The sequence below is a fragment of the Amblyomma mixtum genome, chromosome 9, assembly GCF_055824585.1.
Source record: "Amblyomma mixtum isolate Tamu chromosome 9, ASM5582458v1, whole genome shotgun sequence".
Classification (NCBI taxonomy): Eukaryota; Metazoa; Arthropoda; class Arachnida; order Ixodida; family Ixodidae; genus Amblyomma; species Amblyomma mixtum.
Window position 1 is genome coordinate 110707129 of NC_143020.1, and position 144179 is coordinate 110851307.

At 45.3% G+C, this 144179-nt stretch overlaps 3 protein-coding genes across 10 annotated transcripts; 1 reads left to right on the forward strand and 2 right to left on the reverse strand.

Annotated features, from left to right (window-relative positions):
- Window positions 1-6638: 6638 nt before the first annotated feature.
- LOC149330699 (protein LTO1 homolog) lies at window positions 6639-24420 on the reverse strand. Of its 7 annotated transcripts, XM_089561368.1 has the most exons (8): window positions 24253-24357; window positions 23596-23818; window positions 21928-21987; window positions 20102-20167; window positions 13043-13148; window positions 11920-11990; window positions 11642-11756; window positions 6639-9558 (listed from the first exon to the last, which is right to left on the reverse strand). In XM_089561368.1, exons 2-8 carry the CDS (start codon window positions 23607-23609, stop codon window positions 9469-9471), a joined length of 522 nt encoding a protein of 173 aa, XP_089417494.1. In that variant the 5' UTR covers window positions 23610-23818; window positions 24253-24357; the 3' UTR covers window positions 6639-9468. The 7 variants fall into 7 exon arrangements, with proteins under 7 accessions (XP_089417494.1, XP_089417493.1, XP_089417497.1 ...); XM_089561367.1 differs by lacking the exon at window positions 23596-23818 and having other exon boundaries at window positions 24253-24420; XM_089561371.1 differs by lacking the exon at window positions 21928-21987 and having other exon boundaries at window positions 24253-24355.
- A 105-nt stretch (window positions 24421-24525) lies between these two features.
- sotv (exostosin glycosyltransferase sotv) lies at window positions 24526-44962 on the forward strand. Its single transcript, XM_089561366.1, has 11 exons — window positions 24526-24600; window positions 26817-27141; window positions 30837-31034; window positions 31899-32102; window positions 33316-33511; window positions 34805-34944; window positions 35415-35640; window positions 36380-36563; window positions 39313-39479; window positions 40782-40925; window positions 42271-44962. Exons 2-11 carry the CDS (start codon window positions 26843-26845, stop codon window positions 42619-42621), a joined length of 2109 nt encoding a protein of 702 aa, XP_089417492.1. The 5' UTR covers window positions 24526-24600; window positions 26817-26842; the 3' UTR covers window positions 42622-44962.
- A 12725-nt stretch (window positions 44963-57687) lies between these two features.
- Wdr81 (WD repeat domain 81) lies at window positions 57688-118010 on the reverse strand. Of its 2 annotated transcripts, XM_089561376.1 has the most exons (33): window positions 117598-118010; window positions 116784-116959; window positions 115564-115741; window positions 113642-113735; window positions 110926-111160; window positions 109313-109586; window positions 107260-107475; window positions 105978-106121; window positions 104975-105178; window positions 103910-104122; window positions 101399-101470; window positions 100389-100471; window positions 98481-98673; window positions 96758-96957; window positions 94566-94830; window positions 93592-93864; window positions 92936-93030; window positions 91537-91783; window positions 89642-89791; window positions 88252-88471; window positions 85610-85743; window positions 84042-84161; window positions 80821-81094; window positions 77928-78083; window positions 76381-76486; window positions 74767-74918; window positions 68525-68678; window positions 67840-68191; window positions 64102-64232; window positions 62058-62259; window positions 61206-61305; window positions 59635-59735; window positions 57688-57997 (listed from the first exon to the last, which is right to left on the reverse strand). In XM_089561376.1, exons 1-33 carry the CDS (start codon window positions 117682-117684, stop codon window positions 57869-57871), a joined length of 5730 nt encoding a protein of 1909 aa, XP_089417502.1. In that variant the 5' UTR covers window positions 117685-118010; the 3' UTR covers window positions 57688-57868. The 2 variants fall into 2 exon arrangements, with proteins under 2 accessions (XP_089417502.1, XP_089417501.1); XM_089561375.1 differs by lacking the exons at window positions 57688-57997; window positions 59635-59735; window positions 61206-61305; window positions 77928-78083 and having other exon boundaries at window positions 61495-62259; window positions 117598-118009.
- Window positions 118011-144179: the final 26169 nt, after the last annotated feature.

The following is a 144179-nucleotide window of genomic DNA, read 5'->3' on the forward strand; positions in this document are numbered from 1 at the left end:
TGCCGTATATGATGAACCACTTAAGTTGTACTTCCTAGAAACTCGAGCTGCGTTATCCCTTTCCAGCTATTTGCTATACAGAATGTGAGACCTAAGACTGGTTTTCAAACTCACATGATGGAAACGTTAAGCTATACCATATGAAGCTGTAAACGCTAGTCCTCGACCAATACGTGGCCCCTGTAGACGACTTGCTCTTGATGCCATGAAGGCCGTAACGGTGCACCATTTTGCGGCTTCCACTGTGCAAGCCAGGATGGCTAGCAAGATGCGTGGATTTCCACCACGAGCTTGGTTTACCAGCATTGCGGCCACGGCGACATCACCACAAGCCATTCATAGCATCAGCCACGTAGCATTCGAGGTAACTCTTTGCTGTTCATAAAACTTGTCATTGAAAAGATATTTCTGCTCTTTTTCACGACGTTTGAGTGCTCTTCAAGCAGGGCACTGATGAATACTGGAATGCAAGGTTTACAGGCTCGATAACTGCTGTCAAGACTAGAAGAGGGTGTCATGCTTAACAGTGCAGTACGCTATAGTACAACCATGAGTTTGGTTACAGCGCTGTAACAGCAACATCACACTATCCAGAGCATCTCAGTCCAGTGCTTCCAGTTCTGATCACTGTCCTTATCAATGCTAGTAACTGCTCGTAATGGCAATGGGGATACGGAGGACGAACCATTGTGATAATGCATCGGCTATGACATGATCGACTGTGCACAGTGATATTAATGTGAAAAAACCAAGCACTTATTTCCCAGTCCTTTTATGAAGTTCTTGCTAATAGTCACTCCAATAAAAGTGTTGCATGAAAATGGAAAATTATGCCTCTTTTTTTTCTATATGAAGCACTTCGAATGATAGTTTTAGGGTCAAATGGTGAAACGTGCAGGCATAGACAAAAGAAGAAAGAGAACGCTGCCTCATTCCTAACACTCCATGTGCGTTACTTGGCAATTAATGCACTAAGGGTCTCCACTTCTGCTGGAAAGGCATGAACGTAATTACAGCATGCTCCATTAGCTTTCATGCCCACTTGGACTTCAAGCTTTGCCCTTGCACGTACACTTAATGAAAGCTGCACTTAAGTATAGACTACAATGCAATATTTAGAACACCAAAAAGATGATGCAGGCTAGAACAATAGAAATTCTGTGCCTAACGTATCTGATACGAGCTTCTGCTGTTCTTGCACCGGAAATTGATTCAACACACTCAACGCAAATTCAAGCTCCACATTAACATGCAACACGTCAATCAAACAAATCGAGGTCCGACCACAAAGCCGCTACCACATGTTCCATGGCTTAGCTTTCTTCCACTGTTAGCTACACAAACATGACGAGAAAATGCAGAATTGTAAAAAGTTCCCTGGGCGTTCGTCATTTCTGGCTCAAAATTGGAACATCATGCATGGCTACCCATAATATTTAATCCTTATTGCGTCCACAAAGTTAGGTCAATATGCCAGGCATCAATAAGCCGTAACAACTATTCAAGCTTTAGGGCAGTAGCTCTAGTAATGCATTAAAAATAATAATAAATGTAAAGCAGGGCCACTGCCACAGGTTCAGCTCCAGTAAAAATTTGCAAAGAAAAATTTAAACAGGAGGTTCATTTTTATGATGTATGCAACAATAGAGATGTAATAAATGAATAAATGCATGATGTACTGTGAATGACAGGACAAGTATTAAATCCAGTGTTCTAACAGCATTTCCACGGAAAAAGCAAGGCTACCTACAGCTGCCAGGAATAAACATTTGGCTCAAAACCTACATAAACACAGGTGAGCAATTTAAAGGGACCATGAAATGATTTTGATGGTCATACTCTAACGCAAGAGATCTGTAGAAATGGTCTTTGTGAGTATTCAAGCCAAATGTAAAGAGCTCTGCATAGACCCACAATTTACAATTTTTTAAAAATTGCCGCTCAAAACAAATTAGGGCGACACCTTGCCGCGCGTTCTTAGCTGCCCCTCCCCCTCGATGTACAGCAGGGAATCTGGGTGAGCTTTCTCATTAAGCCTGACCAACTGACGTGTTTTCTTAATTTTTTTTTCAGGTGCTTCGTGCATCTTGAGTTCAGGGGGGAAGAGGTGAATGATTTCTAATTGCCGATATCACCATTGCTAGTGAAGCTAGCCTAAAAACTTTTTCACCGATGTGATGAGTGATGGAATACTGATCGCTTGTGAGCTTTTTTTTTAACCTTAGTAAATATCGTTTCATGGTCCCTTTAAGAGTAGCTACCTTCACAATAAATGTAAAAGAATTCCTCTTGGCAATTAAGAGTTCTAGCTACCCAGTTCTAATTACAGCATGAGTTAGTTTCAGGGAACGATTGCAGTATGAAAGAACCAAACTTTTTGGTATTGCAAGCACAAATTAACAACAAACCGGTCGAATTTTACTGGAGCAATCAGACCATTCCAGTTCGTGCAGCCATTTTACACACATGCACGCTTTTGTACTGGTATTGTGTGCACGGCAAATTGGCGCAAAACATGGCAGTGAAGTAGACAATATTGTTTCATCTACTGCCTCTTACATGGTGCACTGGTTACAGAGAACGCCACTGCTGCCGCTTGCACCAAATGGCTTAAGCAGCAAATGTGGATAACATTTCACCAACAACTGATGGAGCAAACAAGGCTTAAGACTGCCAGAGAGGTGTCAGAACAAGTCGGCGTTGGAATCATGCATTGGAATGTGCAATTTTATAACACTGAACAAGCGGGCACATTAAGCCTATGATGCACTGTTCACCCTGGATGTCAAATTAATCTGCAAACAGATTTGTTAACGACAACACAGTGCTTTTAGGATTGTGGAGTTTCATCATGAATGAAAAGTTTAAATTTACACATTTACATGCTGCTCGGCATTTTTATTTTTTAAAATTTTTCCCAGATTAAGTATCCCCTGGAATTCTGAAGAAAGCCAGCTGACCAGTTTTGCAGCACAAAACACCAACTATTAATCTTCTATAGAGATAAACAAAACGGTGTAATAACTGTCAAGATTACTGAAAACTGCAACAGTGAAATCGACTGGATTTGTAAATAAGCACTTGAGAGATTGTGCGATCACTTCGTTCTTCGAGGCACACAGTGCTAGAAACTGAATAAAATAATGTTATTATTATGGATTATCAGATTATTATGGATTACCAGGCATGTCTACATGACTATGCCGAAGGACATGCTGACAAGCCCACATTTTGAATTATGAAATATTATTTACTGTGTTCACTACCAAAAAAAGGCAGCCCAGTTGCAGTAGGAAGAGTGCCGAATTTGTCCCAAACAATGAAACCACTGCGACGTGCACCGCACTAGGAAAAACCTACGAGTTCACCACTGTGTACACAGCTGTACAACTGTGCGGAACTGTACATCCGATTATGTACACAATTATTTATCATCTCAAGAGTGCTTCAACACGTAAGAAGCTTCGCAGTACAGCCGCCTGACGCAAAATAGCCTATCTACTACAGGTCAAAGGGTGTACAAAAAAACCGAACACCGATTACCACACCTGTGTAATGCGAGATTCAGTGACAGCTGTTTGTGGTGGTGAATGTGTTATTTACGGTGGTGAATGTGCTGTTTGCAGCAACAGCGCCCTCTGCATGCAGAGGTGCGAGCAGGAAAAAAATTGGAAATTGGTTTTTGAGAAAAGGAAATGGTGCAGCAGCTGTCTCACAACTCGGTGGACACTTGAACCATGCCATAAGGGAAGGGACACCTGAACCACGCCATAAAGGAAGGGGTAAAGGAGGAAGTGAAAGAAGGAAGGGAGAAAGAGGTGCCGTAGTGGAGGGCTCCAGAATAATTTCGACCACCTGGGGATCTTTAACGCGCACTGACATCCCATAGCACTTGGGCGCCTTTTGCATTTCGCCTCCATTGAAACATGGCCGCCGTGGCCAGTTTCAAAGCCGGGAACACTCTAACCACTGAGCTGCGCAATTTACGCCACTGAGCACAGAGGGCGCCACCCCCTTCTACACCTCACTGGTCCTTCGTGTTATGCCAACATTACCGCAGAGCCAAGAAGCTTGCCCTTGCTGTCACAATGAAATAAACCTGATGGTAAAAAAAGCAAGGAATTGTCACACCAGATGTTCCGGGCCTCTCTCTGGAAGAATTAAGCCCCGCAAAAAACGAGCATGACCACAAGACTACTACACACACGCCCACATACACACCTCACCACCACATCGCAAGGAAGAATAAGACCAACAATACAGTACAACCAGCTCTATTGAGCACATCATCAGAGAGAAAGAGAGCAAGTGCGGAGAAAAAAAAAAGTGCAGTGGCAGCGGCTGCATGAACATGGTGCATCACACGTCGGACAAGAAACAATGCAACACGTCAGAAACAACGGAACACTTCGAAGCGGAGGCTGGCCCAGAGAAAAGCACACTAGCTGCCACGCCATCCGACGATCGAACCTCTCCTTAAGCAAGTGTTGTGCGCAGCAGCTTCAGAATGAAAAATGCTCTGTGGCTGAACAGTCTTGTGCGGAAGCAAAGTACTGTGGATTTGATGGGCATACTTCAATGCACCAAGTCATCTTTGAAAGCAGTACTGATGTTGAAAGAAATAGGTTTCGGAGTTCAAGGTAAAGTATGAATTGCCATATTCCCAATGGGCATTGGAACTCTCCTGGACATCCCACGGACGTCATAAATGTCCATAGGACGTCCAAGGAAGTTTTAGTGCCCAGTGGGTTGAAGTATGAAGTAAAGTATGAACTGCAATAAGACATGAATGAAGCTGCAAACACAAAAAACCAAGGAAAAGTGAACTTCATAAAAAGCTACAGAGTTGGACATAAAACTAGGTGTCAATGCAGGTGCTGAAACATAACAATTTTCTTCTAAATTTCATTTTGGCTGATGTGTGCAAATAAGATTTCTTGGTTATGGCCGCTTTTGACCACTAAAGCTCTCACCAAACCCCACTGAAGAGACGTCAACCCGCATAAACTATATGCCTAAAAATGAGAGCCACACAGGTGTTTAAAGTCCTTTACAATTCATTCTGGCCTAGGATTTGAACCGGCAACCATTGCCAGACCATGCTGCTATCTCGGAGGCCAAAAAATTGCACTGCGAGATAATTTCAAAGGAGAACAAAGGCGGAAGGCTAAATGCAAAGAAAACAACAAAGTCTTGGTAGTGGGGACGGCCCAAACACCCCCTGTCCTTCTGTTGCTGAAGGAGAATTGGATCCGCAATTTCAGTTTAGAAGTACAAGAAAAATAAAAAAGCCTTTTCACAAGGTTGAGAAGAATTTCTGCAAGACTCAATAAAGCTAACGCTGCAGTTTGAACAGCAAAGAGGAGCATTGCTGGCGCACAACACTACTACTTCTCCACAGCAGCTCAATGTACAGTCGAGCACAAGCTGGTGACACACGTCGGTCAGAAAGCAAAGATTAGAGCTTATGCCGGCATTCAGTCGAAGCCCTCTTTCCGGCAGCAAAAACACTCTGGAAACCATTCGGTGACACGAAGTGTGTAAAATGTTTGTACATGTTAGCAGTTAAACTACTTCAGCTGCCAAGCCACCCGCCAGGCAAACGTGAGGCAGTGGATATATACTGAGCTCACAGTGTACTATGGGTCATATCAGAAAAAAGGCAGTCTGTATACATATACATATATGTATATAATATAGTTTTGACGCAACAGCTTAGCGACTCACCATACAAAGACATGCATACATGTCCCTGTTGTACACGCTGGTGGCAGGGACACCAAAGTACGAGGGGGGCGAACCTTGCAATGACATCACGCAACGCCGCGGAGCAGTTGGTGGTACAACAGCAGCAGCAGCCGCGGTTTCCCGGCCTGGTTGGTCTGAAGCCCGCATTGTCCACGACATTGATAAACTCAAATTCTCTCAATAAGATCGGATAAGACATTCTTCGGTAGAAATTCTATTCTCTCGCAGCACCCTTACTTCCATCCCTCCCCCTCAAAAGCCCACATAGCTCCTGTTGAAATGTATGGCACCTCTCTGTTCACTCAGGTTCACTAGACCATCTGAAAATGGAACAGAGCTTCACCAACCACAAGGCACCCCCAAACATGTGGTACCCCAAATGCAGGTGGAACAATCCGCGTGCGCTGCATATTAATGTACAGGTTAGGAAGGCACAAAAAGGATGAGCAACACTGATAGACGCACGCTTGAGAGTGTGGCTTGTCCTTTTTATGCTTTCCTAATCTGTATTGTTACAACGTAGTGCACACAAATTATTTCACTGGTGAAATCCCTAGGCCGAAACCAAGCTGTACCCCAACTGCAGGTAACCCAACTACAGGTACCCCAACTGCACGGAACTCCAGCTGCACAGTACCCCAACAGCATGGCACCCCAAACACGTGGTAGTTCAGCATAGCTGCAGTGGCGGTACTGGGAAGACAGTGCAACACATCACCCTTTGCCCTAACAATGTCATGTTAAGCTGACGTGCCATCACATTCATCAGGCTTCCATGCGTGGCCAATATCGTGTGCAGCTTGTAATGCTGGCCAGTGGCATTAATTCTAAGAAACAAATTAGGATGCGTCTGTTTGGCAGTAGGCAACACTGATGGCCAGTAGAAGACATCAAAATGTACGTTACGATTTAATGGAAAGGTGAACTTCAAAGTGCCGCAACAGGACATGACATCTCGGTGCTTTGGCACTCTACACTGTGCGCTACTGCTGCTGCTGTTGCCTGTTACATCTGTGAGGCCCTTTAGACAAGTGGGGCCGATTGAGCACAGCTCAAAGAATAGACCGAGCAGGAGCGACAAACACTTCACAGCGGACACCTGTGTAAGGCAGAGTAGTTAAAGCCAGCAATGGTGGATCAGTTCTTCCTCAATGACTTGTCTGGTGACCAAATGCAAAACTGGCAACTAGTGCAGTGCCGCAGTGTATAGTAATGAACGACACTCGTTCAATTAAACCAGCACAGTAAGCATCCCACAGAAATAGAAGCTTCTTGAAGAAATAGAAGAAGTTTTGTTGACCTTGTTGACCTTTCTTCGCTTATGCAACATAAGCAGGGGTCATGTTATTTACTCCATCTACTGTCTACACTCCTATAATAATGCGGTGACATAATTACATGACATAACATTATGAGGTGGCATAATATACAGTAATTAAATAAACCATAAATAGAACAAAACAAACAGAAGACCATATACTTTGGAAGAAATGTTTAGAACACATGCTTTATACACACAAATAAATAACAGGAAGCATTTTTCGCTCTCACATGAGCAAACTCATAAGTCTGTACGTGTGTCCAGAGGCAGAGGCTCAAATATCATGAAAGGTTTGGCAGCATTCAGTTTTTGGCACACAGCATTGTAAGTCATAAGGTGTAAAAAGAAAAGGTGGTTGACAGTGGCACTAATACACTCCTTGTGCTTGACCAGAATTCAACATTTTCAAGCTGGTTATGCATCTCAATGACCAGCCAACAACTCAATAAATAAAACTGTACTTAAAAAATTATAATTTCTGCAAGAGACCACACTCTCCAATAATCCAGATGGCACTCCATTAATGCACCCACTGCAAAGAAACTAGTATAAGTACAAAAACAAAGCTTAATAGTTCATGTGTTTTTTGAAATGACAACAGAAAACTATTCAAATGACAAAACAAAACAGTTTGTCAGAAATCCTCCGAGACAGCCTGCCAATGGCTTTTCCACCGTTCTGTTCAAGAAGACGTTGACTTCAATGAAATTTCCAGCTAGACTAGTTGGTTCACACCTTTCGATTTAGAGCCAAAAAACAAGACCCACATCCAGTAAGACGGCTGCTGACTACCAGCATTTTTCTTCAGTCAAGCGAGCACAAATCTGAAGCTAAAGCCACTGCCCCTTATGCAAAACTGATCTGTCAAACTAAAAGAAAAAACACATTAAAAAGGGAAGAGGTGCAACGAGAATAAATATTTAAAGCTCTGTCAATTGTCTCTTGACTATGACAATTTTTGTCTCATGACTATGACACTTTGGCCAGATATGGAGCAGGCAATTATATGACAAACATACAGCCTTTCCATAAAGAAGCAGGTGTTATAATAAACATATTGAAGCCAATCTTAGCATGGCATTGTCAACAGCCAAAGTGGAAAAAAGTATCAACTCTTAAAAGAAATGGTAGAAGGGTAAAAACCTTTGAAAAGAAAAACAAAGAACCAATGGAAACAATCAAGAGCAGTTCTTAGCAAAGTAGCGCAAAAGGTCGCAGAAAAAGCAGAGACAGATGCGGAGACAATAAGCAAACCAAAGCAAACTAAACAACTAGTAAAGGAAGGAAGTCAGCCTTACGCATGTTTGTCAGTTTATTGAAGACCTTTTCCTTAGTCTTTTTCGCTGCACTGCTATAAACAAGGGCTCACCTGACTGTGTAAGACGTGGAGGTAGACCGCACCAGCTTTCTTCTAATGTGCATTTTTCACTGTTTCTTCAAGCCCTAAGAGCGGACATTACATTAGCAGCATTTTTAAACTTGGCCTGGCTTTGTTTGCTTTTTTATTTCGCTGACCACATAACCTACTTTCCAAAAAGAAACTCTCTATAACTACAACCCTTACAAACAGCTTGCAAGGAGGCTACTATAAATCATTAAGACACCTTTTCTCAATCACTGCCCATATTGGCACCTTGGCTGAATGCAATACTGCAGAATCAGAAGCATTTCACGAAATGCAACGAAAACTCGATACAAATTCAGATTTCAAAATGACACCTTTTGCAGTTAGCACAAACGCTGGCTCAATGCCAATCATTCAATCCAGTGTCCTGCACTGGAACTGTGACTACCAATAACAACAGCCACCAAAAATGCGACAACAGATGCCATGATCTCCTGACATGCAACTTTAGAGCATCCTCATGATGTAACTACACTTATGATGTTTGTACCAGAGAGAACAAGTCTTCAAGAACTTCCTGCCCGCTTTCGAGCCATTCTGCTCATATCCTTTACAGACGCAAATCCTTTCCTGAAGCCTCTTCAAATTTTTTTTCATTCGTCCTTCTCAAAACGTCCACCACCGCAACTTGCTCTTGAATTCCAATCTCGCCCCCATCAGGAACGTTACCAGAAGAACCGTCATTCCTGTCAGTCGAGTCAAAGCAAAAGTGTCCAAGAAAGAAGCCACACCATGCTCAGAGGACACAGCACGGCTGTGTTGAACTCGTCGAAGCCGGCGCCGAGAACCGACGCCGTTGAGGTCTCACGGGGCGTGGCGTCGCTCGTTGAGCATTGGGGGGCGACGGCGATGCAACAGCGGCAGTGGTGGTGGCAGGTGCGGACTCCGTTGGCGGCGACGGCGATGACGTCACTGGTGGGACCTCCTCGGTTGCGGGGCTGTCGCTACCACCCGCACCGTCCTCTGCGGGAGCCTCCCCAGAGGTCAAAGGTCATCAGAAGGACATCTCGGGTCGTGGCGACGACGGCTCCCCTTCCGGGTGAAGTTCAGACTCTTGCGTGTTGATGTTCAGTATCGACACAACCTGAACATCGGGGAGGACGACACTGTCAGTCGTGTGGGGAAAGTGAGTCGTGTAGAAGTAAAGTGATTGCATGAAACACAAAACCTGAAACACTTCACAGTGCACCCGTTGAGAGACTGTACTCACGCGAGAATTCCCTACTTAGGGTTCAACTGGTTCTAGCTGGTACCAGCTAGAAATCTACTGGTACCAGTCAGACACCAGTTATAAATGAATGTGGCCATTGTGCCTTTGTAAACAGTACTAGTAGAAGGAAACCCAATCGTCTCTGTGCGATTTTACCAGGAACCAAATGGAGCCAAACTACACTATCTCTTTTTGCAGCTGTGACCAGCCTTATTGGCTTTTTCAGCATATGGTCTCATTTATGCCTCTGCTTGCCTGGTGTGAGCCGCAGTATTTCCAGCTGGGACCAACATTGCTCCCACTAAATGCATCAAGAGCGCTTACTAGGGCTAAGTGGAATAAATCACTTCAACTGGGACAATCACATGCACTTTAATAATCTCGAACTGGCTACTAAAGCCTAAAAAGTGAATTTTTGAAGAGACCTTTGCAGGTTAACGTGTTTGGCTATAGGCACCATTTGCTCTAAAACTGGCCGTACACTAACAAAAGCACCACTGATTATATTTGAACCACTAACACCAATTTGTAGCCCAAGATGAGCAAGGCTAGGTATACTGCAAGTGTACCAGCCATGCTTACAAGTACTTTGCAAAAAGATAAGTGTTAAATGTGTCGACAAACAGCTATGCTAGGACATACTGTACGGGACATCCGATGCAGTGAGACCTACAGGCTGCAAATTGGAAACTCTAACTGAACCCAGGGCCAGTTCCTCATAAGCCCCATTCTGACAAGACCAGTTCAATAGGAGCTGCTATCCATGGAGCCCAATCCGACTACAGCCAACTAGACTGCGACCCATATATAGTATATAGTGTTTAGTAACTTTCGAAGCCGGGATTTTTCTGGATTTTTTGCGGGGTTTGCTACATGGGAATTTTTTTCAAATACCTCATATTAGCCTTTTCTTTTTTTTTTGTTTTCGTTCCTCTTATTAACTTGTACCTGCCTTCTTAACTTGTTTACTTCTGTTTTCAGCCGTTTGTATTCTGTGTTGTATATCTGTTGTTTTCTTTGATGAATTCCCCCCTATGTAATGCCCGCATTGGGCCTTTAGGGTATTGAAATAAATAAAATAAAATAAAAATAGAGTGAAACCAGTTCAACTGGTGCCAATTACAACTGTGGCCCACTCAAATGAGAAGGGTACAAGCCAGTTCAACTGGGATTAGTTGGGATTACCTAATACCAACACAGTTCTATGTGCTCCATTTGGAACCTTTCAGCTGTAGAACAAGACGCCAAAAAGCGTTCTGAAAAGTAATTCCACTAAGAGAACTTCAACACACAATTTAATGATCACAGAATTGAATAAAACAGTACTGCTCCTTCCCCACCTCACTCAAGATTAGCCACTGCCGTTCTAACTCTGCAAGAAAATTTCACTCTTCCTCACCTGCTTGAACTTAGCTCGGATCTGCCGTTCTAACTCTGCAAGAAAATTTCACTCTTCCTCACCTGCTTGAACTTAGCTCGGATCTGCCGTTCTAACTTTGCAAGAAAATTTCACTCTTCCTCACCTGCTTGAACTTAGCTCGGATCTGCCGTTCTAACTCTGCAAGAAAATTTCACTCTTCCTCACCTGCTTGAACTTAGCTCGGATCTGCCGTTCTAACTCTGCAAGAAAATTTCACTCTTCCTCACCTGCTTGAACTTAGCTCGGATCTGCCGTTCTAACTCTGCAAGAAAATTTCGCTCTTCCTCACCTGCTTGAACTTAGCTCGGATCTGCCGTTCTAACTCTGCAAGAAAATTTCGCTCTTCCTCACCTGCTTGAACTTAGCTCGGATCTGCCGTTCTAACTCTGCAAGAAAATTTCACTCTTCCTCACCTGCTTGAACTTAGCTCGGATCTGCCGTTCTAACTCTGCAAGAAAATTTCACTCTTCCTCACCTGCTTGAACTTAGCTCGGATCTGCCGTTCTAACTCTGCAAGAAAATTTCACTCTTCCTCACCTGCTTGAACTTAGCTCGGATCTTGTGTAGCTTCTCAAACATGTCCTCATCTGCTATGTTGACCTGGGGAAAGTTCTTGGTCATCTCAAGAAGTGCCTTTAAGGCCACCATTTTTCTGAAAGCAGTGCAAAGACAAATTAGACGCGCTCAAGCCTGAACCAAGGTCACTTCTGTTTGAACGCTACAGGTCTGCTCGAAAGCAACCCCCCCCCCCCCCCCCCCCCCCCGGGGGGATGCTTATGAGCACACCGAGCGGCCGAAGAGGATGCACCACACACCTCTGCTTTGCAATCTCTTCACGTTCCAAAACTGTGATCCACGCATGAACGAACCCTTGATAAAACCCCAACTGAAACAATGCACAGGAATGCACAAGAGGTTAAGGGGGATGCAGTCTGACGGTTATCACTTGATAGAACAAAGACAGCACAGAAACGCTTACACTAACAAAGGTTTGGTTAAAAGCAAGTGCCTGAGTTCCAAGGGAAGTGTTTTTTTATTTGACACTGCAATGCCTTTTCATAAAAGCCTCAGTTTAATAATCAATTCAGCACAAGACGCCCAGGTAATAAAGTGGCTGTTCAGATGAACTGAATGCTCTTGAGACTTTACTCTTTTTTGCAAGAGGCCAAAGTTATGCTCCTCCTAGCCCACACTTCCAGGAAGAATAAGAAATGAATGCGTCATCTGGGTATAAGCAACCACTTAAGATCAGGTGCTAGAGGTGCACTTTTCAATTGTCTTAAGCGAAACTGTGGTCAACACAAAGGCACAGCGGTGTCGGTTTTGATGGCCATGCCAGAAGACACTTACTAAGACTTCTTACTCTTTGGCTATTCATGGTCACAATCATCATCATCAGCCTAACTACGTCTACTGCAGGACAAAGGCCTCTCCCATACACCTCCAATTAACCCTGTCTTCTGGCTGCTAGCAAAGCTTAAATTAACGAATGTGTGTTAAGATGACGTTTAAATGTCGTCTTAGTAAAATTTTTCATTAATTCAATCTATACTCCCTTGTCAAGCTTTAAGTAGCCAGCATTAAGTCACTAGGCTGGGAAAAGTGGAAGTTTGGGCTGGTTGGTAAGTCATGACTTGGAGAAGGCTTAGCACGAGAGAAATAAGGAGACGCTTCCTGTTTTTTAGCCCCCATTTTAGTTCAGTTTACCTTGATGTCTAGCCACCCCCTCAAATCAGTGGATAGCTAGGCATGCGCATCTGATTACTCAAGCGCATCATTTCGCTTCCAATTTCTTTCAGTTGCAAGTTAGTCCTTATCCTATGTCCCTCTCATGTATTTGTTTCTCTCCAGCTTAGCCCCCCTCCAAACTACAAGGTTGATAACCGAGAAAAAAAAAATAAGCAAAACATGTCCAACAAAATCCATTAAGAGACAAACCTCGGTGGCAATCTGTGCGCCTCTCTGCAATCCGAGCTGATAGCCGTCTCTCCATCCCACTTCTTCTCCGAGGCTGAAACCACGAGTAAAGCCCATCTGCCGATATCTGCGCCGAAAACAAGCGTGGTGAGCTACGGGCCTGCCAGTTAAAAAAAAGACTTCCGAAAATGAGCTGCGCCTGACTGACAAACCACAATAAATGTTCACTCTTCTCGACTGTGCATTAACTACCTGTATTCTACGAACACTTTACTTCCAAGTTGGACGAACATGTAAGAAATAAAGGAACAACACGGGCTCTATACTGCCTGTTTCATTGCTCTAATTCCTTTTCTAGCACATTCATTCAAGTTTGCAGTCAGTAACATATTGTGTGGTGCTTATGACAGAGAGAAAACTACATGGGCTTTCCATCTTGATACCTTCACAGAGCGACCAAAGCATTCCTTCCACTCCGAGACAAGAAATCAGAGACAGGAGTCAGTTCAGATGTGCAGTCAAATTAATTATACAACAAACTCTCATTAATTTGGACTCGCTTAATTTGAACTATCAGTTCCTCTGAATTGATGCTTTAGCCCCAGCAGCATCAAGTGAATCAAAAAGGCTCTCTTTAACTTGAACTCTCCTTAATTTGAACAAGCGTTCAGTTTCCTTCCCTTCGAGTTCACATTATCGAGAGCCGACGGTATAAAACACTACAAGCTTGAATGTTTTATCAGCATTAACCACTTGAAAAATACTCCGAAAACATGACACTGGTCAAAGAAAAACAAAAAAAAAAAGAACGTTACCAGATGTCTGCAGCAACTGCACAGACGATCGGCCCAATTTATCTGAGTTCAAGGCTGCTTTTTCTATGACTTCCGCAACTGTCTTTTAATCCAACGCCACGAAATCCTATGTAGTTATTTCCACATGACTGCTGCAGGCATGTACAGTCAGGCCGGAAAGAAACGCAAACCCCCATTTGCCGTGCTTTTCTACTGTGCAGTGAGATATTCCTTTACAGGTGGTTTATGAATATGCACTTCAAACATGAATCAGGCTAGTTGCACACTGCAGGTGAAAGTAGAGAGGCAAAAAAATTGTTTTGTTGACTTTGAGTTGTTCATGTTTCATTCCAGCCTGACTGCACATTGCATTGCATTCCCAGGGTCACATTGTAGTGTCAGTATAATTAACCTCCCTTGTTGCAGTACACAATATTAATCATTCTATTAGCAATGTGTCCCGCACAATTTTTTTCGCCTTAGGCATGACACCTCTAAAGGTAGTCTGCAAAGAACACAAAACTTACAGCACCTTATCATGCATCTACCCTGTTTGTCTTTATCTCTTTGCAAGGTCAATTAATCGCAGAAAACCAACATGCCCACTTAAGCACTTTAACTTCTTTCCATAGGCAAAGCAAAGACGCTGCCCCCTCGTAACCAGACAGCAAATCACGGCTTTAAAAGGACAGCCGGTCTTCCGACTTTACGAAGTGCCTACAAATGATAGCTTTGCAACAATAGCACTTTGTGTATTCACTTGTATGAGAGCAGTGATGCGACACTACTGACAGCTAAGAATGCCAAGTACTGTCTTGCATTGTCACACTTGCTTTTTCCAATTTCAAGCCCTTCCAAATTCAAATCAGATAAGACGAAAGACAGGGGAATGAGACAGGATATCAGGAAGATACCGGCTTCTCAGAGAAGCAACAGCAAAGAAATAAAAACCACTTCTCAGGTAAGATATATAGTGGTGTGCTTTGCAGTTACTCCCCTCCTATGTACTCGAATACGGTCTAAAAGAGCTAAGGTATGGTACAATACAACAATTCCCCAACCAATTCAAAGACATTATTGAACTTCCCACCCTTCTCCATTGTGCAATGTGTCGTTCGCGTGTGTGTGTACTGTACTCAACCAGACCATCACATGCGTGCGACCTGTATATATGTTACTATGTTAATATGTAAAGATTTATTGCCACTGTACCTCTCCCCCTGTCCTTTCTACTATCCCCTCACCTCTGTCATTTCACTTCTACACACTGCCTGCTATCCTTTATTTTTGCTGCCCCAGCTTAGGTGTTTCCAGCAGCGATAGCAGATGCCGGGGCAAGCAAAAATTTTTTTCCTTCCATTCATCATGTCATTGAAACCCCTTACTACAACTACCTTCTCCATTGGCTGAATTAACGCCCCACGTTCGCTCTCGGTTATAGGCTGAAGCCTAGGCCGCCACGGTGGCTCAGTGGTTATGGTGCTCGGCTGCTGAACCGAAAGACGCGGGTTCGATCCCGGCCGCGGCGGTTGAATTTCTTTGGAGGAGAAATTCTAGAGGCCCGTGTACTGTGCGATGTCAGTGCACGTTAAAGAACCCCAGGTGGTCGAAATTTCCGGAGCCCTCCACTACGGCGTCTCTCATAGCTTGAGTCGCTTTGGGACGTTAAACCCCATAAACCAAACCAAAACTGACAAGAACATTAAGGTGCTTTAAGCTCAGACGAACTCTTCTTTTTCTATTTATATCTGCTTTGCCCTAGACATCTTGAATATCGCTGCCGGCGCTCTTGCCACGTCTCCTAATTCTCCTTCTGATCAACCTTATCTTTTCCCACGAAGAATAATAAACACCCATTAAATTTTTATAATCTTCGGAGAGCTAAAAGTGTCCACAAGCCATGGTTTATAGAGTCCTTCGGACACCTGTGGTAAACCACACAGATCTCTATTTCTGAATTTTTATGTGCGACCAATATCGTTTGGTCGATCCCACAGCGCATAACTTCTTAGAACTGAACCGTCTAAAAGGGGCCGTCAAACCAAACCTAGGGCATAGCCTCACTACAGACAATGGCAAAGCGCAGGAAATAAAAAAAAAAATGGAATCAAATCAGGAAGGAAACAATGTATTATACCAACCCAGAGCCTTATGACACCATAACATACAGCCTTTATGATAATCTGCGTACATTTCTGAGAATAGCGCACTGACATAACGCACCAACAGCATGCACTAGTGTGTCTATCGCTTAACATTCATTTTACACACTTCAAATTGTTTTACTACATTACCTGCTCACATCTCCACTGCACTGCCCCTACGGTATGTAAAAATAAATTTATGGGATGTTGTGTGTGCCAGTGCAATGCAACGCAAGTTCAGATGTTGCAAGTCTACTTGAAACTGTGAAAGGCAGTTCATGCTTTCCAGGCACTTACATACGAAAAAGGGCAGTGTATTCTAATAATGCAGTGTGAGCCACAGAAAGGTAGGTAGGCATGGGTCACTGGCCTTGCCCACTAGCCAGACCCCTTAAGAACAGCACCCGGATGCTATATGGTGTTCTTTTGAACCATATAGCCGTATATCATATATATATATATATATATATATATATATAGGGAAGGGGAATGAGGGGCTCGTTATAAATATGACAGAAGCCAACAGCCACAGAGACCAAGGGGCACAGGGGATTTTTTATTTATTTATTTATTTATTTTGTGGTGTTGATCAATTTAGAATATTACTGAATATGTTATCGCTTAAAGCTAATTGATTAGAAAAGCAGAAGAAAAAACAACCACATGCCGCCGGTGGGATCTGAACCTACGACCTAGGTCGGAGGTCGTAGGTTCGGATCCCACCGGCGGCATGTGGTTGTTTTTTTCTTCTGCTTTTCTAATCAATTAGCTTTAAGCGATAACATATTCACTAATATTCTAAATTGATCAACACCACAAAATAAATAAATAAATAAATCCCCTGTTCCCCTTGGTTTCTGTGGCTGTTGGCTTTTGTCATATATATATATATATATATATGGTGCAGTACCTCACAGAGAAAAGGCACTGCAATAACCGGTACTGCCATACCTCAATAATCACAGTGAGATGTTGCTGTCTGAACATTCAACTCAATGTAGTGAAAATGGTGACATATGTTATGGGGGATAAGACCTCTAACAACATGGCCCGTACACTTTACAATCATGTTGAGCTCCTTCATCGTAAGTTTTTTGGCGCTTTGCCACATTTGAAATTAGACCATTTTTAGCAGGGTATTGAACTAATGGATCAAAATTTTGGTATGGGCTAGTCGGTGGCTCATCTTAAGGAAAGTAATATACAACGCAAAAAACAGGGGCAGCGGAGAAGACACAAACGACGGAGAAGACACAAACAACGGGACTGACACTGTCCTGTCGTTTGTGTCTTCTCTGCTGTCCCCGTTTTTTTGCGCTGCCTATACTTTCCCTATTGAACTTATGCGAAACACTGCTTGGGGGGATACCGGCTACACTTCAGGTGGGTTCTTTATGTCACACAGATTCTGACTTAAAAAGAATTACAGGAATCGATGCACAGGAACGGGAGTTATTCAGTGGAGAAATTTCAAAATACAAGCAAACAAAACACTGCCCTCAACTCGATTTTGGCGGGGCTTCCCACTCCTATTTCGCTCTCCCAATGACGGCACCTGGCGCAACCAATCAAAACAGCCAGCCAGAGCACGTCGCGGAAGTTTGTACTCCATGGTTGCCTGCTCCCTGTAACTCGTTCTAGCTGAGACTGGCAGCGTCGTTTCCATGCTAGAGCGCCCCTGGTGATGTATTTTTATTTTACTTGCTTTAGCAGGGCTTTTATCTAAGACAAACAAGTGGTTTTTGTTGATCTAATATAAAACGCAGACAGGTGCAAAATGTGTCTATTTATTCACGCAATTTGCAGTATATTTACTGTTTGTCTGATCATCAAGCTCGCGCCAGGTGATGTCATATCCGCTGCTAAAAACCCGCCACTGTGTGGCGACACCATCAGAGCCATGAAGTTGTTTTTGGGAGGACATTAAAATATTAAAAAACGGAATATACGCGGTATTAACGAAGCTAATAGCACCATTATAACTCACTGTATGCAATCAACAGGCAAAAAAGTTAATTAAGATTGTGTTTCTGGGTCCCTTTAAGACCATAATAGTTCAAATCACCAAACCAGGCATAATCTGCTTCGAAATGGTTCCTTCATTCACTGGCAGAAAGGCAGCTGCAACATGGTCATCAAATACGATGGCAGTATTAGTAGTCGAGTAAATGTAGTCTGAGTAGAAGTGTGGCCTAAGTGCTAGCTTATCATTACCACCACCAAATGGGTTCTGCTCACACAGCGCAAAGGCCTCTGATAACCCCATCTTGCTCAGACTGTGGCCACCCTATCCCCCAGTTTATATTTCATCAATGCAGTGAATTCTTTCCTGTTGGAAATAAGTTTCCCTTCCCAAAATGCCCCTTCTGTCCATTTAAATTAACCCCCAGATATCTGTCTAATGCCAAGTCTATTTCCACCTCCCAGACTTAATCCAAATGAACAACTCACGTACCTTCTTTCATTCTACGTCTCAGAGTTACACCTACAAATCATATTTTTACTGCATTAGTTGCTAATGCCACACTCCCACCCCCTGCCCGAGATCGCTGTCTACATCAAATGAAATCATCAGATAGAAAGGTCGCATGGTCACATGACTTCTTCATGGGGGCATGTCATGTAAGAGGGGTTTAATGGGTCACATGACTCGCTGACAGTGGGTCACAAACCCATAAGTCATGTGACCTATAAGTTATGTGGCACCATTAATAGTCCATAACCCATGGGTCATGAGTTCTGGCAAATTTTGTCGATCACCCATTGACACACTGCCACATAACCCATGCCCCATCAGTCATGTGACATATATGCAGCCCACTGTTGATAGACCACAATCCATGAGTCATGAGTTCTTGCCTACTATCACGCGACTCACTGAAAATGGGCCACATAACCTATACATGGCCCATTAGTAATGTGGCACATAAGTCATGTAGCCCAATGCTGATGGTCCGTAACCCAAGGGCCATGAGTTCTAGCCTACTGTCACATGACTAACTGCCAAGGGGCCCCATAACCAACAGATCATGTGACCTAAAAGTTAAGTGGCCCTCTGTTTATGGTCCATAACCCATGGGTCATGTGACCTATGGATTATGTGACCCACTGCCACATGCCCATATACCATGGGTCACCAGTTAAGTGGCCACTGTTACATGACTTACTGACAATGGGCCACATAACCTATGGGTCATGTTACTTAAGAGCTATTTGAGCCATAGTCAACAGCCCAATGACAATGCACGGGACATGATTTATGTGGCCCATAATCTATGGTTCATGTGCCCTATTAAATCCCTCGTACATGATTATGACCACAACAATCTCTTATGCACCATGGCCCCTAACAGCTGATGTTGGAATGTATGTCACGTTACGTGAATGCCGCTTAAACTTTTCCTCAGTCATCTGCTATGCTGCGCTCAGGCCCCTTCCAAAATTTTTCAATATTGTTTGCATTGTTTGCAGTGAAATATGGCAGCTACATGACCTTGCAAGCCATAAGTGCGCCTACCTTCATTTGCAGAAACTAATAAATTTAATAGGCCAAATCAATTCCGGCCAACAAACTGTGTATGACATGCCAAAAAGTTCACCACTCCTTGTGTATCCAAACACCTCTGCTATGCGTGTTCTAGCCAGGACTGGTCCAAATGCTAGAATACAGCACTGGCTGACCCACAGCCTCTACCCCGATCTCAATTCCACACTCAGTTTTCTACAATGGCTTCAACTACCATCTTCTGTACTGCTCTGTTCAAAGCTCAGATGTGCTCTGTTAGGAATTCGAGGCCAAAAAAAAGATTAAAAACTGGCCAATGGTTACTAAGCCCGTATAACACGACATTCAGTGGCAGCTGGCTACGGTGGTGAATGCGCCGTTTGCCGTGCAGCACAGTGGCGCCCTCTCCACTCAGAGGTGAGAACGGCGCAAGCATTAGTGCCCGCCGCTGGGATCAGAGGACGCCACAAAACCCATGGCGCAACGAATGGCCTGTCTCCTCTGCCCTTCATTTTTCCTCCATGTTACGCTAACGACGCCGCAGATCTGGGAAGCATGCCTTTAACAGCCGTCGCTGTAAAAAATAGCAGGGACAGCAGAACGATGACGCACAGGATGATTGGCTTCCCTTGCATACCTCTGATCAACAGGTGCCGGCCCTTCTTCTGAGTTGCTATGCCTAGGTTTGGGATAAGCCCTAGGCCTAATGTATTGATGAGGGAGGAAGGCGAAGGCAGGACAGAGAGTGAAGGGTTAGTGGAAGCGGGAAAGAAAAGGTGGGGTGCATACGGGAAGGCAGAGGTGGAAGGGAAAGAGAGAAAGAGGGACAAAAGAGAAAGATAGTGCTTGATGAGACTACAGGGCTACGGTGCGAGTAAAACAGCAAAAAAAGAAAAGTGAGTGAACAAGCCTTCAGCGTGCCCTCACAAAAGAAAAAGCATCTTGGCTGCAACAACACTGCAAAGCAAGGGTGCCCCAAAGAAAACGTTACATAATCTCAAAAATCACACTGCGGACAAATTACTAAAAAAAAAGAAAAAGAAGAGAGATGTCCCCATGTAACACCAGCACAAAAATGCATTGTCAAAAACAGTGGTGTCAAAAAGTCAAAAGCAATTAAGAAAGACTGAAACAGTGACAAAAAAGAACTGAGTGCACAAAAATGCAAAAGTACTGTCCAAGTTATTGTTGGAACAATGATGCCAGGCTCACAATACCCAGCGAATCATCATTTGCCAGGGAAAGCAAAAAGTCTCCCGACACTGACTGCCAGAGAAAAAAAGCCACAAAAGACAGTGCAGTTAGTTTTGAGGCAAAAGAAAAAGTGAGAAAGAAGCCATGCACAAGAAACAAAACTAAGGGATTAAAACTAAGAACACTGTAAATAGCCTCATAAGAATCCTGCTAAAAGAAAAACCTTAGGGCAGCCATGCGGAAAGCACAAATTCTACGCTCAAATGAGAGAGAACAACTCTTCACAGTAACAAGATGCCAGCAAACCGATGACCATGCCACAGTCTGAGCCTCAAAATGATAGACTTGAAAAACCATAGAGAAAAATACGGCTGCTGTTATATTCCAGGCAATGTATAACTATAGTCGGTTACAACTCAAGTCTGCAGTGAAGCTCCGCCCACATTCAGCCTGTAAGCACAGAATTCCTCCACAACAAAAAAGTAGTCCGTTGTTAACACTTCTCTTGTCACCTAAACAAGAAGCTAATCACAAGAAAAAAATGATAAGCTCTAGAATTTTGATAACTGGCTTGTTTAATAAAGTTAAACATTAAAAAGCTGATTACGTTTACTTTTGTGACTGGCTAGCGGAGTAATACAGCACGCCGGGGACCATGGCCCAGTGTTAGCAACTGCTGTTTTTTTTAAGCTGTATCCGACTATATAACTCAAAAGCAAAAGTTGACATGCTAGGCTACTTCAGGCAAGCTGACAGGGAGTCTTCAAAGAGTACTGAAAAAATTTTTGAGAGTTTGGTTCCTATCTTTTCTTCTTCTACTTCTAGAAACTGACCCAGCAATTTTCTTTTTTGGACGAAAGTTGTCTACTCAACTGAATGCCGTCATTATGAATAGTAAATAGATTCTAGGCGGTATTCATTACCCAGTGCTTTATCGATAGTAACAAGACGTACAAATAAAACAAAACCACACAGATATCCAGGCTCTTTGGGCTCTGATGTCAGTACTCCTTCGAGAGCCTCCCAAAAGCAAGGAACTAAAGCTGTGCAAAGTGCATTCAAAGAAAGAGTGCCCCCAGAGGCAAATAGCCACTGTGAAGACTACAATGAGAACAAGCAGTCAGGAGGACAAATGAGCAGGCAAAGCATTCTTATAGTAAAAACCAGAGTCAACGAACAGCTCTGCGCAGGCCTAAATATCTCCCAAGAACAGGTACAGAAAAAGACAGAGCAAAAAATTTGAGTGACAGAGATCCGGCGCACAGTTACCTGGCGTCAACGGGAGGGCCTTCTTCCGAATAGCTGTGTTTCGGTTTAGGGTGCCGACCCCTGAACCAACCGACGGTGATGAACAAAAAGAATCAGAGGTACAGCGAGACCCAAAAAAAGAAGAGGAAGGCTTTGACTAGCAGTTCATACAGTCGAATTCGGAAATGGTCCAAAGTGAATATAATCAGCCGAGTAATTATGAACTTTATAAAAACTGGGAGCCCACCAGTCCTCAAAATTCGTTGCAAAAGCATATGTCACTAGATGCATTTAGGAAAATCCCGAAGATGCAGTAGAAATCTAGCAGGGGAACAATTACACTAAACGCCAACATAAGTGTGGCAGCAAAGCTATTATATTCAGGTCAATGCTGGTTAATCTAGAAAGAAAACTGCACGCCTTTCTCAAGATATGGCTCATCAAGATCCTTGTTGGTCTGGGGATGAATTCTGGTCCCCATGGAGGATTCTGACAAGCATGACATATTAAAATAACTTCGCCTTTAAAATGTTGACCACTGCAGTAGTCGGGTATTCCTTTTGGATTCACAGATCAGAAAGAATTTTCCCAAAATGATTTGAGAAAACTGTGCAGGTTTGCTTTGTAGCTAGTATGCAGTCAGTCAATTTTAAATGCCTTTTAGTTAAAACCAAATAAAGTGAAAGGAAGCTTTAAAAGTATAAAATTTTATTCCAGCAGGTGCTTTAGTGCAGTTGTGGTACATGGACATGCCAAAGAAGCAAGCTTTCATGCATCCATGTTCAGTCCCTGCTCATACCAATAATTTCACACCAGCAAGTTTGAACTGCAGCTCCACCTATCATTATTTATAACACCGATGTCCCCATAGGTCAAACTAGGTGGCACCATCTAGTAAGAAAAGTAAAACATGAACTGCGGTAACCTTGTAGCAAAAGCATGCCTCTGATATTCTAGCTTCCAGCTTCTCAGTAGCTGAAGTGCTGAAACTGTCCATTCAAAGAATTACATCGTGCATCAGCATAACATTCCACCCTCCCCTTAGCACCCTTTTTTAAACGATTCAAGACCAAATAACACATTAACGGATAATAATTTTGCCTGCGTCCTGGTCTCTGAGTTATTTATATTTCCATTCAATATAAATCAACCTGCAAAAAGCTCCTATCAAATGCACGAACTTTGTAAGGAAAGGAACATAAGGCAGAGGGAAGAAAATTTTTTTTCCCGGCACAGTTGGAAGTAAGGTTAATAAATCGCCAAAGTAGCGAGAAAAAGCTGCCCCTAAATATAATATTTCCGAGCGCTACAGTTAGCATTCAAGGTAACAAACAACTGCCGCTATGACCGCAATCTAAACAAATGAAGTTGATGTGCCGCAACCATCCGATGGGCCCTGAACCTCCCTTAGACGTCCTGCAGACGTCCTGCAGACATCCTGAACCTCCACAGGACGTCTAAGGGAGCTTCAATGCCCACTGGGTGTAGAAAGCGCTCGCAGTACGTAGGCACCGTAAAACATGGTCTGGCAAAAAGAGAAAAAAAGGAAATACAGCTGCTGTACACCAGTACATGACTGCTGAAACGGTATTATGCCATGCAAAAAACTGCATGCGACGTTTAAAAAAAAAGCATGAAAAAAAAAAAGCACCGGATACGCGTTATTATTTAACGCCGAAGCGAACCCACCTCTGAAATTCCATTTTTCTTCTTGATGTGGAGTATTCGAGGTGTCTAGGAGTCGTAGCTGTTTTTTTTTTTTTTCTTAGCGCCAAAGTAGCCCGAAGTGCAAACAATGTTTCGGAACGAGTTCTTACGATTTCACAACAGTCCCACGCACATACCACGCGCAGACAGACACACACTCTCCGCACACCACACGTTACTACAGCGCAAGGAGTGGAAGGAACGCCTGGTGACAAAAACAAAACAGAGCAACAAAAACGATCGTATATGTATCGAAGGATGAGCAACTCGAGCCGTCAGATTAAAGCTGACAGGTATCCCGTTCACCTAGCGCATCTATCTGTTGACACAATCGATTACAGAAAACAAACCGATTCACATATTTGGTAGCTCCTATAAGAAAGGGAACTATTTGGTCCAAAGCAAGAGGCGCGTTCGCGTGAGAAAAGGTCACAGGGAAATAAATATTAAGCGTGAAATGTTTTTTCAGCCAACGCTAGCTAACCGTGGCGTGAAGTAGCATTAGTGCACAAGCTTTCTGATCGTTTCAGGCTAGGAGAAAACGTTATAAACGCGATTAAGTGTAAACATAAAGAACCCTATAACTGACTACCACGAGAATCTAAAGAAATTTTAAGAAGAGGAAATCAAAAAACGCACTTTTCTTCGGCCAACACTATGTCATCCAGCACATCGTTGAAATCCATCGCCATATTTTCAGTTTCGGGAGAGTGGTGGATATCGGCCGTGCCTTCAATAAAACAGCAGTTGCGAATCCTGATATTTTCTAAACTTTCCTTTTTTCGCGATACACTCGCTAATCAATGTCCATAAAATTTGGCAAATTTTTTTATTTTCGACGGAGTACAAATTACTTTTTAGAATAAATGAGAAGAACTGATGGTGAAGTGAAGAACGCCTGAATCAGTACGTCGGCCATTTGAAGTTCATGGACGTACTCCGCGATCAGCTTGCGGCTCTTGAATCTCCTACATTGACTCAATGACGGTGAGTTCGTCAATATCTTACTCTGCGTACCCGAAACTGAGCACGTTGGGAAGTTAGTAACACCTAAACTCAACGCTTACATTAGAGGTCCACAAGATCGGAGCCCTTGAAATTGTGCATTCGCGCGGGTTGGTCTCAATCAGGTGGTCACATAAACCGAAACTTCAAAATCCCCGTGAACTTTGACAGTCTTCAGCGGCGCTGAAGGTGTTCCGTGTGGTCCGTGGTACGAGATGAAGAGTATGCTGTAACTTCGCGCAAACTGTGCAGTCGCTTAATACCGCTGAAGTGTCGCATGCGATGGGACGTCAGGTTTGATTGATGGATGGACGGTCTTTGTGTTACATTGGGCGTCGGCGCCTTTAACTAATCCGCGCGCGGGGGTGAGGAACGAAAAGAACGTGAGTGAAATTCCATGCGGTACATGTTGCAGCATAAAGCCATGATTTGCTTGCCAGTGTCGTATCTTTGGCCGAGTACGAGGCTTTAAAAGAACAGTGTTAGATGCCATGGCAAACTCCTGATGGTGTAGCGTGAGCACGGTGCGGTTTTCTTTTTATTGGGTCAAAAGTGCGGTAGCGAGGTTTTCTCTAATAACTGGAGGTCCAGAGCTTCGCATCCTGAAGCAGTGCCTTGACTGTGACGAATGACTCAGTGCTGGACGCCGGAGAAATTTGGTCGCTTAGATATAAACGTTTGTTAAAGGCACAAATAGCCTAGTAGTACTAGCAAGAAGGCAAACAGAACCTCTAGTTAGGTGAACAGGTTCTGTGAGTAATGTTTGACGATAGCACGCTCTTAGCTTCTGACAGATGCTGACTAAATGACAGACATTGAGACTTTACACAAGGGATACAAACAACATATAAATAGCACCATTATCAATTGTTTATTCCAGTATTTCACTGTTTTCTTCTTTATCCATCCAGCTGTTCCATCATTTTTAACTTTTTTTTTATGAAAGCTTTGCAGACTAATCATAAAGATGCTGATCAAGGTGGTTTGCGACTGCTAGTACATCATCTGGGAGCACGTTCACTTTAGTCTCAATTTACTGCATGCCTATTTTCTTTCTCTTGTGATACTGAAGGGACACGCACACACACATCGGCCATGTTGAACACTCAGTATAGTGCACTTATGTGGACCGTCTGTGAACCGTCAATTCCTCAGATATTTTGTGCACATTTCTTTGTACTTACTACTACTGGCATCCTACAAAAATTTGAGTGAAATCGATCCATTAACTTTTGCGCATACATAGTTCCTTGCGTCACTTTTCTATGTTACTATTTTAAAGGGACACTGAGGAGAAATTGAAGTTGACTTGCATCGACAGAATACCAGCTCCTGTTTACAAAAACGCCACTCATACTGACAACAAAGCTCTTGTAACGTAGAAAAGAGCAAGAACCAAAATACAGGTATCGCCGCCACAGGCCAAACTCGCAATTACAAGCTTCATAACGTCATAGGACAAAACAGTGTTGCTAGAACCAATAGTTCTAGTAACACTAGGACACGAGAAGCCACGAATCACTGAGGCGCAGCAAATGCATGCGCAAATCTCCTTGACGTCGCCAGACGGCGCCACGTACCCGAAAGCTACGCGCGCTCCTGCAGCGCCGGGACCAATCAGCGCCTGCTCACAGCGGAATGGGTAGGGTAGTATGGGGGCTCCCGGTATTCCGCTAACGGTAACAAGGTACATGGTATGCTAAAGGTGTCTATTTGCGAGAACTTCGTTGACGGCTTCGAGAACGGGATCCATTGTAACGCTAGCAAAACGCTGATGCAAACGTAAACGAAGCGACGGCCGCAATAGCCGATAGATGCCTTCAATGTGCGGCCGGCGGTAGCTTTCTTTTCGGCTGCTGCTGGGCCGCACTGCATGGCCACCAGAAATCACGGAGTCTGCGTTACGTCATGTGCACGTCATGTTTCACGTCACTTAGTCCTGTGTCGTCATAGGAGAATCCCAAGTTTGAATCAGAGTGGCGGGAAAAACTTTTTCAACTTCGAATCCAAATTTCTCAGAAATAAATGCATCTTTCGCTGCCGTCCAAGTGGCAACAAAGCCATGAAATGCCGAACTATCAATTTTGCTATAAAAAAAATATTAATAGAGCTCTCCTCAGTGTCCCTTTAAGTTATGAACAGTGGGCATGAGGGTAAGCCTTTTCATCTATTCTTTTTTTTTTCCCCCTCTGCCACAGGGTCACAGGACCATCTCAACACCGCAATGAAGAGCGTAAGCCCGCCGCGGAAGACCTGCAGCGCAGGTTCGGTGGCCTGTTATGTGTTGACAGCCATTGCCCTTATCGGATGTGCCCTGCTGCTGTTCGCACCTCTGGAGAGGCGTGGAGTGGAGACTGAGTTTGTGCCCCAATTTCTGGAGTCCTCATTTGATGTCGTAGTGCCATCACACAGCCCCTTGGCGGAAGCGAGGAGCGAGTCCTGTTCGTATTACACGTGCTTTGACGTCTACCGATGCGGACACCAGCACGACCACATTACGGTGTACATCTATCCATTAGTCAAGTAAGTTGGAGAATGACAGAATGACAATGAGCCTGCTAGCACACCATGACTGTGCCATAACTCATCGTACTAATGAGTCAATATACCATGAGCAGTTTGGCCTGTAGAAACATTATGGTGTGCATCTATCCATTAGTCAAGTAAGTTTACATCTATCTGTTACATCTATTACGATGTACATCTATCCATTAGTCAAGTAATTGTGAGAATGACAGATAATGTTGAAGTAGATGTGACAAAAACATTTGTCTTGTGTTTGTGTTATGTGCATTTGTTTGTTCGTGTTTTGTCCTATTGTTTTTCGTCTTTTGCCAAATGTTTTGATTGATCAGTTCTCTTTTATGCAGTTGTAATGCCGCCTACTCAATGCTGCATAATAGGATCCATGATGTGTTTTAAATAAATAAATAAATAAAAGCTTTTGCCAGAACCAGAGGTTGTTCGAAGCAGCTGAATGTGTGCATTATGTACGCGAGCTAGAGAGGCCTCAAAAATAAAGGTCTACAATGAGCATGTTGTGAGAAGTTATAGCAAATCATATTTCAGGTGTGCTGACCAAATTGTTTTATATTCCATCATTTTTTAACTGACAGTTTATTGATGTACTGGGGAAGATTACGGCGTCTCTCATAGCCTCAGTCGCTTTGGGACGTTAAACCCCATAAACCAAACCAAACCAAAAATTTCGGAGGAATATCTAATAATTCAGTTAAGCAGAAGCGGAAAAGTTTGAGAAAGCTGCTGTATATTGTATTATGATCTGCATTCAGCGTGTTTGCCGTTGCAGTTCCAACTAACTAATGTTACCTCTAGCAAGTTGTCTTTTTGTTATTTTAAAACTGAATAAACAAAATGCTAGTTATGCAGTGATTCTCTGTTGATGTCAGCTTGTATCTATAAGCATGCACTGTTAGTACTGTTAGTTTAGTACTATTTTGCTGAGATGTAGTCAGAAGGGACAGCCCTAGCTGTGACATCTCTTGAAGCTGCATTTAATTGGAGTCAAGGAGGGCTACTGATTACGATTAGGAACTGTGAATTGTTGACGTCTTAGTAAAATGAATTTCCTTTTGACAAAATTTTATTATGAACTCAGCTTTGTATACTCTCTGAAATTTTGCACGTGATAATGTCAGGAAAGTGTTGCATATATTGACAGTGGGGGCGGCATCCTGTAAGAATTGGGGGAAGAAGGTGTCGCATTGTTTCTACGGGCCGAACTGCACATGGTATATCAACTGATTAGTATGACGAGTTATGGTGTAGTCATGGTGCGCTAGCATACTCGTAGTGTAACATCGGTAACATGTTCTCATAAAACTGTAACTCTCCTATGTTAGCATTAGTGTCACTGTCCCCTTTCATTTATTCTAAAGGTGTTGAGAGGGATACGTACTGTTTAACAATGGTCTTAAACACTTAACATGCATATTTTTTGTTAGCATGTTCTGTGCTATAATGCTAACAGTAGTGATGCTTACTATCAGACCAGATAAACCGTATGCATTGGACATATGTAGGGTGTTTTGAAATAATGGTATGCTAGTATTCGAGCTGTGCAGTGTGGTAATATTATTTTTTACATTTACTCACTTGTACTAACACACTAACTTGTAAGCTTCCAAACTATGCTGTGCGGTAGTTAATGAACAGTACTCAGCACTTTTGTTTCCTCCGCTTGAAAGAAAGAGTAAAGCTAAGAGTTTGTATTTTAAGGATAGTTAAAGTCTGGTTTAATGCCGAAATAAATTAAAAACACTCATACTACTCATTAAAGTGCCTAGAATGCATATAGGCTAGTTTGAATGCAAGTAGCACCGTAAATTTTTTCAATGTTTGTTGGAATGTCGTTTTGACAATTTGTAAAATTTATCATGTTTTCTGCCTTCCCTCTTTTTCTGTTTCTCTCCTTTTTCATACACAGCCTCCTCCTCGTAAGCATTGAACAGCTCTGGTGCAGTTTTAATTTTTACAGCTTGATGCCTTTCCTTTTTTAAGTTACCCTGAAATGTGTTTTACCTCAAAATTTCTGACAGACTGATATTGGTGGGGAAAAGTTTACGGGTCATTTGATGGCAATTTATAAATAAAACAAGTATTTAGACTGCGGCTATAATCAGGAACTAGAATAGTGATTTATGATGTTGCCATATTTCAAATTGCGCCTGAAGTGGGCTTGCTTTGTGTAGTGCTTCTGTAACTGTAAGAAGCCGCTGTAATCACATAGCAGTATCATGAATAACAAAGCATAGCACGATAAACAATGCAGAACAATGGCCACAGATTGTAAGTATACCTAATTCACATTTGGCCTAACTATGCAAATCGACTGTCATTTTTTTTTACCTTTCTTAAGGGGGGGTGTGGGAATCAGATAGAAAAAATCACGAAAAAAGTTGATTTTTGAAAAGTACACTTTTTGGCATCTCCAACACTGTTTCTATGTTCTACTGAAATATTTCACCCAAAAATAAACTAAGCGCTCCAAATAAATATATTTGTTGGCATCTACACATAGACAGTGTGTGCTAGCTTAGAACTTCCAGGCTTGTTTTCTCGAAAGTTTGTTTTGAGCTTAATACCTTGTTCGTGGAAAGCATAGCACAGCAATGGGTGCATGGATTTTTACCCTGTTTGTTTTGTCGTGATCACTGAAATGTGATCTGCGTCAAGACAGTCTCAGATTTACCATTTAGGCTCACATGTTTTTATTACATGGTAATTAGAGCATGATACATTTTAAACACAAAAGAAGGTGCATATTGTGTCCTTTGTAAAGAAGAGCAGCGAAATATTTTTTAAAAATTAAGAGAGTCATGACTTACACCACACTTCTTAGTAAATATTAAAAGCATTTACAGACCTGTAGCTTGTTTTTTGTCATGCTAGGCTTTCCACAAGCAAGCAACATGGGGACAACATATAAACAATGATAAAAGGGAAACTTCTAAAGCTGTCATTGTGAAACTTTATATCTGATTGTTTGATGCTGTTTTAAGCCAGTCTGCCAAATTTCATCACTATAAGTCGAAAAGTAGAAAAGTTGCCTTCAATCCCCTCATCCCCCCTTAAATTAGTTTTTAATGGCTTCATTTTCAAGGTAAGCAGCCTCTTCAGCACTAGAATGCTGTAATCTATCAAGACAGGTCAACTTCAGTTTGTCCTCATCATTAATTTGATTCAGTGGGTCCAATTTTAGGGGAATCCGTCAAGGTGGAGAAGATTTTGTAATAAGGGAGTAATTACACATTGACGTCTACCCGAGCACAGCCATACGGCTACAAAGGAAAACTATACAGCTTTCTCAGAAACTTCGCAGTTAAAAAAAAAATTCCTCCTGATCCGGGCTTCGAACCCGGGACCACCACTTCACCGGAGCAGTCGCTCTACCAATTGAGCTAACCAGGACGGCAAGCTTATGGTAAGGCGAGAGCGAACTGATCAATAACTCGAAGTGGGAACAGTGTTGGTCAAAAGTTAAGTGGAATCCCCCAAGGTGGAATAGACTTTGTAATAAGGGAGTAATTACTTTATAGCCGTATGGCTGCGCTCGGGTGGACGTCAGTGAGTAATTACTCCCTTATTACATATTCATTTGATTCGTAACTTAATCTGTGTCAGTGCTATGAAGCCAACGTTTTGACGTCGTTTGGGAGTACGTGTAGCGACACTGTTGTTGTCCTTACCTGTTGCAGCTACATCGATGAACACGGGAGCCAGCTCGCCCGCCAGCCTTCCCGGGAGTTCATGGAAGTCTTGGAGACGATCCACCAGTCAAGGTTCTACACTCCGGATCCTTCGAAGGCCTGCCTCTTCGTTCCCTCGCTGGACGTGCTCAGCCAGGATGGCCTCAACTTGAATGCCGTTTCCCAGATTCTCAACTCTCTGGCGTAGTAAGGCTTGCGTCTTGTTCAGCGTAGTTTGAGGGCCTTGGTAACTGGAGATCAAGCCGGTAGTGTAGGCCATAATTGCTCCCGACAGCGTTGTACGAATGACAGTTGGAAAGGAGCATTTATTGTTACATCACGGGAAATGGCAAGAATTCGTTTCGATTGACGTTCATTCACCAGCCACACTTCGCTGATGCAGAGAGGCCAGAGCTAAGAGTCGCAGGGATAGGAAACGCTCTGTCTCCCTAGTATGGGAGTTGGCGGCTTCAAGTGCTTTGATTCACAATACTGGTGATCTTGATTATTGAGGCTTCAAGGATGATGGGAAAGGGGCATCATTGTGAAGTATTGCCTGGTAATAAGTTGGAACCCAACACAAATGTCCGTGGCACAAAAATGTTCTGGAGCAAATTTTACCACAAATTTAGTCCACTCCAAGTAAGTGATGGTCTTTTGTAACTGGATTTGTTGAAGCAGAAACATGTTGGATTCAAAATTTGTGATGGCCAAACAAAATTACTCATAATGAGTGGTAATATCCTGCTGTCCATTTTATCCGGATCTGTTGTAATGAGTGTCAACTGCACTCTTAAAACAAATTATTCAGCGATATTTCATATGAACATATCACTTCATCAGTTTGTTTCCTTGCTTGTTAGAAAAAGATCAGGGCTATGTTGTTTTTTACTCTCTGCAGCTGCTTTTCTTTTTTTTTGGCTTTCTGTAGAGATAAAAACGAACTATCAAGTAATTTTGTTTCTTGCAGAGCGGAACATTCGTTTTATGCTGCGGAATACCTCATATGTTTTCACTTTCAGCATATCTTTGGAAAATGAAGCTTGACTGTGCGTGTTGTCTTCTGTGCAGTTGGAACAATGGCACAAACCATTTGCTCTTCAACATGCTGCCTGGAACATCACCGAGCTATGCAACGTCCCTTGAAGTCAACACTGCGGAGGCGCTGGTTGCCGGTGGCGGATTTGACTCGTGGACTTTCCGCAGGTCCCACGATGTCAGCATTCCGGTGTTTAACCCAGCCAGATATCATCTCGATCCATCACTTGCTAAGAGGTATATCGCTGGGCTTGCTTGTCAGAGTGTACGTGTAAGAATTATTGCCGATGCTGCCACCACTACTACTAGTGTTAATACTGTAAATAATGTTAGTACACTATGTTATGATTAATGTAAGTCACGGTTAGAGAATGTTATTAGTATTGTTGCTAAGAGATGTTTTATATTGAAGTGTGTTGATAACTTTGAAAATGCATTTAGGCTACGTTTGTGAATCAAGTCGAATATTGAGCACTCTACTACTCGACTGAATATTCACTTACTGTATATTCACTTAGGCCTAATCTAGACCACATTGTGAGCAGTGCGCAGTTTATTTCAGACAAGCACTGCGAAGATTGAACAAACCTGCTGGAATTTGTATGTTTAATTTCAGATCATTATTTAATTTCACTTTGAATCTAGTAGCTATGGAAGTGCCTTGTTCAGCTAGCTGTGAAAAGGAAAATGATAGGGGCAGTGTCAAAAGACAAGAAGGGGCGGAGTGGTTTAGAGAACAAACAGCCTGTGCTAACCTTTAAAATTGAAAATTGGTTTTTGAGGAAAGGAAATGACACAATAACTGTATCTCTGTGGACACCTGAAGGCCACAAGGGAAAGGGTAAAGAAGGAAGGGAGAAAGGAAGAAAGAGGTGCTGTAGTGGAGGTCTCCTGAATAATTTCGACCACCTGGGGATCTTACATCGCACTGCACATGGGTGCCTTTTGCGTTTCGCCTCCATAGAAAGCGGCCGCCGTGGTTGGATTGGAACCTGGGTACTCCGGCTTCGTAATTGAGCGCCTTAACTGCTGAGCCACCACAGCGAGCCAGTTGATAGTATCCTCACTGAAATCCAGGGGAACTATGCTTGGGCAGGGCACGTAGTGAAAATAAAACGTACGAGTGGCTTCTTAAGGTAATGGAGTGGGTTCCAAGAGAAAGCGAGCATAGCAGCGGGCAGTACAGAGTCTGGTGGTCGGATGGAATAAGAGAATTTGTGATAATAGGTGGCTGCAGATGATGCAGGACAGGGTTTGTTGGCAACCAGTGGTAAAAGACTTTGTCCTGCAGTAGATGATGATGATAATGGTGGGTCAGCTTTGAGTAGCACCGTCTCTGGACACTTTTTTTGTGGTCAGTGGGACTGTGGGTAAATGGGAAGGGGGCGTGTCAAGAAGGTTCTCATTGTCACTGCCAACCTCGTTTTCTTTTCCTCACTCGTCCGCACAGGCCGGATCGACCGTGGCTGTTGATCTCATCCCAGACACACATTCACTTCGAGTTCCGCGCTGAGGTGGCGCTGTTGGCTGCGGCACACCACGACGTGCTCAATCTGACCAGCTGTGGGCACCACGCCTGGAACAGCACAAACGGCAGGTTTCGTTGCCACGGCGACAGACACTACAAGTACCCAGAGGTCTTGACGGTGAGCTCTCCTGGCTGTGGTTTTGAATGCTTCGTTTGACTTGCAGTCGTAACATACCGTATTTACCCGAATGTAACGCGACCCCAATTGTAACGCGAGGGTAGACTTTGCGAGGGCGAAACCGGGGAAAAAAAAGAACACGATTGTAACGCGAGGGTCAACTTTGCGAATGCGCAAGATCAAAAAACGCGAAAACACGAATTTAACACGAGGAATCGAAATTATAGAACACGAATGTAACGCAGGAAACTAGAGGAAAAGTCGAGAGCAGCTTTGTCGTGTGCAGGCGATGTTTTGAAGCCAGTCGTAAAAAGTAAAAATGCACTAAAAAGGAGAAAGTCGGTCCTCCCATGACCACGCCACGTGATAGCGCATAGAGCTCGATAGCGTGCGGGAGAGGAACTGACTGGGAGAGCGAAAAAACGGGAGAGGAATCGGCTTCGCGAGCCACAGCTGGTCTCGAGGGGTGCGCGCGCTTCCCGTGCACGAGCGCTTGGCTTGTGAAGGCTGGCCGCTTGGCGTCGCGCTCCCTCATTTTTTTTCTCCGTGTTTCAAGGTGACTCGTTGCTGGCGCACTCTTGTTGGTGTCGTCTGCTCTGCCTTTTTCGCGTTTGCACCGCATTCACGACTCGTCCTGGCGTGGTTCGCGTATTGGTTGACCGCTGAATTTGGAGCGCGCGACTTTGAAGGAGCAGGTCAATCGACACGCACGTAAATGCGGCACATTAAGCGAGCTTAATAATGAGTGTTTGGTGCCTTTCTTAACATTTTTATACCTAGTATTCGAATGTAATGCGGGGGGTGGTGACTTTTCACGTCTGTTTATGGTAAAAAAACTCGTGTTACATTCGGGTAAATACGGTAGTAGCATGTTGGCTTACCCAATGGCATTGGGCCAACATACTTAAACCAAAGTGACAAGTCCAACTTGCTATGTACCTACTAGAAAGTTGCCACCCTCCTTCCAGAAGCTCCACCCATCACCTGCCCACCATACAGAAGTTCCGCTCACTGCCTGCCCACTGTCCAGAAGCTCCACCCAACACCCGTCTACCATACAGAAGCTCCGCCCACCGTACAGAAGCTCCGCCCATCACCCGCTCACCGTCCAGAAGCTCCGCCCAACACTCACACACGCAGCAGCTGTACGAAAAAGCGAGCGTGAAATTAAATTCAAAGATGCAACAGGAAGGTGATAAATGTAACATGAAAATGTACAACCGGTACTGCTAATGCAGATTTGTCGCATCTCATTGTATGCTCATCTGTGCATTTTTTCTTTCTTTTTTTCAGGAGGGAAAATTTTGCTTGGTCGTTCGTGCGGCCAGGCTTGGTCAAATGACGCTTTCCGACTCCCTTTCGGCTGGCTGCATACCCATCGTGGTTGCCGATGAATATGTGCTGCCCTTCTCGGAAGTGCTCGATTGGAAGAGGCAAGTCTGCCGATTAAATATACTGGCACACCATTAAATATACTGGCGGCATTTCCTTGCACATGAGTTCGGGATGCCTTTGCATCCTCTATAACTGAGTGCCATCTCAGTAGATGTTCATTCTTTTCTAGTGTCTCGATTTGATTGCTATTAAAGTCTTCTCTGCTGTCTGAGACTCCTGTCATAGCCCTAGCGTTCATCATGGTGTTAAGGTATCTTTGTTTATATATTATGTGGGTGTTTGTTATAACCGTGGCCGTTACAAGTGAGCTTGACTGTGCGGTGTTCGCTTATTTTGATGTACAATACCCCAGTGACTCGCCTGCCATTTCTGTGAACCCCACCCTTCCCTAAGCCCACTCACATGATATTCCAATCATGGAACGTGTGAGGGGTGTGAATGAAAGGAAAATAAAATAAAATAGTGTTGTCAGATAAGACGTATTTCGGAATCTCATTTTGGCCCACAGGGCAGCGGTGCAGATCCGTGAGGATGAGCTGCAGGATGTTGTTGGAATCCTGAGGGGCTTCTCGGAGGCCCGGGTGGCGGAGATGAGGTCCCAGGCTCTGCTCTTCTGGGAGCGCTACTTCAGCAACATGGCCAAGATCACAATGACAACCCTGGAGATCGTCAATGACCGCTTGTTCCCGCACGTTGCGAAAGGATATGAAGACTGGAATGACCTCCCTCCAGGGGTAAGCCATCGTTTGTTCTTCGACACCTGTGCGCTTCTTCGATTGCTATTGGGTTCCACTTAAATTTGGGTTCCACTTAAATGCTGCCATACGGGTTAAACTCATGTGCTGTTTTTCTTCAACTGCGCTTGCATTCCACTTAGCAGCCGCCATTCATGTTCGACTTCTGTACACATCTCTGATTGCATTTGGCTTAAACTTAGTTAATCTCACATATGTCCATTAGAAGTCATTATGACAATGTTGCAGTGAAGTCCAGACTTACAGAGGGTAGGTCTCGACACATATTAACATACCTACCGAAGTATAGTGTGAACATGATTGCAATGCAAGGGTCACGGCAATGTGAAACAGGAAAAAAGTTATTCAATGATATAGACTTTATGATGACATACTTCCCGAAATGTACTGTGAACATGATAGTAATGCAAGGGTCATGGCGTTGTGGAACAGAAAAGTTATTCAACGATATAGATTTAATTATAACTCGTTTATAATTATAATAAAGGCTTAGTTGCATTACAGAATAAAGGAGGCTATAGATAGGCCTCAGTTTTTACAGTGCACATTCAGTACATTAAAAATGTGAGCCTTGCTTCAGTCATCTTGAAACTCCATTATCTCGGAATCTTACTCCGTACTCACGACTTCAAATCAGTGAGTGTTTAATGTGTTAAATCTGTTAAAATACTCTTTGTATGCTTGGCTGATGCAAGCTGTGTATTCCTTTCCCAAACAGCTCGTGCCACCAGCACCTTTTGCCATTCCGTTTGTGGCTCCGCGGAGCCGTGGCTTCACAGCTGTGGTCCTCACCTACGACCGGGTGAACAGCCTGTTCAAGGTCGTGCAGCAGTTGACCCAGGTGCCCAGCCTGGTCAAGGTCGTTGTCGTTTGGAACAACCAGAGGAAATCGCCACCTCCAGGTGAACTTCGAACTTTAGCCTCGGCTGATGTTTGCTTCGAAATTCGCTCCGGGAATGGCTGCGACAGTGTGTTTAGGCCAGATCCAACCGTGTGAACTGCGTATACAAATGCATCTGTCCTAATCACTTGCAGCTGGACTGCTGCCTTTTGTTTGTTCTGCCCCATAGTTACATCATCAGCTTGCTTGCAATGATCAAGGAACTGTCATTAAGAAAGTTTCTGCAAAACTGCAGACTTATTTAAGGGGAAGGATTAGTTGCATCTGTGAAAAAAATAAAAATAGACCCAGCTGCGTAATATCAAGCATTTTTGATCTGTGCCTTCCTTAGGCCTGCCAATGGCATGTGTGTGCAATTTGTTTAAAGGGATACTGAGGCGGTTTCCGAATCAGCTAACCTTCTACCGTTTTGAAGTAGTGTCATTGCTGATCACGTCTGTGAAATTATTTTTTCGATTTTGGCTAAAACGGTGGCGCAATCACCAGTTAAAAACGCGATGTTTAAATTTCCCGCGCCTCGCGCGAGCGCAGGAGAGGGGAACAGCGGAGAGGGAAACCTCATCCATGTCGGCCAGCGTGACGTCATGTTGAAGAGCCGGGGATGCTTCGGCGCACCCGAGCGCGCTTTCAGCGTGCGTTTCTCGTGCTGCATGCGTTGTTCCTCGTACTGCGTGCGTTGTGACGTACAAAGCGTGTCAGCCGACCTTGAGAATCAAATTCAACAGGTACTACTCTGCGTTCGTGTCCACGAACAACTACGGCCGCGACTGTGTTGTCTTCCACTGTTTTCCGCACGATCACAAGCTCGCAGCGCAACCGCTCGCTGCTGTGACGAAGAATTCATGCCGACTAAAGCAAGCTTACTCTGCCCGAAACACTTTCGTAAGAGCGGCTACAGGCAGAGCTTGTCCTAGTGTGATCTCTGGAGATTTCTGTCGAAAAGGCGCGGCTGAACCATGACACAGTTCCATCGATTTCCTCGCGCGTGAGATGCATGTCACCATTCTGAAGAAGCGCCTCTTTTAAAAATAGAAACATGCTCACTTAGCCCCTGAAGAAACCTTATAGAGGCTTAAGCATGTGTCGCTCTCCTCAGCTTAGGTGCAGCCAGACCACCTGAGACGTGCTCAGCAAGGCTCGGTTAGTGATTTTATACTCGGTTCGACGTGTCCAAGCAAGCAAGCAGAGCAAAGCACAATAAAGCAAAGCAAGCAAGCATCGAAGCTCTTCATATGCGGCATCTCGTTTAATCCTAGCTAAGCAATTAAAATGAAAGCGTTCGACGTTGATTTGGGATGCAAATTTATGAGAAAAATGAATGCCAACCGAGTTAGTTTTTGCAAAAAAACACCGCAGCCTTACTCGGTTTCTTCATCAAGTTATGGCAGCGGGCGAGTTGGAGCTAGCTTGGCTTTTAAACACACATATAGTTGGCAACTACTTCACTGAACCTAAACTGCAAATCTAGGAAGGGCGAACGTTTCCGAGGCAGCGATTAATATTTTCTGGCATCTGCTGAACGCGCCAGGAGTGAAGCAGTAGCCTTGTGCGCGTATTTGGCTTGGTTTCCAGCGCACCATGATTGCGTCGCTAATTTGACACCAACTTTGTGCTCCTTCATCGTTTCCTTGAAATACTTTCTTGCCCCAACCTGCAATGCCGGGTACTGAGAACAGGATTTCTTGTACACAGTGCTTTGGGCCTTTTCTTTAGGATGACGCTCTTCCGGGCGAGCCAGGAGGCGTCCTGTGGTGGTAATTGACTTGAGTATTGTTTGCACCACTTCCTTTCCGAGAATACGAGCCGAGGTTGTGCTGGCACCTTTTACGCATGGTCTGCCTCGCGTCTTTGACGCTGGCGTATGCTTGTGCTAGGCATAGAATTTTTTGCTTGTGTCTTTTTTGGTTTCAGGCGATACGTGGAATGAGCAAACTGTAGTATCCTTTTCTTCGGTGGTCAGTAAAAAAAAAAACAGTCGCCGTATTCGCTTTTACAACACCATGGAAAGCTGCGATCTGCACTCAACGCAGCGCCGGATCCGCATCGGCAGCTTCTCCAGTCTTCAAAGTGACATCACGACCTCTCTTGACCAATCACGGGCGGCGGCGTGCCCCACGGCATAGGCCGCATATTTCGGCTAAAAAAGGCAATTCGCGCTTGTTTTTGCCGTATTTGGATGCGATATTCCAGTATACAGCATGAAAAACTATAGCAGGCCGCTGCCAGCCCGATTTTCAGAAAAAGTGCTTCAGTCTCCCTTTAAGGTGTGTTTGTGCAGCGTGTTCAGTTCTTGCTGTTGAAGAAAATTAAACTATAACAAAAGCCTTTTTGAGTTAAGTCGAACTCACATGCGTGATGACACATGCATGAATTTCATTTTCCGGCCAATTGAACGTTAATGGCTTCACTGGAAACTTCAAGAGCTCTGTGGGCCATTGAAATGCCTATAAGGACCCCTAGGGTCTCCGTACCACCATATGAGAATCACCGCTGTACGATCGCTGTCCAGGTTTTCGAATTTCAGGAGGTACAAAAGAAAAATGGGTTTTAAAATCTAGCAGCCTATAAAAAAATGATCTCTCCTATAACTTTATAGTGTTGCTGACTGTGAAAGCTGTCTGAACAATGTCCGAGTTTTGGGTGCCCAAAAATTCAGTTAATGTCGCGTGAACGCTGTAGCACCCATGAGTTTTGAGAGATTTTCTCTGCTCATTTTGTTATTTCTTTTCTGATTTCATGGTGTAAAACAGCATCTGCGTGGCCCAAGCTGAGCAAGCCACTGAAGGTGATCCGGACTAAGGCCAACAAGCTCAGCAACCGCTTCTACCCGTACAAGGACATCGAGACAGAAGCGGTGCTTGCCATTGATGATGACATCCTGATGCTGACGTCAGACGAGCTGGAGTTTGGCTTTGAGGTTAGCGGGTGTTGACTTGGCTGTGGCCGCTTCAGTGTTTTTAGTGAGGACTGAATGCCAGAAAGTGTTCTTCACAAGCTGAAAAGGAAGAGAAAGAGAAGTAGAGTACAGTTAACCATGGATGTAACGAAATTGAGAAAAGTCCATGGTTTTTATCTGTATGCAGGTTTTCGCGTGAATTCACAAAAGGGCAATAGGACATAATTGAGAAAAGTCCATGGTTTTTATCTATATACAGGTGTTCACGTGAATTCTCGAAAGGTCAGTGCTTTAAATGTGAACTGCCGCTTAATGTGATGCTGCAAAAGTGAAAACTGTGGAGTCTACTGTCTTGCCACACACAGGCGGTGATCGTGCTGGAGTACAGCACGTTGTATTGACTGCGTTCTCTCGATGCAATCATGGATGTGCCTCTAATGACAGTTCGCATTTTATCATCGCGAAATTTTCGCGTGGTTTGGCCAAATTTCATGTAACACAACACCAGCTATTGGATAGTCGGTGTAGCAAGTTTGTTATATGAAGGTGAACTGCCGCAACACCTTTGTTACACTGAGTTCACAAACAGACACACTTCAATGAGGATCGTGTTAGGGGAATGGAGAACCTTCTCATACATCAAGGTTTTTGGTATATGGAAGTTTGTTGCATTCGTCCAGTTTATTCGATCTTACACTTAGGTCCTGTCAGCTTGAAATGTACGATATTTGCTCCGCTTAGTTCCAGCTGTGCTTGATTTGAACAAATTTTGGGCCCCTTCAGGTTCAAATTATCAAGATTTGACGGTACATACTATTGCTTACTGTGCATAAAGCCAGTGCTAAGATTGCGGCAGTTATTTCATTTCTACAATTATACTCATGGCGTTAATAGTTCATTCATTTGCAGAGTACCTTACTGCTTCAATTGCAAAGAACACTATAATTAAGGCTGGACTGTTTCAAATTATTTGCAGTTATAAATTAAGAAGCCTTGTTGTGCTGTGCTGTTCTCTTCCAATTGCTGTGCGTTGGAATGTGGACTTATGTTTCTCTTACTGTATTGATCACATCATTTGATAGCTGTTCTTCAAGTTCTTAGCTGCTGTCAGGAATTTAATTCATTTAAATGGTGTAGGAATTCAAAAGTGTTAAATGATTCGCTGTGCTGTCTTATAAACCCAAGTTGGTGAGTCAGCACGTGTTTGGCACTGTTCGGACAGAGATGCTGCTGTCTCATGAAATTCGTTATCTTCATCACATACTTCCAAATTCACCTAGGTTGCTCTCATGCCCGCCATTTTTCATTTCATTGCGACAACAGGTGTGGCGAGAGTTCCCAGACCGGATAGTTGGCTTTCCATCTCGCGTCCATCTCTGGGACAATTCAACATCCCTGTGGAAGTACGAGTCGGAGTGGACCAATGATATCTCCATGGTTCTCACCGGTGCGGCGTTTTACCACAAGGTATGCCTGCTGTACTGTTCATCTGTATGGTGGTGCTGCTACCTATCAGTGTTCTTAATTTGGATATTCCATTAATAATGATGGTGTTTTATTTATTTCATTTAGGTACATATTCTAGTCTCACTATAGGCCATACAGTTGGTATCAGCGCTTTACCATATAATAAGTGGCAGCCCTGTATTGGCAAAACATGATGTGCAAAAGGCAAAGTGGCAGCGAAGCAAACTAAAGAAAAAAATGTGCCTGAAATGCTTAAAGGCGTACAGACACGAAATTTTAGTTGCTTGATTTTTAAATTTTTAATGACGATGCCCACATCAGTATACGTGGATCACCACTTAATATTGGCCTGTCACTGCTAAATAATTAATTATTGAATCTCATCTTTCATGCTGGTATGGTTGCAGTTTAAACTGCCAAACGATGCCTGTGATTGAAGTTCAGCATTAGGTCACCTGAGGCATGAAGAAACTGCAGTGTAATCAACGCTTCCTCTTTCGTTACTCCAACTTTTCCAGCTGGACTTTTAAAATGATGATGAAGCAGACGTTATATCGCAGCCTTTTCATACCTCACGTGGCCTATTCTGAACCCTCGATGGCACAGCCATCATTTGTCTATTGAAACCGCAATTGAAAAAGTGAGATAAATTACACTACAAATTCTGTTGGCCTAGAATCTCTTCAGACAAGGCACACTGAAGCAAGGTTGAAATTTTTGTACCTAATATATAGTAATCTGATTAGAATAAACACCCATGATTATATTACCCCTGTTTCACGAGCAAGTACGCGTTATAACCATGGAAAAATGCTGCAAGAATTTCGCGCATCACAGTTAAACACTCATTTTTTTTCAAATCAATTGCAGAGCGAAATGAATTGCCGAAGTGTGTAGTGAACAGCCCAAATGTAGAAACGTTTGTTGATAATTTGAGAGCCTTTTGTATGTGAAACCCTTGTCTTTTTGGTTTCTTTTTTCGCATCATCGTTGCTCTTGCATGAAGTTCGTGCATATCTTGTTTTTTTTTTTATTTGTATCTGTGCTCATGCCTGTGCTCATGCCTGCTTGGAGTCGAGCGACTCTGCAGTATTAAATAAATAAATAAATAAATTGTTTAGCAGTCATTGGTGAATACCTTGTAGTGATTCATATATACTAATGTCTTATGCGTCATTACAAAAACAAAAACGCGCTACCAGAAGTTTGGCATTACAGCTTATTTCGCACGGCTAAAGAAAACAAGTACAGAGTATGAAAAAACAATGGGGGTGGTAATAGTACTATTGGTAATAATAGTAATAATATCCTGTATAATAGTAATAGTAACACTTTGCCTGTCCAGCATTACAGCCACGAGTACTTCGACCGCCTTCCTGTCGACATCCGCCGCTGGGTTGACGAGCGGATGAACTGCGAGGACATCGCCATGAACTTCCTCGTTGCCAACATCACGGGCAAGGCCCCCATCAAGGTCGCGCCCCGCAAGAAGTTCAAATGCCCCGAGTGCGCCCGTCTGGACAACCTCTCCAACGACCTGCAGCACATGGCCGCCAGGTCGGAGTGCGTCAACGTCTTCGCCAGGGCCTTCGGCGGAATGCCGTTGAAGACAGTCGAGTTCCGGGCGGACCCCGTGCTCTTCAAGGACAACTTCCCGGAGAAACTGAAAAGGTTCTCCAACCTCGGAAGTCTGTAGTAGGCAGTGTTCAGGTGTGGACAGAAGTACAGTCGTTCTCGGTGTAAAAGGGAACACCTCAGCAGGTGCTGAGCAGCCAAAGGTACATCAAATGCATAGCATTTGCGGAGCTGACCTTTAGCGCTTTCCTTACGGATGTTGTTCGGTGTAGCCTTGTGAGAAGAGGCGAGACTTTGGGAAGGGACTTTGAAGCGAGGAGGAGAATGAACTCGCATCTTTCGTTGCGGCTTTACAGCTTATTAATACTTCTGTCCCCCAAAACCATTCCTGCAGTTTCCTCCATAGATGCAGCTTTTGGAGGCTCCGCAAATGCCGAGCATTTAGAATATTCATTGGGAGATGCCGAAAAGGGTAGTGAGTTTTCTTTGCTGCTTGCTTGATTGAACTATTTGCGAGGTTCATTTATTTGTGGTTACTTGAAAAACACTGAAAAGTGCGCTTGGTAGTCATAAAAGAGAAGTATGGTTAGTTGTTTGCATACTGACGGGGTGTTCCCTTTCATGCTGAGCTAGTATATGTGTAGAGCGCATTGTTCGTACTGCATCTGTGCCGTGTAATGCCGAGATTGAGAGGTATGCCCCATGCACAAACGACTAAGTCGCTGATGTGCACTCCACTAATTTTAGGCATGAATGCTGTTAGAACAATGGGGTGTACACCATTTGCTTCTGTTCATGCCTGTACAGTTATGAACAAAAGTTACGGGACCCCTTCCGTCGGCCCTCTCTGGTTTAAAACCACACATTTGTCCTAACTGAAGAGGCTAGTTCACGTTTTTCCCATGTGTATCAACAACAGCCACTTCAGTTGAAGTGGAATCATGGTTAAAAATAGTATAGAAGATTTCGTACTTTCACTTGCGTGTGTTCTGCGGCTATATCCGTTGAATAAGAGGGGAACTGGTGCTTTCGGACAGCTCCCCCGTTGATTTGCCCGATGGTTATGAACGCATGTGAAACATTGAGGGCATTGATAGCTAAGCTGTCAAAACCTGTGATAGCCGGTCGATGCTTATCGCTTTTAGCTTTCGTACTGTGTGCTCGTTGAGCCATCACCCAAGATTTTTTTTTTTTTTTCGCCATTCTTCTCTCAAAACGCTGCTTGCCTCGACTGGTGAATCTTCAGTCTCAGTTGAATATGCTGCAACTATCGCTTACCATCTTCTACAGATATTGAGCAAAAGAGTGAAAAATTTCATTTGGTTATCAGCGGACTGACTTCTGTAAAATAAGTATGAACAAATTTTGTTCCTTGGACAGTCCACTGTGGCTGAAAAGCATTAAGCAGTCATGGGAGGAAATATTGATTGCTGTTACTTAAGGTAGTTTCACACGCAAGTACAAATTCTGCTTCTGACCACTCTTCTTGAGTCACTGTGAGCTTCTCTCAGTTTTGTGGGTTCTCGTGCGTGTTTAAGAGAGTTTTTCCCGTCAGTTGCAGTACTCTTGGCAGGTTATCTGTTTTCTTGTTCCGCATACGTGTTTAATTATGAACTGAACAAGCTGCACTTGAAATCAAGATTTATTAAGTCGGTGAAGTGAACTTTCATGTTGTCTTCAGCCAGTATGGGAATAACTTGCTTTTGTGGTGCTTACATATTTCCTAACAGTGACAGTGTCACAGATATAAGTGGCTGTAACTGTTTTGCTCTGCACTTACCTATCGGGCAACAAATTCCCTCAGTTTTTCTGTATGCTGCAACGCTTAATTTTGATGCAGACTTATTCTCTCAGAAAAATCTAAGGAATGATTCATCTGTGGGCATTCAAGTGCTCATCTTAGCCATAGCTTTTCACAAGCAGTCTGTTGTGGCAGAACCTATGAAAATGAAATATTTGAAGTATTTTTTGCGTGCACTTTTTAGAGAAGCACACTAGCTGTAAGGGCACGCTGTGTCCGTGTTTCTAAAGAGACTTGGTGGAATCAAGATATCCTCTTAAATCGATTCCGGCGAATATTTTTATTGGTGTGACTGCACCTTGGCATGGACTTCCGGAAGACACTCCTTAGACTGGATATAGTTGATGGAATGATGTTCATTTGAGTTGCATTGACGATTACGATGTTTTTGGAATTTAATAATGTACGGTTCTATTTACACGACTGTTAATGCTGTTGTAGTTTAGGACTGCTGTCTACTACTGCTTAATTGCGTCACAGTTCGCGAGTGCTGTGTTTGGTTTGTTCTACACTGGCTGGCATCAGTGTGCTTGTGATGTTTGAATGCATTTTTGAGACAGATCTGCTCTAGTTGAAATACGCTTGCCAGCCTTAACTCATTTGTGCCATTTATTGCTGTATTGGTTTTTGACATTTTGTTCAACCTTTAAGATTATTTTCCCTGTAGGTGGCAGTTCTTATCTCACTTATAAGCATTAAACCAGGAGGTTCTGTTGTGTTCACTGTTGCTGTACTACAGTCGAACCCGGATATATCGAATTCGAAGGGGATCGGAAAATAGTTCCATATAGCGAAAATTCGATATACAGATATAGGCTAAAACTGCACTCCCGATCATAACAAATTGAGGCTGACCGTTTGGAACAGCCGCGAATCATATAGTATGGGCACGCAATGTGAAAGCGCTTTATTTCGCGGAAAAAAAACAAACTAATTTTGGGCTGCATTTTCCACTGGGAAACGAAGTTCAAAACACTGGCCTCGATCTTCTCGAGACTGTCCAGGCGCGAGAGCGCTGAATCAGGCTGAACGCTGACGCCAGTTCAGTGGCTGTGCACGGACGCGTTTCTTCGACAACACAGTCCCCCTCGTCGTCGCTGGAATCGGCGTCTTGAACGCCAGCTATTCCGGCCACAATGTCCTCATCAGCAAGGTCGGTCGGCTACTGCCTGTACTTCGCTGTCAGTGTTAATAAAGTCCTCAACAGTCACTTCGGACGGAACGGCGAAAAAAAAGGCCCTGCACCTGCTGACTGACTGCGGAAATGTTCCCCGCATAGGCAGCTGAGGACCGGAAAGGAATGTCTTTGGGGAAAGCGCACCTTCCAGGGGCGCGGCGCGGCGTTCGATATATCCAATGTCCGGCGAAAATGGAATTCGATATACAACACAACTGTCCTATACTTTTACATAGTATTTTCAAGGGGGTAATCTGTGTGTTCAATATAGTCAATAATTCGAAATATGTGGGTTCGATATATCCGGGTTCGACTGTACTAGATAACTTGTGTTATCATTGTCATTTTGGTGCAACGTTGATAGAGTGTTGCAAGGTTTGAAGGCAAGCAAGGCAGTGTTTAAAGTAAAAACTGTCTTTACAGAGAGTCATTACAGCTCTAAACCAGTTGTAACTGTTAAGAATTTTTTTTATAATTTCTCTTTGATAGGGGGAATGGTATTGCATCTCAAACATTTCTTGACCACATGGTTCATGTAAATGTACGAGTCTATACGGGCTTATTCAACTCTTCTGTGCTCATTATAGCACCATATATACTTGACTGTTTGTGCTTTCCTCCACAAATCTTGTTAATTTCAAACTGCTGTAATCTTGTAGCTAGAGCTTATCAGCTCAGTTTGCTGGCTAGTGCTGTAGTTCATTGTTATTACTATGTCTGTTGTAGCTTGCTTTCTTTTCCAAAGCGTGCTTATTGAACAAAAGACCACAAGAGGTCTCATCATTTTTTTCAAGCGCAAACTTGTGGTGGGCTGAAATATGGTTACCCAATGGCCTGAAACCTGCGAAATGAGCAGAGAGGCACACTTAGTGGTCTTATCACGACATATCATAAGAGCCAAGAAAACTGGAGAGCTATTTTCTTGCGAGTTACTAATTATGTACCCAAATGTAAGAAAAACAGAAAAGCAGTCTTGAATTAGCGTACTGAAATAACATATCCCAAAGGCAACCCTACCATTATTTTGTATCAAACATAAAACTGCTCCAGCCGTCAGCAGGTATAAAGGCTGCAACTTGTGAAAAAGAAGAATAGACAAATTTAGCCACTGATAAGTGTATTGCGAAGAGTTTCGTTTGAAAGCATTCCAGAAAGATCCCGTGAACAAACCCTACCACACTGTATTCAGATGTTTCCCATCTACGTATTTCTATTCTATGCAATAACTGCATTTTACTGATTTCTGAAAGTGAGATTTCTTCGATGCAATTTCTTTTTTTAGCAAAAAGAAAAATCTTTTGAAACCTTGAACTCAATTTTCTTTGCGACAATTTTCACTGTTATAAAGATGCAATGTGTACGTGCGTGTGTATTATGTTTGTATGTTGTGTACAGAGACTTATTTCAAGGTTGAAGATTGAAACAGTAGAGCGAATGTATGTTATAGCATCACTCACTTGATGCATTGATGAAGCATATAACAAGCGGTTGAGTGACATCTTTGACAAGATATGATGTGCAATACATGGCTTTGAAGAAAGTAGTCACGACCATGTCTTCAGCGCAAGCATTTTTTGAAGCTAAGGCTTTCTTCACTCGTTACTGTGTTCCTTTCTGTCTGCATTCCATATTTCCTTCTTTGTATTTCTACATTAATAGCTCTTTTGTAAAATCTATTTCAAAGGTACTCAACTTTGGTGTTCTTGAATTAGCTACTTTGAACAACTGTATTTTCTGCATGACAGCATCTTCTGTGTGGATTGCAAGTTTGTCTTGTTACAGGCTGCTGCCGAGATTTGAAATCTTTGTGGACGCCCAATTGCCACTGGAACTCTCTTGGACATCCTATGGATGTCCACAGGACGTCCAAGGAGTTTCAGTGTCTTAGACATCCCATGGATGTCCTAAATGTCCACATGACGCCCAAGGGAATTTCAGTGCCCAGTGGGCAATAACATGCCAGACTCGAGTGTTAGCCTAGGTGTTGAACCAACACCTGCAACACATATCAGTGGTACGTAGTACTTGTTTGTCATTGTGCAATACAGTTTTTTCAAATATAAATGAAGAGAATTGCTGCATTAATATTGAACAAGGTTTCGTGTGCAAACCGCAACCAAAGATGAGACATGTGCCACGGACTGGTTGTTAAAGGAATGTTCAATGAATAAAAGCATCTTTATTTAAAAAAGTGTGTGTTAGCCTGAAATGGTTGTTTTCATTTAATTTAAAGTGGCTAACCATGCCATTTACACATGCTATATATAACAGAAACAGAATAAATGTAAGGTTGTCAAGCTTTATACTGACAATATTTTTTCAATACCTTTGTGCAGGAACTATGGACAAGTTATGGGTGGAATTAGTTATGCTTGGGTTGAGATAATTTTTATTTTGTCTCACTGACTCAGCTGTCGAAAAGGGTCGTTAATTATTCCAGCATACCGAAACTAGCACAACTTAACAAGCACCTAATCACACTTTGTAGTTCATATGAGTGCCAACAGTCTCCAGTGATTTTACGTTAGTGTTCTATCAAGTACGGATGAGAGGTCAGTGTTGATTAGCGGTGTGCAATATTGGAATTTTCTAATATAAATAAGAAAAAGCACTTTCAAATATCATACCAAATGTGTGTTCAATGTGAAATAAAATTTAAGGAAAATAAACAGGCAAACATTGGTGTCCCAATTTTTCAAATCTGTGTATAGTCTTTGCAGCCCAAATTAAACAATACTAGACCGACTTCGTTAACTTGTGTTGTGTCATCCGAGTAACACGACGCCGTGGGCCAAGGTCCATTGTTTCAAACATACTGTTTTGCTTCTGTCCTGAAGCTGCATTGCTAGAAACCATCATTTTTACTCAAAAGCCCTATTCGTAAATATTTCTGACAGTTTTTGCTTAAACACACTGCAGGTACATCACGAACCCTACGGTCAGATACAACTTGCCTGCATTGAAACTCAGCCCGCATTTTGAAACCCCCACACACGATTCCTCCGCCGCAAAAAAGCAGTCCATTGGTTAAAGTTTTCTTGTTAACTTAAACAGGAAAATGATCACACGGCAAAATTACAAGCTCAAGAATCTTGGTGAGCTAGTTTCGTACAGCCAACTTAAAAAGCCGATACTGTCGATTGATCACCGTAGTAGTAGTACAGGATGCCACAGATCGTGACCCATTGCTACTAACTGCTGTTTTTCTTAAGTGATGTCCTACCATAGAAATAAACATCGAAATTTGAACTGCTTGAGATCACTAATGAAATGGTGATGATCTCAAACATGCATCCAACAACTAACTTCCCTGCAGAAATAAGGTAAAAAATGACTGAAGAAGAACTTGTAATGTGGCGACAATGGTCTGCTACAAAAACACCGGACTCCGAGGGGAAAAAAAAATTGGAGGGGACACTTAAGCTCCGCCTGAAGGATATGACGTGACAGAATTGTTGAGTTAATTCCCATATGTGCGGAATTGGTCATTCTCAACTTATGTTCATAGGTCCCTGGGAGTCCTCACACCACTCCTTCCGCAATGATGCAGCAGATAAGGGATACACCATTGCCTTGCGAGGCCCAAGTTGCTCTGCCAAAAAAAACCTCTAGCAATCAATAATTAATTTAACAGCCACCTGCCACGCTGGTCAGTTTGCACGCAGTCAGGTGGGTAGGTTGTGATGATGCCACAAGGTCACGCGACCTAGGTGTCAGCTCAGTTGCTTCTCTGTTAGGTGGCTACTTGGGGGACCCTACGCCACTCTATTGTAGTGGAGGCTACACTACTATAGCTAGAACGCATTTTGCCGTGAGTCTCCAAATGACCTTGAAACGACCTTGAGATAGGTCATGGCTAGTCGACCGGCCGACCTCTCCTCCTCTTTCATTAAAATTCCTTTCTCGCTCATGGCTAATGCTGCTATGCAATATACCTGGACCACCTTTTAGGTTGAACTTTGGGGCCTTGACATTTGACCTTGAACAGACATTGAATTTCAACCTTGCAAGTTGTCGGCACAGGCAGTAAGAAAGCCACGTGGTAATCGCGTTGCGTCACGTGATTCAGTTCACAGTTGTGACGTCGGGTATGTGGCATACATAACCAGAGCTGTGCTCGACTTAAGACGCTATGAATGGAGGCAAGCGTGCTGAGGAGCGCATGTATAGTGAAATACATCTTTGAACATTGTGGCAAGCCGCTTCCGACTATGCGGCAGATGGTCACTTTACAGCAGGCTTATCAGATTTACTAAAGATAAACCGTGTTTAATTATGATTATGTAGCTTTCGCTATGTGAAACTCTGTTCGGCAGAGTTGAACCACTGTATAACTTTTTTTTCACTCACAATGCCGACAAAACTGACGCTGGTTTCCTGGGTAACGGGACCTTTAAGGCTGTTGCGTTAAAAATGTAGCTGTGCGCAGCCACGAGTCCCAAGGAGAGGTGAGATTAGAAAGTGCTGGGATAGGGTTGCCGTGACTGGCGCAGGGTAGGAATATTTGGAGAGCGATTGGGAGAAGTCACTGGCCTGCAGTGAATGTAATCATGTTTATGGAATGATGCAAAACATTGGAATGGTTGTGCTTTGTTGCAGGCAGCCATACGTCTTTAAACATTTTTGAGTAAGTGACTTTTCAGTTGTTTTTACGATCGACTATATAGTGTGCTTCATGCAGACTGGAACTGAATGGCCAAGAAAATCGCGGAAAAGTTTCAGAAATGCAAAAAAAACCTTGACAAGAAAATCACGGGAAAGTTTCAGAAATGCAAGGAAAAACCTTTACGGAATTGCTATTTGTTACAAGACGCTCTTGTAGATGGCGCCAGCTGTACCGGCAACGCACCCTCCGCTTCCTCCGCTGTCGGAGAAGCAGCCAGCCACTCCCGCAGGCGATGCGCCCAGCCGCCAAGCGCACGGGCCCGACGGCCGCCGTCCTCCTCACCCTCTTATATACAAGTGGCAGACGACTCGGATTCCACGGCGTCCCCACTTGAACAGCTACGCAGCAGACCCAGCCATGTATTCCTCCTAATCAGACCTATGTAGCCCAGACTGTAATAAACGTTCAATAATCCCCATCTAAAAGAAGTCCTCAGTTAATTGAGTCATCCTAGATTAGACAGGCACGAAACATGGTGTCAGAAGTGTAAAATTACCGCCAACGCCTCAACATGGAGAAGATTCCGCCACCTGCGAAATTCGAAACCATTGGCAACGCAGCGGAACAATGGAGAGCCTTCAAGCAGAGCTTCACGCTGTACCTCAAAGCAACCAACACAGCGAAAGCACCGTCCGACCGGCAAGTAGCACTTCTTTTGACCGTCGGAGGCTCCACGCTTCTTGACATTTATAACACTTTGGACTTCGGGAAACCAACAGGATCAAGACCACACCCAGAATTTGACTACACGCATGTGATAAGCCTTCTCGACGCGCATTTCTTACCGAAGCATAACGAACTGTACTCGCGATACGTCTTCCGCTCACGAATGCAGCAACAGGAAGAGCAGTTCGATGACTTTCTGACCGACCTGAAATTGAAAGCGCGCGACTGCGGGTTCGGGAACGAACGAGACAAATTGATCCGCGACCAGATCGTCTGTGGAATTTACGACGAGAGAGCGCGAGCGGACATTCTAAAGCTCGATGACCCAACCCTCGAGAGAGTTGTCAAAGTGTGTCTTGCTCATGAGGCTACAAAACAGCAAATGAAAGCATTTAAAGAGGGATCAGCTGCAAGCAACAGCGAAGTTCACACTGTGAAAAAGCAGCACCGTCGCAACTATGCCAGTAAAAGTCTAAAAGAAGAAAGGAAACCTCCGTTGATGGCGAATCTTCCGAAATGCAAGTACTGCGGAAGGAGCCACGAACGCAAAAGAACAGCCTGCCCAGCTTGGAAACAAGTGTGCGTTAAGTGCAGAAAGCGAAACCACTTCGCAGCAGTGTGCAAAGGCAGCAGGGCAGTGGCTAGTCTGGAGGTCGATAGCGACGAAGGGGACATTTTGGCAGTTAAGAGCGAAAAGCCCAGCTCAGTCTGCACGCTCTTGGAAGTGAACGGAAACAAAGTAAAGTTTCAAGTAGACAGTGGAGCGGCAGTTGACGTGATTACAGCCAAATACGTCCAGCCACAGCAGCTTAGAGCGAGCGCAACGACACTGCGGACATGGAACGGAAGCAAAGTTTACTCCAAAGGCAAAGCCCAGCTTGAGGTCACTGCCAAAAATGGAAAGAAGCATGTCTTGGAGTTCGTAGTTGTTGGAGATGAGCTCACACCTCTCAGTGGGAGGAAGACAGCAGAAACCATGGGTCTCATAACAATCGATTATGATCTGGTAGCTACAGTTAACGCTCCAGAGGAAGACTTCACAAAGCGCATAGTGGAAAAATTCCCAGACGTCTTTGGAGAAGCACTAGGGACGCTGCCGGGAACAGTACATCTGGTAACAAAACAGGATGCAGTCCCGAAAGCGATAACAAGCTGCAGAGTGCCTGTCAGCATAAAACCACAGCTTGAAGAAACCTTGCAAAGCATGGAGAGAAGAGGAGTAATCAAAAGTGTCACCGAGCCAACCGAGTGGGTGAGCCGAATGGTAGTGGCGATGAAGAAAAATGGCGACATGAGAGTGTGCATTGACCCACAAGCGCTAAATGAAGCGTTAGAACGAGAGCGCCACACATTGCCCATTCTCGACGACGTCTTGCCAGAGCTTGCAAAAGCCAAGATCTTTTCAAAACTAGACCTACGAGAAGGGTACTGGCAATGCTGCCTCGATGAAGAGTCAAGTCTAAAGACCACGTTTCAAACGCCCAACGGCCGATATCGATGGCTGCGCCTACCATTTGGGTTAGCGGTCAGCAGTGAAATATTTCAGAAGAGACTGCAAATGGCACTTGAAGGACTAAACGGAGTTCTGTGCATAGCAGACGACATCCTCGTCTATGGAGTTGGTGAAACTGAAAAGGATGCTCTTGAAGATCACGACAGAAAGCTCGAAAACCTAATGCAGAGATGCAGACAGACTGGTATACGTCTGAACAAGAACAAGACGCAACTTCGCATGAGCACAACAGTCTTCATGGGACACGTGCTGACAAAAGAAGGACTGAAAGTGGATCCAGAGAAAACAAAGGCAATTCAAGAAATGCCTCGACCAACCGATATCCAAGGCGTACAGCGGTTTTGCGGAATGATCAATTACCTGTCCAGATTCCTGCCCGGAATTTCACGAGTGTTAGAACCACTGAGGAAGCTCACAGTGAAAGACACACCGTGGCACTGGGGAGAAGAACAAGAACAAGCATTCCAGAAGGCAAAAGATGCAGTGACAAGAGCTCCTATTCTAGCATACTTCGACACGCGAAAGCCAGTTGAAATACAATGTGACGCCAGCGACCTCGGACTTGGAGCGGCTCTCATCCAAGAAGGAAAACCTGTATCTTTCGCCAGCAGAGCACTAACACCGACAGAAAGTCGCGATGCCCAGATCGAGAAGGAAATGCTAGCGATCGTATTTGCATTGCAGAAATTCCATCAGTACACCTTCGGAACAGCTACAACGATCATCAGTGATCACAAGCCTCTTCAGTCCATCATGAAAAAAAGACTCGATCAAGTGCCAAGACGACTGCAAGGTATGATACTGCAAACGCAAAGGTATAACATCAACATCGAGCACAGACCAGGGAAAGAACTACTTCTAGCTGACACGATGTCGAGGGCATTCCTTCCCAACCGCGACAGTGAAAGTGAACTAGAAAGCATCAACGTTGTGAACTACCTGCCAGTGCGCAAGGAAACCCTGGAAAAAATCCGCAAAGCGACGGAGAAAGATGACTTCCTGCAAAAGCTAAAGTCAATCATATTGTCAGGATGGCCACAAGAAAAGCACCAAGTGCCGCGAGACATGCGCGTCTACTACCCATTCAGAGATGAACTCACAGTGGAGGAGGACCTCATCTACAAGGGATTACGACTGCTCATCCCATTGTCTCTGCGCCGTGAGATCAAAGAGAAACTTCACGCATCGCACATGGGAATTGAGAGCTGTCTTCGGCGTGCACGCGAGTGTGTATTCTGGCCCAGGATGAACACAGAACTGAAGGATTACATCGCAAGGTGCGAAGTGTGTCAGAAGCATGCGCATTCCCAACAACGAGAGACACTCATCCCTCATCCGGAACCGAGTTATCCGTGGGAAAGAGTCGGATGCGACATCTTCGAGTATAAGGGGAAAAACTTTCTCGTTACAGTCGACTATCTCAGCAACTTTTGGGAAGTAGATCAGCTGCAGACGACAACTTCAACCCAAGTGATCCTAAAGCTGAAAGCTCACTTTGCTAGATACGGGATTCCAAGAATTCTGGTGAGCGACAACGGACCCCAGTTTGCGAGCGAGGAGTTCGAGAGGTTTGCTAAAAGCTGGAACTTCGAACACAAAACGTCAAGTCCAGGTTATCCACGTTCGAATGGAATGGCCGAATCAGCGGTAAAAACGAAAAAAATGCTATTGAAAAAAGCGGAAGAAAGCAAGTCAGAACCGCAATTGGCATTCCTAGATTTTCGAAATACACCCCTGCAAGGATTAAACGCCAGCCCGGCACAACTGCTCATGGGTCGCCGCACCAGAACGACACTGCCGACCACAGCAAAGCTGCTTGAACCCGAAACGATAAACGTGACCGGCAAGAGGCAGGCAAGAAGACAACGAACAATCTTTTATCATGACAAACATGCCAAGGACCTGCCAACACTGAAAGAAGGACAAGGTGTGACTGTCCGACCGATTAGAAGCGGACCATGGTCTAAAGGAACCGTGACAAAAAGAATTGATGACAGATCGTATGAAGTTAACGTGGGAGACAGCGTTCTGAGAAGGAACCGCGTGTTTATAAGAAGCCCACCGAAGAGTGCAACCAGCAACAAGGAACAAGAACAGAGAGAGCTTGAGTCCGAAGAAGGAAATGCTGAAACGGGAGACAACCAAACCAATGACACTGAACAGCAAGAAACCCAGCAGCGCCCTGATGTGACTCGCACGCCGGCACGACCTCAAAGAACAAGAATGCTCCCAAAGCGACTTCACGATTACCTGGTTGGATGACGGCAAGCTACAAAAAAGGGAGGATGTTACAAGACGCTCTTGTAGATGGCGCCAGCAGAAATAGCTCAGACCACTATCTCCCATTACTAACACCTTAAAAAGAAAGGCTTAAAGGAAGTTCACACTTCCCTAATCTTGTTCAGATGGCATGAAGTTGTTAAAAAAAAATTATGCAGAGCAAATTTTTTTATGCACTATCATCGGCACATCCATTATTGCAAAAGGGTGGAGGAGACATTTAACCTCAGCCTTAAGGGTATGACACTATAGTGTTAATGGGTTAATCCCCTACTTTAACGGAACTGGCCGTTTTCTACTTTAACGGAATTGGCTGTTTTCTACTTTACACTCACAGACTCCTGCTAGTCCTCGTACCACTTCTGACCCAGTGGTGCAGCGGTTAAGCTATGAGCCACTGCCCCGCAATGGAAGGTGCTGCCATCAGTGGGGCTTGTGAGACCGAGGTTACTCTTACTAAGCAACCTCTCGAGAGTGACCATTAACTGCCACCTCTGCAGTGGGCAGTTAGCTCACAATCCGATGGGCGCGTTGTGATCACATCACAAAGTCAGGTGACCTATGTGACCCACCTTCCACCTAGATTGCTTCTTGGGATTTTTCGTGAATTTTTCGCCCATGGCCAACGACGACGACGCTGGCTTTTGTGAAATGGGACCCTTAATGCTGTAGCATTAAAGTGTCCGGTGTCCGCATATGAAGCCTTGGTTGACAGAGGCAAAGGGGAGAGATGAGTATTCCCCCTCCACTTTCAAAGGAGAGGAACATGGGAGGGGAAAGTGGAGTAGGGAAGAGGAAGAGAGTGTGGGAGCCAACAGGCAGCAAGAGGGACACCGCAGTCGTCAATCGGAATCATCGTGAGGGGAGAGTGTAATGGGAGTATGGTGAGTCACACGATGATTGGACAGGATCATGTGATCTGCTCACATGGTCTGAACCCGTCAGCGGCTACTCCATCGGATACAAGCACACTTTGCCGCATCAATCACACTGATTGTGCTTTTTTTTTTCAATATTTTCGAGTTCAACTTGCGACATAGAGTTTATTTCAGTAAAAGAGCATATAGTGTATGAAACGAAATCACATCCTTCCGGATATCACTGTGTAGAGATTGAAAGACGAAGATAAGGTAGTAGAAATAAATATCTACGAAAGACCAGGAATGGAAGGAAGTCTTCATATCTTTGGTACGAAGCATTGTGCGTGCTAGGCTGTTGATCTGTGCAAAAAAATAAAACATCAAAGTAATACACCCTCTGCATGAAATAATTGCCTATAGTAATAGTAATAATATCCTTAAAATAAAGGCCTGAAATAAAAAACAAAGCTGTGGCAAAAATGCCCACTGAAGGAATGCATCTTCCTCGACTAAGCACAGTTCTCTCATTAAAAAATCACGTATGCAAAATTGATCACACCATTTTTCTTACAACTTAGAAATGTGTAAAAGCACCCATTAACAGGAAATAGACACCTAGTTAAAATAAGTACGCATTTTCACTACATATACAATGGTTTTCTGTTAAAAACGAATGAACAGCCACTTTTATACATACAGTAGAACCCCACTACAGTAAACTCTGTTATAGTAAAAACTCGGATATAGTAACTTGAAGATGCGGTCCCATATCACCTTCCATAGACAACCATACATTTTTTTTTTTCGGTCACAGTAGATTTTTTTTCCAGAAGAAACGGCGATAGTAAAGAGCGCCTGGCCATGGCGAGCGACGTACAGTCGGGGACAAAAGTCTCCGGACCACGTGTTCCTCTAACGAAGCCGATAGCTTTGCTATTCGTCGGCGGCTGGAGACCACAATTGTGGAGGTAAAAGTTAAATTTTTGTTCTTTCATCTCCATAAGTGCGGTCTCTAGCCGCTGTCTGATAGTAGAGCTATAAGCTTCGTTTGAGGAACACGTGGTCCGAAGACTTTTGTCCCCGACTGTACGTCCTGCGGAATGATGACATCGCGGCATGCGCGGTCTAGAGTCGCGGGGGCAGAGATACCGAATACGATAATACGGCGCTCTTTGAGGTGGCTTCGCCACCAAGCTAGAGAGCCGCAAGGAGAAGCCAACTTTTCGAAAACCTTAAGGCAAAGCACGCGGAGCGCACGGAAAAATTTAAGCTCGCTACGAACATACAAAGAAGGCGGAGCGGGTCGCTGAGAAAGGAAAGCCAGTAAGGGTGCCATGAGGAGTAGAAAAAGGAAGAAAAGGGCGTGCGTTCATAGCACGGCGGCAGCGCGAAGCGCAGGGAAGCGTCCGCAAAAATCAGAGGCACATGCTCAACTGTGTCGCGCGTTTCTTAACAGCTGCCTCTTAAATGATGCTAAGGCCACGGAAGACAACGGTGTGATCATGCTGCAAAGCTTTGGTTTTCACATGGAATCAAACTCACTTTATTTTCACAGCCACATTATATTTGTGTAAATGCAGTACTTCCGCAAGATGTAAACGAAGTCGGAAACGTGATAACATGCGATAACTGAAAATACTAGTATCACATAAAGAGGTAGTAAGGGCGGTATGCAAGGTACTTCTGAGCATTTCTTTTTAAACCAAACACTTCATGCTTAGTAAGCAGCCAGGAGAGCATAGTCGGAGCCATGCCATCACCAACGACTGATAAAGAAAAGATTTTTGCCGGTCCGAGCTGTTTACTATAGTGGGGTTCTACTGTAGTAGCGCATTTACAAGTTTAAGGCAAAGAAACCAGTACACGAAAACAAGGTCCAAGTACGCAAACGTGAAACATCACTTAAATGTGCTTAGTGAAGTTCTAGCGTTGAATACTTGAAGAAACAAAAATACGGAAGGCTTTTTTACAGTCTTGTCCTATTTACAAGATATCACTTCGTTCTTAAAGGTCATGCTGATGCCAGTACGCTTAGCAACACATCTATGAGCCCACTGACTGTCATACAGTTAAAAAAAAAAAAAAGGCTGGCGGTTTAGCATTGCTAAGCAGGAAATATTGTGCAAAAGCACAGTTTTTTGCACCTAGACACCACCGCCACGCATACATCAAAGAGCTACTGACGTGTCCACTGCCCAGGGAACCAGTTATGTGCTTGCTGATTTTGAGAAAAGGAAAGGCACATAACTGCCTTAATTTGTAGCTGGACCCCACCATCTACTCACAACGTGACTGAGGAGTACAGTCACCACATTAAGGTCAGTGTGCAAAACGCAGTTATGCTGAAGGTTCGGCAACACGAGAGGCCAGGTAGCAATGTTGCACACAGCAACGTAGAGGATTCATCAACACAGCAGCGAAATGCCGCCATTGTCGGCGCCCAACAGGAGCAAGCGATTCAGGGGCAGGACAGCCATCGAAGCGATGACTCCACGGAATGTTTCCGACCGCAGCTTAGTGCTCGTGAACGCAGCCTGAAAGGCAAAAGAAATTAAAAAACAAATCATATCCTTAATACTGAGAAGTCACTGGAGAAGATTACTGCGTAGTTTCACCTTGTCGGTGAAAACACAATGACACTCCTTGGCTTTCTTGTACGAGACAACAGCACATGCTTCAAGTGCATCAAAGACAAAAGGAGAGACAGGCTGACTGATTGCATCCTCAATTATGGCACCAAGTTACCAGTGCACGTTTCCCTACTATCCCTCAAGTGTCAAACACATCAAATGGACAGACAGTGGATTAAAACCAAATCTAGCTTGATGAGAAGAGATGGATTTTCTTGCAAAATTTTGAAGAATGTCTCAATGATGAACTGTTTGTATGAAGGTGCAGCAGTGAAAGATAAAAGGTTCACAGGGCACATACTGCACAAGAATTTTTTACCAGACAAAGAAGACTCATACACAAGAGAGAACCATGCAGGACAGGCCCTTGCCCTGTGTAGTTCTCTCGTGTCCGTGTCTTCTTTTGCTGGTAAAAAAATTCTTCTGCATGCCACATCAACAGCCCCACTATTCAGCCTTGCTTGATACTGCAGAAATGCTGATTGCCATCACGCTGTCACCACGTACAGTTAATACAGTTAAATTAAGAAAAGGGCGTGATTTTTTTGCTACCAGAAGAATTTTATAACACGCAATTTTTGCATGAAGACTAGAAAGGGCAATGCACACAACAGAAACCAAAATGAGAAAACTGAAGGTTAAATCACCTTGCAAATGCTCACAAAAAAAAAAAAAAAACATTACCGTATTTATTCGAATCTAGGCCGATAGTTTTTAAAAAAAAACGAGATGTAGAACTCTTATGTCGGCTTAGATTCGAGGATTTCGTTTCGAGGTTTCGTATTCGTAAAATACGAATAAATGTAGCACGCAGGTGGCGCCCCCACAAAACGCCAACGAAAGACAGCACTGTAGCCGTTGCTATCCGTAGCCGTTGCTATCTGTAGCCGATACATGAGCACTGGCTGCCATTTTGGCCTTGTTCTGTTATCGTGCGGTGGCGTGAGCACATTCGCAGCAGTGAAGTTTTCGTGCGTGGTTTTTATCACCAGCACCATGGCACCAAACAGGCGGTGCCATTATAGTGCCGCCTTCAAGCAGAAAGTTATACTCGCTGCAGAGCAGTCGTCAAATCTTCAAGACGGGCGGGACTTCGGCGGCTGATCCCGGGCTGGCGTTGCATGTCTCCTCGCCCAAACGCCAGCCCGGGATCAGCCTGAGCGGGTTCCTGGCAATAAATGTCGTTTGTGTGCTGTACCTCTTGTTCGCAGTTGTTTTTTTGGCCGGCCTACAATCGAGGTAAGTTTTTTTTTTTCTGTGGCCTTCAACTTTCGGGTCTCGGCTTAGAATCGTGGCCGGCCTAGATTCGAGTAAATATGGTACTCGAAGTCACAAATATGGACAAATGTTAAATGTTTCGAGATTACACTGATAGTGTGAGTGCGGCAGCAACCACCGCCATCATCTCCTCTGCTGCAAGGTGTGGGGTAGCGGATAGCGGGAGAGTGGAACGAGTTGGAGGCAGCTGCTTCTTTCTGTACCATTTTTGTAGGGCTAAAAACACCTGTCATTCGTAGAAAAAGAGCGGCAACGTCAGCCACCTTTTCATCGATAGTAGTGTGCACGTTGATCTTGTTAGCAGTGGTCCCAGATACGACGCCAGCATTGTGCAAGCCTAGGCAAGTCACGGGCTCTGTCGCACCTGGCAGAGGGAAAAAAAGGGGTGAGAAGTCAGAAATAAGCACGCAAGTCAAGTTCGGTTATGCCGTGTAAGCACATTTTTGCGCCCTCTAAAAAACCACAAAAAATCTGTGAGCCACGAGGCTGAAAGCAGCATTTTGTGGTAAGCATGGTCAAAGCATGATTTCTACTTAAAGGTGCACTGAAGAGGAATCTGAACTAGTCTTTTTGCCGCGAGAACTCGATCTACACGTTCCTAGCATTCTTAGAAACTTAGATTTATTGCCCTGTGTGTGGCCGATTTCCCTAATTAAATCGAATTAACGCCCGGCTCCCGTCTTTTTTTTTTTAATTCTCCCTCGTACGGTGGGCGGAGTCGACCAATGCGGGGAGTGCCTTTCACCCAGTCCCGTGACGGCTTGCTGCTCTGCCATCGGCGGAGTAATATGTAGTAGTCCGTAGAAGCAATTAGTCCACGCGTATTTTTATTTCTGCGGGCTTATTTTGCAGTTATATTATCTGCAAATGAAACTATTTATTTGCGGAAACCTAAAAAACAAAATGAAGCGAAAGCAAAGCCTCCACGGAGCTGGCTGAAAGGCACTCCCCGCGTTGGTAGACTCCGCCCACCGTACAAGGGAGAATTAAAAAAAAAAAGGTGGGAGCCGGGCGTTAATTCGTTTTAATTAGGGAAATCGGCCACACAGGGCAATAAGTCGCAGTTTCTAAGAATGCTGGGAACGTGTGGAACGAGTTCCCGCGGCAAAAAGACGAGTTCAGATTCCTCTTCAGTGCACCTTTAAGAGTGTTTCAGTAGAGCGGCCGTTCATGCATCTAATGCTTTGGCGGAACACAACGCATCAACAGGATACCCCAATGATTGGGACGAAGCATCTATTATTGCCACAGAGAACAACTTATCATCGCACCACCTTTTGGAATCGCTCCACGTACACAGCACCAAGAATGCTCTTAACAGACCACGTGGTAATCTGCCAGAAATGTATAATTACACAATTTTAACCGTATATAAGCCACTGTCTTTCCATGCAGCTCTGTATGTGATCAAGGGACCCGTATGGGCCCTGAAACGTGTTTCCTTGCGAAGAATTTGTTAGCTGTCAACAAAAGCTTAAAGCCATTACCTTGCGATTTGAAGGGATCATTGCTTTTCATAGAAGGGCACACTGGAGACAGTGTACACTATATAATAAAATATAAGAAACACTTCTGAAAGACAAAAAAACAATGCATTGTATTTCACTGAGAGTTGTTGCATAGTGGGATGCAATAGTAATGGCAATGTTACATCGGAAGATGTTAAGCTTGTTTTATACAATTTTCAATGCCAAATTAAAGCTATAAATCCTCATTTCTTCTATGTTTCTATGCTAGATCTTTACACTATCAGGCATTATCTTTGTATTTCCACCATAATCTGATAACACATATTGGTCAGTTGTCATAAAATTGTAAGCAAGACGAATTTTACCCTTGAGGTGGTAGTGCAGCTTCGTTTCCACTGCATTCCACACAGAGATGGAATGGTCCAGAGACGATGAGATGAAGTAGGTGTCGTTGAAGGCCTTTGTCTAGAATAATAATAAAAAAACCACACAAGGTGGGTCTCACACCGACTACCGTATTTACTTGCATAATGAACACATTTGCATAATGAATGCACCCTTAACTCTCGCTGTCAAAAAGTAAAATTTTTCATCCCTTGCATAACAGACGCACCCCTTCCTCTTCGGACAGAGTCGACTGATAACGGTAAGAAATGCTAGCGGGCACCCTTTTTAGAACACCACAGTAACATAAATCCTAATCTGTGAAATGTCAAGACTGCTCACACATCAGCCTAAGGCACGAACAGCCAATAAGAATGTCCCACAAGGAGTCCGAGAACCAATAGAAACCATGCCAGATCACAAAGGTTGTCACTGTTAAGTCTGCCATATGAAGCAATGTATAAAAACTTGTTGCAGTTGAGTATCACACTGAATGCAGTGAGTTGTGCTACAGTGAACAACGGCTGCGCTGTCTTTACACATCATTATGAACTCAAGAAGAACATTTTGCTAAGCTAGTTAGTGCTTCATTCTCTTGTGTAAAAAAAGTTAGTGCAACATAAAAATTTTCGCAAGTGAAAAAGACAGGACAACACGCTAGCATGTTGTCCCATCTTTCCTGTCTGCCAGAAGGGTTCTACCGAACAGGCTGAATTCAATTTGCACTCAGTGGCTCTTCAGCTATGCAACTAAGGAACAAAACAAAACAGATGTGTGGATGACAGCCATTCGATTCGGCTGAAAACTGAAGCCAGCAGCTCCAGACTTCATACTTGTAGAATCTCGCCATCGTGGGCCACCCACGAGCCAAGCATGAAGCCCGTCCTGACGTCAAGCACCGACATGACCCCCGAGCTGTGCCCCACCGCGAGCCAGTTGCCGCTGGGGCCCACGGCCAGGGACCGGATGAGACCGGCCGAGCCGATCGACACCCGCAGCTCGTGGGTGTAGCGCATGGTGCGGGCGTCCAGGAAGCTGCAGTCATGGAAACAAAACAAAACCAAAACGTACAGTAACTTTCAAGGCCGACATGGCTTTACCAGCTGCAAGATTCAACTCTGTCTGTAGAATTCTGTACACTAGTCAAAATGAATTGAATTGAATTCAGTAGAACTAACCGAACAGAACGCTAATATTGAGTACTTTTAATTAAAGGTGCACTGAAGAGGAATCTGAACTCGTATTTTTGCCGCTGGAACTCGATCTACACATTCCGACCGTTCTTAGAAACTTCGAATTATTGCCCCGTGCGGCCGATTTTCATAATTTAAATCGGATTAAACGTCCCAGCTCCCGCCTTTTTTTCTTTAATTCCCCGCAAACGGTGGGAGGAGTCGACCAACCTTTCACCCAGTCCCGTGGCGGCTTGCCGCTCTGCCATCGGCAGAGTGATACGTAGCGATCGGCAAAAGCAAAGAGTCCACGCGTATTTTTATTTCTGTGGGCTTAATTTGCAGCTATGTTGTCTCTGACTGCATCTATTTATTCATGGAAACCTAAAAGAAACAAAATAAAAGCGAAAGCAAAGTTGCCACGCGACTGTCTGAAAGGCACTCCATACGTTGGTCGACTCCTCCCACCGTATGCGGGGAATTGAAAAAAAAAGGCGGGAGCCGGACGTTAATTCATTTAATTACGGAAATCGGCAGCACAGGGCAATAAATCGAAGTTTCTAAGAATGCTGGGAACATGTAGATTGAGTTTCCCCGGCAAAAAGACGAGTTCAGATTCTTCTCCAGTGCATCTTTAACCCTTTAACCCCCAAATTTCTGAAAAACATACCACAATTGTAAAACTGTTTCGGAGATATTCGGTGAAATGCCTGTTGTCAACCTTAAAACCCAAGCTGAAGGCACAAAACGTGTTTCATGGACAACTATCACCCTCTAGTGTTGAATATTGCGACTAATGCAATTGCCAACCGTGACATGTCTTTGGCAATGGGAGCAATGCAACATCAGGCCAGATGAGTGTGACTCATCATCGGCGATATTGGTGCAATCCTCCATGATCAGTACAGCTAGGGGTTTGTGGTTAAAGGGTTTGTTGAGGATTTTGCGGGGTCGCAGCGGAGCGCCAGAGAGAGACGACCAGCGTGGCAGGCTTCTAGTTCCGGACTGCGCGTGCCGGGCGTGCGCTCCGAGCACGCGCTGTCGTTCTTTATTTTCTTTTGTCGCGGGAACGCCGATCTCAGCGCCTGCGCTTTATAGCGTCGCCGGGCGCTACATTTTGCGGGGTCGCAGCGGAGCGCCAGAAAGAGGCGAACAGCGTGGCAGGCTTCTAGTTCCGGACTGCGCGTGCCGGGCGTGCGCTCCGAGCACGCGCTGTCGTTCTTTATTTTCTTTTGTCGCGGGAACGCCGATCTCAGCGCCTGCGCTTTATAGCGTCGCCGGGCGCTACAGGTTAAATAGAACTGAATAAAAGATCAGCAGTGATTTATAGCTTGACTAAAATGGTGGGAAATAGGAAATCTCAGTGACAACAGGACAGTAGTAATGCATGCAGTAAGTTGCAGCTGACAATCTACAGTTTAAACATGCTCTGACTGGCCCCTACAAGTGCAGTTATATTCACTTACATAACTCACTGCAGTTATATACACATAATAAAGTACAACTTATTGCAGACACTGTGAGGTAGGCTGCAATGGAAGGAAAGGGGGGATGCTCTGACGCAAGACCTAAACTTGATATTCGCAGGTTGTATTTGCATTCATTCGAGTACATTTGAGAACTGCCAGTAAGAATCAGGATACAGACAGCTGGAATGACAGCACTACAGCAGCTGCTGCAAAGGCCAGTATGACTGTATTCTCACCGAACAGTCGAGTTTGACGTGGCGGCCAGAAATGTGGTGCTTGGAGATGGCATTGCGAGCAACACTGTGACCGGCTGGGTCTTGCTCGAGTCGAACTGCTTCAGGCATGAGCCCATGAAGGGATCCCAGATCTGCAATACGGTAAGCATCATGTGGCATCCCTCTGAAGCATTACATTATCTTCATGATCTTAGGCTGACTAAAATACAAGACAATGCAGAGATGCATGACAGAACAGCAGAAAGGACACCAACACATGTGCAGGACTTGCAGCTTCGAAAGGATCAAAGCTACACGGTTATTGCTACAAATACAAAACACATCATGAATACAAAAAGAATTTTATCGCCAAAATTTTACTGCCGATTAAGGAAATGCAACTCCCCAATGTTTTTCGCAGTTCAGAAGTTAGGAGCATTTGTTCCAAACTTGGCATGTCCAGTAAGGGAGGACTCACAGGACAGATTATTTTCCTTTATAAACCTGAGTGCCATGTAATGCAACGCCCTTGAACTTTTGTCCTAACTAGAGAACCTAGGCAAGCTGGTAGGTGTTCATGACTAAACAGCACAAACAAAACGATCATGGAGGAAAGATCCACATGTGCTGTCTTGTTTTATTTGCCGCCGTCTTGTCTGCGCTCTTTAACTATGAACACTGAACCCTACTGCAGATGGTTCCACTGTAGTGTCTCCATTGATGTCATATTCGTTTAAACCCTTTCGAATACAGTGCACAATACCAAATACACTAAAAAATTCCAGCAACCACGAAGAAATTTCTTGACTTGGCAGAGCATGTTACCAGCTTACAGTAATATTGGTGAATTCCGTGGTGTATCGAAGTTCAGAAATCAATTTTGGTTCGGTATCTTGTATCGGTATCAGAAGTACAATTTTTTAGAGTATCAGGTATCGGTATCGAGGATACTTTGTCAAGTATTGTGTCCAGCCCTGGTCACCGCACAGCACACGGGCATTTTTGTATGTCGCCTACATTAAAATAACGCTGCCACGGACATGATCAAACCAGCAGCCTTTGGATCAGCAGCCCAACAAAGCAGCCACTGAGCCACAGCGGTGGGTACAAGATTAAAATGAATTCAGCCTTCTACTATGGTTTGGCTTATAGCCAATGGTGTTGCTTCAGTATATAAAATCAAATTAGCCATTAAAGGTGCACTGAAGAGGAATCTGAACTCGTCTTTTTGAAGGGGGAACTCGATCTACACGTTCCGAGCATTCTTAGAAACTGCGGCTTATTGCCCTGTGTGGCCGATTTCCCTAATTAAATCGAATTAACGCCCGGCTCCCGCCCTTTTTTTTTAATTCTCCCTCGTACGGTGGGCGGAGTCGACCAACGCGGGGAGTGCCTTTCAGCCAGCTCCGTGGAGGCTTTGCTTTCGCTTCATTTTGTTGTTTAGGTTTCCGTGAATAAATAGTTTCATTTGCAGATAATATAACCGCAAAATAAGCCCGCAGAAATAAAAATAAGCGCGGACTATTTGCTTCTACGGACTACTACGTATTACTCCGCCGATGGCAGAGTCGCAAGCAGCCACGGGACTGGGTGAAACGCACTCCCCGCGTTGGTCGACTCCGCCCACCGTACGAAAGAGAATTAAAAAAAAAAGGCGGGAGCCGGACGTTAATCCGATTTAAATTAGGGAAATCGGCCGCACAGGGCAATAAATCGCAGTTTCTAAGAATGCTCGGAACGTGTAGATCGAGTTCCCCCTTCAAAAAGACGAGTTCAGATTCCTCTTCAGTGCACCTTTAACTATTAACACAAGATCTCTTGTCCAAACTGGACACTCCACAATGACTATAAAAGTGCGGTTGCACAAAAAGGCAGAAGCACAATGAAACTGAAAGTACCATCTATCAGCGTCGAATAAAACAAACTAGACAACTGAAACGCAAACAATAAAACAAGATCCTAATCAAGAAAGGCTAAATACTAGCACGGTTCATTTTCATTTTAAAGGCATAGTAATGAACTCCCCTGCATGTATTTCCTCAAAAGCAATAACTAATTATGCCTTTGTTTTGTATGTGTTCAGTACGCGTTTAGACGAAACACACAGCTCTGTTCAGGAGACATTAGACCAAACTGACGAAAAGCGATTTGTTTTTCCCAGTAACAATGAAGAGCATTTTTAAGGCGAAAGCCTTTCTTGCCTCATGAGCGGCACGGACGGAAGTTGTAGAGAAATATTGTCCACAAAAGTGTCCGCACGAACTGTCAGTCATAAGCTGTATGTTAATTAATATAAAATGTAAAAGTTGATTAAGCAACACTTGATAAGAGACATATGTAATGATAGTAGTGATAGCAAATACAGTAAAAGCTCGTTAATTTGACACTGACGGGACCGCGAAAAATTGTCGAATTATCCGAATGTCGAATTATCGAATGAACAACAAAAAACAATGTTTGCCGCAACAGGACGTATACCTTTATTTGGGAAGGAAATCTGTAATCACCGTCCGCTTTTTCGAGCGAATTTGAGCGACTACGATAGCTCTACCAGCTGCCAGGTGCTCCGCGGCACACGCGCCGTCAGGGATTTGTTCACAGAAGTCCTCCTGCACGGACAAGGCTTCTGCGGCTTCTTTCACCGTGCACTTCGGCATTTGGTGCAACTGCTCACAATCGTAAATCGTCGTCGTTGTCAGCGCCTGTCACTTCAATTATTTCATCCTCGGTCAGCTGACAGGACACAAAGGCGAGGCGGCGCGCAGGCCCTGCGCTCTACCCACCGGAAAGCAGCGCGGGGAGGAGGTGAAGGGAGCGCCGCTCCCCGCTTATGTTTTTTCAACCAGCGTCCGTGGGGACCGTTGTTGCTGGGACCCCCGTCTTATCTTTCCTCTGATCTTTTAACTCTCCTCTATCTGCACATGGCAGCGGTGGTGGCTGAGCCAGTAGGCAATCCCTTGCGATTTCCTTTCACCCTTCTCTCAGTCGCAACAAAACAGCAAGTAGCGCAGTAAACACGCTGACAAAGCGCGCATTTACCAAAAAAGGCGCCGTAAATAACCGTGACAGCGACTGCTGCCACACAACAAAGCACAAAAAAAAAAAGACGCCAGCCGCTTCGGCCGCCGCTAACTCGCTTCCTCGGATGGATGGACGGATGGATGGATGATATGACCATAGGGATGGCCTATCAGCCGTACAGTAGCGCCGCTCATGGCAGTGTTTTTTTCTTTTTGCTCTCGGCACACCGGCTTGGCGGGCTGCGGAGTGAAGTCGAATTAACCGACGCACGGCAGAATTTGTTCGAATTAACGAGAGTTTCGCCCCATAGACTCCTATGTATAATTGTAGGGACCTCGCGCGCGCGTCGAATTATCCGATTTGCCGAATTAACGGGGGTCGAATCAACGAGCTTTCACTGTAGCAAAATATAGTTATAGTGATGATAGCTAGTGATAGAGCTAGATAGATAATGGTAGTGGTAATTATAGCTGCCACTAGTAAATAGATAGATAACGATGGTAGTGATTGTGATAATGATCGCTACTGATAGTGATAGTGCTAGAGATATAGAGTGATGATGATAGTGATGACAATAGGAATAAAAATAACAAAAATTGAAAAACAGGGAGAGAGGAAAGGAAAAGGCGTTCGCATTTCCTCTCTTAAGCAGACGTAAGTGCAATCCTGCAATTTCGTTTACAAACAAGTGGGAACAAGAAAGCAGGAGGCAGCAGAGAGAGGGAGAGGAAGACCCACATGGACGCCATGGTCGCTGGAGCCCACCAGGCGCAAGGAAGACAGGAAGGCGACCGAGGCGACCGACTTGCGGTGGTGCGGGTACGTCCACTGGGGTGCCACGACCGTCGAGCCGTCCCCGCAGCTGCGCAGGGACCACAGCTTCACCGTGCGGTCCTTGCTGCCCGAGAGGAACGAGTTCTCGTTCTCGAGCGCCTCCAGGGAGCGCACACTGCCCGTGTGGCCGGCAAACGTCTGCAGCCGGATCTGCTTGAAGTCAAAGTGGCCGTCCTTGACCACACCACAGCCGATCTCATGCTCCCAGTAGGCCAGCCAGCTGCCCTTCAGGTGACGCTGGCCGTTGGTCATCTTCCTGCAGAAAAGGGGGAGCCGCAAGGAAGAACAAAAATGCGATGGCGATGAGTCCATCTAACTCTGTACAATAGAACCTTAATTATTGGACTGTTTTACCAAAGCCTCCGTTTTACCGAAACCTCCGTTTTATCAGTACTTCCATTTTATCAAAAAGAAATCAAAACTTTCGGTTTATCCAAACTTCTTATTTTTATAAAAAACACCCTGTTTAATCAAACCTCCTGTTTACTCAAACCCCCTGTTAAACATCCTGTTTATTAAAAATTCTTATTTATTAAAACTTGTGGTCTATTGAAACAAAGGAAACTGTCGACAGTGCCAACCAGCTCACCTCATCAGGAGGTTGATGTCGTACTTGGGCGCCGCATCTGGCAGCTCACCGGCGGTGACCAGGTGACTTTCTTCGCCGAGCTGCACATCGATTCTGTTCCCAACCATGGCCACATTCTTGCCAAACTCGCCACTCACGATGGATTCATCCTGGCCTGCAAACAGGACAGACTGAGAAATGCAATCTTTCAAGAATATTGTTACGTGGCAGGAGACGTTCACACCCCGCAGAACACTGGTGCAGTCACACTGAACACAACACAAGCACAGGGCGCACCGGACGCCAAGACACAAGCCACCGCGCAGGATTCAGAGCCCGAGCACGCGCCAAGCGCCCTCTCACTTCGTCTGCCTCATCGTCTCTGCGTCGACCCGTAGCATGACCCCCGGGCGTGAAAGCACCGTCGCGGTGCGGCTCAGCGAGTGTCAGAAGAGGGTAGATGGTAGGGCTTAAGGCGCGACACGTGCACAATATCGGAGGGTGGAGTACGGGAATTGCACTCGGTGAAGGCAGGCTCAATCTCGTATGTGACGGCTGTGACTTGGCGCAGCACGCGATACGGGCCCACATATCGAGAAAGAAGCTTTTCCGAGAGCCCTACACGGCGAGAAGGCACCCAGAGCAATACAAGGGACCCAGGCAAGAAGGCACTGTCCAGGTGGCGGCGGTTATAGTGCTCTTGCTGAGAAGCTTGGGAGGCTTGCAAGCGGGAACGGGCGACTTGGCGAGCATGGTCAGCATGGGCAATGGCTTCACGGGCGTATTCAGAATGTGCGGGAGGAGACGGTCGATACAATGTATCAAGCGGCAGTTGAGGCTCACGGCCGTACAAGAGGTAAAACGGAGAGTATCCGGCAGTGTCGTGGCGGGAGGAGTTATATGCAAATGTAACGTATGGGAGTGCGACGTCCCAGTCTCGGAGATCAGAGGAGACGTACATAGCGAGCATGTCGGTGAGCGTCCGATTGAGGCGCTCAGTGAGGCCATTAGTTTGGGGGTGGTAAGCGGTCGTCAACTTGTGCTTAGTTGAGCACGCGCGAAGAATGTCGTTTACCACTGCGGAAAGGAAGGTGCGGCCACGGTCAGTGAGCAGTTGGTGGGGTGCTCCATGATGAAGAATGACGTCCTGAAGAAGAAAGTCGGCGACATCAGCGGCAGTACTCGTGGGGAGCGCACGCGTTATCGCGTACCGGGTGGCATAATCTGTGGCGACTGCAACCCATCTGTTCCCAGAAGTGGACTCAGGAAATGGGCCGAGAAGGTCCAAGCCGATACGGTAGAACGGCTCCGGAGGGATGTCAATGGGCTGAAGAAAGCCAGCGGGAGCAGAGGCAGGGCGCTTGCGACGCTGACACTCATCGCAAGCACCAACGTAACGGCGCACGGAGCGGTAGAGGCCAGGCCAGAAGAACCGACGGCGGATGCGGTCGTACGTGCGAGTAACGCCTAGATGGCCAGCAGTCGGGAGGTCATGAAGTTCGTGGAGAACGACTGTGCGTAAGTGCTTCGGGACGACGAGGAGAAGGTCAGGACCAGTTGGTTGAAGATTCCGGCGGTATAAAATACCATCAACGAGAGCAAAGCGGTTCAGTGAAGGGTCGGTTGGGGCGGACGTTAGGCGATCGATGATGGAGAGAAGCTCCGCATCCCGACGCTGTTCTTCGCCGATAGTTGTAAACGGAGTTACAGAGAACAGGTCAATGGTGCTTGCGCTCGTCACAGTATTAGAGTGGGCAACAGGGTAACGAGAGAGACAGTCGGCATCTTTGTGCAACCGGCCAGACTTGTAGATCACAGCGTAGTCATATTCTTGGAGTCGTAGCGCCCAACGACCGAGGCGACCGATAGGATCCTTCAGAGAAGAAAGCCAGCACAGTGCGTGATGATCTGTCACAACTGTGAAAGGCCTGCCATATAAGTAGGGACGAAATTTGCCAACAGCCCAGACGAGGGCCAAGCACTCTCTTTCGGTAATGGAGTAGTTCTTCTCGGAAGGGGATAGGAGACGGCTAGCATAGGCAATTACACGATGTGTGCCGCATTGACGCTGGGAAAGGATTGCACCGATGCCATGGCCACTAGCATCAGTACGGACTTCCGTAGGAGCGGACACATCGAAATGTGCCAAGACCGGTGCAGTGGTAAGCTTTCTTATAAGGTGGGCAAAGGCTTGGTCTTGGGAGGACCCCCAGGAAAAACTAACATCCTTTTTAAGAAGATCGGTGAGCGGCTGAGCAATGTCGGCAAAATCTTGAATGAATCTACGAAAGTAAGAACAAAGGCCCAAAAAACTTCGGACGTCATTGCTCGAACGGGGTACTGGGAAGTCTGTTACTGCTCGGATCTTGTCTGGATCGGGACGAACCCCCGTAGCATCGACGACATGGCCTAATATATTGAGCTGGCGACGCGCGAAACGGCATTTTGAAGAGTTGAGCTGCAGCCCGGCATGGCGAAAGAGGGAAAGAACTTGTGAAAGGTGGCCCATGTGGGACGAAAACGAGGGCGAAAACACAATTACATCGTCTAAATAGCACAGGCAAGTGGACCACTTAAATCCTTGCAGCAAGGAGTCCATCATGCGCTCGAAAGTTGCTGGGGCGTTACATAAGCCGAAAGGCATAACCTTAAACTGATATAAGCCGTCAGGAGTAACAAACGCAGTCTTCTCCCGGTCCTGGTCATCCACAGCAATTTGCCAATAGCCAGATCGGAGGTCTATGGAGGAGAAGAATTTGGCTCCGTAGAGGCAGTCTAAGGCATCGTCAATTCGAGGAAGCGGATAGACATCTTTTTTAGTGATCTTATTCAAGTGACGGTAATCCACACAAAAGCGCCACGAGCCATCTTTCTTCTTGACCAAGACGACGGGTGAAGCCCAAGGACTGTGAGAGGGCTCAATGATGTTCTTCTCCAGCATTTTTGCCACTTCCGCCTGGATGACCTGTCGTTCTGCATGGGAGACCCGGTATGGTCGGCGGCGGATAGGAGGAGCATCGCCGGTGTCGATGCGGTGCGTAACTGTAAGAGCTTGGCCGAGGGCGCTGTTATGGAGGTCGAAGATGTCGGAATAGGACTCGAGAAGCGCACGCAGCTGACAAGATTGGGCAGGGAGCAAATCGGTGGGCATCATTGCCGTGATCGCGTCAGTCGAAGTAGGATCGTGAGCAGGGGCTGCAGGAGCTGATGCATGGGTAGTGTCCAATGGGGCAACTTGGCAGGAGCCAATAGGTGAGAACGTTGCCACGCATATGCCAGGTGGAAGGACTTGGGCTGAATAGCTGAAATTGATTAACGGAAGTGACACACTGTTTCCCCTGATTGTAGCGACAGTATGGGGCAGTGCAACGTTGCGGTGCAGCAAGACATCTGAAATAGGGGCGACTAAGTAGTCACCATCGGCGACTGATGAGGTAGGACGTAGGGTAACGAATAAGGCGGCTAGGGAGGGCAGAGAAACTTGGTCGGGCGAATACAGTCTGGGAGAAGGCAAGGGTTCAGGATCGATGGCTGGGAGATCGAGGTGGAGGATGCCGTGCGAGCAGTCTATCAGGGCGGAGTGTTCTGATAGGAAATCGAGGCCGAGGATGAGGTCATGAGAACAAGGGGTCAAAACATTGAACTGCACCGGAAGGTGATGGCCAGCAACACTAACGCGTGCAGTGCAGAGTCCGTCAACACTAACTGTTCCGCCGTCCGCGACACGCACTCGAGACCGAGCTGGCGTGAGAACTTTACGTAAACGACGACGAAGTTGTGCACTCATGACAGAGATATGCGCTCCAGTGTCGACAAGCGCACGCACGGGAACACCATCAACACAAACGTCTAGTTGGTTCAAGTGGGAGGTCTGTAGAGGATTTGTGGGCCTGGTCGTGGATGCAGCGTCACCTCCGGGAGCTGCATCAGCTAGTTTTCCAAGTCAGAGCGGTCGTATGAGGCTGCAGCCGATGATCGAAGGGACTGCGGGGATCGGAAGCGACGGCCTCGTGGAGATGGAGAGCGGGAAGAACGACGGGGTCGGGAGCTGTTGAGATCGTTGGCCGAATCTGATTGGTCATGAGGTGGTCGGGGCGGAAAACGGCGGGGAATATCTGAACGGTTGTCGTAGGAGAGCTCGGTGCGAGGAGTCGGAAACCATCTATTGCGGCAGTGCCGGGAAATGTGACCGACACAGGAACAGTTGAAACATATGGGGCGATCATCAGGCGTGCGCCACTCTGCAGGATTTCGGTAGCGACGAAAGTTCGGAGCCCTGGGACGGTAAGCATTCCTGGTTGGTGGCCAGACGCTAGAGTTCCCGATGGAACAGATGGCAGGTGAGAGATTCAAATTTGCGAGTTCCTCTCGTACGACGGCTTGAATAAGGGACACATCGGGCAAGGGGTGACTGGGGATGGTAGGTTGGAGGGCCGCAGGTGCACAGGCCTCCATTTCGCGGCGAACGATCCGGGTGACTGTGTCGTTGATGTTGAGAGGCGAAGTGGGAGGTGGGCTAGTTGGCGGCTGCTGCAAAACACACGAAGATGTGGCGGCCGTATGGGGAAGTCTTTGAAATTGTGGAAAAATGCGCCGGCTCTTTACTTGCTCGAAGAGACGGCACTCCTTAATAAGGGCATCCACGGTATCACTGCCTTTGCAGAGAAGTAAATGAAAAGCGTCGTCCGCGATCCCTTTTAGGATGTGGCCCACCTTTTTCGATTCCGACATGGAGTTGTCAACCTGGTGACATAAGGCAAGGACGTCTTGAATATACGTGATGTAACTTTCAGAGGTGGACTGAGCACGCGAGTCGAGATGTTTTTGGGCTGCGAGCTTCGAAGCATCCGGAGGTCCGAAGAGAGCGCGAAGCTTTTCTTTAAAGGTGTCCCAACTCGTTAATTCGTCTTCATGGGTTTCGTACCATTGCCTCGCTGTGCCAGACAAATAGAAAATGACGTTGGCCAGCATGACGGTGGGGTCCCACCTGTTATGGGCGCTGACGCGTTCATACATCAAGATCCATCTGTCGACGTTTTCAGTTGAGGCACCGGAGAAGATGTCGGGGTCACGGGGATGAGCCATGACCATGAATGTAGTGGCAGTGGGACTTGGCGAGTCACCGGGCTGCGTCATTGTAGCGGTCCCGGTGTAGCGACCGCTGCGAAGCTCCGTGATGGAATAGGCCAGAACGAGAGGAAGGGGAAAGTCCTCACCTCCACCAAGATGTTACGTGGCAGGAGACGTTCACACCCCGCAGAACACTGGTGCAGTCACACTGAACACAACACAAGCACAGGGCGCACCGGACGCCAAGACACAAGCCACCGCGCAGGATTCAGAGCCCGAGCACGCGCCAAGCGCCCTCTCACTTCGTCTGCCTCATCGTCTCTGCGTCGACCCGTAGCAATATTTTGCAGCGAGAGCAAGCCCCGTGTGTACTTAGAGGGCAAATTATCTTGAAGCTTCCAAAAAAAGGGTAGTTCCCAAAGCAATCAAGTTTCAGTTAACCCTTTAGGGCGCTTTGTACACAATTGTGCAGACAGCAAACTCACAGCTTTTTCTGAGAGACTAGTGCACCTAGCAAATGATTTTATTGTTTCAGTTGAACTGAGTAGCCTTCTTGTCGCAAATAAGTTGGTTTTTTGTGCCATGTAGCGAACGCAGTAAATGATATTTCACTCAACAGTGGGCTAGGTAGCACTTTGTCCACCATTTTTGTGCGGACGGATTTTGTTGCAAGTGAAAACATTGATTGTTTTTGCTCAATTTCGGGCGTAATGCGCATCTTCGAAACGCAAAATGATTCCACGATTGCTAGGGTGCTTACCTGACACAGGAGAACATTTCGATGTTACTATTTGTACAAATCTGGCACTTTGTACGGAATTCTGCACATCGTTGTACAAATTTACCTGCTGGTCTTTCACACTCAAAAACTAACAAACTTCCTTTCTTGACGCCTGAATATACTACTTAAGTGAAAAAAATAACTGATTTCAACAAAACAAAAATGGCGCCTGAAAGGGTTAAGCAGTGCAAAGGAAACATCAGTACCAGCATTTTCAGCTGCCATATGTACTTGTAGCTGTATGCAGGGGGTCCTGCATCACATGGTTTTCCTTCTTTCCTTGCCTTCGTAGCTGCATGACTGCATTCAGGTGGGCGTTGAATAATACTGCCTTATTTAGGCTGAAGTTAAATGGGGCCCCATATGCATGACATGCTTGAAACTCCCAGAGAGCCCACTGCTGGCAAATTACCTGCCGAAGGCATTCGGTAGTGTCCTTTCCTGAACTGCCGCGAGCCACTGGATGCGTCGCTCCCCGGTTCACCCATGGCAAGGGCAGAGTCATGGACAGCACACAGTTCGAGTATGAGCTCGTGATTTTGTAGTGTCTGCTCCATGTAGATACTGAAAAAAAAAAAAATGAACATAAGCTTCCTTCAGCAACATAAAAAAAAGAAAACAGCGACTACGCATTTCTCCCACAAAGATCAAACCTTCAGCTCTAGCCTCTGTGCTTGATAAATGCAACAAAGCTGCAGTGACCACAATGGTTTTAATGAAGACGGGTTAATGAAGAATAATGTCCCTGTTGCCTAGACCACTAGGTCATAGTTTGCACTGAAACGCAAAACAAAAGTGGCACTTGACAGACAGAGAGGGTGCCATTTACATATACCCAGCATCATGATTAGAGATATAGTTACCTGGTTTTTGAAACAGATTCACAATGCCGCATGTAAGTGGGTTTAACTATACTTGGCAATGCATTTCCGGGTGATGGAGAGACGGCTACAGGACAAAGCATCCGTAACTGTGTCATTCTGCCCAATAGTTCAGCACTACGACGATGCACCTGATCGCCTAGCACGTTGCTCTCCTCACGGTAACTTCTTCTGGAGCAGCTGGTGCCATCTATTGAAGCTTCTTGTAACTAAAAGTGGCCAGCAAATTTGTTGCAATCAAAAAAACATTTTTGTCCTTGACTTCTTTCAACACAAAGTTGGCAGTTATGTTAGAAATATATCTTAAATAACGAATATTGACAATATGCTATGTTTTAAGAGGAAACTAATAACTGCACGCAGGGACTATATTTCACTGCGCAGGTAAAGAGGCATGTTTTGGCTCAGTACCTTCTGCTCCGCTGCCAGAAAAAGTTGTTGTGGAGTTTAGCAATGACGTCACCAGAGCCAAGACAGATAGAATGACTACCAAAAGAAAAAAAAAAAACGGTACGGTTTTAACGTAAGTGAACCAAGTCGGACGCGCAAAACCACTTGAGGCAACACCGCCTCAAGGGAACCACACGCAAGATCTCATCATCAGCCGCTGTAGGCAGCATAACACGCCTTAGATGAACAATGCACGTGCAATTTTTCCCTCAGGTGTGCTGTCGAATGCAATATGTTAGAGCATAATTGCTGCTCGCGTGCTTTTTAAGATCCCTCCAAGCTTATGATACACTTCACGACAGCACAGAACACTCACATCACTGTCGCCGATGTATACGAGCGTGAGCACGATCAGCAGTTTGTTCTCCAGTCTACGGCTGTCCTTGATACCTTCCCAATTTCTTTCGCACTCAAGGGCCCTATTTCTACTGTACGCGTGCACTGCAATGAGAAGCAGACACATGCGATGCAGTGGAGAGCATGTGCCTTTCAACGGGGTGTGGGGTATAATGGGAAGCCTGAGGTCACTTTGCCTCTTGCGGCCGTTACATCTGTCTTGATGGTTTGATATTTCTCTTTAGTGTCCCTTTAAGGCCAAACACTCTCGCATTTCACGCTGGCTCCACTAGCAGTGCAAACAGCTGGTGCATTAACTAAGAAATCCAAAAGTGTGTTCATAAACGTTAGCTTCTTACCCTCCAGCCAGCTTACACAGTGGGATGTAGGTCATAAAGGCCAGCTCAGCAGTGAACACTTCCTTGACCTCTTGGAGGGCACGCTCAGGTATGTTGCGATCGTCCCCTGCAAACCGGTTTACATCATCATCGTAATATTATCAGCACAACTAGTACGTCCACTGCAGAACAAAAGTGCCTCTCACTGACCCCCACGAAACTGTCCTTTGCCAGCCGTGGCCATCCTATCCCTCAGACTTCAGACTTCCCTCATCTGCCCACCTGATCCTCAAGTGCAGATTACAGGTTTTTTGGGGGTACTTGCCTGATTCAATCAGAAAAAAGTCACATATTCGCATTGTCCGCAGTGGCGATGATGCAAAACAAGCCACTTTCCCAGAAATGGCACTAGGGGGCGCCATCTTGCAACCCCCTTTACAGCCAAATTCACAAAGCAGAGTTGCTACAAAGAGAACTAGATGGCGCCACTATGGCGAATATTTGACTTCCTATCGAATCAGGCAAGTACCCCAAACAAAAGTGGCATGGAACAATACTGCCGACCAAATTCCATTTCGGTGTGAACTGTGAGCTCGAACTGTTCACTGGTTTAACTGAGAGAAGCATTCTACGGCACGCAAAACTGCGAAACACGCTGCATGCATTTAGAAAGTACCAAAAAAAAAAAACTGTCACGCATTATTAATGCGAAAGCACTACTAGGCTATGTCGACAGTGAAACTGTCACAAAAACATTTCCACAGCAATTGTGGGGAACTAGAAAGAGGTATCATCGAAAGAGTGGTTATAATCGAAAGAGGATGATGTGAGGATGTGGCGCAAAAGATTTGGTGACGATCGGATGATTAGTTAATTAGAGCCAAAAATGTTCAACAAAGTGGGCGGGGCCAGAGCAAAAGTGGCACCAAATTTGAAACGCCGGAAGTACAGTACCATGTGAAGTACCACGTGACCGGAAGTGTGGGCGGAGCCAACGCGTGGCACCAAATATGAATGTCCGGAATGAATACTGAGATGAAACGAGGGAAAAATGTGGAGTTAATCGAAATCCAATCAATACTTAATGACTATACAAAGGTTGAAATCAATTAATTGTGAATTAAGGTGAATTAATTATGAATTAAGGTGGAATCATGCAATTATGTGAATAATGGTACATTGGGTGAATTCAAGTGGACTACTTATGAATTAACTGTGAATTAATCATGAATTAAGGTGAATTGTATGATCAAAATGTGATTAATGTTGCATTAAGGTGAATCAAGGATGAATTAAGTGTATTAAGTGCTAATAAATTGGGAATGAATTGTGAATTTAGGTGAATAGAGGCAAATATAAGTAAACAGAGGAAAACAGAGGCGACGAGCGCCGAGGAGGCGTCAATGCATTAGCATTACTCCAATGTCGGTAGCCGCAATGATCTCTAACGTTTTTAATTTTCTTCCGCCTATCCTTGTTGAACATGCGCTACGTTACACACGTTCTACAGACTGGTGACAATCGCTGATGGAGTTTCAAGAGAGAGAGGGAGGCACACGCAGAGGCACCTTCTTTCTCCTCATAGGGGGGAGTGGGAGGGTAGGGCGGTGAACCCCGGAACTGGAGCACAGTGGACAACTTGACCGGAGTGCCGATCCTCAATTCCTGGCTGTCCGCCTCCCGTTTGATGGGGAGATAATCCTCTACCGATCGGCACAGCTCTTCTGCGGGAGGGGTGGGAGGAGGAGGAGGACACAGGTCACCCAACCAATCACTGTTTACCCAGTAACCAATCACTAGCAGCTGACCTAACAGAAATAAACTCAATAAGCTCAAGTTTCAGCGGCAAAGAAAAATGTGCACTTCATGAATGACTTCTCCTCAACATCCAGTCACTGCACACCTATCACACATTTCCTGGTAGGAAGCCATTGAATTACAATTATGCGATTCTGTAGCTGAACTTCAAAGTACCGTTTTTGTCATTAATATTGATGTAGGTAACAAACTGAAAGGCTTTCTCAAAGACTTCGACTATAAATATTCAAAGACCTCAAAACAATAGGAAAACATCAAACCATCCAAAAAGAAGAGTTCAAGGACTTCGAAAGACTGCAACCATTCTTCAAGAAACCAGCAAAAATCAAGAACCCTCCAAAAAGTTGAAGACATTCGAAAAAAATGGCTGAGGCTTAGCTAAGGTTAAGCCTAGTCAGATGCGAAGCATATTGATGGCTAGGCTTGGTAATACATGGCTTTCCTTGGTTGACGTTCATCCCGCTCTTCATCGGTCTCTGTGGCACGCTGAAGCTTTCGCTTCTCATTCAAATCAGCCCTGCTTCTAGGCGGCATCCCAACACCTGGCCGCCTCGTAAGTGCCCAGAGAGCGAGGCAAGCTCAGCTTTATACCGCTGCTGTAGCGTCACGGGGTCAGCTGCAGCGCCTCTGATGTGGAGCCTCCACCGCCGCGGCCGACCGCGCGAGCCGGCAGCCCATCTCTCTTCTGCTGTGACGTCATGTTGTCACGTGGTGTCACGTGGTCACGCTAAAGGTCAATGGTAGCTCCACTGCCGTGATCGACGGGCTGTAGTGTAGCTCTAGTAATATGCTTCGCATAAAACATGTTTACTTCGATAAGGCATCTTCTTATTATGAAGCTGCCTCCAAAGCTCGCCCAAATGCAGCACCAATGACTGCAATGTTCAAAGACCTTGAAAGACTTCAGAACACATTAGAAAAGGTTGAAATTATTTCAACAGACTTCAAAGGAAACCACCAAAGAACTTCTGGAGGCTCAACAACGCCGAGTGATTGGCAGGCTGATACATCATAAGGCTAAAACAGCGCACCTGCACAAGGACGAGAGAAGAAGAGACGAGACAGCGCTGCTCAGAACGGGTTTTCACAAAACGGGTACAAGCTGTGGCCCAGCCTAGTGCTCGGCTTTCCAGGGTTGCCACAATGGGCTACACCACATAAGGCGGATTTCGGTCCCTTGTGGAGAGACTTCCATCGAGGGAGGGTGAGGTGACCAAAGGCCCTTTTCCAAGCATTTTACCCTAGAAGAGCCGAGCACCAGGAGAGGGGAAGCCTCATGCCCATTAGAAAACCAGTGAGGACACACTGGCACTGGGGATTGAACCCAGCACCTCCCGAATGAGAGGAGGATGCCCTACCACATGGCCACCGCTTCAGTCTATAATACAGCAATGCCCGACGCTTTTATTAAATTGCAAGAACACCACCTGTGTGGACCGGCAAGGAAGTTACGAAAAAAAATTTACAGGTGACCACACCTGTGTGAACCGACAGGCAAGTTACAAAAAAAACAACTTACAGATGATCATAAAATGTGATGCGGCATTTCTGCATCAGCAGAGCAATTTTAATTTCTGTTTATTGAAATTTCGTTTTGCTATTCACCTTTTTAACTGAGTGGTTCTAATTTTGCACTCCCCCTAAGGGTGTTATTACTGCATGCGTCTTCCTTTCCCTCTCTAACTCCTTTGTTCGCTCCAACGCGAGGGCTAGTTCCACAAGCTCCCACCAGGGGGGCGCTGTTGCTGTGCGCCTCCTCTCCATTTCCCTCTCCCACTCCTTCACTTGCTCCAACAAGAGCGCTAGTTCCTTTCGCTGCCACTAGCGATGCTATTGCAACATGCCTCCTCCTCTTTCTTGCCCTCTCGCACTCCTCTGTTTGCACCGACAGCGGCGGCTCCGACTTGCACGCTAGTTCGTCGCGCTACCATTAGGGGCACTGCAACTTTCAAAAGTAAAACAGGCAATCATAGGATTGGTGGAGAAGGGCAAGGAAGTAGTTGGACTGGGAAAGAAAATTGGCATTTAATCCAAAGTAATTTGGTGCGCTCAGTATTAATGGCTATGTGACAATTATCGGTGCACCAATACAAAGGGAAAGCTACTATTTATCTATCTTCTTCTCCCTTTACCTCTCGCACTCCTTCGCTCGCCCCCACAGTGGTGCTCGGATGCGGTAGCTCCGATGCGAGTGCTAGTTCCTCTCACTACTGTAGGGGTGCTGTTGTTGTGCCTCCTCTTCATCATTTCCCCTCTCACATTCCTTTGCTCCTTCTATACAACCCTCTGGTCATACGCCCACAACAACAGATTGTGAGGAAACAAGGGGCATACTGCTAATGCAGTAAAAAAGATATTAGGAAAGGACAGGCCCAGTAGTTGGCTTCAGAGCGGACATCCGAGCCATGTTGTGAGGCAAGGGATGAAGGACGGGTGAAAGCTGGGACAGAGAGAGCAAGATTTGCTGTAGTGGAGGGTCCCAGGTTAATTCGAGCACCTTGGCCTCTTGAAAGTGCACCGCCATCATCACATTGGTACCGCGACCTTGTGCTCAGCAGCCAAACGCCATAAACGCTAAACCAAACCAAAAGGTTGATCCAAAATTCCAAGGAAACGTAAAAAGGCATCGAATGCCCACGACACCTTTGTCCGCCGCCGAAGGCAGTGGAGTCAGGTGCTGCACTTCCGCAATGTCTCCCGGCGGAAAAGCGCGGTTGAAAGACGCAAAGAAGCGCCGCAGGAGCACTGAGAGGTGCCGCCGGGACATCTGGAACCCGATGCGGAGTCCGACGAGGTACAGCGTGTCAGCAATCTTCCTTGTGAGGACCTGACGACTGGATACCCCTCGCGGAAAGCAGTGCTGGATTGATGAGGCCAGTTGCACCAGGGGGTACAGGATGTTCTTCAGCACCACCTCCTTTTGAACAAGAGAAACAGAAAGACGACAGACAAGGCAAATGAAGACAAGGAAAATTCACTCGTGATCAGAGAGAAAGTAGAATCCAGCAGACCTCAGAGGCCCTATTCTACTATCTAATAAAAAATAAACCCAGACTTGCAATTTAAGGGGGGACACTGGTCTTAGACCTATTTTCCTGATTTTTAGTCAAATCCTAATGAAACTGCACCACCTTGCTCAGTTTTTAATGCTGATTTCAACAACAAAATTACCTTTCTCATAAATTGGTCGGTTCCCAAGATAATTAATTTTAATTAGTCATTCATTAGTACCTCGGTGCAAAAAAAACTACTCAATAAAGAATAATTTTTAATCCATGGCTACATAGTATAGTGACTAAAGAGTGGAATAATCAAAACCATTTTTCCAATTTACCCTCATTAGTAATCTTACAGCACTTGGAATATCAATGTTCAAGGTTTGAATGTAATGCATCGATCAACTTTGCAAAGTTATAAAATTTTGAAGTGCGATTGAACAAATCTGCTTCAATTATTGCACACACTGTGCCTTCAGCTTCCCTTAGCAAACAATATGACATCTCTGTCTGTCCTAGATGTTGAGATATCGACATACTAAGACAGCCAGATGTCCTAAATTTTTATGCCATTAAATTGTCTGCTCCTGCACAAATTCAGCTCACACAATGATCTGAATTAGATATTATGGTCAAAATGCTTATTTCTTGAAGGAAAAAAATTGGTACAGTTGGAAAATAACAGCTCGAGATTCCACAAATGTCACTTTTTGAAAACCGATTTTTTGGTCATTTTTTGGTCTCAAAGACCAGTGTCCCCCCTTAACAAAACTTCTGTTTGGGCTAGATGGTGCATAGCTTATTTTGAAATGAATTCAAGCGCACAACAACACGCACACAAGAGAGGAAAGACACAGGACAGCGCCTGTCCTGTGTCTTTCCTCTCTTGTGTGCGTGTTGTTGTGCGCTTGAATTCATTTCAAAATAAACACAGACTTGCAAAAATACTATTACTGGTGACAAAAATCAGCTGGCATTAAAATGACAGAGGAAAAGCTACAAAGCCTATTGTTTAGAGAAGCACTATTTACTGCATTCAAAAGCAAACCTGACCCCAGTTGCTGTAGGAAAAGTGCTAAATATGCCCTGAAACTAATAAATCTCTGCTAGGTGTACCACAGTCACAGCAAAAGATGCAAGTTCAATACGTACACACTTGTGAACATAGCACCTCAAAGAAGTATAACAATTATGGATTTTTATGATGCAAAGGTATTGGTGGCCAAAGAACACCATTGAATAAGGTGTTTTCATCTACTTAAAGGTGCACTGCAGAGGATTCTGAACTTGTCTTTTTTCCGCGGGAACTCGATCTACACGTTCCTAGCATTCTTAGAAACTGCGACTTATTGCCCTCTGTAGCCGATTTCCCCAATTAAATCGAATTAACGTCCGGCTCCCGCCTTTATTTTTTTAATTCTCCGCGTACGGTGGGCGGAGTCGACCAACGCGTGAAGTGCCTTTCAGCCAGCTCAGTGGAGCCTTTGCTTTCACTTTATTTTGTTTTTTAGGTTTCCATGAATAAATAGTTTTATTCGCAGAAAATATAGCTGCAAAATAAGCCAGCAGAAATAAAAATATGCGCGGACTATTTGCTACTACGGACTACTACGTATTAATCCGCCGATGGCAGAGTGGCAAGCCGCCACGGGACTGGGTGAAAGGCACTCCACGCGATGGTCGACTCCGCCCATCGTAGGGGGGAGAATATAAAAATAAAGGCGAGAGCCGGACGTTAATTCGATTTAATTACGAAAATCGGCCACACAGGGCAATAAATCAAAGTTTCTAAGAAAGCTCGGAACGTGTAGATCGAGTTCCCGCGGCAAAAAGGCAAGTTCAGATTCCTCTTCAGTGCACCTGTAAGGCAGGATCAAAGACTCAATTTCCAAGCATTTCTCCCCACTGAAGCCGAGCACCAGGCCAGGTGAAAGCTTCTACCCATTGTATCACCAGTCGCTACCCACCATACTTAACCCTTTCACTGTCACGGACGTACCGGTACGTTTTCGCGCTCCCCCCCCACAGTGTCACTGATGTACCGGTACGTTCTCTATCGTGCGTTCAAAATTTCGCGCTTGAGCACAAGGCTGACGCTCTTGGACTAGCTGCGCCATCTGTTGAATCTTTCTACAAGTTCGTATTTTTGCCCCTTACTGTTTTGGTACGTGTATTGAAGAGTACGGAGCGACTGCCATCCCACCCCTCTCTCTTTGCTGAATGGCATGGTCGCTCCGCGTTCGCCGGATCATGACGCGTGCGTGTGGTTATGGGTCCAAGGGTTGTTCTGCCATCTGCCGCTGTTTTGCAGGTTTTTATTTATCTTCTGTCTGCGTGTGAGCTACAGCGCTTCAAGTTCAAGGGCACGTGCCGTTGCCACTCCGAGAGTCAAAGAGACTGACACATGACTCGATCGCTGCTTTCGCTCTCTCGTCGCACCCTCGCTTGCGGCTGGCAGCAGCAAAAGCAAAGCCCCTCAACTTTGTTTTAGCCTTTTTCCATCTCCCTCTCTCATCTTTATTACACAGCGTCCCATTTCTCTCCGTTTTGCGGGCCACTGAAAGCACACCCCCGCTGCGCGCGGTTACTTTCGGATATGGCTGACCGCGTGGGACCTTCCTCTGCGCATTGGAGCGGTGGCTCTTCAGATTCTAAATACGGGCCGAGCTCGGATTCGGACTCTGACAGCGTCTCATCCGAGGAAGAGGCGAGTTCCGCATCGTCAGATTCTGACGTTGAAACGGCGGGACCATCATCCCGGAAGTGTGCGACACTGGGGGTGCGTCACGGGCAGAAACACCCGACAACGAAAGGGTTAAAAGAAGTACAGCCCTCAAGTAAAAGCTGATAACGACAATAACCACTAACCTGGAGCTGGCTCATAAGAGTTGTGTCGGAGAGGAAAGGCAACACATGCTTGACCATCGTGATGGCTCCAATGAGGCCGGCTTCCAAAGTCTCCGTAAGGTGCTTCTTACACATGCAGAGCTGTGGAAAGCGTACATAGATACGAATGAACTGAAGCAAGGATGATGAGGGGGAAAGCACACTGCACATTACCAGTAAAAACAGGCTGGTAGAATGACACCGTTTGCAAATTAAACCTGCCAGGAACTTCCAATGAGCTTATACACACAGTTAGAACCTTCCAAGTCAATTATTTCGACATAATGATAGATAAACCAATGCTTACTAAAGAAGTTTTTAATGCAGAAATGCACTCACAGGCTTGTGAGAATTTCATAGACACAAACTCACATCTGCAATTTGTGGCAGTCATTATGTCTCTGCACTTCACAGGTGACACTTAGAGGCGTTCATGAGAGTGCAAGTCTATTCTTCAAACATCAACCGTGACAAAGTTATAACTAGGCGCTGGACTTCAGTTTAAACTGAAGAAAGAAATAAGAAGCACGCCGAATTCAATTTTCAAAATGTGGTTCTAACCAGAAAAAAAAAAAAAAAGACCGTATTTCTGACATGCGCACACCAATGTGCACATCGCAGATAACTGGCTATAGGGTAGGAGTTACACTCAGTCAAAGGAAAGAAATAAAGTGCAGAAGCAAGGGTTGTGTAATAAGATGGTATACCATTTGATTAAGTGCATTTTGAGGTATTTCTCCGCTACCTTTTGGGAGGCTCCACCTGGTCGGCAAACATCATATGCTAGCACAGCTGTTAACAGTCATCACTTGCTTGGGGCAGGTATTTGGTTAAGCACGTTTTTTCATTCACTGTAGAGATGCTTGAAACCATGCGTAAGTGTCACAAAAAGGTGTCACATTCTGGCTACTGCAACTCAGTGGCAGTTCCACCGCCGTTGTCAACACACAAACCACGATTCTCTATGCCCTTTCTTAATAACTCGGCGACAACTTGGCAAGCCAGCCTTAGAAATCAACTTCTGCTTGCGTTTTTTGTTCAAAGATTCTACCATTTAATTTCCGTTACATTTTTTATTGGCATCAGCATTTGCTTGCGCAATTAAGCACTGCTATAAGTTCTTTACCAGTAGTTAACTACCAATAACGTGTTAATGGCGTCTCTCATAGCCTGAGTCGCTTTGGGACGTTAAACCCCATAAACCAAACCAAACCAATGACTGGAAAATCGAATTCTCAGGCTGAAAAAGAAAAAAAGCCAAGGCAAACTCCAAGCGACTTATGACTGTGCAGGAATATAACATTCATCACCTCAAAAAAGAAAAAAAAAACAAGGTAATATATCCGTATGAAACAATGTTCACCAAAAGGAAAAAAAAAAAAGAAATCGACACCTGCAAATAAACACTGAAAAAAGTCCGCCAAATTTTTCAAAAATATATCGAAGAGTCCAACCCTTAGTTATCGCATACTATACTAATGACAGCCATGCAGCAATTCGCATTCAGCAATTCGCATTAACAAGCAGCTACCCAATAATGGCATGCCTACCAGTTCAACAGCATGGGGTAAGTACTGGCGTGTTATGAAGCTCTCCCCGTAGAGCATGGCGAGGTTGCCCAGCGTCTCGAGAACCTTTGCAGCTGTCTGATCCCCGACCACACCCTGCTCAAAGAGGCTGACATCTGGAAAGAAAGATGAAGACCACACATAGTTTGATCTCACTATAACGAACTTGAAGGAGCCCAGCGATTACTTCGTTACAGCCGTAGCTTCGTTATAGCCCGTGTGGACCAAGCTTCCAAGGGGAATTGCCATTCCCTCGTTATACCGTTTATTTCACTATAAACTGTTTTGTTACAGTGAGGTTCGACTGTAAAACGAAACAACCATGAAGGAGCTAGACACCGCAGCGGACACGGGACAGAGAAAGAAGACGACACAAGGAGCATGCCTAGCTCCTTCATGTCTCACCAACTGGCCTACACATCTACCCTCCTAAGAAACAACCATGTTACTGCAGCTCTCGAAACCTTCCAGACCATTTTTTTGGCACTACCAGAGTAGATTTCTTTTAAGTTCCACATGGGGACCAAATCAACCACTATTACGAGCCACAAACCAATTGTTCTATTCTAGTTTACTACAAGAGGCACCATTGTCATTTTGAGGGCAACAAACTGCCATTGTGCCCTTAAAAAAATCAGTACATAAAGAAAACAAGGTACGTGTGTTAGGAGGGTCATAAAGAAAGAGCTAGCTTAATAAACTTAAGCACACAGTGCCATGCATTCAGGCAATACAGCTCGATCGTTTATTTTTTAAACAGAAATGACACAATTTCAACTAAAGTCCAGAGCTTTGCTCATGCTTTTGCATGTGTTCCACAGAATGAGAAGAAGCTGGCGATCTCTGAGGCCAAGCATGCATTGAACAGTGCGAATCTCCTTTCACGTAGAAGGTTGTGCTCTCTGTTTAAAATGGTTGGTTGGTTTATGGGGTTTAACGTCCCAAAGCGACTAAGGCTATGAGAGATGCCGTAGTGGAGGGCTCCGGAAATTTCGACCACCTGGGGTTCTTTAAAGTGCACTGACATCGCACAGTACACGGGCCTCGAATTTCTCCTCCAAAGAAATTCAGCAGCCGCGGCCGGGATCGAACCCGCGTCTTTCGGGCCAGCAGCCGAGCACCATAGCCACTGAGCCACCGCGGCGGCTCTCTGTTTAAAATGACTCCACAGCACAGTCAGTCACTTCACGTGGCATAGAAAGTTCTCCCAGTGTGTTGCAAAGAAGATTTGGGACTAGACGGAAAGAATCGGAAGAACCTGGCAATATCATCTACTTTCGGTATATGCCCATAGACTGAGTAGGCCGTTAAACGAAACGCCTGATATGCTGCCTCTGAAGACAAGTGAAGACAACCAACTGCCTGCACTACAACAAGTAATGTTGCTACAGAAGCAACGTTAGTAATGATCCACAAAGAGTTTCAGACTTGTTTCTCCATTTTCCTCTGGCCCTGTACATCGAGCGATTTGCAAACGAATACAGCAGAACCGCGACAATACGAACCTTGCAAGGTCACAAACAGTATTCACATGATAATAAAAAAAAAAACTAAAAAATAAACAGGCTGAAGCGTGGGAAATGCAGTCACAAAAAATGAATTTATGGTTGACAAGATTCATTCATGCTCGCTGTGATCATATTTAACAGGCCTTCAAGGGGTGCATCATGTAAGAAGGATGGTATAAAAAAATATAAGCAAGAAAGGTGAAAGACCACTGCATAATTCATAAGCACAAGAAAAGCTAAAGCTGCCAGGGAAGGATACCACAGAAACACAGCAGCAGAAGAAGCAAGACAATCAAGCAGAGCAAAAATTCATTGTTACTGCTTGGCATTTTTTTTTTTTTCCTGTCCCCTTTCATGCTGCACCCACAAAAGAAGGCCTTCGAAGGGTATTTTGAGTAAACACAAAACAACGACACACTATACTGGCAATGGCTCAAAGAAAACATTCAGCAAGAGCTGTCACGTCCCTCCACTTTCTCTCTTTCTCTCCCTTCTATTCTCTCCCTCAGCTTGGCTTCCCTTGGCTAGCAAATTTCTATGACAACTACAATGGGCTTCAGTTACACAACCCAGGATTGGCTCCTATCAACAGCTCTCGCTGTAAAATAACATTACCATAAACTGTGACAAAGAACAACACACATTTTGACAGAACTGCCTGTCCGGTTGGGTTTGATATCTTCATTCCAAAACCCTGATATTTCGAGCCGGCTTGGCTCCGAAATTGGCAGTTTATTATATAATCCGGCTAATCTGGTTATAATCCGGTTAATCCGGCTTGGCAGTTAACTATATAGAACAAGCTGCATCGCTTCGCTCCCTTTCACTCGCACTTGCAGACTGCACTTCTTTCCTCCAGTCTCCTGACACTGTACAGTTGCGAGTAAAAAAAAAAGATTAGCACAATGACGTCACCGGAGTGGCGAAAATCGCATCGTGCAACTGGAGAGGCACTGTGCTTTGCGAACACACCTGGCACTTTTGTTATCAGCGTGCTTGTAACCTCAGCACCGAGAGAGCAACCTTTTGCTAATCTTTTTCACTCATGACTGTACGTACATTCATTTCCAAAACAACAAATAAACGGGTTAGAAGTTGCAACTGCGTGTGACCCACCGCCCTCGAGCAGGGAGCCCTTGGCCGGGCTCAGCTGCTGGGGCCCCAGGTAGCAGAGGGTGAGCATGCGGAGCAGGTTCCGGCTCAGGTGCTTGGCCGTCAGCACCGGACCCAGCCGGTGTGCCAGCCACACCACACTCTCCGCTGCGATGTCACTCAGGCTGCAGCCACCACCACCACTCTCCGTGCTGGACTCGTGAGCGGTGATCTCGTACGTCTCCTGCCACATTTGGGGAGGGTGGGGTAAGAAGTGTGAAAGTTTCTTCTGTGTGGGACCACTGTCAATAGGTTACCCCATTCTAATGATAATGACACTAATTTCACTCAAAACAGCTTTTTATAAATGTGGGAAAGGTAAAAAAAAGTATAGCAGATAGTTTAGCACAGCTAAGCATGGAATATTGTTCAGTAGCTAGCAGTAGTTACAGTGGCACTAAATTTAACCTAAAGGTCTTTACCTGGGAGACATTTACCATGAAGGCCTTCACCCTAAAGTCCTTTGACCTAAATGCCTTTGCCACAAAGACTTTAAGGGTATACCTGGGTGAAGGTCTTAAAGGTAAATGGCTTTGGAGTAAAGGTCTTTACCAGAAAGGCCTTTGATTTAAAGGTTTTACTCTAAAGACCTTCACCCAGGTAAAGGCCTGCACCTGGCAGGTGGGCCGCATGCCATAAATCAGTTTTCAGACATGTAAGTATACTCGAAATAGGAAAATGAATGAAATACAGGTGTCGTAACCCCCCCGTCTGTTTTCACAAGCAAACTGCGGTGCATTGAGACGACTTTCCCATGCAAACCTCTGATGGTGGCAAACAGCTCCATTCAGTTCCAGAGAGTGATCAGGGAATTCTTTTCAATATGGATCTCACGGGTTCGGACCAAGTGGCGGAGAACTTTTTAAATCCAATTTTCACGACTATAAGTGCGTCCTTTGCTGCCAGACAGACGCCAACATAAACAGAAAGAGCCAAGCAATCGATTTGGACCAAGAATCAGAAAACTAGAGTGCTTGTTGTGTCTTGCTTCACTTGTCTGCCGCCTTCACTGCCGTGCAGTTCACACTGAGGAGTTTTTCAATACTGTCTTTTTTAAGCAGAATACTAAGGATCAGCAACGTTTTGGCTATGGCATTAATTATAACCTTTGAGAAAATTTTTTTTTCTCTTATTTCCTTTTACCTTTGATACAAACTTTTGACACAAATTTCTGCAAGTAATCTATTAGCCTCATGGGCATGTTTATATAAAGCCTTAATTTTGAGGGTGGGGCAAATAAAAGTCGCCCACACATTTTGGTGTGAGAAATGTTTTGCTCACTACTGACGAAACTAATTGTTTCTTGTTGCCGGAAACAGCGCACAGAAAAGGGGAGACTGATGCCAGGGCTTACAGTAACTGGTATGCTGGAGATGGCTGGTCCTTGTGGTGATGGATCTGGCACTTCGGATTCGGAACGGTCCGGCCGATTTGCTGCACTCAGTTGCTCATCCTTGTCACTTGAGGGTGGCCAAGTCGTGCCCTCAGGGAACGTCCCCGTCTCCTTGGGGCAAAAAGACAAACCAGAGATATGGAGGAGCAGTTGGGTCTATTACGAAAACAAACCTCTTTGCTAAGGAACTAAAAACAGCCAGCAGCTTTTTTTAATTTTTGGTTTTCACCATGGTAGAGGCATTTCTGGCAGCCGTTCCACTCTACAACTGCTGCCTTGCCACTTTGCTGAGAGGGCAGGTATCACTAACGGTGCAGAAAGCTACACTACTGCCTGAGGGAACAAGATGCTACGTATGTATGGCGACAAGATTCTCGGTTGGTGTTGGTGAGCATATGAATGCTTTTGCACTAATAAATAAATAAGTTATACCCCTGTCAAGCGGGCAAGTTAAGTGCACTTACGGAGAGTGTCACTTGCTGTAAGTACACTTTGCCACACCTAAACAATGCAAGTGGAGTGTCACTCACGGAAGAGTGCACTCCGCTAGGAGTGCGTTCACGGACCACACTTTGAGGGCTGAGTGCGTAGCCTCGCCAGCAGCGACTTCAAATGCAAAATATGTACAGTGCATAAAAGGTACTTACAACTTTATTTCACATGCTACAACACTGTTTTGAGAAAAAAAATGTTATTTATAGCTACAAGCGAAGCAACAAAACAAGGAAACGTGATCAGATGCAACATCACAGCCTGCTGCCATCTTGTTTGTTGCCCTATTCTGGCTAGTCTTGGCTGGTCTTGGCTTTTCTTCTATTTCTATTTTTTTCATTGTTAAAAACTGTTGAAGCTCGATTTATTCGCGCTGTCACGTTAAGCAATCAATTATAATGAGCCCTTTTCCATCGACCTCTTCAGAAATTCCGCCCATTTTCTGTCGCCATCTTTTTTTTTACTACGAGTGCACTTTGCTTTCCCATTTAGCACTGCGTAGCCCAAAGGGTCACTCGGGATGCCAAAGCGCACTCCTCGTAAGTGCACTAAAGGGGGGACGAGGGTCTTAAAACTAACTTTTTTATTTATGGCCAGAATCTCATGAAATTTCGCACACTGATGCATTTTTCTCTTCTGATTCCAAATATGTAATCATAATTTATCTGGTGGTTTAAATCTTACAGAGTCTAGAATGTGATTAGGCAATTTCTTACGCAGCTATAATGAACTTTCTCACTGCGTTTTGCTGCTTTTATTTACATGAATTGATAGCCAGAGTTCCCATACCTGGTGACATTCTTCGTTTTTCTAAAAAGGCATGTAATCTTGATTTACTATGCCGAGAGTAAAAGGTCGCAGTATTTGACACTGCAACTCGTTAAGCTAATTGTAAACTGCTATTAATATTTGACCCAACAAAAAAAGTAAGAATGTCATCCGGTACGGCAATTTCCTGGCTATCAATTCATGTAATTAAAAGCAACAAAATGCAATGAGAAAGTTCATTAAGGCTGTGTAAGAAATTACCTAATTACACTCTAGAATTTAAGATAACTTTTGACCTATGACCACCAGCTCAATTATAGCTACATTTTTGGAATCAGAAGAGGAAAACACATCTGTGTGCAAAATTTTATGAGATTCTAGCAATAAATAAAAAGGTCAGATTTAAGACCCTCGTCCCCCCTTGTGTGATTGACAGGGGTATTAGTAAGGGTCTCTTGAACTGTCACTACTTTAGTTACTAAACTGCGCTGCTCTTGCACGTGTTGTTCACAAAACTTTACGATACAGATTTTGGCTCTATTTTACACTAAGCGACCAGTCCTCTATAATTTGACTGCACCTAAGGCAGTTTGTACCTTCCGCTCAAACGAGTACGATGACGAGGTCTGCTCCAGCTCTTGCTCTTGGTCGAGCTCAAACATCTCCGGCTCGCCAAATGTGGTCGGTTCTGGCGAAGCCGACGGCAGCGCGTCACGCTCGGAAGAACTCCCGTGGGGGCCGCGCATTGGAGATGCTTCCCGCGACGCTGCGCTGGTTTGATGCAACGGGTCCAGCTCCGCATTGTCCAAATGTGAGCCTTTCCGCACAACGCCTGGCATCTCACTGCAAGAGGAAGAAGAGATTAAGCACGCAGCTTGTTGTAAGGGGGTATGTCACTGAGCTCAGTTCTAAAAGCGGTGCGAACAGGCTAAGACGAGCGACGTTTAACAAACAGGTTCCAAGAGTGAGGAGTAAGCGGGGGCTATTAACTCTTCAGACCTTAGCAAAAGTTTTGTTTGTAAGAGTTAAGCTTTTAATGCCAAAATTATCATCACCATCATCAGCCTGACTACGCCCACCGCAGGGCAAAGGCCTCTCCCATGTCTCTCCAAACAACCTTGTCCCTTGCCAGTTGCAGCCACTGTATCCCCGCAAACTTCTTAATCTCATTCGCCCAGCTAACTTTCCGCCGTCCCCTGCCATGCTTGCCTTCTCTTGTAATCCACTCCGTTACCCTTAAGGACTAGCGGTTATCTTGCCTTCGCATCACATGCCCTGCGCAAGCCCATTTCTTCCTCTTGATTTCAACTAGGATGTCATTAACCCACGTTTGTTCTCTCACCCACTCCGCCCTCTTCCGATCTCTTAACGTTACACCAAAATTAAGAAGGAATCAAAGCAGGCAATCATTACCTCCACATTATGCTAGCTAATGTACCCACATTCAAAAGAAAATAACAAAATTTCATTAGCACTATTCATATTTGAGAAACCAGTGTTGACAATAAGCAACAATTAGCCTCTGTTCCCTTTTGTGCAGCTATTCCATGTTGCGTAAAAAGCCAAATCAAAGGCCTTGAACCAAATCGGAACACCATAGAGAGTTGATAATTTTTTATATTCCTACAGAGACCTTCCTGTTTAAGAGCATAGCTCTCAGACGCTTGTTCCTGCGTTGAGCTACGTGCCTTGGCCTCGAAGACATGTACGGCCTCTCAGCAGCTTCTGAAAGCCACTGGGGGTTCCCAAAGGCTAGAAAGATTCAGAACCCCCAGCCATAATCACTAGCTTTGTGATAAACCAGTCGATTTTTTAGCCTCGACCACCTGAGGTGCAGAGTGCTCCAATGAGGCCAGGTGGAATATGAAAACATGTAAGTTGCAAACCTGTCAGGTAAGGCATGACCAACACTCGCCTGTCCTGTCCCAGCCTCCCTATGGCTGTTAGAAATAGGCTTGCAAATGCGTCTCAGAAAGGCTCGGCCAAGAGACTCACCCCATCTGAGCAGTGCTGTTGTCTCGGTAGCCTCCAACTGCTTCGACGAGAAGAGTCACAAAGCAGTGCAGAAAAGTGCGCATTCCAAGGCGGACCTGCACAAGGAATAAAAAAAGCCTGCCACCGTATGGAAGACATTGAAGTAACGAGCGTTAGCTATGCCGCCATTTTGTCCCCTGATGTCATACTCGCATAGTTCCACCTCTATCCACCATACTGGACCGTGATGTCATCAGTGGCATGTGGTTGTTTTTACAATACTATTGTAGATGGCGCTACAAGTCTCAATGCGAGATGTACTATTTCCTAGTTGCTGCCATAGATGGCGCTGTGATCTCAGGGTGGTAGCAGACCCCACGAAATCTCGAAACGTGATGAGTAGTTGCTGCCACAGATGGCGTTGTGATCTCGGGGTGGTAGCAGACTCCATGAAATCTCGAAACGCGATGAGTAAGAGCTAATGTTCTTAAAAAAAAAAAGGAGCCAAATTTTGCAAGGTGCAAACATACAAATGTTTCCACACGTTCCATTATGAAATTCCTATGTGCATGCACCATTTCCAAGCCCAATAATTAACATAATCACTCGGTCAACTCCTCACAAACGAGAGATCAATCCCAAACCGATCAACAACCGCTCGGCCAATCGAGCCTCACCTGCAGCTTGAGCAAGAAGGACCGGTGGAAAAGCCGGAAGTGGCGCACCGTCGGCTGGTCAGTCGACATGAGGCCGATGAGGACCGTCAGGAGGCGTTCAGCGAGCGTCTTCGGCCCCAGGGCAAGCCCAACAAGGTCAAAGAGCTGCCACACAGCCAGCAGCGAGGACTCGGGGTTCGAGAAGAGGTCGCTCAGGTGGTTCATGACGAGGTCGAGGTCGACCTGACTCAGCTGGGTCAGAAGTTGCGGCAGCTCCCGTGCCACAAAGTATACCTGAAAGGCAATGCAATCACACAGTTATTCATTGTCATCATCATCAGCAGGCTACTACATCTTACCATATGGAACGAATGGGAAATAAAAACGTTTCGTAAGGAATCCGAGAATCAGCAGAAACAAAGCCAGGTCAAAAGGCTTTCTCTGTTAGATCTGTCATGTTAAGCATCATAGCAACTTGTGGGCTGAATACCTCAATTAATGCTGTCAGTTGTGCTGGAGTTAGGTATAGTTATGTTTTCTTTGAACATCTTTACAGGCCAACCACGAGTTCTACAAACGGGTTTCAAATAAAAGTTGTTGACTACACTCCAGCACCACAACGGTGCTGAAGGGTGTCTTTTGCTATATGTAGATGGGGAGTGGTAGCCATATGAAGAATTTATTCTATCAGCCTAAATTTTGGCCCGATTTTAACACTTACAATTATCTCTGAATATTTTATATTTTACCCCCTGCCCCACTCCTGCAGTAAATGCACTGCACCCTCTCAAATTTAAGACAGATTTAGTGGGAAAAGAAGTATGTTAAATAAGTTAATAAGCGAGATCTCTTTGTACAAAAAGCAGCCTGTGTGCCAAAAAAACTCTAATCTAGCAATACAGACCAACTTCAATTTGCACTATGCGTCTTTATAAATCACTTCTCGAGCGTAAGCTTTCACAATCAAGAGTTTCCTATTTGCAAAGGGGCTACACCTTCTCAGGAGCGGTAGCCTGTGCATCGAGCTTTGCGAGGAAGTCGTACAGGGCCGGGTAATAGGTCGGAAATGGAATGGTTGACAGAAGTGGCTGAAGAAGCTGGTGCGCAGAAGGTGGCGGAAGGCCGCCGTCGCAGACGCACGGGTAGCGCCATTCAACACGCCCGGCATTGCCAGCACCCGCCATTTCCTTGCCCCTGGTGGCTGGCACAGTGACCGGCTTCTCTGTCTGCAACAAGACCTGGACAGCATTCTGCAGAGACCTGGAAGGAAGAGAGAGGCCAATGGCTGCTGACACTGCAGTGCAACGAGTCTGTCTACAGCGTGGCAACTAGGCAAGTTGGTACATTTTGCGATAAGAGATATCCCCAACGGCACAGATAATTGGCCCAGTATTGGAAATGTATTGGCAAAGGTCGGTCCTACAAAGGACCACAGTCAGACCATCCATTTCCAATATTTGGCCCATTAAATGTGTTGCTTGGGATTGGGAAACGAAAAACGAAAGTGCTATAGACGATTTCCTTTCAGTTCCTCGTGTCGTTTCTAAGCAATATTCTCTATCTAGTTATGCTGCGGAATATGCTGCGTCCATTTGGGATCCCTTCACGGAAAACCTGATCAGTTCCCTCGAAATAATTCAGAATAACTCGGCACGTTTCATCCTTCAGAACTATAACCGTACCGCTAGCGTAACCTCTATGAAGAATAGGTACATTACAGTTACCATCTCTTGCTAGCCGTCGAAAGCACGCTCGCCTTTGCTTAATTCATAAAATAATGTATCATAACCCCAGACTGCACCGCGATCTTATACTTCCTCCGTCATATGTTTCATCACGAGTTGATCATGCGCATAAAATCGGCATTCCTTTCTTTAAAACAAAATCCGCAGCTGAGTCTTTCCTTCCACGAACAGCAAAGGACTGGAACCACCTTCCCGGAAGTACAGCCTCCATCATCGACCATCAGCGTTTTTGTTCCGCCTTAGCTATCATTGTATAATTAGAAATCAAACGCCTTTTACTAAACCCCTGTATACAACCACTCCCCTCTTCAATGCCCTCGGGCCTTGAGGGTAGAATAAATGAAATGAAATGATGTACACCGGGAAGCCTGATTTCAATGACAGAGTTCCTCTTCTCATGTCTCATCTCCTCTTGCACTTCAACTGTTTTCCTTTTCCAGCACTTAACTAGAAACACCAAAACTTGATCAGTTGACGCAGCAGAAATGGACTGCCGTCATCAACAGCCTGACCATCAAAGTTGTACGAGCTCATACAAAATGAATCAGTGACGCCATCTACGACAAAGGCGTGTTAATTCGAGTTTTGCAGGACTGGAGGAGAGGTCCAAATTAACCGAATGTCAAATTATTGGGAGGACCAAAACAAACAAACACTACATTAACAAAGTGTCCCACATAAGCACTTACCATTATCAATATTAAAAAAAAAAATGTGAAATCATTCATTGCTTCATGCAAGAGCACTAAGTCACAACAAATACTTTCTGCAGTTCCGCCAAGTGGGCCAATATGTGCGTCCTCTAGACACTGAAGGCAGAAATGGCACCCCCCCCCCCCCCTCCCCCTTTCAGAAAACACTAAGATTTCTGCCAGTTTTTTAATACCTATGGTCACAAAAACATTTTTTAGTCGCTTCTGGCTGTTTTGGAGGAAAATTTTTCGGAATTAGAAAGACCTTACTCATACAGATTCCGGCATTTTCTAAAACTCGATTTTTGTTTCGAGATTTTCATGATTTCAAAGCCGCTTCCTTTCAGTTAATTCAGTTGGCACCTTGTCAGCTCACTTTTGGCGGAAACTGCACAAGCACAAGAGAGAGAAAAAAAAAATCAAAACTAGAACCAAAATCTTAAGGCGCAGTCGTAACCAAATAGCACATGAACTCGCAGAGGCTTTTTTCAAAGTCAGGTGAAGAATGCGTAAGCGATTCTAGTATCAAATTGCATGAGAAAGAGAAAACTTTTCTAGCATGTGCGCTTAGGCAATGATTGGATAAGCATCAAGGTATATATATGTTTGTTTTCTTTCTGAATAAAATCAGTCACGAATTTGCACCTGTCCTTGTCCTCTTCTTGTCCGTGTCTTTTTTAGTGCAATTCCCTTGTTCAAGTATGTACGACTGACTCACCCAACAACGTGATCCCTTAAATCAAAACTCACTTGGGCAGTTTCGACGACTGAATCCTGAGCACCTGCAGGGCATGCACATAGCGCTCGGCCAGGTTCCTGGAGGCGTGCGGCGCAGTTGATGAGAAGATGGACATCTCCACAAGCAGGCACCCCAGCAGGTACATGTCAGCCGCGTGGGACGTCTGGCTGCGGTGGCGGGGAAAGCTCCCCTCTGGCTCATCATCCGCAGGCTGCCATGGCAACGGAGTACGAAGAGAGGAAAGGAAGGGGAAGTAAAGGAAACGACACGCTCTTGTATTGTACTCACTACAAGCCACACTACCGCTATAAACAAGATCTGCAGATATGTAGATTCAGCCGCTAGGGAAACCAAAGACAAATGTAAGGAGGACATCAAGGGTTCCATGAAACCCCGTTTGGGAACCTGATGCATAATCAATCGAATCAGTTGTGAAATGCTCCTTTGTGCAACTACTGTCATAACATTCACATTTACACTTGTCGCTCACTCAAACACTGCCAGGCTCAGAAACTTTCACCCGTATAGATGCAACTTGATAACTGTTGTTTTGTAAGTTCCAGTTCCTCTCTATTTGTGATTTGCCTACTGCGTAAACATTTGTCCCAGTCTAATAACCCTGCATTCATATCATCAATCTGTACATAAAGACCCTCTGTGTCTGCAATAAACTGGTCTGTATTAGTATAGTCTACATCCGGTTTTCTCTTTGGCAAAACTGAGCTTGCCTGGTTTAGACTTAAGGTCTCAAAAATCAAGCTCTCTAACAGTATTATTTTTAGAAACAGGGGACATTGAGCCCCAAACTCAATGCTCAAAGCCAGTTTTTCACAAACATAAGAGATTGATAGATTTAGGTATTAGCGCGTTTGTACTTTTCATTCGCCCTCCCATTGCCCCTGTGCCACCCAGCGCCACTGCCAATGGAATTAATCCACAATGACACTGTGTACCAGAAGTACTGAGTACTGGTGGGTACCCAGTACCTCTCCTTGGTATGGTCCTTGCTTTTTCTTGTGACAGCAGTGCGAGGTACTGGAAGATCATTATCATCATCACCATTACCATCGTCAGCCAGACTGTGCCCACTGCAGGGCAAAGGCCTCTCTCATATATCTCCCCAACTAATCCGGTCCTGAGCCAGCTGAGGTCATCTCATCCCCGCAAACTTCCGGACTTCTTCCGCCCAACTAATTTTCGGCCACGCCCTGTTACATCAGCAGGTACGGAGTACTTTCCCTCGGCATGGTACCTTGTTTTCGTTGGGACAAAATGCATAGCAAGAAAAAAAAGACAAGGACCTGACCTTTGCCCCACCGGTCGAATTTCGATGAAGGCGAAATTCTAGAGGTCCGTGTATACTGTGCGATGTCAGTGCAGGTTAAAGAACCCCAGGTGGTCGAAATTTCCGGAGCCCTCCACTACGGCGTCTCTCATAGCCTCAGTCGCTTTGGGACGTTAAACCCCCATAAACCATAAACCTTCCACCCCCCCTCATGCTCTTGCTAGCCAAGCTTCTCTATCGCTATTATTTATTTATTTATTTATTCATTGGTACTATCAGCCGAAATAGGGCCTGGATAGGAATGGTTATATACTACATCATACAAGAGCAAAAGGAAACTGGAAAATAGTGGGAACAACAAACAGTATGAAAATACAATAATAGGACCGGTTCCAGCAAATCATCATCATGATCAGCAAACCATCATCATCATCAGGAAGAAAATCCACCTGTGTAGCCGAGGCCAGGATGACGGATGGAGGCAGCCTGTGTGGCGAGTGATGCAGGCAGAAGGTGCAGAGTGACTCCAGCTGCTGCAGCTTGGACAGGGGGGAGTAGTCCTTGGGCAGGACAATCACCTGGGTCTCGGCGGGCACCGAGCCACCGGTGGTGGAGGCAAGCTGCTGGCCAACTGACCTTGACCTGCACATTTAAGGTCAGGAGTCTTCTTGGCACGCCCACAAACAAAGGGGAGACAAGGCCACCAAACTGACAATCGCAACATTCAGTTATGATGATGGGGAAAAGGTGAACTCGTTAATCCTTTGCTTACCACAGGAAAACAGTCACTTTCGGGATGGTGAGCATGTCAATTTCGGGATAGCTGCAGTAGCAGTATCTGCTATGCTGAGATGGTGCAGACATTAGTATCTATCACATTTTTCCTCATTTTCGATTTCGATTCTCTACCTAGGTTACTGTTTAAAAATTAGGTAGCTCAGAACCCAGTGGGCAGGCTGTGATGATGTCACAAGGGCAGGTGACCTCTCTCGACCAATCATAAATCTGCCACCTGCAATGGTGGGCAGGCTGCTCACCTGCCACAATAGGCAGGTTGTGGCGATCTCTCCCAACCAATCAGCGAATTTTGTCTCCGACATCAGCAGAGTTTTTTTGCAATGAAAACACTAATGTTATCGAATTAAAATGTTTTTCAAAAGGTTGCTTTCTTTTTAATGCGAAATAATCAAGGGCAAAACTCCAAAGTTCACTAGTTCACAATGATTTCAAACTTTTCACCAATCGTTAAGAATGAACAAGTCAAAGCGACAGCTCTATGCGCTTCCTACCCAACCTATGACTATAATTGTGAAATTACTTCTGAGTCCAACAAGGGGAAGCTTTGGGCCAGTTGGTCAGACATGTTGGGGAGGAGGAATACTTCTGAGTGCTCCAAATTCGTGATACACACCAAAGCACAGACCAATTGCTTGAAGTGTGCGCACAGTAGTGGTGCAAAACTATCGATAGTACTATCGATACTATCGATAGTTGAGTCACTATCGAAATATTGATGGTAAAAAAGACTACCAATAGTACTATCGATAGCGCGCGATAGAACTATTGATAGTACTATCGATGGCCGTGTCGATACTACTTGTTATATATAGTACTATCGATACTATAAATCAACTACGCGTATCCACTGCATCCTAAACTTGTTTCCCGAGTGTGTGGTATGGAGGTGATGGTATGAGTAACTGACAGGACTCGCCCGTTCTCGCTGCTTACGCGTCACCAAGCTCTGCAGACGTTCCAGACGTAAAGTTGCTGGATAAAATGTTAGCGTGCGAATGTCCTAGTTGCGAAGCATGTGTGCGAAAAGCATTTCTACAGCGGTTACGTCAGCAAGCCAAAACAACGTGTGCTGTTTGTTCTTTCATCGAATGCCGTTCCAGGTATTTTTCCGAACTGTCCCAGTGCACGTTAAAGAACCACAGCTGGTCGAAATTTACCTGGAGACCTTTACTACGGCATCAATCATAGCTTGAGTCTCTTTGCAACATTAAGCCACATGAGACCGTCAAACCAATCAGGTATCGCAAATGTTTTGGTTATATCGCTGGCCAACAAATGCATAATATCAATATTGTTACTATCAATAATCTTACCATCGACAGTTTCACTATCGATAATCTTGCTATCGACAGTGGTTCTATCGCTAGTAGTACTATCGATAGCAACACCATCGATAGTATTATCGATAGTCTACTATCGACAGTAATACTATCGATAGTATTACTATCGATAGTAGCACTATTGATAGTTTTTCACACTATCGATAGTTTCAAAAAAACTAACGATAGTATTGATAGTCAATTCTCCGATAGTTTTGCATCACTAGTGCACAGGCTTACTTGACGATGGTCGATGACTTCCTCTTGCTCTGGGGAGCCTCCGGAGTGGAATCATCTTCAGCGCCGTCTTTGGCTTCGGGTGGCTGTTATTTTTTTTTTTTTAATGAGACAAATAAGACGCAAAAAATAAGCTCTAAGAGTTATTTCTGTCCTATGCACCTTCATGCATACGTTCACATACCCTTTTAAGCAAACTAGTTTCGCACTTGCACAATTTCCAAAAACAAAGTAAATTCCAATTCAATTCAACACTCCAAAATCTATATTCTATAACCATGTAGCAGATATAATAATGTCAAAAAAGTTGCAATGGTAACGAGATGAGGGTTTATGAGTTATTCTTGGGGAGGGGAGTGCATTTGAACCATGTATTGGCCAATTTTTGCAAACAAAAATATGGTTCAGCACGAATTTCATATGTAAAATTTTCTCCCCCCCGCCCCAAATTCCACCACTGACTGTAACAACACTATTTTGCAATGATAACAACTGGCTTGGTTCTCTATTACCTGACACTTTTCTATGTACACAACACAGGTGACTGGCTTCAATTTAAAGGTTTCAAAGGGGGTTTCAAAAGGGGGGAAGGTGAGGGTCTTTAAACACTCACTATTATCCCTACACACAACAAAAAGGGCCTTCACAAACACCCCAGAAATGGCATTCAATCACTGGCCAATGCCCTAGCCAGAGCTAGGGCATTGGCCCTAGCTCTGACAGTGACCTCATTTCCAACTCAACATTCTTTCAAAACTCCAGAAACACCACTGCAATCTAAAAGACCAAGCACATGGGCGAATTGGAGCCCGTTTGCTTTTCAAGTGTGGTTGATAATGACCCTGATAGCTTGTGATGCTGTTTCCACATCTGATACAAGAACCAGCGGCTCATCAAGCTTATTTAGGCTTGTTTTCCATTAATCCCATTAATCCCTTGAGAGGATGAAAAGTTATTAACGTTAACGACAGTAATAATAACAACCACAAAAAATATGAATTCAGCAGACTCACAAGGCTGAGCTCCTTGTCAACCAAACTGTCTTGACGACTCTTCCTCCGAGACGACATCGAGCCCGATGGGGGCTGAAAAATTTGCAGAAATGGCGACACTAAGTGGCCGAACATTTTCCCGGCAGGAACTGAACCAAACACGGATATCAGTACTCAATATCTTGGCAAACACCACCTATTCTCCCTGGAGATTGCCCATCCAATGAACACAGGAACCAAAAACGTTCACGTTTATTCATACCACCAAACGCCATGCAGAGCACTGCGCCGCAATACAGATCTGGCAAAAGCTGCCTTTGCAGAAGAGTGCACTTTGATTTCCCTGAATTCCTCATTTATGGCCGTTAATCTAAACTAGAATACTTGAAGAAGCCATTTTAACAATGGTGCTATTCAACGGTACGCAGTGTTGGGCGACCTCGTTTGCATTAATATTCTTCCACCATATTGCACGTGCGTCTTTTTTTCTGTCCATTGTGTTTGTTGAGAAGGAACAATATGAAGAGCTAGAGTAGACTCCCATTAAGATAAACTCGGTTCAGAGAAATTGTCAGATAAGGTGAACAAAAAAAAAATCTGCTTAAGATGGACTATTTCACGTGTCCTTCAGTTAAGACGAACTTTCACAGTGACTGCGAACCACGGTGAACCCGTGCATCAGTCCTCGCAGGCCGTCCTCCCAGCACTGTTAAAAAAAAAGAAACAGTATATGATGTGCTTCAATGCTAGAAAGCACACCCCTCCACAAGGTGGCTTCTCTGCACTCTCAAAGATGGCTTCTCCGCACCTTCACGCAAACTGTGGGAAAGCTGTCTTGCGGGAGCACACGTTCTTGGGGGGAAGCTTTCTTGCCGGTTGCAGAAAAATGCAAGGCATCTTCGCGCTGGCGCCGAGATCTGAAACCTTACATGGTCAAATCTACGCACTATGCATGTGTTGACTCCCACAAACTAAAAAGCGTGTACGCGCTAAAGTGCAACAGCTCGTTGACATGAGGCTTAACCCTTTGAGGGTCGAATTATTTTGAAGAAAACTTTCCCAGGTGGTCAAATTACTTTATTGCGGATCTTGAATCTACAAAATGTATATAATCGAGAATAAATAGTAAAAAAAATTAGGAACAGTACTCTGGTGACAGCATCACTCAGAACTGGAAAATGTTCAATAGAATAGAATAGCAACGGTGATAAGCAAGCTAAGAGAAGCACCAATAAAGATAGAAATCAACTTTCGCCGCCTCTGCAAAACAGTGCCCACAAAGAGAAAACACGTTTCGCGCAACTCCGTTGCGATCCTGCGGTGGAATCGAAACCGTGTAGGCGCGTTGCCACAGAGGGCGAGAATACCTCGCGAGCAACGGTGATAAGCAAGCTAAGAACAGCGCCAATAAAGATAGAAATCAACTTCGGCAGCCCCTGCAAGATAGTGCTGACAAAAAGAAAACTAAAATTTCGCGTGACTCCGTTGCGATCACGCGGCGAAACCAAAACTACAAAAGGGGTGTTGCCGCAGTCTGTGCCGCCGCGCTAAAGCTAGACATAAGTTCTGCTTATCTCCTCAAGAAGGCAGCACAAAATTCAAACACTTCTTGTAAGTCCTAGGAGGTGGCAGCACCCCCCAGTGAGCACGCATTGTTCTTTTGGCGCAAAATTTCAAACGGAAGATCGAAACCGTACCCGTACGGCAAAGACCTTGTGGGACAGAAAACCGCCGCCGTACATATACGGCAAAAACCTTCAAAGGCTTAAAAACCTGTGGGGCCACATTTTCAATTGACACGGTGTTGCAACATGCATTATCATGGCACAGAGATGGCCAGATATCGACACCACGCGCGTTGCCTGCGGTGGAAGGAAACGCATATGGTGTGCCTGTTCGCGAAGTTGGTAACAGCTAACCCAAAAAGCAGCCGCTGTGGGATGCAGTGAGAAAAAAATTGACGGTGAAAAAACGAAGACTAGATCAATGCCATTTTTAAGCAGGATAACGTGAGTATCTGTTTCATGCCCTCAGTGTTCAACTCATTTCATGCATAGTGCAATAAATGCTCTATCTACAACTGTCATCTCTCTGAAAGGCTGTATCATTCATTTTTTTCTGTAACGTACATACTATATGAATACATCTAGCATGCTCACACATCTTACTTATGGGCACTTCTGTCAAAAACTTCTGATAAGGCAACAAACGGCAGTTCATCTTAGAGGGAATCTATTGTACTATTTAGCAGAGATTACACCTGGTAGGCTTCACAGGAGAAAAGCTGGCCATAACTCATTGTAACGATTCCTAATGGTATTTATGTTATGGTCACCTCTGTTAAAAACTTCTGCTAAGACAAGCGGCAGTTCATCTTAAAGGGAGTCTGTTGTACTATTTAGCACAGGTTACACCCACTGGGCTTCACAGAAGAAAACTTGCCTATTACTCTTAATACAAACTATAATGATGCCCAATCATTTCCATGTAGCTTCACTAGCGAGCGCACTGCCTTCCTTGTCCTGCACTGACCCGTGACTGGGGCGACCCCAGGGCAGCCCCGGAGCTGTGCTGGAGCCGGAATGTCTTGGGTGCTGAGCAGCGCGACAGGTACAGGCTGGATGCGGCCCGGTGCGGGTGCGGTGCAGTGAAGAGCTGCACCATGCCGCAGCTGTGCAGTGACGTGTGACCATCCACCAGGGGGCGGCACACGTTCTTGCTCTTTATAGCGGCTGGTCCCGTCAGCTGCGAGAAAACAACTTGATGACTCCTCTTGGTCTCTGAAAACAATGGTAAGTTGGCAAGACGTAGCCCGGCTGATGAGAGGAAAATCAAGCTGCCAACAGTCCTGCAGTTTCAGATTCAGGCACAAGGCATGCTCCGGAGGTATACTCCGTTTCATACATAGCAGGCAACGCTGCGGAGGTTGCTCAAGTAGTGCGTCCGGGAAACCATATCACTCCACCACGCATCATCCGTTCTTCTTGAAACTCCGGTCAGTGTTTGGACAAATACAAAGAGCGGTATAAAACGATGCGGTAGCACTGAAAATCACGGTCAAAGCTGTCAGGCGCTCAGTGTTTGGGCTCTCTGGCCATAATTTTCACGGAGTGTGAACTACTTTTTGGGCGCGGATTTAGTAGAAGCGATTCGTCCTACCAATCGTGTATCATACCGCCACGTGTACTTTTTGCTTCTCGAAATCTCGACGAGTCATGGGATGAAAATGTGGCAAGAGGTAAAATGAAGCCCAGGAGGTGTCAGTCACGGCACTTAAGATTTGTCGCTACGAAATATGTTGTGTTCGCTTTGCTTGTATAGCGAACTACCCCTTCTTATGCGCGAACTTAGCCTGCGCGAACAGGCGTGCTAGATTTGGCAGTGTTGCCTGCTATGTATGAAATGGAGTATAAACCAGAGGTAACACCTCTTGCTCAACCACATTTTCAACCACATAGGTGGGGGGTGGGTTCAGTATACGAGTGGATGAGTAAAGATGCTACATTGCATGACAGATGCCATAATGGCGACATGCAGCCATTCCTCATGCCACGCATCTCTTGCACATATGAAAGGGGCTTTGAGCCCGCCGCTCACCTTGTAGCCGAATGTGATGTCGATCCATTGGTGGAGGTGCTCCGAGACACGCTCGCTCTCGAGCATGGCCATGTGCTTGCGGACGAAGTCCTCGGGGCTGGAGCACCACGGGGGCATCTCCAGGTCACCCAGATCGTCATGGATGGACTCGAATATGGATGGGTCCGTGAAGAACTCCGGGATGCACTCGTCCACTGTCCACGCCTGGCAGCATGGCATTGCACAAGAAGAATGAGAGTTACCACAGTCGTCAACCTGTTTGCCTCTAAGATTAAAATTAAGATTAAGATTAATCTTAATCTCCTAGTGACTTTGAAAAGCTCCCGAGGAGGAACTTCACATGTCTTGGGTTCTCTCTCTCCCTGGCCAGCACACATGAAAAAAAGAGCAAGACTTCTTCAAAAAGTCCCTAAATTAAAATAATAATCATTGAGTGTGTAGTGAAACAGTCTTTACTATGAGCAACTACAGTAAGGTCAGTCCCAAAATAAAGTGGGCAACACGAAGGGGGGAAGAGCTGAGGCATTTAATATTAACTTAAGTTCATTAGAAAGCAAAAAGCTTCAGGTGCACTGGCAATCTCTTTGAAGACCACAACTTAAAACTTCTGACCCAGAGATCATTTAAGACTAAGCTTATGGAAAGCCCTCAGGCACTTTTGGTTTCATTTGGTTTATTGGGGTTTAACGTCCCAAAGCAACTCAGGCTATGAGGGACGCCATAGTGAAGGGCTCCGGAAATTTCGAACACCTGGGGTTCTTTAATGTGCACTCACATCGCACAGCACACGGGCCTCTAGAATTTCGTCTCCATTGAAATTCGGCCGTCATGGCCAAGATTGAACCTGCGTCTTTAGGGTTAGCAGCTGAGCACCATAACCACTGATCCACCCCGGCGGGGCCTCAAGCACTTTTGATTAACATAATATAAGAAGCACTGATAATCTGAAGTACAGCCGTTAAGTATTGCAGCCTTTTGAGAAGGGTTCCCAAGCCGTCCATACCTGAAGCCGCTGCATGGAAGCCGGATACTCTGCCGGGACCCACTTGTGGCGGACATGCTTGCAGAGGATGCTCCGCGGTAGGCGCCTCGCGAAGTACACGTAGTAGGTGATGTCTGCGAGCAGCTCGGACAAGTGGTGGGGGACCTGGGATGGTCAGGATCATCAGCACTGTAACAGAGCCCACAGATGGAAAAAGGCTTCTTCCAGTGGTTGGCAATTAGCTATGCTGTGCCACCTGATTCTATGTCATCAACCAACCACACTGACATTGCACAGTCGCCTATTCTATCACAATACTAAGACCACTCCACAGCTGCTCTGCACTCGACATGACCGGCCCAATTTGTACACTTGATTTCACTTGAGGTATCATCGAGTGGCGATGCTTTCTAATCTACGCTGCCCCTTTACTGTCTCTGTGTAAGCATTAGTAAGGCATCAGGTTTACCTATACACCTAATTATCATCAAACTACAAAAGCGAATGGCATTACCAAGTGGAACGGCTTTAAACACCAGGAGAAAGAGGTTTTGCCTGATTCATCAACATACATTGGCTGAGAAGCACAACACAGGTCAACACAAGAAAACGAAAAGCACTGTTAATTAACTGGGATATCATATATGGTAGTTTGCCAAGTCTCAAAGATCACTGAGAGAAACAAACATATTCAACAGAATAGTGGAGTAATGTTTTGGAGTACCTTCACCTGTAATGAACTCCCGATATGGTAAACACCTTTGCCAGGTAATCACCTATAGAGAGTGGAGCGTCATTGATACAAACCCACTTAATTCGAACACCTGATTTATATGAACTGACACTTCGGTACCATCAACATCGAGCGTATTAAAAAGGCTCCTTGTTTCGAACTCTGCACCGTCATCACCATAAGCCTCACTACACCCACTGCAGGACAAAGGCTTCTCCCGTATCTCTCCAATAATCCCTGTCCTGTGCCAGTTGCGGCCACCGTATCCCCCGCAAACTTATGAATCTCATCCGCCCACCTAACTTTCTGCCGCCCCCTGCTACGTTTGCCTTCTCTAGGAATCCACTCCGTTACTCTTAAGGACCAGCGGTTATCTTGCCTTCGGATTACATGCTCTAACCAAGCCCATTTCTTCCTCTTGATTTCGACTAGGATTGTCTAAAATGTTAAGACAAATCTATACCCCAGAAAATGAACTATGAAAGTTGACTGTACAGTCATGTGTTCCAATCACATTTCGGAGTTTCATTTCACCCATTCAGGCCAGCACGCAGACACGGCCTTGCCCACCTGCACCATCCGGTCCACGGGGAGGTAACCCTGAGGCTGGGAGCCGGACTGCGACTGCGTGGCCGAACCATACGTCGCATCCAGGTGGTCGTCACCCCGGGTAAGGCGTAGCTTGGACCGGCTCAGGTCTCGCCAGCCGCCGTCGGCTTGCGACAGGTCCCGCACCCAGGGAAGGACAGGGTGGTGCTGTGGATTGGCTCCAGTCCGCCCACAGAGCTGCTTCCCACAATGGACACAAATCCACCGCGATGAGAAAATGGCCAGGAATTCATAGTCAATCTTGTTTTATATTTTTTGTCTTACTCACTCACTTCCTCAGTCAGTTATAACCCTGTCACATGGGCATTTTGAAGGTCTTAAAACCGATAGTCGCATATTGATAGTTTGGTTTATGGTTTATACGGGTTTAACGTCCCAAAGCGACTCAGGCTATAAGGGATGCCGCAGTAAAGGGCTCCAGAAATTTCAACCATTTGAGCTTCTTTAACGTGCACTGACATCGCACAATACACAAGCCTCTAGAATTTCACCTCCATCGAAATTTGACCGCCGCAGCCGGGATCGAAGCCGTGTCTTTCAGGTCAGCAGCTGGGGTGGTATTCTGCCGGTGTCGCCTTTTGCGACACGTCGCATATGGGCGGGGCCTAAAAAAGTGCTTACAGATGCTCGAAGAAACGGAAAAAGCCACCGGCACTTTCGTCTGCGGTGCATTCATTCACTCCGAGAAGCGACAATTTACCACTGCTGATCCACTAGCAGCAGTAGTTTCGTATCTTTTATAGCAAGAATATTTGCCATCACATGACGTCTAATGTTCAAAAAAACATTTGCAAATTTAATATAAACTCGCTTTACTTCATTTAAGTCTATAAAACACCGCGAAAAAGCTCCAAATCTATTTTTCTTTCGTTCCGGACGGTTGTGCTAGGTTTCGGCTGCGTTTCGGGCAGTTGCAGACGGTAGCAGTGTAGCTGGAGGTCCCATTAGGCTTGCGCGCTCCAGAATCGAGAGCATATCTAAAAAACTAGGCTGAATTGCAGCTTAAACTTTATCGTCGAAGCAAGGTAAGTCATAGCGAAAAGTAACAACACCAGTAGTTGCCGGTAAACATGCCGACCGGAATCGCAAGGACTGCTGAATTGGCTGAAGCGGGCGGCTCTCGCTTGAAAGGACGTCGCCATGTTTTCACGCCAAGGCAAAAGCCGTAACTGCCGATTGTGTTCGTACGCTCGCCCGCGCGAATCGCTTCAGCGCATTCCGTTGTTCGACTAAGCGTAGTAAATTGGGGCGACGTCACGATAACGTAGCAGGAAGGCGGGTCCGTGTCATCACGCCGTCATCACCACGGCTCGAGCCAATCAGCGAAGAGCGAATGCGACATGTCGCAAAAGGCGACACCGGGAGAATACCACCCTTGAGCACCATAACCACTGAACTGCAGCCACATTTGACCAGCCACTGAGCTGGTCATACGTGTACACAGCCTCCCTTAGGAAGCCCATTTGAATTAACCGGTGCTAGACCGTGAGCGTCTGAATTAGCAACTGCACGATGCCAGAGACTTGCACTGTGCTGGTTGACACTGTGCCGGCAGTTCTAATTATCTGGATTTTCAAAGTAACGGGGTTTGAATTAACAAGCTTTTATGGTACGTAACAGGCATGTTTAAAAAATAGTAACCTATCAAACTATCTTTTTTACCTTAGCAGTCTTAATACTTGCGAATCAAAAGCAGACATGCCTCAATTAAAAAATTTACTTAATTTTAGTTTTATTTTCACAAGAACATTATTATTCATTAACTACAAGGCCCTCCATAGTTCAGGATAACTTTTATGTCATAACTACAACCTCGACTGCCCTCACCATAACAGTTATGATGATGTACATAGTTCACAACAACCGAGCTGTTAAGATTGCTACTCAATGATGAACTAGATATATGATAAGCCAGCAACGGCATTCAACTCGTGCCTACTCTGCAACCACTGGAAACATTTCAGGCATTCATGGTACTGGCAAGGGTAAAAGGCAGCTTGTGTTGCTCACGGACCTGGTTGAGAGCCATGAGGTAGTCGAAGTTGCTCATCTTGCCCCTGACCCAACTGTCGACAAGCTCATTCAACGGCGGAAGAGGTTGCTGGGCAACGTTCTCCTCTTGGACGGACGTCGAGGGCACCGCCGTCATACGCGACACCCTCCGCGAACCTGCACTCCTCGCTGGAAGCTGTCCGGTGAGTGATGACTCCTCCCATGAGTCAGCCTGCAGTGCCAGCCACCAGGGCGGCGTCACTTGCAGCCAGAAGCGGTGGTCCAAGCTCAGGTCACTGCCAAGGAGCAAATAAGTGCACGGCTCATTTAATCCTGCAAACAGATGCGAATTTCTGAATCTCTTCAGAGGAGTCGACAAACAGGTCGTTTCTACCATTATAACGTACCTCTAGATTCCTTCAATTGTCAGACATCCATGAATTCAGAATGCTGGAGACATTAACTGAACCGGTCACCTTACATGCGTAAACAACAAATATGCTAAGCAAATACAATTTCTCTGCAAAAACTACTCTAAAGCAGCTTTGCCCATAAAATTAATGCTTTACAAAGCACTAATCTGCTCAAAACACGTATACACCCTGTCAATTTTGCCTCCTAATAAATTAACAATCTAATCCACAACCCTTTCAAAGCTACCATCAACGTCCTTCTGGTTACAACAACTCCCCGAGAAAATAGTCTACATTGGTTTGGTTTGGTTTGGTTTATGGGGTTTAACGTCCCAAAGCGACTAAGACTATGAGAGACGCCGTAGTGGATTGATCTCGGATAAGTCACCAAATCTGAGCAAATTTTCCTATCGCATTTCCCCATTCCAGGCTCTGCCATTCTGGCTATGCTTATGTTCCCTCAAAATCCTCTAAGTTATTCGAACAAATCAATTTAGATCACCTGGCCAAAACTAATCAAATTAGACAAATTTACCTCCTGGGTCCTTTAACCGGCACGGCACATGAGCTCAAGGTCATTGAATTGAGACCCAGCGGCGGCAACCAAGACCTGAGCCCTGACCTTGAGCTTGAGCTCAGCATCCAAAAAGGGAAGCTACTGCGGAGACCTCCACTAGGGCACCTCTTTCTTCTTTCAATTCAATTCAATTCATTTATTTCACCACATATATATACGGTTGGAGCTCTTGGGCAAAAAGCTGCTCGGGGCAGCTTGACGAGGCCCAAGAGACCATAACAAGGTAGAGCACTGCAGATACATGACTGCAATATGACAAAATAAAAAGAAGAAACAATATCGTATGCAATATTATATACAAGGAAAAACAGCTAGTCTTACAATACAAAAACTGACTCTGTATATCATATACTGAAACATATTACATGTTCAAAAAGACCATCGTAGGCGACATAATTATGCAATGGACGCCAGTATGTTCCCTCATGGGCGGTTCAGGTGTCCACCGAGACATGTGAGACAGATACTGCGCCATTTCCTTTCCTCAGAAACCAATTTAATCCAAGGTAGTGCCACTGAGCCACCGTTGGGAGCCAAAGTGTGTTGTCCAAGCAGCGATGCCGCACCCCGCATAAAAGCCCTGCATGTGCTGAGCAGGTGCAGAGAGCACAGCCGAATCAAGGAGGAGGGGTCCTGATGACTCACGCGAGTGTCAGGGGACCCAGGGGCAGGCCCAGGTCATGCAGGTAGCGCAGGACCCGCAGGAGCTGGTACACGACAAACAGCAGCCGCGAACCGACCAGCGCGGAGGCACTGAACATGCCACAGTGCTCGACGGTGTGCTCGCGGAACTCCAGGAACAGGAGGAACTCAGTCGGCGTCTCGAGCGCGCAGTGTGCAGGAACGAGGTGCGGGTGCAACAGAGTCTGCTCCTCTCCACCTGCTCCACAAACATTAGGACAGTGAAGAAAAAAAGAAGAAAAAAACTGGATAAAGGAAAAAAGGAGCACATCTGTGCGGAACTTGAACTTGTGAAAAAGAAAAACGCAACAACGAGACACATACGCAAACACTACACAACCAGCAATGACAAAAAAACATTTAAATTCTTCCATTCACGGATCTGGATAGCTCACAAAGCAGGCATGAACACCCTGACACATACTATTTGCTGACGCCGTGAAAAAAATGAACACACATCACCAGGTACGATAAAAGTACAGTCAAGTCCACTTATAACAATACTGGTTATAACAATATATCGGATATAACAATGGTCAGTCATGGCACCATCAGCTTTGCCATGTGTTCTATGGTAAAATAAACTGCTTATAGCAATGCTGTCAAGGCACATTATTGGTTGTAACAATTAAATCTGGTAATTGAGTGTCAACCGTTATAGAAAAGAAAGAAGGAAATGCTACAACCACACCAGCAAAACCATGATTACAACACAAAAGCGCGCACATGTGGGGCCGACCAATGGACTAAGCTGGCACAGCAACGCCACGAAAGCAAAAGAGGCAGGCGTCATTGCGTCAGGAGAGCTGCTGCATTGGCTACGCACGCCATGCGTATCCCCAATCAGTCGGTGCAGTGTGTGTGCATGCAGCCAGCGCGGTTTTTCTCTTGTCAGCTGTCACTGCACCCTTAGTTCTGCATGCTTCTTGAATTTCCCATAAGAATCACTTCCGGAAAGCCGTCTTGATTCCTGTGACGTGGAGGCGCGCGAAGCTCCCGGTGGCGCAGTGATGGCGGTGCTTTGGTCATTGGTGAACATTGTTCCGGTTCCCTGAAGTTCCCTGAGCTTTTAGAGGCATTTGAACAATCAAACCCCTCCGGGTATTTACTGTCAATAAATGCTCTGAAGTTTGTCATCTTTTCTTTTTTTCGGCACAACCCTGTTATAACAATTATTGATTATAACAATGGTATTTCCATGGCACTTGAATATTGTTATAAGTGGGCTTGACTGTATATCTTGCTGCGGAAAACAGGTCTGTTCCAAAGATACCTACACTCCGTCTCACAAGCTGTTTGCAGCACTACGAAGGGTACAGCTCTCTCGTCCAATCAGGATGGCGCGCACTACATTAGTGTGTTCCTATGCGCCTGTGGTTCGATCCACCTGATGTCCAGGTGGCTTCTTTCCACCTATAGCAGGTGGCGCTTGATGTCTTTTTATTCTTTTTTTGGTTTGTTTTTGGACAGGCGGACGCCCGTTCCAAAGGGACTAGCCCCACTTTTTTTGTTTTTGTCGCAACCTGTTCTCATCAGTTCCTCTGTTGTCGCGTTGCAGTAAATTTCAGTAATCGTGTCATGTGCATATAAATTTATTTACTCCAGCGTGCCGAGGCAGCCGAGTGTCGACGGTGGCGAAATGCAAAACAAGCCCATGTGCTGCGCGAGAGGCAACGCATGTTAAACGGCCCGCATTCAACAACACTCGGCCCGCGTTCAACGTCTCCGTTGTCCACTTGTAAAGCGTTCGCTCGCTCACCTGCGTGAGTTTTGCCGTCCTCTCGATGAGCGCATTTGTACTCCAACTGCCCCCGCACTCGACGCGAAGCGCTTCAAGAACATTTAAAGCCACCTGCTTCGCCTGCTTGGGGAAACAGCGCACATCTCGGTGTAGAGCACACAGGAGACACAACAGACTCGACCGACGTCATGTTGGAAAGTGGCGACGCATCACTACTTCGCAGCAGACCTCCGCAGAGCTGTGTCCGTACGGGCTTTGTCTGGTAATTTCACCAGTGATTGAAACATTCCCTACCATTTAAATATACCTGTCCAAATCAAGTTTTTAGTTGCAATGCTTATTGTTTTGATTAATAGTCATACACTCCTCAAATATTCGAGGGACTATTTTCTGCGTTTCTGCAGCCCTGATTGGACGAGAGAGCTCTACCTTCCGTAGTGCTGCAAACATCTTGTGAGACGAAGTATAGGATGTAATTTAACATTAACTCATAGATGATATTCCACTGTCTTTTCTAAGACTTTACATGTTTGCGCACGATTAAATTGGGCCTTTCTATAAGAACAGTGTACAGTAAGTGACAAAACTGCAAAGTGAATACAGTTTTGTACTGTGCTCCAAACTGCAGAGGAAGCTGGAATACCTGATATTTGTGCCTTTTCTCTCTTGAAGAAAAAACAAAACAAAACCTCTCCATTTGGACAGCTCTGTTTGTTTGGATATTCCTGTCATGTTGGTCTAGGCTGACTTCACTGTGACGTTTGAAGTTCCTTTAGCAACACATATATGCCCTAGCATAACTGCGACATGAATCGGGACTAAAGAGTGCCCAAATGGGAAACGGCGAGTCTGCTGCCATGAAGTTCATCCAAATTAACTACAGCAAGATAAAATGGATTCGCTGAAAAGATTTTCTTATTTGAGAAGACAATCGCTTACTTTCCGGATTCTCTTCAGCACCACCTCCACTTGTTTTGATGATTGGACAGCCGTACAGACGGGCGATTATCTCTCGAACAGCGCTGTTGTAATCCTACAATTACAGTACAGAACAAAGCGAAGTTAAACTCCAAAATTCTTCAGCTTTCGCAAGCAACGTCAGCTGAAATAACATTACAAAAAAGAAAGACCAATTAATTCTGCCTAGCAGCGAACGTAATCTCGGGAAATGAGCCAATATGTGCTTTGCATCCCTTGAGAACGCATAAGAGGGATTTTACGAAATTTCATTTTATTTGGAGCCAGTTCTAGCAATTTACCGAAATCCACATCAATGCAGCAGCAAAGCTGACATCTGAAGATAGTACCTGGGTACCAAGACATTACATGAGTATGCTAATCATTGTTTTCTCAGCTGAAAATTGAAAATTAACAAATGGTCTCTCTGATCAAAAATGATTGGCACACACTTGGAGTTAGTTTGCTGTGAGGATCATCTCTCGCATAGGTGAATATAGAGGTGAATACAATGCAGAGCGGACTCAGTGCACGAGTTTTCAATTCCTATTTTCTTGGTGCTTTCTTGAACGATTTCTGCACAATGCACATCACATCAACATTCATTCCGCCTCTGCCCCGTTCCCCAGCAAAGCAAGCAGCCCGGTGTAACTGATGATGTTTGATACCCTTGAGCCTTTCAACTCTCCTCTATTCCTTTCCACTCTTCAATGGAGCCTCAAGCACTGTAAAAAGTCAAGAGCTACTGCCAGGACCAGCCCTTAAAAGTTACATTAACTGGCCATCATCTAAAGCATCAAGTCCCTACTGTGCACAGTGACTCTGCTCCACAGAGCAGAGTGTGAGAAAGGAGGGACTCAGTACAACATACACACACTGTAAATAACAACTTTTCGTGAGCAAAACATTTCACACGTACATAACTAAATTTTGCAAAACATAGGAGATAGGCCCTTTAGCACTTTGTTTCGCTCAAATCACTCACACAACCAGTTTTATCGAGGCATATGTGGTCCCCGAAAAACAAAAATATAGGTCTTCGCAAAAATTACTGAGTTGTTTACAGTATACAAAAGAAGCGAACAGTCACTGAAACCACGAAAAGCGTACAGTAATATTTTATTCCTCTATTATTGGTATGCTGGTGCTCAGTTCACAGAACAATGAATGCATGGGACTGGTCATGGGAGTGGACGCCACTTGTGGCACGTGGTTGTTTCTTTCTACTTTCTGTGAAACTGTCATGTATCTAGTGCAACTAAGTTCCAACTCTGATGAACACTGGCATTAAAATTTTAAGAAAAGACAAAACACTCACTATGCTTTCATTGCTTTCTTAATCAGTTTATGCGCATTGCAATGCCTGTTGGTTAACTAGAAAGTTCACTTCAGTTTTCTTCATCCCTTTGCACGCATTGCACACTACTGCGCATTTTGAGCCTGCACCGTTCCCTGATAGTGCGGTGCAACTAGCAGAGATTTCTTAGTTTCAGATTAATTTATCTCTCTCCTTAGCACGACTGGGGCGTTTCTTATGCTATTTAGTAAATGTAGCAAATAACAACTCAAAACGGTGAACTTGATAGCCCTACCTACCTTCAGCATAATCGTATAGACAGATTTTGTCAGCTATAATATCATTTTGGCATCATAGGAATATTAAAAAAAAAAAGCTATCGACCAACTTTTTGCATACTTTAGAAGCCTGTAACAAATAACAGCAATGTTAACTGATGAGCTTTCTGGAAGCCTGCATAGGCTATTTATATGCAAAAAAATTGCTTTTGAATAGAAATGCTAAGACGCATCTGAAAGGGTTAACCATACCTTCACAAACTTGGGGAAAGCTAGACATGTCAGTGCGTCATGCTCAAAAACCAAGCCAGTGAAAGTCCCGCAAATACCTTGAACGGTTTGAGCTTGACGAAGTTCTCGTCTTGCTTGTCAGCCGTCTTCGAACTGGAGCTGTTGGCTTCTTTCCAGATGTTCCGGTAGTTGGTCTCTGAGACATAGCGGATCAGCTCCAAGTAGCCCATGTCGTGAGATCGAGTCCAGGGCTCTTTCAGCCGAAGAGAGACATACCTGCAGCGGGAGCATTGTAAAAAAGCAGAGAAGTCAGCACAGTGAATGCTTGCGCTGCATATCTAAATCAACCAAAGCACAACCAAATGGTCTCTATAAAAGCAATACAGGACAACTGAAAACAGAGCTTGTATAAGCTAAAAGAGGCCAAAAAATAAATGCAAATATCACCGACACAGCTGTTATATCACAAGCAAAGTGCAAGCGTGTCAATAGGTTTATTGTCGCCAATTTGCATTTAGTGGAGGAAAAAAGTGTCCAATTTTAACTCCAAATTTCTCAACAATGAATATGTCTCTTGCTACTGAATGAACATCAACAAAGCCATGATAGGCCAGTGATGGAATCAGACTTCAGTGATGGAATGTCTCTTCAATGCTTCTTTGGATGACTGTGCCCTTGACAGCTCCAAACATCAACGTAACATCCATAAACAAATTGCCTTCACTCAACTGGTTTCACTGACAACTGACAAGCTTCTGTGGGCCTTTGCCCACTGAGGGCAAGAGTTATGTTCTGGAAAAAGTTCCAAGAGAACCTTTTGCTTTCACTGCTCAGCGTGCGAGCGCCCGTGGTCAAATGCCGCCATCATTTGTAACGCCTTATATTATCACACTGGTATTGTTCACTCAATGTGATCACACTACTGGCTTTCATACCATTCTCTGTCGTGCTTAGTATAAGCACGCCCAGTTTCCCTCCAAATTAAGGCTACATGAGCCAAATATTTTGTGCCATCATGAGCTCACAAAAGGAATTCCACCCCGCCACGGTGGCTCAGTGGTTATGGCGCTCAGCTCCTGGCCCGAAAGACGCGGGTTCGATCCTGGCCACGGTGGTCGAATTTTGGCGGAGGCGAAATTCTAGAGGCCCTAGTACTGTGCGATGTCAGTGCACATTAAAGAAAGGTGGTCGAAATTTCCTGAGCCCTTCACTACGGCGTCCCTCATAGCCTAGGTCGCCTTGGGACGTTAAAGCCTAATAAACCAATAAACCAAACAAAAGGAATTCCGGGTGAAGTGTTACAGGACGAGTCACTCGCCTGTTTTCCATCTTGGCTATCCTCACCACTGTGACAAAGGTGAAGTCCTTGGCAAGGTTTGAGGGTGACTCGTGCATGAGCACAGCACATTCTGCATCGGTCAGGTCTTCTTTGTGCCCGAAGAGCTCAGGGACGATCTTATCCTTGACCAGCGTGCTCAGCCATTCTTTGTGAACCTTGCAACAGCAGATGACAGGGAATGGGTAACATGGAAATCTTTCAGTGTCAGCCATAAAATATTGTGTTCTAGAGAAGCATCAGGTTACTGGGTGGTAAAAATGATTACAGCACAAGAGGTAATCAGCCGAACTTAGCCAGGAGACGACTAGACTACAAAAAGCTTTGAGTTGTCTGGAGATCTTTCATAGCATTCTAAGCAGTCTCCCGCGCCAACTAGATAAACTGGTAGACCATGAGAAGAAACGCACGACAGCAGATATGCTTCCCTAATTGAACAGTCAGATTCGCAACAACTGCAAATGTTTTTAACGAAAACAAACTACCACTCTCGACACTCAAAAAAGTTTTCAACGAGCAGTGCAATGCATTTCTAATTACAAACGAGGCTCCTGCAGAACAAATTAATCATCAACCATGCCATTTCTTAGCACATCACAGACCTAAACCATCTTTTATATATACAAAAAAAAAAGTACTTTGCTATACCGGGGAACTGTTAATCAGAATGATACCTGTGAACAACTGTCTAACATGTACTTCGGTGAACAGCATTTCTGACACACCACCCGTTCGTTCTTCAAACCGCTAGTATGTGTACAACTTAAAACTTCACAGATCCATTATCCGCACTCACCAGACATGTCGCTTTATCGACGCCGATCACCCTGATGTGACTCGAACGGGCGCCGACGGTGTTCCTGAGTATTGTCTTGATGTCCATCGTCTAGTTGGCGTCGAGCGCACGCATGACACACTACAGTGCAGCGTACAAACTAGCCGGTCCACTAACACACGCAGTTTGTTTACATTGAATGAAGAACTCGTGGTCGCGGCTCAGTTGCGCGTTTATCGAAGGCACCGTTGGTTGCACACACGACCGACTGGCTGTCATTCCATTACTTGAACGGGTAGTGACAAAAACTAAAACAAAGTGATTCCCTGCTCTTTGACAGGACAGAACGGCAACCAAACATCACAGTGCTCATTCACCATTTGAGTGGGGGGAAAGCCATTGAAGCGTTCCTCCCCCTTTCAGGCTTTCAGTGTGGCCAGTCTTCATGTGTGTATTGCCACCACGGTTTCGCAAATACGGAACTGCTCAAGTAGGGATTGTTTTAAACGGTGCCTTTTCTGGTTGTGCTGACAGGTCCATTTAACTTAGGCGTTATGGTGGTATTGTACTAAATGCAAAGCCGCTCCGGACTCGTAGTAACAAGTGACAACTAGTGAGTAGAAACTTTATTGATTTATAAGATTTAGCCTGCGGTGGAGGTCTTCTTCAAGTCTTCTCTTCAAGTCTTGAGGTTGCCTCCTTAGCCTTGGGTGGTCCCCTAGTCCAGGGCTCCACTGAGTCTGGCCACCTCGCTTGCGTGTGCTATGAGTGCCCTTTGGGCCTCTAGCTCGCAGCTGGTGAGCCGGCTCTCCCATTGCTCCGCACTTGGTGTGTCGTGTTTGTGGAACGATATGTTTCTGTCGCATTCCCATGTTATGTGGTATAGTGTTGGCCTCGCTTCGCACCAAGGGCATGTGGCGCGGTATTGTGTCGGGAACATCTTGCTTAGTATATATAAGTTGGGGAAGGAGCCTGTCTGTAGCTTCCGCCATTTTGCGGCTTCTTCCTTGCTTAGCTCTTTGTGTGGTGAGGGGTATTTGTATCTTAGCCCCCTGTATAAACTTAGTGTTTCAGAGTACTAAACCACTCCCGTCACACCCCCTCTTCCTCCCCTCCTCCCCAACCCATTAGTTTCGGTTTCAGTTGCGGGTCTAACCTTCAGCACTAAAGCCTACAGGCGTTGGCTGCATGTCTGTACGCGGGTCTGTGCAGGTCTGTACACACGTACAAACTCGAGCGTGGGTGGGTTGGATCCCGCGAGGAAAATGGGATACTAATTGTTGAGTTGAGGCGAATCAGAGGATCCTGGAAAGAGGCAGCGCACCATTTCTTCCCAACGTTTTCATAGACGCATGTATAGGCGCGGCCATAAGTAAACGGAGCACGCTATTGCGTTTGAAGTGCAATCACACTTTCTCCATTGGTAATGAAGAAGTGTTGTTTGTCTACAGGAAAGCCGCCAAACCTCCTCTACCAACTTGCACGTACCACTGCCGAAAATTTCAGTTAGGTGACGCGTTAAAAATATTCGAAGACAGTTGCGTGCTCCGTTTAGTTTTGTCCGCGCTTGTACAGCCAGACAAATCTTTAGCTAGCGTGCGTGATGGTTGCGTTTTCCGCGCTCCTGCACCTTATGACGGAGCAAAGTTGCAAAAGTGTCAAATCGAAGCACAGGCTAGTGACTAAGTGACTTACTATTGAGCCTTCCGCAAGTTTGCTTCGTCGCAAAGCGCAGTAGCGCCGAAAAAGCGGCCGTCGCGCAAGCTAGCTAAAGATTTGACCGGCTGTAGATCAGTCTTCGAAAATGTCTGTGTTTGTTTCGTTCTCTATCGACTCTCCCCTCGCTTCTCTCGCCTATTCTGGTATACCCTGAGCTGCACCCAAGCTAGCTCAGGGTATACCGGCCCAATATTGGGAATGTATTGTCGAATGCCGGTCCCACAAAGGACCCGAGGAGTGGAACCATCCATTTCCAATATTGTGCCGATTACCCGTGCTTCTTGGGACCCCTCACCCTCAGTAATGCCCGCAGGGCCATGAGAGCATCTGAAATAAATAAATAATTCATTTCGCTCATGATGGTCAGTAGCCATATATGCTTCGATATATTTCGCATTAAACATTACGCATGACCTTTATGAAGCTTCGCAAACACTGATCATAATAGTATTTACAATAAAGAGCAAACGAAGCTCGGGAGTCTCCTAGAAGACTAAGAAGCAAGCATCACGCGAAGGCACGTCGGCCACGGTTTCAGCTTCTCACTGTGCGGACGTTTAGGTCTTTGGAGCTTGTTCCTGGATTGGCTAACCCCATATATACAACGAACACAACTCTCTTCTTTGGTACTATTTGGCCCAGGTATAAGACCCCTGGAGGTTGTGTTCACTGATTCCCTGCTGTCAAAAATTTCGGCATCAGTAAGTTATTTAGTACAAGTTAACCACAGGCGGGCTGATACGGTATATAGTCTCCTCTGACGAAACCCTCCTAGGAAATGAATCTGTCTGTCAATGTGTTGAATGGGCTTATAGAGGAGTACGTAGATAATCTGCGTAACCATACTGCCGTTTTTACAGCCGCCTCCCAGCAAATTGAAAAGGCAGCCATTGGCCTTTACTCAAGGGCTCTTGATTGGAGTTTTTCATTTTGGGCCCCTGACTATACCCCTATTTTTGTCGCTGAGTTTCTGGCCATTGAGTCGGCCTTAATAAGGATTCCCTGCAGTATCTCTCAGGTTATTATACTTTCAGACAGCCTTTCCGTCTTGACAGAGCTCGAAAAATCGAGGGATACTCCTATGAACCGTTCCCATCAATTTGTGATTCCACCACATATCACTGGGTCCCTGGGCACTGTGGCGTTGTTTTTAAATGGATGGCGGATATTTTTTTGCAAAGTCCGCCGTTGGTGGATCTAATATTGTTCCGTTCATTCTAAAATACTGTCTGTCTACTCTTGCAACGATTCAAGCCTCTCCTTGCTGCAGCGGATTTTCAACACCTGGCATTTCCTTGAAGTGTGCGGATGTGCAGTTCAAGGCAATGTGAGGTGTCCATGACCCTCTTGCGCTGCAGAATATCGCGGCTAAACCTTTGTTTACGTCGATCGGGGTTATCTATGACCCAACTTGTGAGTCTTGTGGCAAAATTGAGTCCATTGATGACTTTTTCCTCTTCTGCCGGTGGTTCGATCGCTGCTCTGTGTAGAATTTACTTGGAGATCCCCCTCGCTGGATTAGGGCTTCCTCTATCTATTCCTGTTCTCTCTTTCGGGGAAAGCGCCAAGGGATATGCCTTGAAACCAGTGTGCGATTATATTCACGACTACATAATTACATCAGGTAGATCCCTCTGCTACAATGAGAATTTACTGCTTTTTTTCGTTTTTTTTAATACAAATTCTAGTCTTAAACACAAAATTATCCACATACTTCACTCCATGTACAAAAGTCCGCTATGCACCCTGGCCAATCCCCCGCCGTGGGTATGTGCCATAAAGCCTGAGGACATCATCATCTTTTCTCTGCCGCTCTGCCCCATGAGGCTTTGGCAAGCCGGATTTCTGTACATTTTTTTAAATATTTGGCGCAATAAAGTATTATTATTATTATTATTATTATTATTATTATTTCCAGTCTCCATCTTGTGATGATGATGATGTCCTCAGGCTTATCTTTATTCGTCTACTCCGACCTCCATCCCTCTTCTGTTTTTCTATCGTTTCTTCTCCTTTCGCTGGATGTTTGCAACTGCTGTAACTAGTATGTAGATTTATCTAAGAGGTCACCTACTCACCTGTAAGAAGTTGTTGCATGCTCCCATACCTTACATATGGCATATAAACTAGGAAGAACATTATAAGATGTTATGTACGAACGTACATTTCGTTTTAAAAGCCAAGACACAAACTGAAGGACCAGCTTAGGATATTTGTATTGATAATGGTGTAGCGGCAATAGCAAAAAGGAATAATTGTAAGCGCACGAGGGCCTTATTATTGCGAAGGCAATACTACTCCCAGGAACGGCCCTTCGCGTAGCGGCGGCCACTTGGCACGTTTGACCTTTAGAATTACCCCTGACGTCATACCATGCCTAGTGACGTCACAGCGTAACGTCATACCAAGAGCGAGAGACGGGCTACCAACTCGGCTCGTCGGGTAACGGCGGCCGCTTGGCACGGCGCGCCGTGCTCCTCCCGCTAGAGGCGCTAGTGACGCTATGGCGTGACGTCATACCAGGAGCGAGAGACGGGCTACCAACACGGCTCGTCGGGTAACGGCGCCCGCTTGGCACGGCGCGCCACGCTCTTCCCACTAGAGGCGCTGCATGTGCAGTATAAAACACCTGCTTTCGCAACCTACCAGGCTTAACCAAAGCTAACCCCCCGCCAATTTTTTTGTTTAGCAGCGCGATCGATTCGGCTGAAGATGGCGATGACGTATTACGCGGTAGCGTAAACAGCTCGTTCGGTCGAAAAGCCGTCGGCGTAGTAGTAGTCGGCAACGCGTGTCTGAAATAATCAAGGGCTGCGTAAAAAAATCGTATCACAGTAATTTGTGGTTCCAGTGAGTGATGATTGACTAGTGTGTGATAGGCGATGAGGAGTTAATGATATCACTAATTAATTGCATATTTAAAGAACTGAAAAATAAAAAAATGGAAAAAGGGGTTCAAAGGTGTCCAAATGCGCAGAATGAAAATATAATGCTTGATGATGCGGATTAAGAATATTTGGAGTGTGTAATTGATCAATTAAATTGCTGCAAAAATAAATAAATTATGCGTTCAAAGGAGTCGAACTGCTCAGATTGGAAAGCCTAACCAACTACGCTATTGCTTTTCATACCTTTAAGGCGGAGCTTAAGTGTCCTCTCTAATTTTTCTCTCGCATTCTCATCCTCTAGCTGTAATTGATAGCAGTTGTTGTTGTTGTTCACCTCATGGCGCATACCCACACAGGGGGATCGGCCAAGAAGAGTGGTGCATAGAGGGTTGGTTTGCTGCGTGTGACTAAAGAAGAAGCAAAGGAACAGTCATGGCAGCCAACCTCGACAGTCGGCCGATGCCTGCACAACCATCGACAAAGGCACGAAGACAGTCATTCGACCCAAAAAGTTCACCTCATTCCCTGCCTAATTTTCAGCTGCAATGCACTGCGTCCCCCAAACCGAAGAAGACATCATCGAGTCCAGCAAGCCAGGCAGCGGATACCAGAGGAGTGAGCCAGGCCTCGCTGGGACGCTTTCATGATCAACGGCTTCGCATCAAGCCACCAAACACCACTGGCTCAAGCGCTGTCCCAAGCCCAGTTCCATCAACTCCCGTCCAGGAAGGTCGTGTTCTACCGCCACCGCCGAGATCGTGGCGGAAGAAGGAAGCTGTTTTCAGGCGACCGGTACCGCCGGGTCCTTTGCGGCGTCCTGCTGCAGCCCAGTCCAAAGCGTCCGAAGAAAGCCTTGGCACTGCTACCACCCACACCTCCAATCTGAGCACGGCAAGTAGCTCGTCAGAGTCTAGAGCTACACGAACTCCAAGCCAGTCCTCTTGTCCTGGGCGGCCACGGAGCAAGGCCATCAACCTTAAGCCTCGCCACCGAACAGAGACGTCAGCCACAGAGTCAACGCATGACCAGGATTCGCTGGACGATGAGTCACATTCGATGCTCCCTCCAACAAATCGGGGGTCGGTCTTCCGACGGCTCTTGCGGCCGGTTCTCAAGAAATCCCAATCGGTACGCACGTCAAGTCCCTCGCTGACGCCCTCAACATCACGTACCCGAAATATGGACGCTGCGAAGAGCTCGACGTCCTCATCGAACGTCGTGAACAGGAGCGATGTCGGCACTACTCCCAGCCGGGAGACCCGAGGCGGAGACGACGACGATTCGAGGTCGCAGGTGATGAAGGCTCTTTTTCTGAGCCTCTTCATGTTTGCGGCCTCCATCTTGTGTATGATGGCTTTCTTCCGCCTCAGCGACGTTGCCCACGACCTTCAAGCTTGGGCAGGTGACCCGGCGACGACCGGTCTGCCGACGGTGGCGCCCCCAAATGACTTCGTCTCAAACATAGCGTCGCGGCACATCCCTGCTGTAGCTCACGGCGTGAACCAAGGATCAGCGCCTCCGACAACAGACGCAGCACCCCCGAACGTTGACGACGCCAGTACCACAGCAGCAGAAAGCTCGACCACCATTGACGACACTACAGCGAAGAGCGACTAACCCTTTCGTCTTTGGTCAGCAGTTGAGGCCATGCTATAATTATTGGAGTAATGAAATGTGTGTCCTCTTTGTTAGCTCGGTCGATGCACGTTTCATGGTCGTCAGTAATGGCGCGCTGCGGACTTTTCTGTTGCGCGTACCATTAGGGTTATCTGTCGCAACAAATATGTGAGTGTCTCCACACGCAAAAACTAGATGAACTTTACCCCACCGCAACAGATGCACTCCAAGGCTACCTCGGCGTCAAAGCGCATACTCGGCCCTATACGGTATCCCACCGCCTGCAGAGAATCAGGCCGAAGAAAGCACTGGAATTTAAACTTGCGGGCGGAATGGATGAAATAGCCGACTGAAAATAAAGACAACAAAATTTGAAACATCTATCTTCCAGGAAGTGGAGCTTAAAGCTCCTTGTGCGGCATTCCCGGAGTCATTCAGCCGACACAGAAGCATATATTTTGTTTAGACCTTGCATATCGATGTTTATTACAATACTAATATTTACAACTTATATTTATATAAGTGTATTTATTTATATTTATGTAAGTATATAATATATAAGTATTTACTTATATCTACATAGACGTATTTTGCGCAAAAAGGAGGGGCACGCCGAAAACGAATGAGGGCAATCAGAAAACGACGAGACGTCGTTCGTCATTTGCCCGTGAACCAGAACCATGGGCCAAACAAATGCAGTTCTGTATGCGGTGTCACTGCGAAGTTTTGGGCACCAGCGCAGATGCGGAGAAGGCTGGCTTTGTTGGAAGAGGGCGCAAACTAGTTTTGATTTCAATTTCCCCTGCCTTGCAGCACCGCATGACTAAATATTTTGCAGGGACAATCGTAGCGGCCGCATCTACGCACCGAGCTTGTTAATATCGAATGTCTAGAACTGGTGAGGGGTCGATAAAGGAACAACTGCCTAGCTTCTATTGGCATTCATTGGGAAACAAGCCGTATGACTAGCGTAGCTTGGCAATGTAGTCTCTGGGTAAGGACACTGGCCGTTTGTTTCATCAGCATGTATATCGGATGGTTTTTAGCCATTGAAGGAGGCGTTTCGGGTAGGTGAAAGGAGAGAGCGGTCCTACACATACAATGGATTTTTAGACTTAGTTTTTTCCTACGGAACGGGTTAGATGGTTTTTGCCAAGGACACTTTTCGCTCGTGGGGAAAGGGAGAGAGCGCCTTTCCTGAACAAAACAGCCCTTCTCCTAAGATTCTTTCCTGACATGCACTCAAGCGAATATGACGAGAGAGACATATGTATTAGTTGGATACAAATGCAGAACTAGGCGACGAAATCTCCACAAAGATCCTACAGTCATTGGTGCCTAGTGATTGTCCCTACGTGGTGGTTAATCCGGTTAGTACGTGGTTAACCCCCTTGCATCAGCTAGCCCCTTATAATGTGACACTAGCAGGTGCACATCATGACAATCGGTCGACGCCATTGTCAGTAGGGCCTTCTTTGATGGGAATTTGCCGCTTTGTTCTTGGGTTCCATCTGACTAATAGCATGTCTCTTTTTTCACGTTCGCTCGAGTGAATGTCAAAACACGAGAGCTAGTAGAGAACGCCGTCTCTTGTGTCTTTGTCGAGACCCTCTTGCTCTAAGAAACATATGAATGAGGCTCTAGAATCATTAATGTTGTTCCGCTCTATCACTAGGTCGCTAGGTGGCGACGACGCTTCAGAAATGAGATTCCAGCATCGAGCCTTGCCAAACCAATGTTCAACCTTTTCTTCTTCGATGACTCATAAGTGATCGTTATCAGTAGCAAAACTGCAACGGCATCTTCATCTAGCGAATGCACAAAAACACTTTAGACAACGGGGGATTGCTTAGCGTGCGGTGACACCGCACAACACAGGGGCATAATTTGCAGGTTCTGCTTGCTTTGGTCAAATGTTTAGGGGCAGGTTTTGCTTGCTTTATGAACACATCGCAAGACAAATCACGACATGCACACACGATGGTTTCGACATTTTTTCTCAGGTGGGCTCATTTAAGGACCAGAAAGCAAACGCTATTTTTCGAACGGACAAAATGTTTGAGTCCTTGCGTTCGGATGTGAGCTGAAGTTCTTGAACGGCTTTTGTTAAGAGGTGATGTGCGATTTCAAAATTTCCCTTTTCAGGTCTATCGTTATTGTCACGTACTGCTGACGGTAGTTCGACAGTGCGGAAGGCACGGAAAGGCTTCCAAAAGGAACTCTTTATTGGGCTGTCTCGCGTCCACAAAGAACTGAATAAATCGGCCGCTACAGCTACAAGTGTTGTCGGCGGTCGTCGACAGACGGAATCCCCGCCGCTTTCGGCCGAGCTCAAATCAAAGCTGGCATAGAACTTTATAGATATGGCACGCAAAGCAACCACTGCAATCTCGAACAACGTACACTCAGTTGCTCATGGCTGTGGTCATCCGAGATATATGTCTTCGCGTCTCGCGTTAGAAATCGATAAATAAGCGTGCCGGTCGATTTGAGCATCATCATACAAACATTACCAGGAGTCGAGTCGCTATACTGCAAGCTACCTCTCAGGATTGCGCTCGGGTGACGGTAGAAAGTCTAAGGAGGAGGATATAGAAGAGGAAAGGCAGGGAGGTTAACCGAGTAGAAAGACTAACGCGTTGCACAATCAAAGCTGAAGATATGTATAAGAAAAAATTAGCTGTGGTTCACCTACTCTTGAACCTGCATCGTCAGGGAGCGAGAGCTATGGCCTATCGGGCAACTATACGCGGCTTGGCGTCTGTAACGTTGAGTGCGTTCCGGACACTGGATAGGCAGCGCGCCAACCCTGCCACCCTGGCAGGTGGCAGTGAATGGTTGATCGCGAGAGTTTGCTCACAAAATGAACGCTGCGGCCTATTGCTCGAAACATTTACCAGTGCTACAACAGGGGACAGTAAACAAGAAGAGTCTGAAGGACCAGCGCCTATTGCTGCAATGCCGTGTGTCCGCGACAACGTTGTTAGCGCTGACGCATGCAGACCACATCTGTGACGACCGCCATCGTGTCCACTGTCCTAGGGGGCCAGTTATGCGCCTTTCGTTTGCTTTCGAAGCTCAAAGACTCGAAGCTCGCAGGCGCCGGCGTTGAGAGGAGGGCGAGGGAGATGCTCCAGCCTGGAAAGAAGGCTCGCCCGAATGGGCAGGAAAAAAAGGAGGAAAGCCAGTCAGTGGAGCGAGGAGCAAGGCGCGAGACGACAGCGCTGGAGGTCGGTCTTCCGGAGACCGAGGCGCTCAAGCCATCAGGCAGTAACTGAGCCTGAGCCTACGAAAAAGGTGAACTCCGCAGCCCCCCCGTTCCTCCTGACTAGACTCCCGCCCCAACGCAGTTGCGCTTGAGCATCCCAGCCTCCGCATCCTGTACTCAATGATATGTAATTCTTGAATACAAGAAATTAGTTAACTAGCTTAATACTTAATACAACTCACCGGCTTCCCGGTAACGCGCAACACTGGTAATACAATACCGCAAAAGCCATATTTTTACCCCAAAAAGCCATTTTTTCAAAATTACTTATTCTCCCCTGAAACGCGTGGTATGCAGGGTTGCCCTCATATCTTCTTACCCAAACCCACTGCGTGGCAACGCTCTGGATACCAACATACAGTGGGGTGTTCCGCGCAAGAGCACCCACATGCGTCTCCTCGCGCACCTTCAGGAAGGCTTCCACCGTAGAGATTGTTAGAGCGGTCTATCGCCACTGACACAGTTCTTTAGATAGTTCTTACTGGCACATGACGCGCAGCCATTCAGAACACTTCAGTCCAGCATGTCTATGGCGTGCCTAGTAAGGAGATATGGGCCCGTCGAAACAACCTGGGATTCAGCATTGGAGATAAAATTTCCTCTTTTCCGTGGTGTTTGTCATTTGGTGGTCGCTGTCCATTGCAATTTATGAATTTGTGGCAGTGATCTTGCGGCGACAGATAAAGCTGGTCACAAGCAGCACTGACATGAAATGCTGGCGGCTTAGGTTATTAAGGATTGCTGGGGTGAGGACTGATGCAACAGTATCCGGTTTAGCATGTGCTCACAAGGGATAACAGGAGTGTACTGTGGCATGCCTCAAGCACTCATATCATTACTTCTCGGTCTTAGAGCAAGACGCCAAGGACTCTAGCACTGAGTGCTGCGACAAACCTAAACAAATAACCTTGCTATCAATCCTTTCCCACACGTACATTCGCATTTATCGGCGCTGTTTTCCGCTTTATCCTACTGTGCAAAACAGATAAAGCTAAAACGAGCCGAGGAGATGAAATAACGTTGAAGATAATGATATTTAGGGCAAATAAGATGGGATTTCATTACCAGCTATCGCCTTGGCAACTAAGAAACGAATAAATCAAATGTTTATAATACTGCGTTTGTTCTCGCTCCTTCCTGCGTTAGCGCTTGTCCCAATATGATCGTAAATCAACAAGCCCATCTCGCCACTCTTATGAAATGATTGTCGCTGTTTGCAGTTCCGTGTACGTATATGTTCTGCCGTCAGTGCGAATTACAGCGGCCGTTTTACCACCGTAGGCGAACGGTCCAGAAGCGATCACAACAATCACAACAGATGCTACATCTTATTCTTATCGTAGAAACTGGTATGAAGAAGTCCACTTTCAAACTTCCCCTACCTCATGAACGACATTTGGAGCTTTTTTAATTTTCATTTCTTCTTTTATTCACAGAGCAAAAGCTCAGTCAGCAGAGTTTTAAATTTAGTTGATATAGTTACAAAGATATACACAGTGCGTGGGGAGTATGCTACAGACGGCAGTTCCATCGAAGACATCCTCTTCGTAACTGCATGTAGAAATCTCATGCTGCAAGCAGCTGTGTGGTGCAGAAAACACTTAACCGACAGCAAAGGTGAAGAGAGAACACAAAGAAAAAGATACAGCAGCAAATAACATATTTTCAGAGAAGAAAATTGCGCCACAATATAGTATACAATACGAAGAAAACCCATGTAAACGTGAATACTGTGACCCTCAAAAGGTTAAGTTACAATGCAGAAAATACAAAGTACTAACGCCAGCACAACACTGCGCTGGATGCGGATAAAAAATAAAAAGTACTAACACCAGTACAGCACTACGATAGATCTCGATAAATAATAAAACATGCAAGAGTGATCAGCAAACACGTATTTCCTTTTTAGTATTGTTCCGCACAATGCAAACACAGCTGTAGAAATACAAAGAAGACACGGCACCCGTTTTACGCCAAGGCAACAGCTTTAGACCAATCGTTCTAACCGAGACAGTGCTCTAAGTGCATGCGGTATAAGGAACAATAAAATATATGCTTTAATTAAGATGTTCTGTCGACTTAGCTTTGGTTTTTGTGAATTTCGGAAGCAAATAACGTTCGTGATAGCACACTTTTGATATCGTTCGCTCGACTCTAGATACAAGTATTGCTTCAGGCGTCAGAGTGTTTATGCTATTGTTCTGAGGACAAATTATGCCATTGTTTGGTTGCAGAAAACTTTTGAACCTGACCAATAAAGGCCCTGACATGCTTCACGCACCCTCTAGCTTGGTGGCGCCATGGCTTCTTCTGTGCACCGTCCTTTGCAGAGAGTTTTTATGTTTAAAGATTGTGTATGTAGATGTCATAAAAGCAGGGGCTGCCGCAACCGAACACAATTGCCTCTACTGATCACCCCGGTGCCAGCCTCGTTGGCACACATGTACTTGGGATTCTAGTACGCTTACAACTCACGTTACGTCAGTAATCCGTCCCCATAGTTTATTGTAGTAGGAACCCTAACTTCAGTGTAATAGTTAAGCCGACCAGCTTCTCCTTTAAAGCCTTCCTAAACCTAAGGGCTTCCCACCAAATTTCTACTCCTCATCACTCAACCAAATGACTCGCTCTATGCCCCACCGTGTTAAAAGTTACTCGACCCAACCTCGAGCAAATAATTCAGCATCCTCATCATCATCCTCACTACGCGTACTGTAGGACCAATACCTTTCACGTATCTCTCAAATTAACTGTGTTCTACGCCAGCTTCGACCACCCTATCCCCACAGACTTATTATTCTCATCCGCCCGCCTAACTTTCTGCCACCCACTCCCACACTTACCTTCTCTTGAAATCGGCTGCGTTACCCTTAAAGGGAAACTGCATATGTTTTAGAAATCAACGAGCTTAAGAGGGTCGAATCTGTGGAACTTGCAGGTAAAGCAGGCGGAGTCTTTTTGGGCTAGCACTTGAAATAGTGAAGTAATCGCCGATTAAAATCCGGACAACCTTCAAGCTTCTCCGCAGCGCACAACGCCAAGTGGGGGGCGCATGATGACGTCATCGAAGGTATGGGTACATTCCCAACGCTCAAACGCCTGCTTTGAAGGAAAAAAACTTGTGACACCGAAGGCAAACCCTGCCGAGAGTAATTTGGCAGCGTCTAACGAGTCAAGGCAGGGAGTGGCTGACGACAGCGGTAATTTGAAATCATACCTTCCGTGACGTCACGCTGAGTTTTCCTGCACTTCTCCGGTGCATTGAGGAGAAGCGCAAAATTCACTCGTTGATTACATCACTATTTTAAATGCTAGTGCAAAAACACTTGGCATGCTTTACCTACAGCCTACATAGATTTGAATCCTTGAATATCGCGAAATTCTTAAAAAAGCGCTGCAGTTGCCCTTTAACGACCATCGGTAATATTGGCTTGGCATTACACGCGCTAGCCAATTTGAGCTAACTCTTAGTCTAATATCCAGCTCTACGGCGTAGCTAATGTCCGCCTTCCTGTACAAACAACCTGCAGAGACAGGAACCACGGAGCATTCACAACTCATCATGGAGCTGTCTCTTCACACGCCAACGGAAAATGATCTCTGCCGCCAGTGCGAATGAGGAGAAGACGCAGCCAGCCAGATAAGGGGCAAAGTACAAATGAAACGGTTCTGCTGCTGCGACCTCCTGCGTACTGTCGGGAACCACTCGTTTTCGGTGAGGTACAGCCAGTCCCCCTTCTGCGATGGCCAGCAGTACACGGCGGTGCTGGTACCTGGAAAGACATTGTAGCGGATTAATTCTGTTTTCAGCCCAGGGTCCGTTTGGTGTGTTTATAATTCGTTCCTTTACATTATTATCATTCCTCGATATCGCCTGTGACACCACACATTTAAGGCAGCCACTTCTTGGCAACTGGCTTAGGCAAGTGTGTCAGCGATATCGGAAAGGCCGAAGCAAAACTGCAGGAAAGGATCATTACCACGGTAACAACCATTTCACCATTGTGCAGTGACATTCGATTCATTCATACCTGGAGGTGCAACTGCAGTGTCCTCAATATTCAGTCTCTATTAAAAGCGCACAATCGCTAGTGTCGAGTCATTCGTGAAAGTCAAGAAAAGTTCACTCTCACTCCTAGTCGTCCCTGAACGAAAGTGAAACGTGACGTCGCAGCTAACTTGCACGAACATGTTCGAAAACTCACCTACCGTGTACTCCGAAATGTCGCTAGGATGCAAATATCTGACGATATTCCTCGTTATGTCCCTGACAACAACATTTACCTTTTTAACTCCACACAAAAAGTTTAAAGTCAATAAAAAGGAGGAAATGCCCCAGGGAAAATGCCCACCACAGGGGCTTCAGCTCGTACCCATGGGGACGCCTTTTATGTGACGTTGCCGATGGGTCATTTCAGGACCTTCAGTCAGCGTTTACGAAGATGAGCCACTTCTGGCCACGGTATCGGGGCATTCCTAGGGCGACGGATACAATAGGCGTCGGAGGACCAATCCTTAAAGGTACGCTTAGCGTAACTTCAGGCATTCTTACATCCTATTAAAATTTAATTATTTGGCGGTTGCTCAGTGGTTATGGTGCACGGCTGCTGGCCCGAAAGTATGGGTTCCATCCCGTCCGCGGTGGTCAAATTTCGATGGAGGCGTAATTCTAGAGGCCCGTGTACTGTGCGATGTCAGTGCACGTTAAAGAACCCCAGGTGGTCGAAATTTCCGGAGCTCTCCACAGCGGCGTCTCTCATAGCCTGAGTCGCTATGGGACGTTAAACCTCATTAACCAACCAACCATTACTTGGCTCTTTCGGACGTATTCATGTCCACAGAGTACAGAAATTATTTTAATGTCAATAAATCTAGAGTTAAATAAAACTTCATTCATGTGCCTCATGAGCCAAACTCAAGATGAAGTGACACTACTGGCTGTAAGCAAATCGAGATCCGGTCTATCCTGAGAGGTCGGCATAAAAAATGTGAATGTTATTACACTTTGAGTGTGGATACTGTGCATGACGGCGACGCGCGTTATATTTTATCCTTTTTTCATTTGGTGTATTTTCAATATTTTGGTGCGTGTGTGTGTGTGTAAAAATCCTCGAAGAGAATCGGTACACCTTCTATAATGTGACGGACGTGATGACGGACGATTTACCGTGGTTAGGCCAAATTTGAATTGCGTGCCCTCAATTCGAATTTGGCCTAACCACGCTAAATCGTCCGTCATATTTTTCTGGCACACACTCGAGTCGTTTCGCCGCTATGCTAGCCAAGATAGCTAGGCCGCGCGCATGTTAAATCTGTTTATCACTCTCACCATCAAATTTGGAGTTCGCTGCTCTGCGCTATTGTTTCACCAGTGACTCTATGCAACAGGTGACTGTGCACCTGATTTTACAGGCGTTGAAATTTATTTAGGTTCTTTTTTTGAGGAGGCATCATAGTGCCTACAATGAAAAAACTCAGAAGGCAGGATAAACACGGGCAAACGACTGTGAGGTGACTATTGGCATTTTTACAAACATTTCACCCCAGAAGAGGCGATCACCAGGCCGGGGGAAATCTTTTACCAATGAGAAAACCGATCGGTACCAGGCGGCATTAGGTAACGAACACAGCACCTCCCGAATTCGAGGCTGATCTACCACAAGGCTACTGTGCTAAGTGCCTGTCCCGTGTCCGTCCTCTTTTCTATGTTTGTCTGCTGTATGTGCTATAGTGCTTCCTGAAAACGTGAACCACCTAACCCGTCTACAAGTTCTTTTGAATCTTTAGACTACTTTGAGAGGCGGCGCTAATTTCATCGTCAGTTGAAGTCGCCACGCCAAACGAGAAACTCGGACTCTCCACTTCGGGGTACATCACCAGTTTTTTCATCACCAGAGCATTTCACGCAACCCTGAGGTCAAGAGTGCATATTATCTCATCCAAGACTGTCGTCTGCTATTTCCGCCCGCCATGCCGGCACTCTAGCAGCTCGGGCCACGATGGTCCACCCCACGTGACCAATCCACTTCATGTCGTCTGCATACTCATTAACCTGACCAATGCGGCCAGCAGAGAGCAGGGCGAAGTCGAATCGATCAACAATTCGGAAGTTGAAAGGTGTAAGTCCGATGTCCGTAAAAACTCCGTAAATGTTTGTCGGCATCAACCGAAGCGCTGCCTAACTGCTGCAAAGGAAAGATATACCTACAGCTTGAACACATAATTACTAACTGACGAAAAATTTGTCCAGGTCAGGGCATGGAACCCGCGTCCACCATCTATCTCGGAAAGTCACTGCACTGCGTAAGCTAGCCAGGATGGCTAGCAGAGGTAGGGCGAGACCGATTCCATCTTGAACACGAAGCGGCAACGGTGTTATTCGATTATTCTAGGGCAATCAACCAGCGTGGGTAGTGGTTTACATTTAAGGGGGTTTAAGGTGCCAAAGATACTAAGGCTAAGGGGACGCCTTAGTGAAGGACGTCGGGAATTTCGGCCACCTGGGGTTCTTGAACTTCCACTGACATCGCACAGTAAACGGGCCAATAGAATTTCGCCTCCTTCGAAATGCAGCCGGGATTGAATTCGCGTCTGTGAGGTCAGCAGTAGAGCACCATAACCACTGAGCCACTGTAGCGGCTAGCGATTCGGAGATGATTTGTAATAAGGCTTCATTATTCGTTGTCACAATGCTGCATAGGAAGTTAATGAGGGAATTTTTTCTGCCAAAATATCACATAGCTAGGTACTTTTGCCGAAAACCTTTACTCTTTGAAAATTCTCTATCATGTAATTTTCTAGCTTACCAAAACATTGTTTTCTATAAAACCGACTAATTGCGGCATCGAAAAGTAATTTGTCCGTCTAGCCTAAAGTGACGTTCAGCTGAGATGTCTAAAAGGAGACAAATATTTACGTACCTCAGAGGGTTGAAGAGGTGCATGGGCGATATCTGGAGCATAGTGGAGAATCTCTCGCCAGGGACAAGACCCCACCGAGAAGCTACATACTCCTCTTCTTCGGTGCAAGTTGAAAAGGCAACGTGTGAACCTTCTTGCGTTCTTTGATAGCATTCAAGCATAGTGTCTGGTACATGCTGGTTCCTGGCCTTATACATTGCCAGGTTTTCCTGTAGTACGAGAATGGGCCGAACATTTCGGTCTTGTATCTTCAGTGCCAGATGCAGCCAATCATCGTTGAAGCAGACAGTGAGCTCACCTGTTTTGAAGTAAGGTTCCAGCTCTGCGAAAGTCTTAGCTCTGACCGTTACACCCGTGACACTACGAATGGCAGTGATGCTGGACTGAACGTAAATACCCACAGTAAGCATGCACAGTGACCAGCATCCTACTGCCAGGTTTTGAAATGCTTTTGCACTGTCTGCTGGAATTGAAGGACTCCTGCCGAAAAGTGTACTGACAAGAAGGAGAACCAGATGAGAAAAAGGGAATCGCTGCGTTCGGAATGACAGAAGACGGAATCTGAGCACCGGAACGATTACGACAAAAAATGTTGTGGAGATGAGGATAATAAGAAACCACACCAGAGAAAGCCAAGAATCGATGAATGTTGTCCGCACTGAGAGCTTCTGAGGAACGAAGACGCAGAATGATGCAGGAGAAAATTGCGCATGGACAAAGATGTCTTGTTGCCGATAAATTCCATTTCCAACTGGGTCCAGGATAAGATCGATTCTTTTGTGAATCAAATCTATGAGCGTAAATCTTTTTTTGGAAATTGTGATGCTGTTGTTTAGCTGTTTGTATGCGTCTACCATGGCAAGGACCTCGGGCTTCGACGTGACACTTACAATCGGGCGATATTTTATCGACAACGCGACGGAATATTGGCCGTCTCTTGGAAAACTCCCCTCTGACGTTCCTTCGTTGATAAACAACCGCGATGGGGGAACTATCTGACGGGTGGCACATTTGCGAAAGCGGTCCTCGGGCGCATGGACGTCCTCTGCTGTGACGCTTACCACTTGGCAAAGCACATCACTGAACATTCGTCGGGCTTCCTGGTGTGACTTAACGGAAACGAACCAAAGAGTTTTCCACGGATTTATAATATTTGACTGCAACGGCACTGCATCAGTCTTTGGCAATCTCCCGTAGAAGGGAACGAAAATTATCCTCGGTCGACTGCCGAATATGAGGACATTGTTTGGTGAAATTCCGCATCGGTGAGCCATAAGTTCGTGTTCGGAACTGATTAGCTCGCAGAGTAGGTACCTGCGCGACGCGCTCGCAAATTTGACAGGAATGGGCAGCTCTTGAAATCTAGTGCGAAGAATATCTACGTCCGACTTCCCGAACACCAGGAGTATTCTTTCTGATATTGCTTTTGTCGAGGCCATGACATCAAGCATGAGAGGGTATAACTCAGACAACGACGTCGCAATCAGGAAACCTACAAGCACCAAAGCTGATTTCGTAAAGAAACATCTTAACGAGCTTGCACCCTTCATTTCTTGGACTCGGGCAGTGCTGACTGGATACATATATCACTTGTAGAAACGCTAGCAGATATGAAGTCGCTGGAGCATCTCCCCGTTGACAGAATGAGCAGCTGCCTTTTGGACGTCCGGCTGTTTCAGTGCTCACTGACTCCTCTCGGGACGTAATGAACCGATCGAAAGTGTATGCCTGCAATTTTATTAGGGTCACGCTATATAGGACCGAAAGCTATCAAGATGAAAGGTGCAACAACAGCCCTGAGAAAGGCGAACGTGCTCTTTGTCTTGAGGCCTCGGTGCAAATGAGATGCGAATGGGGCGCATTCGCCAATTATAATGAAAGCACTTGAGAATATTGAATACTGAAACGTGGACTTGTTCCCGGAGCTGGTCAAATGGAGAGAAACCTTGTAAATATCTAATGTTTTCGTGCTGAATTCTGGCTGGGAATGAGATAGAATAAAATAAGCTACACGCTACTCATTCATGAGATTCAAAGCAAGATATTGACGAAAAATCACCACTAATACTTTTTATATGAAAAATTTTAGCAATTTTGCTCGCATTTTTATAGATTAGACAAAGCTTTTTAGTGTTTTTTTCAGCATTAAATAGAGCCAGTTTTTAAGTATTCCTGTTTTCTTGTTTCGCTGCGTGCGTTTCGCGTGAAAATGACATTTTGTCTGCCGTTTTTTCAGTTGTGCTATAATACAAATTGAGACCGGACAGCTTTCAAGCATTTCAATTTTAGTACCGCCTCCTTCTCTATTTTACAGAAATTAAATATCTGTTGTTTGAGTGAAGTAATTAAACTCATCGGTATGCTCCGCGTATGTTATTTCGCAAAGGGAATATCACTGTAACAAAAAGTTTTGAAACTGCCAGGTTTTGAAATGCTTTACCACAGTCTGCTGGGGTTGGAGGACTCCTGCCGAAAAGTGTACCGACAAGAAAGAGAGGCAGAGGGGAGAAGAGGAACTTCTGCCTTCCGAATGAAAGAAGACGGTGCCTGAGCAATGAAACCATTACAACAAAAAATGTTGAGAACATGAAGATAATAAGAAACGACAGGAGAGAAAACCAGGAGTCAATAAATGTTGTCTTCTTTGCCTGATTTTGTGGAACAAAGATGCAGAGTGATGCAGGGGAAAACTGTGCGTCAATAAAAATCTTCTTGAGACTATTTCCCACTGGATCAAGGATAAGATCGACGCCTTTTCGAATCAAGACTTCGAAGTTTAGTCTTGTTTCAGCAATGCTGATTGTATTGTTTGGGTGCGCGTATGCGTCTAACATGGCCAGGACCTCTGGATTGGAAACAGCGTCTTCAATGCAACAGGGTTTATTCAACATTGCCGAGTATTGGCCTCCTTTTGGAAAGCTACTCTCTGGCATTATTTCTTCCGTAAATCTAACATGGCCATAACCTCTGGATTGGAAATAGCGTCTTCAATGCAACAGGGTTTATTCAACATTGCCGAGTATTGGCCTCCTTTTGGAAAGCTACTCTCTGACATTATTTCTTCTGTAAATAACCCCGATTTCGGAAGCACGCGGTGGGTGGCGCCTTTGCGAAAGCGGTCCGCAGGAGCACTGACTTCCCTCGCCTTGACACTTACCACTTGGCAAGGGGCGATTTTGTGCAACCGCAAAGCTTGGCGGCGTGACTCAACGGAAGCGAACCAAAGAGCCAATGTCGGATTTGAAACTATTGAAAGCAATGAGAACTTTTCGCTGCTTGACATCGTCCCGAAGAAGGGAACGAAAATTACCATCGGATGATCGCTGAATGAATTTGCATCGTTCTGTGAAATGCCGCACTGTGCAGTCCTCAGAAGTGGGCTGTCGTGTCTTATTAGCTCGCACAGAAGAAGATGACTTGACAAGCTCACAAATCTGAGAGGAATAGGCAGGTCTTGAATTCTGGTGCGAAGAATATGTGCATCCGACTCCGCGAACACAAATAGTGTTTTGGTTGACGTTCCTTTTGTCGAGGCCATGGCATCGAGCAAGACAGGAGAGAGCTGACATGATGACGTCCAAATAAGGAAAGCTTGAAGTACAAAACCTGATTTAAATGGATGGTGCATTAAATTCTGACCGTGTTATATATTTGTCACCAAGGAATGCAAATATTGATTGGTTGAAAATATCGCCTTTGTCGTGAATGTGTCTGTAGCTGCCTTTCAAACGCCCGGTTACTTCAACGCTTACTGCCTCCTCTGACGAGTCACGGAACAGTCATAGGTTGGTGCCTGTTTGCTTAAGGGCACTCTTTTAAGGACGGAAGTTACGAAGAGAAAAGGGGTCAGGTACGACCTGAAACAATTTAAATGCGTGTTGCCAAGGGGCCTCGGCGCCAATAAAAAGTGGCTGGCACGCAGTGCCTCCTGTGCGTCAAGGCCCGGGAGATAATTGAATGCAGCAGTGCGGACGTGTTTCAGGTGCAAGTAGACAGAACACGAACCATGCAAGTTTAATGTTTCTCGGGATCAGTGCTGTCTGCCAATCAGCATGAAATAAGGCTGCACACGTGTGCACATAAAATAAAGGAATATTGAGGCCAGGAAAATATTGACGAGGAAGTCGCACCTGGATCCTTCCGTTCGAAATAAATTGGGCTACCTTTGCCTATAATGTGCTAATTCGAACGGTTTTTTTTTCGGTATATCGTGTTCCTGCCTTCTTCTTGGCTGCAGTGCTTTTGAAAAAGTGTTTATATTTGCTTCAAATCGTGCTCTTAGACTTTGTAAATCGATATTTTTCTAGCCTATTTTAATCTGTGCTGCGAATTGCTGTTGCCGATGGTGCAGCCTTCATGTCTATTGAAGAGGAATTTAAATTTATTGATTGACCGATGATTCGTCGCACACGTTGTTTTATTGAAAAATAATTACCTGCAGTGTTTTTCGCGCGTTCGATGAAAATATAGTAACGCTTGTTTGGGTATGTTTTAATCTTTACAAGTCGTCAATTATTAAAAAAATGTGAGATATACCTGTGCTCTTCTTGCAGGCAGGGAGATTTTAAAGCAAAGGGACGTTATGTAGGCGTTATCGTTTGACGAATAATGATCAGTATCGACTAATAAACTTGTTAAATTTGGGTTCCGGAGGAATTATTACGTTTCAAAAGTAAGGCCATTAGAAACTAAGGTGGACCTTGCTTTCAATTTGTTTGAAATGCGTTTCAAATAATAGAGCGTAAGATGTGAGCATTTCAAAGGTCACCGAGTTTACTTTCGCTGGTTATACCATCTTAAAACAATGGTGTTTCTCTCATTTACAATGTCGAAAGTGCAGACTCAGTTTGTCTCTTTCGTGGAGTAGGAGCAGTTCACGCAATTTCTACTCTGACACTGCCCTCAGACACATTATTTTATAAATATGCAACGAGGAAAAGCCAAACCACTCGAAGCTTTAAAATGCGCTGTTTTGAAGTCTGGGATATCGAACCACATTGTCGATGAATAAATAGAAAGAAGTGGGCTCATCTTAGATGTTGGCAAGCTGTAGTTTCCCAATATAACCTTGAAAAGGCAAAGTGTGAGTCCTCTTGCGTTCTCTGATAGCATTCCAGCATAGTTTATGGTAAACGCTGGCCCCTGGCAGTATCCATTGCCGTGGTTTCGTGTAGCATGCGGATGGGCAAAGCATTCCGGTCTTGTGCCTTCATGGCCAGACGCACCCAATCACTGCTTAAGCAGACAGTGAGGTCGCCTCTTTTGATTAAAGCTTCCTGCTCTGCGAAAGTCTTAGCTCCGACCGTGACACACGTGACAGCACGAATGGCCGTGATGCTGGATTGGACGTAAATACCCACCGTCAGCATGCACAGTGACTAGCATCCTACTGCCAGGTTTTGAAATGCTTTAGCACTGTGTGGTGGAGTTGGAGGACTCCTGCCGAATAGTGTACCGACAAGAAAGAGAACGAGACGAGAAAACGGGAACCGGTGCCTTCCGAATGACAGAAGACGGTAACTGAGCACCGGAACAGTTACGACAAAAAATGTTGAGGATGTGAGAATAATAAGAAACCACAGCAGAGAAAGCCAAGAGTCAATAAATATTGTCGTCTTTGACTGCTTCTGTGGAACGAAAATGCAAAATGATGCAGGGGGAAACTGTGCGTGCAGAAAAATGTCCTGCAGTCCGTTTCCCATTGAGTCAAGGATAAAAGCGACGGCTTTGCGAGTCAGGACGGCTAAGTTTAGTCTTCTTTTGGCAATGCTGATTGTGTTGTTTAGGTGCGCGTACGCGTCTAACATGGCCAGGACCTCTGGCTTTGACATGACGGCTTCAAGGCGAAAGGCTTTATACGACAACATTGCCGAGTATTGGCCACCTCTTGGAAAACTACTCTCTGACCTTATTTCTTCGGTAAATAACCGGGATGGCGGAACCACGTGTCGGGTGGCGCATCTGCGAAAGCGGTCCGCAGGAACACTGACTTCCCTCGTTGTGACGCTTACCACTTGGCAAGGGGCGATTTTCTGTATTTTTAAAGCTTGGTGACGTGACTGCACGGAAAGGATCCAGAGATACTGCGACGAATTTTGCATTGATGTAAGCAAGGAGAGCTTTTCTGTCCCTGACATTGTCCCGAAGAAGGGAACGAAAATTACCGCTGGGTCATCTGTGAATGAGTTTACATCATTTGGTGAAATTCCACACTGTGCAGTCGTCAGAAGTGATCTGTCATATCTTATTAGCTCGCACAGAAGATGATGACTTGACAAGCTCACAAAGCTGAGAGGAATAGGCAGGTCTTGAATTCTGGTGCGAAGAATATGTGCGTCCAACTCCCCGAACACAAGTAGTGTTCTGGTTGATGTTCCTTTCGTCGAGGCCATGACATCGCGCAGGAGAGGAGAGAGCTGACAAGATGACGTCGAACTGAAGAAAGCTTGAAGTACAAAAACGGGTTTCAGTGAGAAGCAGCTAAACACGCTCGTATTCTTCATTCTGTGGATGGTGCATTAAGTTCCGAGTGCTTTATGGCATGTATATACTGGTCTACAATTAATTGAAAAGCTGGTTCAAAAACTTTCAAACGCTTCGACGCTTTCTGGCTCGTCTGACGACGTCACGGAACAATTGTAGGTTGGCGCGTTTTTTGTTAAGGGCACGCTTTGGAGGAACGAAGCTGCGATGTCGAAGGGCGTCAGGTCAGATCTGAAATAAGAGAAATGCATGTTGCCATGAGGCCTCGGTGCCAGTAAAAAGTGAGTGGCACGAAGTGGCTCCTGTACGTGAAGTCCCGAGAGAAAATTGAATGTAGCAATGCGGACATGTTTGAGAAGCAGGTAGACAGAATAGGAAGCATGCAAATTTAATGATTCTCGTCTTAATGCTGGCTGCCAGCCAGAATGAAGTAGGGCTGCACGCTAGCGCACATAAAGCAAATGAATATTCAGGCAAGCAAGGTATTGACCAGAAAGTCGCACGAGTGTGCTTCTGTTCGAAATAAATTTGGCTACTTTTGTCTTTATTGTGCGGATTCGACAGATTTCTCGGTATATCATGTCGCTGCTTTGTTCTTGGCTGAAATTATTTTAAAATAGTGTTGACAATTTCTTCGTTTCATGCTCTTAGCTTTTGTAAAATTGATATTTTGCTAGCCGATTTTCATCTGTCCTGCGAAGTTGCCAAGGGACTGCTGAAGCTTGCGAGTGATAGTGCATTTTCCATTTCTATTTTAGAGAACTTTAGATTATTGATTGAAGTATGAAATGGACTTCATACTGTGCGCTCACCCTGGCATTGTAGAGGATGTGGAGGTCCTCGGTAGAGTCCGGTGTAGCGACCACAGAATGGTAAGGTCTCGTATTAGCTTAGATTTGAAGAGGGAACGGAGGAAACTAGTGAAGCGAAATGCTATCAACGAGTTAGCATAAAATGGGAAGGCAGAGGAATTCAGAATATCGCTGCCGAACAGATTTTCCGCTTTAACTGAAGAAGACGACCGTAGTGTTGAAACAATGAATGATAATATCACAGCTATCGTTACAGAGTGCGCCGCAGAAGTAGGCTGTAGGATGGTTCGACAGGATACCAGCAAGGTATCTCAGGGAACTAAAGATCTGATTAAGAAACGCCAAAACATGAGGACGTCTAACTCCATAGACATGATAGAACTAGCAGAGCTAATGAAGGTAATAAATAAGCGCAAGGTAGCCGACATAAAGTTTAACATGAAGAAAATGGAGCATGCTCTAAGGAACGGAGGTAGCCTAAAATCACTGAAGAGAAAACTGGGTACAGGTGAAAACCAGATGTATGCGCTAAAAGACAAAGAGGGCAATGTCATTAGCAATATGGATAAGATAGTTAAAATTTCCGAAGAGTTCTACACAAATCAATACAGTAGCGAATGTAATCATCAAGTTACTGACAGAGGCCGTCGACCACAGCAATGGGACATCCCGCCAGTAACGAAGGATAAAGTAAAGAAAGCCTTAGGAACAATTCAAAGGGCGAAAGCAGCTGGTGAGGATCAGGTAACAGCAGATTTGTTGAAGGACGGAGGAGAGATTGTGCTACAAAAACTAGCCACCCTGTATACGCAATGCCTTGTGACCTCGAGAGTACCAGAAGCTTGGAAGAATGCTAACATTGTTTTAATTCATAAGAAAGGAGACGTCAGGACTTGAAAAATTACAGACCGATCAGCCTACTGTCCGTCGGCAACAAGGTATTTACTAAGGTAATCGCTAATAGTGTCAGGACAACCTTAGACTTCAGTGAACCAAATGATCAGGCAGGCTTTCGTAAAGGATTATAACGATTGTATAGCTACTGTAGTTCTCCATACAGTCAGCAATAAGATTCCAATACGGAAAAGTGTCAAGCAGGGAGGCATGATCTCGGCAACGCTAATCACCGCCTGCTTACAGGAGGTATTCCGTGGCCTGAAATGGGAAGATTTGGGGATAAGAGTTAATGGAAAATACCTGAGTAATTTGCGATTCGCTGATGACATTGCCTTGCTAAGCCACTCAGGACAAGAACTACGAAGCATGATGAATGAGTTAGACAGGGAGAGCAGAATGATGGGGCTAAAAGTTAACATGCAGAAAACCAAAGTAATTTTCAACAACCTAGCAGTTGGTAGCGAGCTGCTGGAAATAGTAAGAGAATATGTCTACTTAGGGCAGGTAGTGACCGCAGATCCGGATCATGAGATGGAAATAACTAGAAGAATAAAAATGGGATGGAGCGCATATGGCTGGTTCTCTCAGATCATGAATGGCAGTTTGCCAATATCCCTCGAAAGAAAAGTATACAAGAACTGTATCTTACCGGTACTCACCTATGGGGCAGAAACGTGGAGGCTAACAAAGCGGGTTCAGCTTAAGCTAAGGACAATGCAGCGAGCTATGGAAAGAAAAATGATAGGTGTAACGTTAAGAGATCGGAAGCGGACGGAGTGGGTGAGGGAACAAACGCGCGTTAATGATATCCTAGTCGAAATCAAGCGGAAGAAGTGGGCTTGGGCAGGGCATGTAATGCGAAGGCAAGATAACCGCTGGTTTTTGAGGGTAACGGAGTGGATTCCAAGAGAAGGCAAAGGTAGCAGGGGACGGCAGAAAGTTAGCTGGGTGGATGCGATTAAGATGTTTGCGGGGATACAGTGGCCGCAACTGGCAAAAGACAGGGTTAATTGGAGAGACATGGGAGAGGCCTTTGCCGTGCAGTGGGTGTAGTCATTCTGATGATGATGATGATGATTGAACCAATCAACCTCACCGATGATTCTTCGCGCACATTTTTATTATAAAACATTTACCTACAGTGTTTTTCGCAGCTACCTTGGAAAATTTATAAAGATTGTGTAAATTTTAGTGTTTACAAGTTGGCAGTAATTAAAAAAATGTATGATATGCCTACGATGATTGTGCAGGTAGATTTTATAGCAAGTGGGACGGCATGTAGGCGCTATTGTTTAACTAATATTAATTATAATTGACTAAATATATTGTAACATTTGATTTCAGGTGATAGGAATATATTTCAAAATTAAGGGCGCCAAAATCTAAGGTAAGCCTAGCCATGGAATTTTCTTTTTCACAAATGTGTTTTGAATTATGTAGCCTCGGACGTACAGTCGCGAGCAAAAAATATTAGCACAGATCACTGGCGATTAGAATTCGTATATAGCCGCCGCGGTGGCTCAGTGGCTATGGTGCTCGGCTGCTGGCCCAAAAGACGCGGGTTCGATCCCGGCCGCGGCGGCTAGAATTTCTTTGGAGGAGAAATTCTAGAGGCCCGTGTGCTGTGCGATGTCAGTGCACGTTAAAGAACCCCAGGTGGTCGAAATTTCCGGAGCCCTTCACTACGGCGTCTCTCATAGCCTTAGTCGCTTTGGGACGTTAAACCCCACAAAACCAAACCAGAATTCGTATATCTCACCACGCGGCGCTGCGGTACGCAGACCTGCCTAACGGGCCGTTTCCATGTTTGCAGCCTAGGTGGGGACGGCAGGAAGTAAGCTTTATCAAGTGTGCACCGCCCGAACGTTGAATTGCCGACCCTACGTGACTGTGCTTGCAGCATTTATTTTGGCTTGGTTATCATGAGCAAAGATGGGTTCTTCTTATTACGTTTTTTTTATGTCCGCGATGGTTTGTCAAAAGGAACTCGCGGGAACAA

Excerpts from the sequence above, each read along its gene's own strand:
- LOC149330699 (XM_089561367.1), bottom strand. The coding sequence starts at position 24,305 with ATGGCGATGGATTTCAACGATGTGCTGGATGACATAGTGTTGGCCGAA. Across the intron at positions 21,988-24,252 it reads ATAGTGTTGGCCGAAGAAAA|GGGTCGGCACCCTAAACCGA; the intron begins GTGCGTTTTTTG and ends CGGTTGGTTCAG. Across the intron at positions 9,559-11,641 it reads TCCGAGCTAAGTTCAAGCAG|GTTGTGTCGATACTGAACAT; the intron begins GTGAGGAAGAGT and ends CCCGATGTTCAG.
- sotv (XM_089561366.1), top strand. The coding sequence starts at position 26,843 with ATGAAGAGCGTAAGCCCGCCGCGGAAGACCTGCAGCGCAGGTTCGGTG. Across the intron at positions 35,641-36,379 it reads GGAATGACCTCCCTCCAGGG|CTCGTGCCACCAGCACCTTT; the intron begins GTAAGCCATCGT and ends TTTCCCAAACAG. Across the intron at positions 40,926-42,270 it reads GTGCGGCGTTTTACCACAAG|CATTACAGCCACGAGTACTT; the intron begins GTATGCCTGCTG and ends TTGCCTGTCCAG.
- Wdr81 (XM_089561376.1), bottom strand. The coding sequence starts at position 117,684 with ATGGACATCAAGACAATACTCAGGAACACCGTCGGCGCCCGTTCGAGT. Across the intron at positions 94,831-96,757 it reads CAGTCGTCGAAACTGCCCAA|GTCTCTGCAGAATGCTGTCC; the intron begins GTGAGTTTTGAT and ends TCTTCCTTCCAG. Across the intron at positions 91,784-92,935 it reads AACAGCACTGCTCAGATGGG|TGAGATGCCAGGCGTTGTGC; the intron begins GTGAGTCTCTTG and ends TTCCTCTTGCAG.